We start from the raw sequence: 144,179 nt of genomic DNA on the forward strand, positions 1-144,179 counted from the left end.
GTCTTATTCAGATTTGTACTGTTAATTCTTCTAGCGACTCTGTAGCACAAGTCTTTCACATTTCATGTGACCAGATTAATTTGAGTAGAACAACTGCTTGAAATATGTACTTTATTATTGACCTACGATATATTCTCATTTCATTATGACTAGTGTGTATGGTGGAAAGGCAGTTTTACATGTTTTTCTATTAGATATTTTAAAAGATTCACCTCTAATATGGTGCTATTTCTTTGGCTGGGAATTATTCACACATGGAGGACACAAGCTCAGGGAAAACAGATATCAAAGGATGTTCTTCCAGGAAGATAGACTGAAATGGATTTGTAAATGTTTCTGATTGGTCATTTTTGAATGCCTATAAATATTCTTGCTGCACCTGAAATACCTTTTAATCTTTTTTCTTAATGGCCCTTTTTCTTTTCCAAGTTGCTTTTGTATGATGTATGTTTGTACATATGCAAGAGTGCCTTGCCATGCAATTTAAAACATAAGATGAATATATTGTGAATTGTGATGAGGTATAAAAATAAAACCCAATTGGTCCTTTGTGTGTTTGGTTTTGTTTGAAAATTTATATCTCAATTTGTGCAAAACTTATTCACTTAAATACTGTATAACTTTTCTTAGCAAAATTGCATAAAGAGCAAAGAACGTTTGATGTATTTCATTGCAAATAATATGCTTTTCTTTTGGCAAAAAAAGATTTCTGATGGGCTGATAATTTCTTCAATCTCTTTAATGCTCTCAAGGATGGAAGCAAAGAGTATAAAGAGAAGAGATAAACAAAAGATTAAATGCACCCACAAAATGTTATCTTTCCTGTTTATGATTTATTTCGAAGAAAAGCAATTATAACAAATAGGATTTGTGTCAATGAACACGTGCCCGCTGTAATATAAAGTTCTTTTGACTTTCTCTTTTTTTCTATTATCTACATCAATGTCTAAAGCAATGTCTACATCTATTATCTAAAACAATGATATTGAATTAAGTGCTACAGATACTGAGTTTACTAAATATTTGATCTGATTGTGGATTACAAATGGTTAATATAGAATACAAATGGAGCTCATCGAAAGAGGAAAAAATATCATTATTTGAAAAAATTAAAAGAATATATTATTTGCTTACAAGAAGCTAATCTCAGAAAAGGAGGATTTCAAATATTTGATTTATAAATCTTTTGGTGAAGAATTTATCTCAGAAGCTACCAAAAAAAAAAAAAAAAAAAAAGCTGTTTTGTACACCAATTCTCAACTAAATCCAGAACTTGTAGTGAGTAATAAGATTTATTGGTTTGTCTTAATACTTTTATACTGGGAACCTGTATGGCGAGATTAATAGATTTCTCTTATGAAAATTGATGCTTGATGATTTCCTCACAATTGAACAGAACTTTTGAGGAAAAAAATATTAAAATCACTCTAGGCAAATTATCATGAGGTTTTATTCATTTTTTTTCTTTTTCATTTGATGATTTAATTTAGGGTTGGTTAAAATATGGAGATAGAAAAATGCAATTCAAGACAGCATGTCTTTTTTTTCCAGAAAGACATAGATCCTTCTCAAGAATAGATATGATTTGGAATTGAAAAGATGTGGCTATAAAGGTTTCCAAATTAGAGATATTACCAAAGGCCTTTTCAGATCATAATCCTGTGAGTTTGCTTTATAAAAGAAAATCTAGTACTTTTAGATGGAAATTATATGAAACACTGTTACAGAAAGAAATAATAATGAAGACAGGAAAAAGAAATTAAAATATTTTTTTGAAATTAAATAAAGGCACTGATTTAAGAATGTTTTGGGATGCAAGTAAAGCTTTTATTAGAGGCTATTTGATACAACATAAAGTGAACTAAACTTGAATGAGATAAAAGAATTAAAATAATTTCCAGGGAAGATAAATATCTCACAGCAAATTAAGCCTTTACAGCAACAGCTATATATGTTAACAGTAAGAGAAATGGAAATAAAAATGAACTATGGAAAGAAAAAAATGTATTTTATTTGCAAATAAACCTGGCGGATGGCTGGCATATACAATAAATTGGAAAACTTCAAGAGATAGATGCTATATTAATGGATAATGTGGCTATGCAAAAAGCATTTTATCAATATTATTCCAATCTATATAAAGGACATGACGCAAAGCTATAGTTTCCAGCTAAACGGGACATAGAAATAGCTCTTAGATTTATATACTGCCCCATAGTGTTTTACAGCACTCACTGGGCAATTTATAATATCAGCATATTTTCCCCAACAACCTGGGTCCTCATTTTACTGATCTGGGAAGGATGGAAGGCTGAGTCAACCTCAAGCCCCATCAGGATCAAACCCTTGGTTGTGGGCACAGTTTGCCTGCAATACTGCATTCTAACTATTGCACCATCAGAACATACTCCCACAAGGCATTAAGTAGGGTTAGCAGATTTGGGTTGCAAATATCCAAACAACCAGAAAATGGCAGCAAAAAGCTTTCTTCTAAGTATTGTGAGACACAGAACACGAATTGAGAATTAGAAGATTTGAGACACCTTTGACAGAATGTGTGCTTGAAGATGCCCCAAATGAAGCTGTGGTCAAAATGTACCTCTAAAGTAAGTAACTGAATGCTTCATGCTGAAATTTCATGCTGTAATTTCAGATCGGAATGGTCATATTTGCTTCACTTCAGGCAATGAAGGCCTCCTATACAGTATGTGTCTATGAGTAAAAAGCTTTTTTATGAGCTGAATTAGTTTGCTTTGTTCAAAAGCATCAAAATGGAGTGAATTAATTCTTCAAATCAAAATGCTGCTTCCAATCATTTGATTTGACAACCAGAAAGTAAGTAAGCAACATTTCAAATTGGACTGCAGTTAATCTGATATGTACATAATTTTGTTGGTCTTATGTATAGTTATTCATTCCTGAGTAATGGGATTTCTTGAATGTCTGTCTGGGAGAAAAATGAGAGATGAGGCAGCTGTTTCTTTAATGCCACACTACAAGTTCATAAATTTTGTAATTCAGTGTAGATATGTTAATTGGAGGAAAGGATTTTTTACTTACCCAAATTTGTACATTTCTTCATGAATGAAATTATGGCTTTTAAATATCATTTTCAGGGAAATACATGTAGGAGCTTTTTTTGTTGTCCTGAAGGTTTGGTTTAAATTGGTTATTCAAGTAGGTGTTTATTAAATTGGTTCTTGTGTTTTAGAGCTGGGAATGGAGAAGGTGCTTAGCCTGAACATAGACCCAGCAACCAGACATAAGACTGTACAATTTTGTTATGGAGGCCATGGATTTAAGTAGGGCTTTCAGTTTTGTGTTGCATATTTCCAAACAAACACAAGACAACAGCAAAGAGGCTCTCCCCCCCCCCATCTATTGATAATCCAGAGTTTTAGTTCCTCAATACCCATCATGCTATTCCCTTTGGAATATTTTACAAAGTACATACAAAAAAATAAAAGAGCAATTTATACTTAGTAATTGATTGGTCAGTTCAGATGGATAAAAAATGGTAATAAATTCTACAACAAAACAGAGTATACAGTATACACAGAGAGAGGGGAGGAGGGGAAGGGGATTGAGAGGAGGTTGAGTCCTGATAATGGCAAGAATAGTAAATCCAAAGTAAATAGTAACAGATACAAATCTCAGAATAAATCTGTCTCATAGCAAAATACCATGGAAGCTGTCAGTAGGCTTTTTCTACTTTGCAATATGGGAATTATAGATAAAAATGCAATACATTTCTTTGGGTTTAAATCAACGTTAGTGGGTGAGCAAATTTAACATGTTATTCCTAAATGCTAGGAGAATGGCTAAACAGCATACATGTCTTAACACCAAGTATTTGATATAAATCCAAAGAAATTTCTGGGAAAAAAAAAACCTTTTCTGATTTCCAGCTCACATTTTTAAAATAAAAATAAGGGTTACAGTCAGAAGTATTATTTAATGGTTACTTTTTCACTGAGAGGAAAACATGACAAAACATCTCTTAAGTGATTCCTGTATCTTCTTTCTTTCCAAGCCTACTATGTTTTGCCCCAAAGCTCAGGTAAATGCAATTTTTATTGAATTACTCCTGGTAAGTGAGTGATGCATATCCCAATAACCTCTTGATTAGCTAATTTATTCACAATACTTCCAGTTTATCTGTATTCATCTTCAGTTGTTTGGAATCACCTGGTTCATCTCAGTTGCAAGGTAAATGTCAAGCAAATATATAGTATCTCCTAATTTAGATGGGGAAAAATAAATAACTATCATACTATTGGCATGTAGCTGGATAGCATCATCCTCTCCAGCATTTTAGCTAAGAAAGGAATATTGCACTGTGTGGCAATTGTCCAGAAACTCAATTACCAGGGACCAACTTTTCAAGAAAAGACACACCAAAAAATTCTTTTAAGTTATGAGCATAGCTCATTCATTTGACAAGGCATTGCTTATTGATTTATTTTTTTTTAAAAAAATCTCTCTCTTCCTCTTTCTTGGTGAATGTTTCTGACAATGGGAGTCTGAGCTGAGCAATGATTGGTGAAGCAGATTTTATAATTATTATAGAAAGAAAAGTTATTGTTATAAAGATGGCAAAGCCTAACCCCTATTTAGCTACATCCAACCATCCTGGGAACAGAACTCAAGTCCTGCATCTGTGGAAAGACCTACGATACTTTTAGATGATGGATTACAAGGCACACATTGGCTCTGATTCTACCACATGCTTAATCTGGCAATTTCCTATTCATTTTTCATTTCAGAATTCTCTGAACCAATGAACCAAAGCACAGCATGCTAAGCTAGAAATAAACTTGCCAAGGATAACATTAACCAAGCTTAGCATGTACAGTAGAATGAATGCAGCCACTAGATCATGGAGCTACTGGATGTGTAATTGAATTGGCTTAGTGTATTGTGCGAACACAGGTGCTAAGTGGCAGTATTGCTATGAAATTAAGTACTTTTGGAAATAATTTGCTTTGACAAGCCAGTCAGATAAAGAAAACCATTTTTTAAAGGATAACGATTCCTTAGATTTTTGCTAAATTATTGACTTGCATTTTTGTCAGATCAAGGTACCTCATACAAAATGTCTCGCTAGTGAAAGAACTGTAAGCGCAGTCTGTTTAATTCACTAACACAGACTGAAACAGAGAAGTCTTAGCATTGATGGAGGTGGAAAGTTGAAGTGCAAGTATTCAGAGGCCATTATCATTATCGTTTTGTGCCAAAAGAGGTGATGAGTCCATTGGTTTCATGCAAGAAGACAAGAAAACTACAATACAAAACCTGAGAAAAATAGCAGTTCTTACCATTACATGTAATGTTACAATATAGCCTTCCTTCCTTCCTTCCTTCCTTCCTTCCTTCCTTCCTTCCTTCCTTCCTTCCTTCCTTCCTTCCTTCCTTCCTCTCTCTCTCTCACACTTTCTTTTTCTCTCTCTTTCCCTCCCTCCCTCCCTTTCTTCCTTTTCTTCTTCTTCTTTTATTTCTTCTTTGTTTTCTTTTTTCTTTTCTTCTTTTTAAAAAATATCTATCTCTTGCTGTGTTTTTTGCACAATTGTATACCAGAAATATGTATGGCTTTGGTTTTCTGGATCTGGAAAATAATCATACTTCATTTAGCAACCACAACTGCACCAGAAACTCTGTTCTTAAGCAAAGCAGTCGCTATGTGAAACTGTAACTGTGATAGTATAATCTTACTTCAGCTTTCTTTTGCTTTACAGACCTGCAAAGATTGTAAATGTGAGGATTGGTCATAAAGTTGCTTTCTTCATCATTGTCATAGCTATGAATAATTGCTAAAGACGGCATACATTAAATGAGAACTATTTGGACAATTGAAAGGATGAGAGTTTTTCTCTTGCAGACTTCTGCATGTTCCTCATAATTTGAGTAATGGTGAGCACTACAGTGGTGAGATACCTCTTGAGTGGAATGTGATAAGCTTTCTAATTTGAATAATGACCAAATGGGCCTAAAGAGATATAAAATATTAATGATTTATGACTTTCAGTACATCGAGGGCACCTTTGACCTGAATTGAGTGTTGCGATGCTGTGTAAAAGTTTGTGTTGATGTGATGATAGACAGTGATTCTTTTATATTAGTATTTCTACTGCTTTTTTTAAAATTATTTTTACTATTTCAATGACACTGCCAAGAATTGGGTGGCTCTGAGTATTATTGAATAATAAATAAAATAAACATATCACAAAAAGTGCTCCCAGATTTTACATATGGTTTAAAATTCGCTTAAATTCTCATTGTTCTTTCTCTGATATACAGTATTATTTCTCTTTGCAAGAAAGAGATACTTAACAAAAGAGAAAGCACAACAGTCAGATAATATTGCAAGAGCATTGTCAGTCAAAGAATTACGGGAGAGAGTTTTCCATTGGATTTAGTTCCATTTTTTCTTTAGGTTTGTAACAGTCTAACAAAAATTGCCTGTCAGGGTGTAAGGGATGGGGAACCTAATGTATCAGTTACAGCTGACCATCATCTCAGAAAGTAACGTAAATGGAACAGAGTCTGTTGTGCATTGTGTATGTTTCATTGCTTTTACTCTGCATATCCAATTTCTCTCTGTCTTATTTTGTTCCAGCTTTTATCTCTTTTCTCTTCTCTAGTTTCTTCCGACAAAATGGACTATTAGAATTCCCAGAGCTCAAGCAGTCCTTCAATTGCATTAAAAAAAAACAACACACTTTTGTTTTGTATGTTTATTTCTTTCAGAGTGAAACTGTGGAAGTTCATTTTCAAATTGATAGATAGAATTTTATATACTTATAAAAGTATATTGTTTCAAAAGCATGGGAGATTTGTATTTTAAAAAAAAATCCTGAACAATGATAATAAGCACTCTAGAGGTTTAGGATTCAACAGCTAAGATAAGGATTTATTTTTAAAAAGCACGGACTATAAATCAGATATGTGGATCATTTTGTAAAAAGGAGTGAACGAAATTCAGATAACAATGTTGTCCATGAAAGCTACCATTAGCCACAATCCTGCACTTTTTCAGTTTTCCTGCTTTATATATTAATGTCCAGGACATTCATGCTAGTATAATATATATTCCGAAGTCAGTTAAGATAGTGAAGTTATACACAGCTGACAGTTTCACCAAACGCTAAATTGTAATATGGATGAACTTCTCTATAAAATCCTGTAATAGCACATTTGAAAGTAGTACAGAGATCTGATTTAAAAGAGACTTTCAAGAAAAAAGAATGTATTTATTTATTTATTTAGCATATGGCATACAATGTCAGAGAAATCCACACATGGTAGATACAATGTAGTCCAGACAGCCTAGATTGCTAGTTCATTCTGTTTGGCGCTTGCATGCCTAGCCTTGGTGCACTGCATGGGGCGAACTAGCTTTACACCAATTAGCGGTGCTTCCAGGCTCCTCTTCCAGTCTTGCCTCACCTTGCCTCAAGTCATGATGCCTCACATCAAGCCAGGTCCAGAGTTGGCTTCCGCTCTCTGCATTCACGAATGCAGCTTTCCCACTGAAGTGGTACCCATTTATCTACTCACAATATTACAAGCTTTCAAACTGCTAGGTGAGCAGGAGCTAGGGGTTGAGCGACTGGAGCTCACTCCCTCTCATGGAGCCAGGCTTGAACCGCCACAGTGCAGACCATTTCTGGCCGGCAGTTCTAGCATCATTAAGCCTCATGCCATCACACCCTTCTAGGAAAAAGAAAGAAACAATATTACGCAAGTATGATAGCTCCTATTTCATTGCCAATGAAAGTGTTTGTGGATTGGATTTATTTGTGTAGCATATTGTGTATATACAATCTATATCCATTTTGATTTCCAATCATGATGATCCTCTGGATTTCCACAGTTCCTATTCCTGTTTTAGTCAATCTGAACAATTTTCCATCTCCTTTCAACCAACCTCCCTATTGGCTTAAAGCACAGAAGAAAACCTGGCTTTGAGGAATGACATGGATCTACCATGAATTGTAGAGTATCTTACCAGCCAAATTACTGCTCAGATGGGAAAGATGCCTGGTTTCAGTGTGTAAACAATAATAGCTCTAAACCCCTACTGTTGGAATATTTTTGTGACTTAAAAATCAGAGAATCCAATTCCATTGAGATGTTCGGTCCACAAACAATTCTACCATCAAGCCAAAGTAATAAAACTTATTAATCAAAATGAGCAATAAATGGACAGTCATGCAGATTAGAAAGTGTTACAAACACACACAAAAAAAAACAAATATCAAAAGCCCTCATTTTCTGCATTTCAGTAATGTGTATAGGAATAGGATAATATAATAAACATCTGTGCTGTTGTAAAGCAGCCACATTTCAATTTTACTCCTATGAATCTGATGCCATGGTCATTTTCCAGTATCACTAAACTAATTACTTTGCATGCCAAAAAAACCCTATTTAGTTTCACCTGAGGGTAGTTATTTCAAAAGCCAAAAGATTATAATTTTGAAAGAGACTCCTGCCATTTCTGAGAAGTCATAGACATTAACAACTTGCGTTTTCTTAATCCCAGTTCCTGAAGGTTTTGCAGCTGCTTTTCCACATCTCTATGTCAGCTATTTCTATTATCTACTCTGGAGGTCTCTGAACCATTTGAACAAAAGACATTTATAAATAAATAAAGTGATAATCTTTTGCCAGGATAGGAATGTTCCAACTTTGTTTCCTTTGGCAGCTTCAAAAGCCCTACCTGTTTTGAAATTCCTCCTCAAACCACTTTCCTGATTTTTAAAAGATTTTAAGCCTTGCCTTGCTTTGCTTTCTCTATAAGCTCTCAAAGTTCCTTATAACAATTACATCAAAACATTAAACATAAAATAATTCCAATGAAAACAAATATGAACAATTAAAATATCAACAATTAAAATCAATGCAATCAATGCATTTGAATAAAATTAATAATAAAAAGCTTATCAATGGAAATGAATTTTTACGCTTTCCTAAATATTAGGAATTAGAGAGAGAGAGCGCTAAGCACAGTTCTCTGGATAGTTCATTCCATAACTTGGTAGCTTCATGGGAGAAGATTCTCTCCCACATAGAACTGAAAGCTCATTTTTGGCAGCTTCTATTCATCTATATAATTGGATAAATTCATAAGGAAAGAAGAGATTTCTTAGATAATGAACTCTTAAAACAGTTATGGATTTAGTGCTCCAGTACCTAAAATTCTGTTTGGAGAGCAATTGTTAAGGTAAAGGTAAAGGTTCCCCTCGCACATATGTGCTAGTCGTTCCCGACTCTAGGGGGTGGTGGTCATCTCTGTTTCAAAGCCGAAGAGCCAGCGCTGTCCAAGGACGTCTCCATGGTGATGTGGCTGACATGACTAAATGCCAAAGATGCATGGAACGCTGTTACCTTCCCACCAAAGGTGATCCCTATTTTTCCACTTGCATTTTTTATGTGCTTTCAAACTGATAGGTTGGCAGAAGCTGGGTCAAGTAATGGGAGCTCACCCTGTTACATGGCACTAGAGATTCGAACCGCTGAACTGCTGATCTTTCGATCGACAAGCTCAGTGTCTTAGTCACTGAGTCACCGCATCCCTTATGCAGCACTAGGGATTTGAACCAGTGGTGAAATCTGAACCGGTTTGCCACCGGTTCGCTGGCCGCGCATGTGCAGTGCATGCTAAATGCATGCTGTGTGCATGTGCATGCAAATGTATGCTGCATGTGCATGCACAGTGCACACAAAACACACACTGTGTATGCGCGCAAATGCATGGAAAAAGGAGCCTTAGGAAGGTAAGTATAACAGCGGAGGGGGGAACAACTGTGCCATGGCACAGCTGATCGTCAGAAATACCAGTTTGGAGGAACCGGTAGGTATTTTTTACTACTGGTTCGCCCAAACTGGTAGTTTTTATCAGTAGGATTTCACCATTGATTCGAACCGTTGAACTGCCAACTTTTCGATTGACAAACTCATCGTCTTAGCCACTGAGCCACCACATCTCTTCCCTTAGCCACTGAGGCATCATGTGTCCTACCAAGAGCAATTGGTAGCTAAGTAATAAGTACTGGTAGCCAAGCCAGTAATAAATCTTTTAGTACTGATATTAAATAATCTACATAACTTGCATCATATAGTCTGGCCACAGCATTTCACAACTGCAATTTTTGGGTATTTTTTTCAATAATAACTGCAAATAAATTGCATTCCTTGATTCAAGAACATCATCTGGATAATCATCACCACTGATAATGTTATCTAGTTTGGGTAATGAAATGTCTGCAAGAAAATAACCAAGCTCAGAGGACTGAGGACCCCTCATAATTCCCTATGTTAATAACTTAAAACTGAGAAGAGAATTAAAATTAAATCTTGTTTCAACTTCTTTGGGATATCTATTTTGAATGCACTCTGCAACATTAAATGTTTCTTCACTATTTTATAAATCAAAAGCATAGAGATCAAAATTAAATTCCCATTTACATATGAATTCAAGACAGATAGAACAACTTAACTTGAAACCCTTTTGCTTCACAAAGCAATGTGACTGGTTAAGTTGCAATAAATCCTTACAATTAAGTAAATGAGTATTTCAATGAAATACCAAGTATAATAAAATAACTCCCTAGATTCACATTCTGGTAAAAACAAATAAAGCATGACATTCAAAGTAATCTAATTTTTACAACATAAATGATTAAAATTTTGCCATTTTAAAATGTCACACAGCACAGTATTGCTTTTTTGTTTCACAAAGCAAAAATAATTTTATCATAGATCAAATATAGTCTCCATAATTTTCTTTTCCAGAAAATCTCACTCTGTAATATTAATATTTCTCATGGTTGATTTCTTTTCTTCTTCCTTCTTCACAATATTTTTCCTGAGTTATTCCATCCTTTGTCTTATTGAAGAGGAGAGGACCATTTCATTTACAAACACAGTCCCTTTGATCAATTGTTATACCAACAGTTAAGTAGCAACAGTGGATTAGCGCTATCAAATCTCTCTGGTCAATACTAGGATACATCTGGTTGGCCCCTGGTTGACCCATACTAGAAGGGTCTTCAGGCTCATACAGGATTCTTCTTACTTCCTTATACTCTTTCACAACATGAAGAATTTTGAATATTTCCCATTTCTGGTAGAATTTTTTTGCAAGGAGAAACATTTGCTTATGAATCTAAACAAAACTATAAACAATGAAAATAATTTCATATTTAGACTACCCATTTTAAACACACCGGTATCTTTCTCTCTCTCCCCCCCCTCTCAATCTCCCTCCCTCTCTCTCTCACACAAAGAAATTTTGCCACGGCATGCTGGCTAATTTGGACAGCAAGGTGGCTGGCATATAAATTACATAAATAAATAAATAATTGGAAAAGCCAAAGAATTAAAAAAATCAGTATGTGCTTCATCCATTATAAAAAAGCCTTTGATTGGGCTGATTGTGTCAAGCTATGGAATGTAGTCAGAAACATGGAAATCACAGAACATCTCATTATCCTCATGAGAAATTTATATAGAAGTCAGGAAGCCACAATCCAGAAAGATCATATCAACACAGATTGGCTCCAGGTTGGCAAAGAGTGAGATAAGGCTGTATACTCTGCCCTTATTTATTCAACCACTATGTGGAATAGATATTCTAAGAAATTGGACAACCATTTGTTTTAAGTGGTATGGAGTTTCCTGCTTGAGCAGGGCGTTGGACTAGAAGACCTTCCAACTCTGTTATTCTGTTTTTCAACTAACAACCAGCCTTAGAGTTGATAATGAATTACAAAATAGTGGCTATTCTGTAGGTTTAAGATTAGCCATCAACAGTAAAAGAAAAGCAATCAAGAAATAGCCTTCAGACTAGCATTAGGTAGATCAGCCATGAAGGCCTGGGAAAAGATACTCAAATGCCATGATGTGTCTATACCTAAAAGATCATAATTACTCAAGCCATGTGACACTCTATGACAATGAAAATTGAACTTTAAAAAACCAGGATAGGAAGAGTATTAATCCTTTGAGCTTTGGTGTTAGAAAAACTTTTGAGAATATCATGGGTAGCCAAGAAAACAAACTGACGGATTATTGAACAAATCAATCCAGAGTTCTCACTCAATGTACAAATGACCAGGGTCAAATAAGCCTACTTCAGATACATTATGTGAAAACCCAGCTCTCTGGAAAAGGAAAATATCTTTCCCTCTAAGGCTGGGAAAGGTAGTAGGAACGAAAAGAGTATCAGCAGCAGCAGCAAGGTGGTTGGATTCAGATACAGTGGCAATGAGTTCACTGTTCGGAAGACTGAAAGAAAAGGTTAGGGATAGATTATGTTGAGGAAAAAAATCTATCAGTCTGGTTGCGAAGAGTTCAAAATACCTTGATAGCTCATAATCAATCTCCAATCAATCTAAATCTCACATCTTCTATTCAACTTCTTTTGTTGATTAGTATTCTCAACTTCCAAATCTTTATTACAATTTTTCTGTATTGTTGCCTGCTAGCCTTGGTTAACTCTGTGCATTTTGAGAAGCCCCCAACTTAATCATACCAGAACACCATCAAATCCAATATCTCATTGCCAGAATAGACAAAGATAAGAAGCCCCCAAAGAAATTTTAGTTAAGATTTTAATAAGAGACATACTGCATCTGATACCAGAAGTAAGCAAAATAATTGGATGGTAATAGCTACCACTGAACTACTACCATCACCCTGGAGGATTGTGGAATATCCATGGTTTAATAAAAGACAAAGCATATCTTCCTTTTATCTTTTATAGGAATAGCAATTACCCTGACACATCTAGGCAAGAATAAAAAGAAGCCCACAGATAGGAAGTTAACCCTCTTTCCCTGCTCTTCCATTTTTTTCATAGATATCTTTAAAATGTTTTCTAGAGCTGGGCAGCTATGAAGCCACCCATATATAGCAGTAGTAGGTTCTATTTACCTTCACTACCAATTCGGAACTCTGAGCGCGCGGGTGCATGCGCTTGCTTTGCTAGCTCATGGTGCTGCTGCACATGCACAGAAGGTTCTGTGCATGCGCAGAGCATACATTATGACATCCAGGTGGGTGGGCGGAGCTACCCACTGCCACCACTACTGATTTGCCCAAACTGGGATGAACCAGTAGAAACCCACCACTGATATGTAGCCATTAAAGTTGTGTGATCATTGGTAAATAAATTCTCAAAATTGGTGCAGGAAAAAAAATATATATTCTCAAAGAATTTATCAAAGTCAGGACTCCCACACAGGAGTGAGAATAGAATCATTACTGAAAGAACCACAATAGAGAAAAATGGGGGGGGGGTGACACATATTTATAGGATACTTTGTAACTAAATAGAGGAGCACCCAGCTATGAGGGTTTCTCCAAATTTCGTTCATCCATTGTAATAATTCCTATAGTATCTTTTTCATCACATTTTATCTAGTAGGAAGAAATGTAGAACAATTTCTTTGTCTGATTCCATTTTTCTTTCACCTGTGTTACGCACTTAGTGGGAACAATGCCTGCAGAAATGGAGTATCCATCAAAGCTTTTAAAAGAGTAAAAATAAAACCTGATTTACAGCTAGCTACCAAGCTGCACATGCACACACACAGACACACATATATAGATATAGATATAGATATAGATGATATAGATATAGATGCATAAAACAATGAAGGTAATATAATATTGATAAACAATTGTACCATAAATGTGCCATTTTACTTTTTTCATAATTAATAATTTTTATTTTCAATAGTTATAAAATAAGGAGCATCAAGATAAACATGTCATGATTTCAAAATTATTGCTATACATTAGAAGATTACTAGCTGTTATCATAGTGCAATGTGTTATTTTATTTTGAAAAGCATAGTACCTGGCATAGTTCTGTGCAAAACATTTGAAAGAGAAGCATCAGAGAGTGTCTTACTTTGAATGAAGCAGATTTCTTTAAAGCATTAAAGCGGGCGCACATCTTGCATAACTACTTCAGAAGCTGCCCCCTGCTATTTCCAGTTTCAATGGGAATCCTGTATGCATATACACATGCAAACGCTGCAGACATCTTTTGAAGCAACCGTGAGACCCTCGCAAAGGCAGATGTTGCATTTAAACTACACACTTAACAAAGAACCTCTTGATATCATCTGATCTTAGAGTAGGCTAACCTGCAGTTCATTTCAGGAAATATGTCCATTGCCCTGTATACTTCAATTATTATATTTTTGAATAGAGATATTTTACTTCTTTTGTATACAGATTTGGAAAAAGTGTATAAGAATTCTTCAAACTCATTACAGTAGCATTTATCAATGAGCCTATAATCAAGGAGATCCAAGGGTAAAGATTGCCCCAAAGTTTTAGTGTTCATTTAATAACTTGACCGAGCCAACCTTTTTTGGTGTTAAATATTATGCTTGATTATGTTAGCTATGCACCTGAAATTAATAGGTGTTTCAATGTTGAATGAAAGTCTTTCTGTTCAGAAATAAATAACTATAGAGAAGGATTTATGATTATAGTCTTGAAGCCATTTGTTCCACAATGATATTGGTAATGACAAAGGAATTATCCTAATTGAGTGCCTTTAGGGTGATTTGTCCAGAGAGTTTTCAATCACTCTGACACTTCTTTCTAACTCTTAACTCCCCAGGTTTCTGCAGTAGACCCTTAAAGTCTTATTTACATTTCTTTTTCTATACCTTTTTGTTCAAGCTATGAACATTTATATCCTGTTATTTACTTCATGCTACAGTCCTATGACTGCTGGGGTCATGTATCAAGGGTCAAAAGAGTCCTTAAATTTCCCATCCAAAATTGGAAGATTAGTTCTGTGCTAGGTATCCCTTCTGCACTGTTTTATTATTTTTGTTTAGTATCCTCATCAGTCTGATGGAAGGATAAAGATGCTCTGAGCGAAATTGTTATGGAGAAATTGTAAGATGATTGCACATACTTATGTTATGAAGAATGTTCTTATGTAGGTTCCTGGCTTCCATTATATAGGTCATGGGTGCACCTAGGTACACCCACATTACACCAATTCTCTGCGAGCTGCACTGGCTCCCTATTGGTCTCTGGTCACAATTCAAGGTGTAGGTTATTATCTTTAAAGCCCTACATGGCTCAGGGCCAGGTTATCTTCGAGACTGCCTTCTGCCGCATAGCTCCCAGTGACTGGTAAGATCCCACAGAGTTGATCTCCTCTGGGTCCCATCAGCTAAACAATGCCGGCTGGCAGGCCCATGGGGGAGGGTCTTCTCTGTGGTGGCATCGGCTCTCTGGAACCAGTTACCTCCTGAGGTCTGGACCATCCCGACCCTATTGGCCTTCTGAAAAGCGTGAAGACCTGGCTTTTCCGGCAGGCCTGGGGCCGTTGATCTCGCTATTGTGATCTGGCGAGATCTGGCCATGAATGGCATGAATGAGTTTTTAATGTTTTTAATTTTTAAATGTTTTTTATAATGATTTTTTAAAATGTATTGTGAGCCACCCTGAGTCTTCGGAGAGGGCGGCATATAAATTGAATAAATTAAATTAAATTAAATTAAATTTAGTCTTCATTCTTACAAAAACAATACAAGAAAAGGAAGACACAGAGTACTACTTGGTTTGGCAACGATGGTATGATTGGCTACAGAAAAGGAAAATGAATTAAAAAACAAATAGTAAAACAAAAAGGGAATACCAACTAAGGAAACAAAAATCAAGAATATATATATATATATATATATATATATATATATATATATATATATATATATATATATATATATATATATAAACATAGAATACCGAAGTAACTATCTTTTTATTTAGGATTCAAGTCGTAGGATTTGATTTTTATGTATACTTTGTTGATGTTGTGTATTGTATGTATGTATGTTTATGTTTGTTTATGTTTGTCTATCTTTAATAAAAAAAAATTATATATATATATATATATATATGGTAAATTTCAGGGCAGCAATTAGTTTGTGTTTTCCAAACAAGAAATAAAGCAATTTTACATCTACAGAGTCTGACCAACCCTTAACAGAATGGCATTTTTCTTCTTCTGGGGGTTGGAAATGACATGATTTTTAAAGAAGTATTCATCAAGTTTAATATAATTGCTTAAAATACAATTGTAATAACATAATCCTTGTCTTTTTTGAAAGGTTTGACTTTTTATGAGAAATGCCAAAAACCCAGTTCAGTTATGCTTTTTCACTCTAGATTATATTGACAAGATACTAGATAATATATTAATTTCCTCATAAATTCACTTTGTTCCTGGTTATTTTTGGGTCCAATGAAACAAGAAATAATAAAGTAGCTGCACAATTATTATTATTTTATATTTTGATAGATCCAGCAGAAATGCAGTATCCAATCATTATTCAGGAGATCAGACTGCTTAGGCCCAGCAGATTATTGGTTTCTGAAAACTTCTCCATTCCTGGTGGGTTATGCAAATGGGAGGTATGCATCGGGATAGCTTCAGCTTATTTTAACAGACGGTTAGAAACAAGATGGTGGCCACATTGTCAGATCTCCATCACTGAGAAATATTAAGTGAGACACCTTCACAACAGATTTCAAAATAGTAGAAATACTAATTTTGTACAATATCTGCCTAGTAATTCCTTGATTAAAAAACCCTCTTCCCTGATGGCTAATAATGAAATGTGGCTAGATACAAACCTCTTTAATATGTAATGAGTGACATCGCATGTGTCAGCTTTCCGAGTAATGCACCCACCAAAAGCAGAACTCCAAGGCAGGTCAAAGAACATGTTTATTGGATACATCCAGTGGTGGGATTCAAATAATTTAACAACCGGTTCTCTGCCCTAATGATTTCTTCCAACAACCAGTTCACCAAACTGCTCAGAAAGTTAACAACCGGTTCTCCCGAAGTGGTGCAAACTGGCTGAATCCCACCATTGAATACATCCTATCGACACAGCCAGTGAAAACCAACTCTAAAAGTTACCTAATTAAAAGAGCAAAGGTTCCTCCTCCCAGATATCACTGGTCACATCATCCAATGAAAATAACTGGTAGGTTGCTTGGTCACTCCTCTCCTCCTTCTACAGCCACCTGTTGAGATGAGCTTGGTTACCACAGGAAAACTTTTTGTTTTGACTCTTGCCTGGTCTCTATCTACTTCCCTCTGCCCTTCCCCCTCTCAAGGATCATGGTAACTATGAGGCAGAAAAAGATGGCTTCAGCCAGGTTCGCTTCAGAGTGGACAACATGTAAATACATATGGGTCAGCATTTATATCATACAGTACATTGAATTATTTTGACAAAATTTCTGTATCCAGCAGACTCCTCTGCTTTGCCTTCACCAATTCATTAAAAAGAACCTTTATCCTATTATAAGTTTTACATAAAAGCTGTAGCTACATTTTCAGAAAAGAATATACACTGGTTAAATTTGCACTTTAAAAGCTTAGATTATGAAAATCCATTTCACAAAGGATGAAAGCAGAGCGATTTGCATTTTTACAAACAATTTTTGGACAATTTCCTAAGGATAACCCCTATGTTGCATCCATATGTAAGATGATATTACAAACATAAAATATTAGGAAATGTTCTAGAGCTATTCTTTGAAGCTTGAGACTAGAATATTGCCATGCTGAAAATAAAACAAATAGAATTTTTCTTAGCTGTAATTTTCTGTAATGAGGGATGCTGCTTTTTGCTCACTTCTTCCCTGTGATATGTTATTAGTAAAACTTGATTTCTGATTTTTAAAAAAAGTGACTTTAATTTAGGGTTTCTCAGTTCACATTGCAAAAATGTTTCCTCTTTCCCCTTTTCTTTTGAAAAGAAGAAGAGGGTTTTCTGTTTTTTTTTAAATAACATTATTCCTTTCTTTTTATTTTATATCTTTCTTAGTTTGCCTTCTTCATCATTCTTAACTCTACTGATTTCCCCCACATGCATATTTTTTTAAAAAAATTATTTCATCCCTAGTTCATGTTATTACTCAGTTTAAAACTGATTTTATAATTCTTTGTCCTTCTTCCCCCTACCTTATACAACTTAATGTAGATATTTCTTCCTGTGTAATATTTTTCTTTTAGTTAAGGTTCAGCCTTACTTTCAGCCATTTAATCCAGTGTGGGTTGCTCCCGGTTCAGTCCGGTTCTTGCAAACCAGCAGTAAAAGTGGCGGGAGGCTCCGCTCACCCACCCAGATGTCATCATGGATGATCTGTGCATGCGCAGAAGCACACTCCCATTGCGAACTGGTAGTAAAGGTAAGTAGAACCCACCCCTGATTTAATCACTGTACATATACTCAGAAATACTCTACTTGCCAAAAATAATTTGTCTTTTTTCTTGCAACTAAAAAGAGCACTTGAAGATTTGCATCTTTTTTTTCTGCACCTCCTTTTCTCTCTCACTTTTATCATTTTACATTTTCTTCAACATAACACATTTTAGTGTGAAAGTCTGCAGACAGAATTCTTTTAAGATAATTACTATGGTTATGTAATGTTTTGAAAAGATGTTTTGCTTTGACAGTGTGTGAAGCATCCCTTTAAAGCAACACAACCTTCTGATTTTAAGAGCAAAACAAAACTGCGCACTTCATTGCTTTACATTGATACAAATCTCCATGCGGCAGGTTCAGTTGCAGTGCGAATGCTGTCCATTCTTAGAGGCTCTTTCAAACTATCCTCTATGGAAACTATTATGAATGGGACTTATATATAGGGCAAAAATAAATGAATAAAAAAAATACATTTTCATTTGTTAGTAAAATAACTTAGCTAGATGGTAGTTACATAATATTTTATTTGATGTAACTTAATTTTGCACATTGTAAGGCTACTCACTTATAGCAAAGTTCGGTGTATATTTAATATTTGGTGAAGTGTGGTTTAATATGATATTATAGTGGCTAATTTGGTACCAAAAGTTATTTCACATATGATGTTTTGAAAGACTCTTCTAAATATTATTTAAATTAAAGATGAACAAATTTATAAACCAGCATGAGAACAACAGAAACAGATATTGCACTTTTATGATTGAAAAACCATTGAATCCCCAGTGTTAGAAGGACACTTAACTCTCCATTTATTTTACAATTGTTTATACAACACATTTTTTGTCCTACACTTTGGACATCTTGACTTTGGATTGCATATATTAGTAATTGTCATTTCTTTTCCATTGTTAAATAAATTTACTTCAGTGAGGAAGGAAACTAGCTGTGACCAGTGGTGGGATTCAAAATTCTTTACTACCGGTTCTGTGGGCGTGGCTTGGTGGGCGTGGCTTGGTGGGTGTGGTAGCGGAAGGATACTGTAAAATCTCCATTCCCTCCCCACTCCAGGGGAAAGTTACTGCAAAATCCACATTTCCTCCCGATCAGCTGGGACTCGGGAAGCAAAGAATAGATGGGGGTGGGGCCAGTTAGAGGTGATATTTACAGGTTCTCCGAACTACTCAAAATTTCTGCTACCGGTTCTCCAGAACTGGTCAGAACCTGCTGAAATCCACCTCTGGCTGTGACTAATTTAATTGTATAACAAGGCATGTATATTTAAAACTAGCTTTCTTTTCTATGTGAGAGACATATGCCTTATGTTTAGTTCTTTTTTCCCTTTTTTGCATATGCAGTAAAAATAATTTTAAAAAGTAATTGGCACAAACGAATAGCTATGCTATGATTTATTGATCTAGTTTCCATAAAGATCGATCATTTAAACTGTATTCAAATGAAGCCAAGAAGACATATTTTATCATTTATCTCCCAGAACAAACTTGGAAGAACAGAAGGTATCCCCTTGTGTATGCCTCTTTATGACTTTATGTTCAAAAGTCAGGATAGTGGGTGAATTCATATTTGTGTTTAAGTGCAGCACTTTTTCATTCAGAATATAAATCAGATTAAAGATGCACATTACAGCTGCACTGTGCTATGGATGCTGTGCAGTATATTGTCAATGTATCATTGGATTGAAATATATCTGTCCTGTTCAAGTAAGTGTTATATGCTGATACTGTGGCAATGGTTTATGGTTACCAATCTAACACTTGGGGTTTTACATCAACATAAATATCTCTCTAATACCTATAATGTCTTCCAGATGCCATATAGGAAATTCTTTGCCATTTCCCACATAGTTGTACAGTATAATTTTCTGTACACAATGTATTTTTCTACATGACACACAGAACAATACTATATTTAAAAACTGGAGAATTGTTGGGACTTTCAGATGAAGGTTTTTTTAAAGTATTTTGTTGGAAAAAATAGAAGTTAGCAAGCAAATTGAGAAGGATCTATTTCTGAAAACTATGGAACATCATTGAGTTCAAGCAGTTAGAATGTACAATTTCTTTTTTACTAAAACCTTCATGAAACACAGAGTTAACCATGGCATCTATAGTGTAGCATCTATACAAGTTGCCTTCTGAAAGATTCTGTAGACATTGGGAAGTTTGTCCTTCATGAAAATAGTCCAAGCCAGGTTCTCTTTAGCTTTTTACTAATTATGACCCTGATTGAATTTTCTGTGCCTGGTCAGTAAGGACTCTTAAAGCTGCATAAGGTGGTTATGGGCAAGCATTTGGGGACTGAATATAGAAATCAAAAAGTAAGAAGATGGGATAAAGCTGGAAATGAACAAGTCTGGGAAATAAACCCGACTTCCCTAGAAAGAGTTTAATAAAAAAGAAAGGCAGTATATGAGCACAAAAAGAATTTCATTCATTTGAAAGTTTGAGCTAGAAGAGATGAAATGAGGGAAGAGGATGTGAATTCCTTTCAACTAAAGTTGTTAAGCTGCAAGAAGCAATAGCAGCTAAGAATAGGTGACTAAATTAAGTTTTTGTAATAATGAGTATATCAACTTACAGCCTGCAAGATAATTTCTTGATGAAATGGGAAAGGCTGACAATAATCCACTTTCTTAATCTATTCCCTCCTAGGCTCTTCCATATTTTCCAAAGCAAGCAGGACTTAAGCTGTGCTGCACAAGAAAAAGAAACATATCAGAAATATGGCCTTGAAGTAACCAACCAAGCCAAATTAAAGTCAGTCTCTTGCATTATTGTCAATTCCCTTCCATTCTGATGAAATAGTAAATATAGTATATATATTTTTAAAAAATTACATTACTTGTATTCTGATATTTCTTCAGACATAACTTGGTTTGAGACTTCTTGAAATCTAATAATCAGGAAGAGTTGGCAACACCTTTACAAACTTACAAGAACTACTTAACTACAAACGAATTAAGTAGTTCTGCTTTCTGCCTGTTGCTTGTCACCTTTTTTTTTTTTTTTAAATTTGATTTATATGCCGCCCTTCTCCGGAGACTCAGGGCGGCTTACAATGCATTAAGCAATAGCCTTCATACTTTTGTATATTTATACAAAGTCAGCTTATTGCCCCCACAAACTGGGTCCTCATTTAACCTACCTTAGAAAGGATGGAAGGCTGAGTCAACCTTGAGCCTTGGAGAGATTCGAACCAGCAGTAAATTGCAGGCAGCTGTGTTAATAACAGGGTGCTTTAAACCACTGTAGTACCAAGGCTCTTACTTAAAGGGACCTTCTTGTCCCTTTCTCCAAGCAGTGGACCAATTGTTTCCTTGACTTTTTTCTTGTTTTTAACATGTTGGAAGAGGCTTTTTTTTGTTATTTTTTTACTTTTGCCTCATGTCTTTGTTCATTATCAGCCTTAGCTTTCCTCACTTCATCTTTGCAGGTTCGGGATATTTGCTGATATTCTGTCTTAGTTATGTGCCCCTCTTTTCACTTTTTATACTTATCCTTTTTGTCTTTCAATTTGTCAGAGAGTTCTTTATGCAGCCATGCTGGTTTCTTTTGAGAGAAAGAAAGTTCATTTTGGAAACAGGTTGCAGTGCACCAAAAGCACCCATGAGTCCTTCAGTTTATAGAGGAGATTAAAAACAAACAAACAAGAAAACACCGAAGAGCAAGTCCTCTTTTGCTTAGATCAAATTAAAAATCAGAATAGTGAAGAGAGCAAGGTACTAATTTTACCATAATGAAGAAAATTATGGTCAGTAGAACAGACTTCCAGCTCATAGTTTTCTTCATTATGGTGTGAATTGAAAAATTTATTAAATTAGGCTGTTATTGATGGGCTAAATACTGGTAATTTTTTGCAAAGTAAAAGAATAAATAAGACTAATTTAAAATGTAGAAACAACTCACAATGTAAACATATCATGTATATGCAATTTTTAGTGCAATCTCTTTTTTTGTCACATTCGGTGGTTTACTCAGCAGTTCCATACCTACTTTAATTCCTAAAAAATATTTTTGTAAACATGTCATAATGATATTTAAGATTGTTAGGTTTATCTTTTCCAAAATATTACTATAACAATAACAACAATAGTAACATCATGGTTTTTCAGAAAATCTACCTCAGCATGTTCTTAAGATCTTAAATATTGGCATTTTTATGCAGAATAAATAAATAATTCTTTCTGCAAAAATTGTATTTTATTTTTCCTATATTCATTCAATGTCTTAGCATAGCTAACTAGTTAAATAGTTAGAGAACTAAATTAGATGGGTCTACTTGATTTTCTATCAAGTAGACCCTTGGTAGTACAGTGGTTTAATGCACCCTGTAATTAACACAGCTGCCTGCAATTTCTGCAGGTTCGAATCTTACCAGGCTCAAGGTTGACTCAGCCTTCCATCCTTTCTAAGGTAGGTTAAATGAGGACCCAGTTTGTGAGGGCAATAAGATGACTTTGTATAAATATACAAAAGTATGAAGGCTATTGCTTAACGCATTGTAAGCCGCCCTGAGTCTCCAGAGAAGGGCGGCATATAAATCAAATTAAAAAAAAAAAAGTAAAAGTAGATAAGAGAGAGAAAAATGCTAAATTTACAAAGGAACAGATTGCAGTGGAATTAATCTCCTTTATCCTTTTTGCTCTTTCAAAATTTTTTAATCAAATATTGAATAGTTTTGTGCTAAATCTCAAAATGAATAATAAGCATTAATACAACAACCTTCACATCATATTTAATAGGTAATTATTTTCATCCTTCTCAAAACGATTATAAAATGTTTCATTATATTACTCTTTCATGATTTTAATAACAGGATAGAATTTCAAGTGAGAAAGACCTTCGAGATATTTTAGTTACTGTATATATCAATATGTGTATACCACCAATGTAATCCGTGTTATTGCTACTATCAGGTTCAACAGATTTATAATAAATCTCTTCTCTAAACCCATCTTCTGTGGACCAGAATATTCAATGAATAAGTCACAGAGTTACTTTACTTTATATTAGAATTGTTTCTATAGAATCTGAATGGGCTTAGTAGAAAGTTCATATAGGAACAGAGAAGACATTTTTTTTAGTAAAAATGTAATAAAAAAACATTCTAGGGACTACAAGAAAGTAAAATAGAAATAATATGTAATGCAGTATTTCCCAAACTTTGATGACATATACTGTTTCAAAATTCTACACCTTATTTAACAGGTGTAGTGTAGTGTAGTGATTAAAGGCACTTTATTAGAACCTAGGAGACCGTAAGTTCTAGTTCTACCATAGGCATGAAGCCAGCTGGCTGACCCTGGTCATTCTCTCTCAGTTCTAGAAAGAGGGAAAGGGCAAAACACTTCCAAAAATTTTGGCAAGTAAACTTCATGGATTTGCACATAGTGGTCAGAAATCAAGATTAACTCAAAGGTATGTGTGTTCACACATACACACACACAATCTTATTTATTTGAAACGACACACTGTTATACTATATATGTATAGTCTTGCCTACTTCTGAACATAGCTTGGAGCACATATTTTGAAAAAATGGTTTATATGTTCTGCTTTGCCTCCCTAAATGGGTGCACCCACTTTACTAGGTGTTGGCTGCTCTTTGTAAGGTCTATATGAAGAGATAACCATGACAATCACCTTCAAGATGTTTGCCACAGTGTACTTCAAAAGATCTACCCAGAAAGTCTTACTCCATGGAACTTACGACTTGAATTCTTAACAAGGTCATTTCCTTAATTGCTCTTACCTAGATAGTTAGGTAGTCTGATAAAGACTCCTTGCTGGGCTCATGTCTATCTTAGAACTCTTTTTTTAGCCATTTCAAACAGTTCCACAGGCATTGTAAGCCTGGAAAGCTTCTAGTGGACAACAAAAATGGCTGATATGTTGTCTTTTGATGACAGCCTTTATCAAACTTTCTGAAACAGAAAGTTCTTGCACTTGTTAGATTTACCAGCTTGGGGACAGAGATATCCATGAGGAAGAAGAAGGAGCCAATGTTGAAATGAGCATTGCGCTTTCATGATGCAAAGTCTGCCCTTTTGGTACACATGTTGTTCCAGATTCTTCTGTTTCAACAGTAAACCTTTGAGGCATAGATCTATTTCAGTGCTTAAAGAAAGCAGAGGTACATGGCCATTTTCTAAAAAAAATTATCAGTTTGAAAAAATCAGTTTTAAAAGCACTTGAAAGAAAATATGTGAATATTTGGAATTTGCAAAGTACAAAGGGCTCACTATAGGTTTACTTATGGCAAAATGAAAATCATACCAACTTTGAATATCCCCTTTCCAAATTAAAGGTCATTTGCCCAAACATAACATAATTGTACATTATTTCACTTGGAAATTCCTAGTTTTATAACACCTACAATTAGAAAAGACAACTGAGTTAAAGTTTAGGAACACCTATGAGCTCTGCAAACCTTGCTATATCTCCCAAAGATTAGGCTCTTTAAAAGACTTTGTTAGGGAAAGCTGTGGAAGATTAATTTAAGCAGAATTATACATATTCTTACTCACAGCTGCCTTGACTCCATCCTGAAGAATTCAAGAAATTATCATCACCTCTTCCTTTCATTCCTGTGTGAATTCTTCCAATGATCACTGTCTCTTTGGCCTCTTAGGTTTTTTTTTCACTGTTTAGTCTTGGCATCACTTTGAATATATTTCTACTTCTCTTTGCCTTTCCCTAACAGGGTGAAGAACTTGAGACCTAGAATATTACTTGATTATAAGTTTCTCTGTCAAATTCTTCAACAGTGTTTAGAGCTTTGGAATCTGTAGTAAAGGGTTACCATTCTCTGCTTGTGTGCCTTTATATCCTTTAGGGTTCAAGATCCTCCTGCAATAGTTTATTGTTCTACATTCTGCATAGAAGACTGATTTTCTTAACAGCTAGAGCCAGCTGGCACAAGCACAACAATGATGGCAGTGGGTCAGAGAGGCCTAAATTAGACACAAAGGGAGCCAGGGAAGGCTAAACTCTTTAATTTCATCTCACTCTTCTGTGATTGATGTATTCTATAGAGAGTGTCTTTTCTTTTGTATACACTAGGAGTTCCAAGTTGAGGTTTAACAGATGTTGAAGGGAAATGACTCCAGCATGCATTTGTTAGACAGCTGTGTTTTACAACAGAAATTATTGCAACAGGGAATCAGTGTTTCCATGACAGTAAAACTGACATAATATAGAAAAAGCCATAGTTTAGGGTGAGAAGAAGAAATCCAAGGATCGCCTATGGAAATAACTAGATACTGGATAACCTTTGACACTTTATTCTGGGTAGACGGGGAATCAAGAAGGCAAAGAATGGTTTTTGTTTTACAGATCTATTACACTTGTAATAGATTTTTTGTAATATGACCAGTGGATGATATAATAGTGATTATATTATTCACTGGTCATATTACAAAAATATCACTATTAAAATAACAATATTTTAATATTCATTTTTTAAAAAAGAACCCCAAAATTATTTGAAAAAATATTCTAACATATAAACAACATAGAAGTGATTAAGAAACATAGATATGGCAATACCTGCAAAACTACATCAACTTTCTAATTTTGCTTACTCCTCTTATGTGCCAAAACATAACTCTTTGTTAAGAAGACCCATAGCACTGGCAGCCCAAAAGTAGATACTGAATCTAACACAGCTGTCATTCCATGACTAAGTTTACTAAACACTAACCCCTATGGTACATTGATTGGTTTCATTTGAATATCCAGTGTGTCATACATTGGCGTATCATTCTCATAGCTTGTCTTATATAAATCCACATTAAAATCAACTTCAATTTTAGCCAGTATAGTTTACTCTTCTTCTGTAGCAGTATTTATCCATTATCCACCTATGATGTTAGATATTCTTACAATTAATTTTCAGTCCATTTTATGGACTGAGTCCAATTTATGGAGTCCAGATCTCCATAAAAGTATGTGCTGCTACAATATTTTCTTCCATTTTTGTATTAACATGTCTAATCTAAGTGTTCTTCCTAGTAAATGATCTTTAGTTTCTTCTGGTTCCCTCTAGTGCCCAAAATTCAAAGTATCTTCTTATTCTGTTATCTTTTCAGCAAACCAAACCAATAACAATTTCCCACTCACAAATTCTCAATTCAAAACCTTAGTCCATTTTTATCTTTTTGCAATCATCACTTTGAGTCTCCTTTTGCTGTTTTATTTTTGTTTTTTTAAAAACATATCTTTCAAAATCCTTGCAAAGGAGAAGGAACATCACCCAGTGAATGCAATACAATGTTGTCATTCTGAGGGTATGTTGTAATATGTTATAAACCATAAAAAAATCCCAAAGGTGATTAAGTATGGTGGGATATGCACCTGGAGAAGGGAAAGAGGAATCTTGGCAGCACTGCATTTTCTCAAGGAAGAGGGAGTACATTCCAGCGAGAAACCCAGATTGAACTGGATGGAGAAGGAGGTGCAGAGTAGCACATCTAGCATCTCTCAAAATGTATCTATTAGATTAGAAGTTTTACAGCTTTGTTCTTTGAAAATTCTGTAGGTGTAAGGGGTAAAAGGGATGTGGTGGCTCAGTGGCTAAGACGCTGAGCTTCTCGATCAAAAAGTTGGCAATTCAGCAGTTCGAATCCCTAGTGCTGCATAATGGGGTGAGCTCCCGTTACTTGTCCCAGCTTCTGCCAACCTAGCAGTTCGAAAGCACATAAAAATGCAAGTAGAAAAATAGGGACCACCTTTGGTGGGAAGGTAACAGCATTCTGTGCACCTTTGGCATTTAGTCATGCTGGCCACATGACCACAGAGACGTTTTCAGACAGCGCTGACTCTTCAGCTTTGAAACGGAGATGAGCACCACCCCCTAGAGTTGGGAATGACTAGCACATATGTACGAGGGGAACCTTTACCTTTTAAGCAAGCAAAGAATTGGACTCAATTGAATTGGGCCTGACACTAAGAGATGAGGCAAAGTTAAGCTTTTTTGCATAAAAAAGGCAGTGTTATGAATGTCAGCCAAGAAAGTCAGCCATTCCTGACTCCCAACTGCTGAATTCAAAAGTTAATTACAAAAACTTGTGATTCTGCAAACTTTGCTTGAAGAGTCGCTCTACAGAGAAACATGGGTTATCTTTCAATTTCACTTTGTTCTGGAGAGACTTCTGGCTCCTGTATCCACTCATGATCTCTGCTGTAGACACCTTCCATTCAAATAGGGACATCTAGCTCACCATGAATCCTCACTGGAACACAATTAAGAGAATATTTTCAAAGAGAAAGCCTGCTGCAACATGTAAAAATCTGTTGATTTGAAAGCCTAAAAAAAAAAGAGAGAGAGAGTATATAATGTTTGTCATTACAGTAAAAAAGTAAACAATTTCACAGTATATGGATACAGATGGCAGGAGATACATAGTGTGATCTTAAATACAAAAATAAAGATTGTATCATTTCTGGAGAGGTGCGACAATTTAGTATCTGTATTATGACTTGCACATTTTCTTCCCAAATTTTGTTGAAAAATACAAGTTACCTTTCATGAGCTTGAAAAATGCTGAGATTTAAGCAAATAAAATTCATTTCAAATGTTGATTTGTGAACTTGAATTCATATTTAAATATGATTTAAATTCAGAATCATTGTTACTTTATGTGACTATTAGATGCTACCAAAAAGTATCAATATTCACTGAGCTACCACAAATCTGCAAGTGACCCATGATATTTCCATTTGGAATCCATTAGCTATTTCCCTTATCACACTTGCTCTTGTTTCCTGTTCTTTTTGTCTCCAAAAATACGACCAGCAGAACTTGCAACAAATATAAAGATTTTTTAGATGGGCAGTTTTTAAATGAGGGTTTTGACCATGTCCTTAGGAAGTAAGACAGCCTGTGGCAATGGAATTAGTAACTGTGTTCAGCTCAGAGGAATTGGGTTTATAGAAAGCAGCATAAACTAAAAAGCACAATTTCTTTCTTTCTGCAGATTTACATTTTATTTGTCTCCCAAGATACAACTATGATCCAATTCCATTATTACTCCCTGCTCAAAACCTCAGGCCATCAATATTTGATATTCTGGATAGCTAACAGAATCCTAATGCCTCCAAAAAAATCTGGGCTGATGACTCTTAGGAGATTACCTTTCCCCAATTTCCTGAGCCCATGCATTATAGATAATACATAGGTAGGTGCAAAACCAACTGCTGAACTGTTCTGGGTATGGACTGTCACTTTTCCAGTAATTAATCCTCCAAGCTAAAGCAGTTTGTAGTGTTCCAGATAGGGACATGTCTAGAAGAGAATGACATTTTTCAGGGTTGTCAGAAATATGGGTTTCATATCCCTACTAATAGGGATGTGGTGGCTCAGTGGCTAAGACTCTGACAGGGCTGGCTCTTCAGCTTTGAAACGGAGATGAGCACCGCCCCTTAGAATCGGGAACGACTAGCACATATGTGCGAGGGGAACCTTTACCTTTTTATCCCTATTAATGCACTGGTGAGAGATCCTTATTCTGCTGCTGTTGCTGTTATGTACCACTAATGAAAACTCCAGTTTGTTAATGGGCACAGTATTGGTCCTGAAAGGACATTGAACGTGATGCGTCCATTATAAGCCTTTTTGCTCGATGGAGGCTAGCACATTTTTTAAAAATTGGATCACAGGAATAATAGAGAGAGAGAAGCTACAATTTCTATAGCACATTCAAATAAAAATGGGTTAACTAGCTGTGAAAGAGATAAGTCCAAATGTGATAGGGAACAGGGGGCATGATAGCTCAAAGTTAAAGATGCTAAACTTTTCAGCTGGAAAGCTGACAACCCAAGTTTGAAACATGAGCGCTGCATAATGGAGTGAGTCCTTTTTATTTATTCCAGCTCCTGCACTTAGCAGTTTGAAAGCAGGCAAATGCAAATAGATAGATAGGTAACTCTTCAGTGGGAAGGTAACAGCATTCCATGCACCTTGGCCAGGGGTGAAATCTCGCATGTTCTGACAGGTTCTGGAGAACTGGTACTGGAAATTTTGAATAGTTCGAAGAACTGGTAGCAGAAATTTTGAGTAGTGTGAAGAACCGGCAAATACCACTTCTGACTGGTTCTAGAGTGGGGTGGGAATGGAGATTTTGCAATGTCCTTCCCCTGGAGTGGGGTGGAAATGGAGATTTTGCAATGTCCTTCCCCTGGAGTGGGGTGGAAATGGAGATTTTGCAGTATCCTTCTCCTGCCCACCAAGCCATGCCCACCAAGCCACACCACACCCACGAAGCCACACCCACAGAACCAGTAGTAAAAAAATTTGAATTTCAGCACTGACCTTGGCATATATGTATATAGGTGTAATTTTTAAATAGTTGAAATATCTTACAATAATCACTTCTATTTTTTAAAAAAAATACTTTCATTTACCAAACTATATTATAAGATTAGAAGAAAGCTTCCTATAACTTTGTCCTTTTAAGTTCAAACTTTTTCTAGTTATATCTGCATTCATAGATTATAGGCAGTGTAAGATATATAGCTCAACAGGCTTGAAATATAAAGACAATGAAAAATAGCAGGAGACTTGCATGGTGACATTTGAAAAGAAATAGTCCTCTCTGAGGAAAAGTGACTTTTATTATAGTTTGGAGGGAATTGTACATTCTGAGCAAAGTATAAGTATTTTGGTCATTTCACCCAAACTTATATTCAGGTGAATAAATAAGCTAAGAAAAAATTGCTATATAAGCACCTATGGGTAACTGAACTCAATTATGGGCTAAAAGGTTTATCATTTACTAGTACCTTGGGAAAAGAATCCAATATTTTGCAGCAGAAGTACTGTTAACATTTATAAGGTTGTGGTTACGGTCAACTAATGGATTCCTTTCCCAGAAATCACTCTGTACATTCAGGATGAACACCATGTGTACAAATAAATTTTGCTACTTTGCAGTTTGTCTCACTCCCTAACTGCAAAATTGGCAGAAAAATGATGAAAGGAAATGACAGATTAGATAGTGATTGGACAGATTATATTGATGAAATTCTACTAGTGACCTGCTTGCCTGAAAGTAAGTTTTCTTTTATGTACCAACTAGTCAGACAACATGGACAATATTATCATTGATTACCCTCACTATCTCTTGTAGCCATGTATACTCTAACCCAGGGGTGGGCAAATGTGGCTCTTTTACAACCTGTGGACTTCAACTCCCAGAATTTCTGAGACAGCCAAGCTGTCTGTTTCTGAGACAGCCAAGCCCACAGGTTGTAAAAGAGCCACATTTGCCCACCCTTGCTCTAACCAACTATGCATGTCCTGGTATTGGCTTTCAAGTCTTGTACAGGTTTTCCTGGTTTGTTCCTTCTAGGCTCCCTCAAGGACTTCATGATCATAAAAGACCATGAAAGACAAAAAAAAAAGTAAACAAGATGATGATATCTTATATATACACATAAACATACATCACCACCTTTTTATGTATGTATGTATGTATGTATGTATGTATGTATGTATGTATGTATGTTTTACATAATTGTGTCTGGAAAAATACATGAAAAAGAAACATTATTTCTCACATATCCTCTCAAAATAAATTCATTAGTGCCAGGGGTGAAATCCAGCAGGTTCTGACAGGTTCTGGAGAACCAGTAGTGGAAATTTTGATTAGTTTGGAGAACCGGCAAATACCACCTCTGGCTGGCCCCAGAGTGGGGTGGGAATGGAGATTTTGCAATATCCTTCCCTCAGAAGTGGGGAGGGAATGAGGATTTTGCAATTTCCTTCCCCTGGAGTGGGGTGGGAATGGGGGTTTTGCAGTATCCTTCCCCTGCCATGCCCACCAAGCCACGCCCACAGAACTGTTAGTAAAAAAAAAAATTGAATTTCACCACTGCCAGGTCCCTTAATAATGATCAGTTGGTATGGAATTGTATTATATTCTTGACAATATTCAGTGATAGATCTCAGCACATTTAAGATTTATCTGTTTGAAATCTGACTGTATCTGATTACCTGAGGATTGTAAATATCAAATAATCAAAAAATAACCAAAAAGCCCATTAGACACAAATTTAAAGCATGCACTAAATTCAACTTCAAGAGCAAAATTCAAATTAAAAATGTTGAAGTTTCCCAAAATAATTCAATAATTTAGGGTAAGGAGAATTAGTTCAAATAAATCAATCAATTAGTTCCTAAATTAATTTCACAAGAAAGTCCTATTACTTTGAGTGAGTCCTAGTTATTTCTAATATAGCAGTACAGCCAAGCAAGGAGAAAGAAAACCAGATTTGTCATATACAAAAGTAGGAGAGAAATTTTGCTTCATTTGTTTTCCCTTCTGAGGACATTTCTTTCCCCTCCTCCTCATTCTGAATTTCATTCTGAGTCTGGCATAGATTTATGGCCAGTTTGTAGTATCCTAGGGAACGCTTTTCTTGTGACATGCCCACAGAATATAGTTTTTCCTCTACTGAGTCTGGAGCTCAAATCTTGGTGATACAGACCCCCAAGAGGCTTTTCAGCAATTAGAAAGGGATTTCTAAAGCCAGATTTCTTTCTCTGCCTTGGAAAAGAAAATCAAAAACATCCATCCTAGGATATCAAAACCTTAAACTGAACAATTATTAAAGTCAAATATAAAGCAATTCAGTTTTCCAAAAGAAATACAAGAATTATCAAAAAAGATTTAAAATTTGTTTTATATTTTCAGACTTAAATTATTGGAAATACAGAAATAAATCAATGGAATGTGCACATTTCTCTCTCAACAGGTAAAGAGAACAGTAAGCTTAAATGTATAAGTTAAATCATCAGTGAGAAACTACATCTATGAGATCAAATGATTACAACACAGCTTTGTTCACTGTGAGCAGTTCTGAAAATTCATTGCTTATTAGTTCTAAAATTCTATAAGATAAATGTGCAGCTAAAGCATTTTGACAATGAAGATATTTGATGTTTCTTTCTTGAGTGCATTTCTGTTGAATCACTATATTCAAATTCATGGCCCTAATCAGTGGTGAAATCCAATTTTTTTTACTACCGGTTCTATGGGCGTAGCTTGGTGGGTGTGGTGTGGCTTGGTGGGTATGGCAGGGGAAGGATACTGCAAAATCCCCATTCCCTCCCCATTCCTGGGGAAAGGATATTGCAAAATCTCTATTCCCACCCCACTCTGGGGCCAGACAGAGGTGGTATTTGCCGGTTCTCCGAATTACTCAAAATGTCCACTATCGGTTTTCCAAACTGCTCAAAATTTCCACTACCAGTTCTGTCAGAACCTGCTGGATTTCACCCCTGGATCCTGCACAATATTTTTTTTTAATTTATTTTGATTTATATGCCGCCCTTCTCCGGAGATTCAGGGCGGCTTACAAGGCATTAAGCAATAGCCTTCATACTTTTGTATATTTTATACAAAGTCAGCTTATTGCCCCCACAAACCGGATCCTCATTTTACCTACCTTAGAAAGGATGGAAGGCTGAATCAACCTTGAGCCTGGTGAGAATTGAACTTGCAGTAATTACAGGCAGCTGGAAGCTAAATACTACTTTTAACAGTAGCATTAGTCTGCTGCGCCACTCAGGCTCTTGTTAATGAAAATCATATTAATGATCAACTATGAAATGCTTAAAAAGATAATAATAAAAACGCCCATAACTATTCATTCTCTCATACATCCGTCTGTGCACATGGGTTTTTCCCATAATATTCTGCAGAATTCATTTCTCTTTCTTTTTCCCCATTATTCTTTAATTTAGTCTGCATAGACAATAAGGCAGTAGCCTTAGTTGCTCTAGAAAAACCCTACAGCCCAGGGCCAGCCCAAGGAATGAATGAATCAAAAGACCAGATGTAGCTTTCATTCATTCCATGTTCAGAAATCAAGTGCCTAGTATGCTAGTCTAAAAGCATGCTAGTCTAAAAGACTCAGAATAGATTGCATGGCATACAATATTTCCTTCTAGTGAAAAGAACAGCAGTTTCATAGAAATAAGTCCAAACCTTCTATTTATTGTTCCCTAACTTGCCAAGACTGTGTGCCCAAGATGATTGCATCCCTCTGCTTTTTGATAGGGCTGGCAATGAATATAACTTTCCTCGGTAAATCAGACTACTATCCCTCATACCAAAATTGTGAATATAAGCTCCTTGTAAAATTCTATGGAAATATTATATTTCTAGGTCTTTTACTCTATTACATTTTGTTATATTTTATTCATGCTATTATAGCTTTCAGGAAGAAAAGCATCTTGTTTTACTCATAACTATCTTGAGATTTAGAAAAAGACAAGTCTGGTTCTCTATTTTCTTCTTTATTGTTCCTTACCCATGAATTTTCCTCCCTGATTTTTCACTGTTCTAATGCAATCCTCAGCATTTTTTCTCTTGCCACTATAAAGATTATATCTCTCAGATGGAGTTAAACTAAAATTGATTTTTTACCAACTGCAAGCATATATTGTTTGATTTTCTTCCTGTTTACACTTCACAAGACTTAAGTGCCTATCACTCAATAAGTAATGTTCTTAGCTACTGCTAATAGCTCAACCTCCTGACCACTAAACCCCATTAAGGTGTTCTCTCTACCAGTGCTTTTATAATTTCATTTCTTTGCGTTGTTCCACTGACTTTAAAAGAGTCAGTTTGAGGTAGTGGTTAAGACATCAGGCTAGAAATCAGGACGCTGTAAAATCTAATCCTACCTTATGTACAAAACCAATGGAGTGGGCCAGTCACTCCCTCTCAGCCCTAAAAAGTAGGCAATGGGAAGCCATTTCTGAAAATCTTGCCAAGAAAACTGCAGCTACTAGTCCAGGTAGTCACCAGGAATCAAAGGCACATATAAGTATGAATCTTAGAGCTCTGATGGTGTTTTCTTCAACACTGGGCAAGTTCATATTCCCTCCAGTTGTTGCTGATAACTTTAGCTCAAAATCTATTTTTATGTGGCTTATTATGCTTTCTTTTAGTGTAACACAGATTTCAGAATGTTTTTTGCTAAAGTATTATTTTGTAGTTACCAATTCCAGTTTCTGAATACATAATCCAGTCCCCTGAATACATAATCAAACCCCAAACCAGACTTTGAGCCACCCTAGCACAATTCTGCATCTATATCTGACCTAGCTGTCAAAGTCTGTCATAAAAGCTTTCTGAACAGTACAAAGTACCCCATAATTATCCATTTCTGTGGTGAATCATTGTAGATCAGTATCATAGTATTAAATTGTTATACAGAGCAAATGTTTGTGAGAAAGTCTGATTAAAAACAGAGGTAATAAAATGGCTGTCAGTTATTTTCCCTTCGACTGAATTTCTTCCCTTCCCTTCCCTTCCCTTCCCTTCCCTTCCCTTCCCTTTCCATCCCATCCCATCCCATCCCATCCCATTCTATCCCATGCTTCCAGCTGATGATACTCATGGAGGTTACAATGGTATTATAATGGTTATACCTTATGATTCTTGAAGAATGTATCTTTTCTTTTATTCACACTGAGAGCATATGCACCAAGACAAATTCCTTGTGTGTCCAATCATACTTGGCCAATTAAGAATTCTATCCTATCCTATCCTATCCTATCCTATCCTATCCTATCCTATCCTATCCTACCCTACCCTACCCTACCCTACCCTACCCTACTCTACTCTACTCTACTCTACTCTACTCTATTCTTTGCTATGTTCCAACATAGAGAAATTGAAAACAAATTTCTCCCTCCCTCCCTCCCTCTCCCTCCCTCTCCCTCCCTCTCTCTCTCACACACACACATACACACACTATCATAAATTTGATGGACATCTCCTCTCATTAATTATATAATGGTTTGGGAAACTGATGTAGAAAATGTTTAATTTTTCTCACATTATCTAATAACCCAGCATTCTGTGAATGAGTCATTGGCACATTTAAAGATCAGATTATACCTGGAACATTGCATACAACTCCCTATTGTGAATATTTATTTCTGGAAAATTATGGACCAATTCCTGGTACAGATGAATCCACACATTTCATAAAAAAAATAAAATATTCTAGAGAACACCAGGCTATTTATATGAAAATACAGTATTTTGTACATAAGCATTATAAAGAATTCACATTTTGCTGTTAGGAGTCTCAATTGGAGATCCATTTAGACATTTCAATTGCTAACATTAATTCATATGTTTGATTTCCAATTTGTTTTCTACCTTTAAGTGAATAGAATGTTATTCACTAACCCCTCTGTTCTTTTTTAAAGTATATAGTGAGATCTGTGTACAGACTAAGGGAGATGCAGCTTTCTCAAAATTGTATCTATCTGGTACCAACTCTAGCAACTGGGAAGGTCTGGGAGCTTTCAGAGATGCTGTTCTGCAATTAGTTGTGAGACCCGGTTTGAAAAATTGAGCTCTAGGGATCAGTTGGAAGTGCTACTCTTGTATTTGTCCTTCTGCTACACATCGGCATCTTTGCTGGAGTTACCCAGTAAGCTTGGTGGTGGATTTTCCCAAAAATGTATGTATTAGCATATATTTATCTAATACATCAAGCATGTATTAGATAACAGATATAAGTATAAACATGATTATTAATACATGAAATGGATACAAATAAAAGGGAACATTAGGACAGGGATGGTAGCTTATGCACTCTCCTTAGAGACCTCTTAGGAATGAGGTGACGTCAACAGTAGACAGTCTGGGGTTAAAGTTTTGGGGGTTTGGGGAAGAAATCACAGTGTCAGGTAGTGCATCCCAGGCATTGACCACTCTGTTACTGAAGTCGTATTTTCTGCAGTCAAGTTTGGCGTGGTTTGCCATAAATTTGTATCTATTATGTGCTCGTGTATTGTTGTGGTTGAAGCTGAAGTATTCATTGACAGATAGGACATTGTTGGACCAAAGACGGCAAAGTTCTAAGTTGTCTAAGTCCAAAATTTCAAGTCTGGTGGCATAAGATATTCTGCTGTGAGCAGAGGAGTGGAATATTGTACTGAGAGATAGAGGCATCGTGGCTCAAATGACTTAGTGTCACTTGAAATGGCCTTTGTTCCAGCAATCCAAGTCCTAGCAATGTGTGGTGGGGTGAGCTCATAACTTGCCTCAGCTTCTGCCCACCTAGCAGTTCGAAACTATGTTCTACATGAGTAGTTAACTAGATACCACTTCAGTGCGGAGATGGTCAGAATCCTTCCCGGATACAACGGCTGTTTATCTTGAGAGGTGGCTTCAGTGAAGTGAGAGGACCTTGGATGACATTGCAGGAAAGCTGCTTGCCTTTCTTTCTGTTGTGCAGCTAGCTCACTGTCCTATGGCACACCTTGGGAAGCGCATGAGTGGTGAACCAAACAGGGCTAGAAAACAGGCAGCCAAACTACTACTCTGTATTAGCATTATAACCTCCTGGCTAATATAACACGGCCATATGCTAAATAAAATAAGTATTGAAAGATTTCAATCTATCTTCCCTAGGCATGGAGATTGAAGAGGTTTGGGAGTTATAGCCACCATGACAACCTTGGTCCTGACATCAAGGTCTTAACACACAAAGGGGGTCATATGTTAGACCTGGCTTTTTTTCTTCAGACTGTGGTCATATTATCTGCTTTGGGGAAATGTCAATATGCATCTCTTGTCATGGTGGGTTCACCTTCTAATTGGTATGGAATTCTCTCATTCTGTTCCCCACTGCAGATAATTTGGTTCACTGCAGGCACCTGATGCACATATTGGATTTCAGAGGAAGCTTAGAAAAATTCCTACAAATTCTCATGCAAAGTTTTATATTATACTCTTGGAATGAATGGAGTAATGTTGGCTTTAGTTTGGATTGTGCCTGTGTGGTCTCTCACTCTTCTCCTCGATTTCCCCCACACCCACCTCCCTTTTGGGAGATAAGTTGTGAAGAAACTGGCTACTCTTAACAGTATTTAACATCTACAGCTGGCCTAGAATATAACACAGTTGTAACACAACTACAGTTTAAGATGCACTGGTTACTATTTGGCTGCTGGGTAAAATTCAAGGTATATTCACCTATAAAGCTCTTCCTGGCACAGGGCCAAAATATCTCCAATTCTCTGGTGTGTGTGTTGTTTCTAACATCGTTAGTTACCTAAATTCATTTGGTGAGCCATTCATTTGTTGGTGGGAAGCTATGTATTGTAAATTGATTGAATAAACAAACAACCCCCCCAAAAAAACCCTCCTCTTCTCCACTATCAGGTTTACGCTAATGGGGTTTCAGACATTCTGAGGCTCCATTGTTGGCGTTCTATAGCGTTACAGTTAAGATTGCCTACTAATGTTTTTCAATACATATTGCAACAGAATTCAGATATTCAGAATAAAAATGAAAAATCTTTTGGGTCAAGGTTCCCCAAATTTCTGTTGCCAACCCTCAAACCAAGGGTGGGTTCTACATACCTTTACTATCAGTTTGCAACGGGATCGCACGTGTGCGTGTCTTGCTTCTGCGCATGCACAGAAACTTCTGTGCATGCGCAAATCGCTGATGACAACATCCAGGGTGGAGGGCGAGCCCTCCTGCCAGTTTTACTACCAGTTCTTGAGAACTGGTCCAAACTGGGGGCAACCCACCACTGCTTCAAACATGAAATATATACCATGCCATAGTTTACAGTTACATTATAAAATTTTGCTCCTTTGCTCTTTTCTAAATGGCTGCTTGTATTCAGTGTAGTCCCACAGAAATGACAATGCCTAACTCCTCCACAATCACAGCTACTCTCTACATTGATAGTTAGCAGAGCTTTTTAACTGGGCTGGTATCTCTATTATATGAAAGCAAGGTATCATATTTGTTTATATGTGTGTATGATTATGTGTACTGTTTATATTGATATCCACTATTTCTTATGTATTTAACAAATTGCTCTGAATTGGTGAGTAATAGCAATAGCACTTGGACTTATATGCCACTTTATAGCCCTCTCTAAGCAATTTTTATAGTCAGCATATTGCCCCCAACAATATGGGTCCACATTTTACCAACCTCAGAAGGATGGAAGGCTGAGTCAACCTTGAGTCAGTCAGAATCAAACTGCAGGCAGTCAGCAGAATCAGCTTGCAATACTGCATTCTAACCATTGCACTACCATGGCATGATAAAACTATAGTGACATTTAACTATTATCACAATCAAGAAGAAAACAACAAAGTGTATAGAACAGAAGCAATTGAAATGTACACCTCCTTGTATCAATCTAAATGCATGCCCGTCTGAATACATTTAAATTTAAATAGGTAAAGAACATAAGAAACACCAAAGAAACCATCTGCACATATTGATAATGTATGTCAATATTACTTTGAGTTTCTCAAACCATTAAACAGAGAGATAATATGGACACTTTTTAATTTTAATTTTTTTTTTATATGTTATTCAGCTGCAGCCCTCACTATTTTCTAATATGGCTGGAGTTAGAGTTGACATCTGGAAAGCTACTTCCTGTTTGTTCCTGATCAAGGCCAGATAGTCTATTGTATTAGGCAGTAGATTTTATCTATGGTATGTTTTTCTTCTCTAACTCTGAGCAAAGAAGATATTCCAGGATCTAATCTATTCCTTCTGCTAAAATTGGCAATTTTTAAGTGCTAATATGAAAGTGTCTCCACACCTTCTCAGCTTCATTCTCAGACTGAGAAGACATGGAGGTAACTTTCACACATTCGTGGGTGGGCTGGAGAAATTCTTCAGACAGTTTTAGCAGCAGAGGGACTTGTGTTTTTCTACTTGCTCTCTCACACAAAAGAACAAATGTCACTTTCAATACAGTTCCAACGATGCAGAAACATATGAGCTAAGTTGACAAGATAACCACTAATCATAAATAACATATACTGTAGATAAAAAAAAAATAATAATAAAAAAAGAAGTTGCAAGGAACCATATATTACAGAAATAATTTTTGAGTAAATTCCTAAGCTAGAAAGAATAAATTCACACAGATAAGTGTTGCATGTGTTCTAACAACCTACTGATGTGAGTAGATTTGTCAATCCTGTGTCACATAATAGCTTTAATGCAGTAAATATCAATAACTCTTGGTATATATATCTCAGGAATATAGCTTAAAAGAGAGCCTTGGTAGTACAGTGGTCTAAAGCACCCTGTTATTAAGACCAGCTGCCTGCAATTACTGCAGGTTCGAATCTCTCCAGGCTCAAGGTTGACTCAGCCTTCCATCCTTTCTAAGGTAGGTAAATTGAGGACCCAGTTTGTGGGGGCAATAAGCTGACTTTGTATAAATATACAAAAGGATGAAGGCTATTGCTTAACGCATTGTAAGCCGCCCTGAGTCTCCGGAGAAGGGCGGCATATAAATCAAATTAAAAAAAAAAAAAAAAGAGCACATGCTTTCCTGATAAGCAACAATCACCATACAGTTGTTCACGTTCAGACAAAGAGCACAAATCCAAGCAGTTTTTTGTTTAATAGCATGGATAGTTCTGTCGCCTTGGTATAATCCTGACTTTAATGGCTCCTTGTGAGATTTACTTTATATGGTTATGTCTACTGAATAATAATTAGCACTTTTTCTTGAAGAAAAGAATATGTAAAAGTAAGAATAATAAAATGAGCTTTAGCAACTATCTATTTATTACTATAATTCTCAAAACTTCCCCCTACAATGAATGTCCCACAAGGAATCAATCAATGCCCAGAGTCACAATTAAAATTTTCATTATCATTGATATGCTGATAGTACTCAGGTCTATTGCACTTTTGTTGACTTTGAGGATATGTGCTCAACTGTTACAGAATTTTTATTAACTTTTAACTTTTTCTTTTAGATCACAGAGATTAATGAGAATAGATAGCATAATGAAGTCTTATACTAACCTACTAGTCAGGTAAAAGGTTCTTTAAATACATTTTAAAGGCCATCAGGTTTTTATAGAAATAAACGGAAGGACCAGTGGTATGAGCCGTGGTGTGTGGGCGGGTACATGTTAGGCTGAGAAAAGTCACCACATTATATTCCAATGTAAGTCCCACTCTTTTTCTATATCTGTCACAAGATTGCATTTCCCATATCAATAACTGGTGTCAGTGCTGCAAATGTGCATTTGATTAAAGATAACCACAATGTCAGACTTTGGAGAAATTCTTTGTATTATGAAGATTATTTTGAGATTTAACTTTAATTATCCAACCCACTTTTATGAAACTTTAGCAATTAAAACATTTTATTAGTTTATCAAAATATAAAATACAGATGTACAAAGAAAAATGGAAATAATGGGAAAGTAGGGGAGGAAAAGGGAATAGAAAAAAAGTGTAGAGGAAAGGGGAAAAGAAAAAGAAAATCATTGACTTCTGACTCCTTTTGATGTAATAGAATAAGGTAGTAACATAAAACCTCAACTTTTTACTGTTATATAAGCATATATTCTATACTAGCCATTTCTATAACAACAAACCTATCTAATCAGCAAAACCTACAATCAAAGTTTTATTTTTTCCACCTAAAGCACAAAGTCCAATAGCGGTTTCCAAGTAGAAACAAAATTAATTGTATTTTTTTCTTTAATCAAAACAATCAGTTTCATCATCTCTGCTAACTCCATCAACTTTTGCAGCCATTTGTCCATTGTGGAAATCAAAATATCTTTCAATTTAGCTTTCTGTCATTTTAATATCAATAAAACTGCTAAAAAATTTAGGACCCAGGACTAACTCTCAATCTTCTAATGCAAGCAATAATCAACTGAAACAATTGAGCTTTCACAGTCCAATCAAGTATTTCCCAGAATGGTTTAATTCCTGTGTTGTTTGGCTTGGCTACTGTTGTATAGCTCTGTATCAAAAGAAAAAAAGTTGGGGGCTCTAATTTGATTCTGAAAATACTATTAGCTAAAGAGCAAATCAATGCTATCATTACATTATTTGTTGCAGGGTAGTTCCTTCCTCAAATATATTTATTTAAGAACCTTAGTAGGGACTCCAAAAACTCCCAAACTATTTTGAGATCTAAATACTGTGCTGGAAAGCTAACAGGTAGCAAATGAAAATTTGCAAAATTACTTGCAGCGTTGTAAAGAGAACATTTGAAATTAATAGTTTTGATAGAATTGAATACATCAGGTGAACAAAGTCCAGGAGCCAGATGCTCAGTTGTTTCAGAAACCTTAATACATGAACATAAAAACACAAGTGGGAAATAAAACAGAGAAGATACTTTTAACAAATTATAAGATGTAACAAATTCTACTCAAGATTCAGGTAAGTAGTTGAGGATCAACAACTAATCTATAACCTATTTACTTACTTACAGAAATTTCAATGTTTTCTGTTAGCTGGTGGACTGAGTCCAAATAACTTATATTATCTGATTTTATTTCTGTATGTGCTCTTTTAAATATAATAAATATTTTATTTTTCTTCTTTCTAAAGTGCTTTCCCTCTCACCGTTTCTTTATACTGTCTGTGTGGTAAGTTGTATCTTGCTTATTCACACTATAGGAGACTTGTTTCTCTCTCTCTCCTGGAGATGCCAGTTGGATTAAACAAAACTAAATTTAAACTTTTATCTCTGTCTTTCAACTTTTTCTTTTCTTTTCTTCTTGTCTACTCTTAGCTCTGCTGCTTTCTGCCTGTCTCACAATGATTCAGTTTTCTTTCAGGCTGTCCCACATGGTTCTCTTCCCAGATTTGTTCTGCTGTCAAAGTGATGGGTTCTAGGATCAAACATGCCATCTTCTTCTCCAGCACACTCCAGAATCCAGCTTCACCAGCACTTATCAATCTACCCATCAGCAGTCTTGTCCTCAGCTTCTGAATTCTATTTATCACTTAGTAGCTGGCAAGTAGGTGGATAACATACAGATTTCTGTTTCTTCTGTAAAGCTATTGTTCAGGGAAGAATTTGTATCTTCCAGAAGCTTGGCTTCTCTCCATAACATAGGCAGGGGGAGATAACATTTCATTTTTCCAATCAATTACAGCTGTGCTTCTATCTATACATATATGTGAAGGAAGAACTCACATTTTTAAAATGTTTCTGTATCAGTTTTATCCACAGAAAATACGCCATATTCATTTATAATTCATTTCTAATTCTTTAATTGGCCTGTGAGTGAGCAGCCCCTGAAATAACGGTTACTGGACAGAAGAGAATTATATTAGAAAAGTATTAAAAGATGGAAGTACAGTGTTCTACAGACTGTTTCTGCTCCATTACTAGCCTACTTCCTTGAAATGCAATGGAAGCAGTCAACATTGTAAAAAGACTCAATGCTGGGTGAACAAAAATTATTGTACCCTTATTCCTAGGGGATGAGGAATGATTTCAATATGATATGTTCTGTAGGATAATAAAATAATAGAGTTGGATGACATAAATTCCTTAGCTCAAATGCCTATTCATTTGGATCTCCTGGATCTCCTGAAGCAATTTTGGATCTCCTAAAGCAATTCAAATGGATTGAAAACCTTCACCTTCAGTGAAAAGGGACATAGGATTTAATGAGGGAATGTGTTTAACAGACTAGCATTTCTTATATGGAGAAACTCATCTACTATCTAACTTTCATATAATATTTAGTCCCTATAATATTGATCTCCTGGCACTCTTTTTGCTGTCTAAACTCTTCTTTCCTCCAAATCAGTGGTGGGATTCAAAATTTGTTACTACTGGTTCTGTGGGCATGGCTTGGTGGGCGTGGTTTTACCAGTTTTCCAAACTACTCAAAATTTCCGCTACTGGTTCTCCAGAACTGGTCAAAACCTGCTGAATACCACCTCTGCGCCAAATGGTAATATTTTAAAATATCTGACAATATCTCTCTTCAATTTTCTTTTATGCATGCTAAACACACAATACCCAACTTTAGATTTGTCTATACCCTTCATAGATTCTGATCCTCAGAATGTGCCTGACTCATGCAGGGAAGATTGGTACAATTATTTCCCAGGATCTGAATTTTATGTTATTAATATATTAAACAAACCCCTTCTGCATTTTTAGCATCTGTGATATATTCTTGATTCATGTTCAGTGTGATCTACTAGACCAGAATGGATCAAATTCCCCTACATGTGTATTAATGCTAAACCAGGTTTTCTTTTATCCTATACTTAGTTTTTCATTTTTTTTCTCCCTCGCCAGATGTAGGACTTTACAAACCTCTCTGTCTGTAATTTCCTGAGTCCTTTTCCTTCCCTTTTTAAAATACTTTTCCCCTGTTGCAGTCTCCTGGAGCCTTCAAAGATTGAAACTTCTCCACGTTTCCAATGTGACATTTTAGATGATCTGATCACCTCTGCTAATTCCTTCAGTACACTAATTCATTCTGTCCTGAAGACTTGAATTCATTTAAATCAGCTGGGAGGTTCTTTGACCCTCTACTTATCTATCTGAATGCCTGTGCCTGCTTTCATGCCTTCCCAACATAGGCTTCCAATGCTCTGTTTCTGATAATATTTCCAATAAAAGAGAATATCTACATAACTCAGGGTTGAATTGTGGAACCTTGGTGCTCTCTGATCTTGGTTATTTGCTTGCAGAAATTTCTTTATTCAACTAGGTAACATGATGAGTGTGAGGTTTGCTCCCTGTTTATACAATACAAAGTATATAATGCAGGTGCTGATAAGGGTATGGTCTCTGTCTGCAAAGTCCCATCAATGTCTGCTTACCTTTTTTTCTTCAGTCAATTCACATTTAGTTCACATCATCCTTACTTCTCTTTTTGTGAGAACATGCGATTTCCAGCTTCTTTAAAGGCCAATTCTATTCTCCATGTCACTCCTTTTTAAAATTTCTTACTTATTCATCCACTTTGTTTGGAGCTGGTAGCTCGTGTGGTTAGAACACTGGGCTGACAATCAGCAAGCCCACATTCAAGATTCAAGTGCTGCTGTGTGACAGGGTGAACTCCCGTCATTTGCTGCCCACCTATCAGTTCGAAACAGTGGAAATGTGAATAGATAAATAGGTACCACTTCAGTGGGCAATTAAGAGGGACATAAAAGGAGCCCATAGCAGTTGTCCCCTGGGCAACAGTGATGTCATCATCTAATCATTTCAATTTGGAAGCCCCGTGGTGCTTTTGAAATGAAAGCAGCATACATTTCATTTTATTTTACATTTTCCCATTCATTTCAGTTCAGGCTAAAAAGAATTTCAGATTTGCAAATTTATAATCTGATTGACCCTTAATAGTTTAGAAGCAAAACTATTGATTTCAATAGAAGTAACTGTGCTGAAAGTTTTTAAACAAATGTTCTTAGAGTTTTGCCAAAAAAAGGTTTCTCCCTTAGCGAGCTTCTCCTTCCTCAGTTTCTGATGTTCTTAAAATACTTCAATCATCTCCTCCATCCTTTCATTTTAACGTAGAGGTGTCTGACAGGATGTGTGGCTATTTATCTGGAAGTATTATTGGACCTGCATTAATTCCATCCTTCCCTCAGGTTTGAATCATTTACATCTGTATATTTTCAAGAGGGTGGAAAAAATGAGTCCATTTGTTAAAATCATCTGCACTGTGCACTATATATGATCTGCTGTTTTTCACATTTACAGTCTGGAATGTTCCCCTTTGCTTTTAAACACGCACATTGGACTGAACTTCCAACAACCTCAGTGTAGCAAGTGCACTGCAATTTTTTGTCCAGACACTTGAAAGCTGCAAGTTGTCATAAGCGCCTTCATGTATGTAGCAGTTTACAACAGAACCCAAACTCTTCCATAGAATAAAAGCCTGTTTGATTTCTTTCAAAAAATAAATTTTAAAAATGTTTTCCTCACTAATTTCTATATAAAATTAATTTGTGTGACAGAAAGCAGAGCAAGCAACTCCTTCCATACAGGACTAAAGGGAAATGGTCCATTTTTATGGCCCATGTTTTCTTTCACACTTATTTTATAAAAGTTTGACATCAAGTGGTAATATAACCACAAATTACACAAATCCTTTGTATTATCTGGCATGGTACATATAGTGTCAATCTTGATATTGTTTAAGTCAACAAATTGGTACTTATGGCCATATTTTGGCCTCCTTTGAATTTTCTCTATTTTAATGTAACATGGTAAGAAAAAAACAGAGCAGCACAAGAACTAATATAATGGAAATAATTATATGTGTGTTTAAATGAATTTAATGAATGAAAACTTTAATGTAAAAGCACCTTCTGTATGGTTAGAACAAAAATGACCCATTTGAAGCAAGATTAAGTCTTGGTCGATAAACATCTCATCGATAAAAATTTTGTATTTTAAAAATAATTTCATTAAAAAAAATTCACTCACACATCCCTCCCTTCTTTAACATGGACAATTCTGGGTGTCAGCAACCTTCAGGTACCTCAGTATTATATTGCCTGCATGATAGCAACATCCCCAAAATCTCAGGCAGACAGATTGCTGTCAATTGTTTCTTGAGGTCTTTTTGAAATTGGAAATGATAAGAGACTATTTTCTTTATTTATTCTCTCGATGATTTTATATAAAAGTACATTAAGGAATAATGAATTATTGTTAAAAGGGTGATACAACTAGGTGAATAGTGATGGGAATGATGATGATGATAATGCTTTCATAATGCAATAGGTTGGAAATATTGATTTTGGAATATATTTGTGTCAAATGAAAGCCACATAAAAAGGGATCATATTTGTTGTAATTAATCCAATAAAATCTCTCTCTCTCTCTCTCTCTCTCTCTCTCTCTCTCTCTCTCTCTCTCTCTCTCTCTCTCTCTCTCTCTTCCTCAAAGCTTGTCATTTAACTGGAATATTTTTAAGCAGTTGAGGAATTAAAATATTTACAGTATAACAATGTATGGAACTTCCCAACAAAAACAATTGGATGTCAGAAATGATCTTAGGTAAAGTATACTGCTCAAAAAAATAAAGGGAATACAAGCAGAAGACATCCTGAATGCATGAAATAGCCTTATTAAATACTTTGTTCTTTACATACAGTAGTTTATACACTGCTCAAACAACTAAAGGGAACACAAAACTACTGTATGTAACGAACAAAGTATTTAATAAGGCTATTTCATTCATTCAGATCTCAGATGTCTTCTGCTTGTGTACCCTTTATTTTTTTGAGCAGTGTACATACGTATCATAGGTGATGATCAAGTAGGCATTTTACTAAATGATGTGAGACATAATACAATAAGGCATTCCCCTAAATCTTTTCAGAGGTATACTTTGAATATATATATATATTATACATATATAGTGCAACATTATACAAATAGAATATAGAAATAAAAAACCCAACACTCTTTAAAGTTACTTTGATTTCCTGCTGTACTATTCATATTACTGATATAGTATCTAAAGCAGCCACAAATGATCAGAAATGTTATAAGTCTTGTTTCTAAAAAATAATGTAGATGCATTTGAATATTTTTCTAAATTTATTAACTTTCTTTTCTCTACCCTCTCTCTTCTTCTCTCTGTCTCCACATGTGTAAATGTGTGGTTGTTTACATCAATGTGATATAACTCTGAAAGTAAAATAATGGTAATTCAGTATTTTAAATGGAAATGTTTTTAACTTTCCAAAATACATTTAACTTAATTTCTTATGGTTTATTCCTTTTGTCTTTCTCGGCTAGGGTGCGGGAAGGAAAAATGAAGAAAGGAAATATCTGATATATAAGTATATCCATTTATAAAATTGCATCAGTATAATGATGGTTATACTTTCACACGAATACATTTATATTAAATGTCTTAACTATTATGAAATCTTCCTTATCTAAATGTTCAAAGAATTCACATTTTAATAAGCTTGAAAACTGTGCACCATTGCTTGTTACTATGGCTGCAAAGACTCCTAGCTTATTATTAATAATTTTCAGTGACAAAGGTTTTGATTAGTTCCCAGTGAGTCAGCTGGAAGTGTAAAATTAGATTTGTTAATACTTCATTTTCTGCTAAAGTTCAGGCAATATTACTCATAGAATCTGTACATGAACATACGATAATTTATTAATTAATCTAGGCATGTTAAATTTTAAGTCAGATAAAAAACAAACATAGGTATTCTACTGGTTTCTGTTGCATTTTACTTTGACTGGAACTGCTTTTGTTTTAAGTCTTTTATGCAAAGTAAACATGGAAGAATTGTAGTCTGTCTACAGTCATTTCTATAACTTTCTAGGTGACACATTTTGTGCTTTGCAAGTAGCAGTGGCATCTCTCCTTTGTTAAGACACTTTAGAATCGAGTAAGCTTGGAAAGAAGAAAAAGAATAGAAGAGGCAGTCTAACAGAGAAGTATTATTGGCTGGGCATGAACAGAAGTCTTTACCTCAGAAGGAAGTTAACCTGTTTGCACAAGTGATGATTCAATGATTTAATTTGATTTTATCTGGTTTTAAATTTTGTGTATTTATGTATTTTATTGCTTGGCTGTTCACCGCCCTGAGTCCTTCGGGAGTAGGGCGGTATACAAATCAAATAAACTAAACTAAACTAAACTAAACAAGTATTTGAAAAGCAGCTGATGGTACTACAGGTAGCTTATGTTGCTTCATTTCTTTGAGATGATGGATGGTGATGGTAGCTTTTTTGTTTTTGAGGTGATTGATCAGTTGTGCATATATTTGGAAAGGGAATGAGAAAAAATGAAGGACAAAATGAGTATATAAATGAAACTGAGAGTATGCAGCTTCATCCTCCCAACCACATTCCTTCAAGGGAATGTGACCTTTGATTCCTTAAAAAATGATTCTCCCTGAATAAAGAAAGAAGGAATGCAAAAATAAAAAAATAATGCTAAGTAATGAATATGTCAGGATATCCTTTCTTCAAATCTTATCTTACACAAAAAGCACAGGATAATTTAAAGGCTATAGTGATTCACAATGTGAAATAAGGTTTAAACAAGAAAATTTGATATTTATTGTTTATATTTTTCTTTCCACTCTTTTTTGTTTGGTCCTATAAATTAATTTTAGAATCAACTTACATCTAGAACCTTAATGGTACTATATCATGTTTTTGTTTCTGCTAGCACCTTAAATTTTAATTATTCTTATGATATATTCATTAGACAATTGGTTCAACAGAATGACTTTAATTTAGGATTAAATGCAAATTTTGTTGGTCAATGAGCCAAATCAATGTTGATGGGTGGGATGTGAGCTCTTCAGCTTCTAACACTATTATAAAAAGCAACCACTTAATTACAAAAGTATTTCCTTTAGGCTTTTACTAACAGTAGTAAAATGGCAGTAAGGACTAATTTGAGTCTCAAGCTTCATTTTTTTTTTTTTAATTTGATTTATATGCTGCCCTTCTCCGGAGACTCAGGGCGGCTTACAATGCGTTAAGCAATAGCCTTCATACTTTTGTATATTTATACAAAGTCAGCTTATTGCCCCCACAAACTGGGTCCTACCTTCATAGACTATCAAATAAAGTCTGGCCCCACTTTATTGTTGAGTAAATGAGGGAGGTATCTATCTGAGCTGTTTCCAAATGTTATCTTTTTGTGGATTTATAAAATGCTTCAGAGATATATCTGCCTATCTCTGTCAAGGTCATCTTACTCCCTACATAGGATCGTTGTTGCTGCTCCAATAAGGCACCAGGCTACAAAGTGGAAGACTCTGAATTCAAGTCCTACCTTAGCCATGAAAGCCAGCTGATGACTTTGGACCAGTTATCCTCTCTCAGCCCAATCCACCTTACAGAGTTGTTGATGTGGCGAAAACAGGATGAGGATATGTGTTGGATATGTCCACCACTTTGCATTATTTGTAAAAAATAAAGGCAGGATACAAATAAATAAAAGAATGGGAAGCTGACTTCCTCTATCAAAACAAATTTGTTTTTTCAGAGGTAATTTTTTCACACGTAGTGCATTTTTTCTTATCTTTTTTTTTGTATTTTCATATTCAGCAACCAATAAGGAGTTCCATCTCCATCTTTGTTCCCTCAAACTAGTTTTATTATGTAGCTTCCTGTCAACTTACTCAGCAGTGATTCCCAATGAATACAATGGGATTGATTCCATACTAGCAGATAGCAGCTTCAATCTGTGGAGATGCCAAACAAAAATATTGGTATTTTCTACCACAAGAGACCATCCTAAGATATTTTGCTGCTTGAAGTAAAGGACAAAATTAATCTCTTACCACAGAAATTAAACAGACTACCAGCTACGTAGTTGTCAATATAGGCAAGTGCCTTAAGCCGCAAGATAAATGAAGGACTGGATACATCATACAGCTTTAATTCTATAAGGGACCTTTTGTGGGGCTTGTGCCCTTGCCAAAGAGATAAATGCAATTAGAAATCAAAAAGTACCAGGTTAATGTCGCCTACCATACACACAGATATATAAAGCAACATCGTATTGGATTTTAAAGTCTCATTTTACCTGAGGAAATATGGAGAACATACAGAAAGGGGGGGAAGAACATATGGTCCATGCCATGTTTGTGTTGAGCTTCATTCATAAAAATATGAGTTTCCAGAATAGCTAAATGTTGGTTTCTATTATTAGAGTGTAAAATCAGTGCTTGTTTCCATTTTTTCAGGGGTTCTGAGTGAAGATGCTCTCAGCAATTTCCCTGAGTAGTGCATCTCTTTGTCATCATTACACCTGTTATTGGCAAATCAATTGGGCAATTTTTCTAAAGCACAAAGCACTGCTGACAAATTATGGTATATATTACTGAAGATGAAGTAGTGCTGTGTTTGATGTTGTGATGCTGTTGTAAGATCATGTAATCATGGGAAAACAAAATATGTTTCTGGGTCTGTTTCAGAATTTATTTCTATATATGTGAAAGTGTATTGTTGTTGTTCAGCAAGTGTTCTGGGCTGACTAGCTTTTTATAATCAACTCCAGGCTTGTAAAACTATAGTTAGGGTTTCATTATAGGTAATTTGTGACACATGTTTTTATCTTTAAGCGAAAAATCTTTTATTCCTTTCTTTTTCATGTCTATTTTATATTCCTACTTATCAGTTTGGCTTCCCCAATAAAATAGAATAATTTTTTACTAGTTTGGTTCACGGATATAATCCATATCAGTGTTTATTAGAAGACAAACAGACATTGTGTTCTTTTCTTTGCTTGTGTTATTCTTTAGAGACTTGAAGAAGGCAAGTAGATAGGAAAAAAATTGTGACTACATAGCTGTAACTACACACTTTTTTGAGTGTGGTCTGTGGCAGGCCCCCAGTGATGCTTATCTTAGCCCAGCTTCAATTTTAGGTACAACTATGACATCACAAACTTCTGTTGACCGGCCTTTCCATCACTTAATTCTTCTGATTCTGTTTTAGAGCAGGGGTGTTCAACCTTGCTGGCTGGGGAATTCTGGGAGTTGAAGTTCACAAGTTTTAAAGTTATCAAGATTGTACACCCCTGATTTAGGATATGGCATAGCAGGAGGGAAGCATGCTAGTTGTTGGTAACCTAAAACAGGAGGAATTTGATATTAACTTTTCAGATTAACACATTGTATTAAAGAGGTAATTATATGAATTTCAGTTCACTACATGCTATTCCCTTTGGGATGGGTCAGATTGCAAAAACGATTCGTTAAGTTTGACCTGAAGCATAATTTATTGATATAGGTTGCCATATAAGAATCTTAAAGGCCTTTAGTTTCTTTTCCCTTCCTCTTACAACTCAGTGAATTAAGTTGGAACCAGGCTTAGCTTCTTCCTCACGTTCTGTTTCCTGAGCTTAACACATTGTTTTATTTTCATAACCATTCTGCGTTTTTGCTCTAAGATTGTATTTGTGGCTATCCATACCCTATGCTAAATTGATAAAGGATTTGAATTGTGATGAGAATTGTGAAAAGAAGAGAAAGTCAGAATAATAATGCATATGTAGATTACATAAGAGACAGATTGAAGTACCTTATGCATTAAGAATTGCAGTGTGTTTTTTAAAAATCTCCATTTTGTTTGCCGAGACCTGGGGTAGACAGAAACCTTTGGCTGTATTTGAATTCAGTTGTGTCTTGCTTAACTGTGCTCCAAAATAGTTTTTTTTAACCTTCCATTACAGATCTCAAAGTAGGTTTTTCAGTTCAGAGTCTGCAAAACTTACAAACATTAAACAGTTTCGGTTTACCTCAGAGAGTCAAAATCTCCGCAAACACAAGCCTGATCCAACATTAGTTTAGCCATGCCATTTAGCTGAGAAAGTGAGTTGTAGTTGCTTAACTACAACTTTACTAAAATAAATGCATGTGTAAAGGTGCTCCTTCTGATTTCAGGGTATGATAGCAAACATCTGTGTAGAAATTCAATGAGAACATAGTAGCTAACCATGAAGTCAAGGACAGATACACTACATACACTGCCTTTATTGCAAATACAAATCCCCTAATAATGAACATCAATTTCTGCAGAATCAACATCTTTATTTATTACAGTTCCAACATTTAAATTTTATGTTCCATTTTATCACACTTACATGATAATTGACTTCAGCCATGAATGATATCTGCACTCTAATATAGACCTCAGGCTGTTTGAATCTTGGCCAGACTCATACCTCATATAGAATGCATTCAAGATTGGTCTGATCTACTCTGACTTTTTCCAGCTCTACACCTTCCTTTCTAGTCTCTCCCGCCTGTATAATTATTTTATATCCAGGTCAAATAGATTAGTTTAGGGCAAATAGGATGAAATTGACCAGTGCTAATTAATGATAGAGTAACTGGGTTGGCTGAAAAGTTTGGAAGAAAAAGTCCTCCATGTCTCTCTGGACAAAGAGATGAATTAGTATACAAAGTAACAGCTTTGGTTTTCTCCTCACCTCCATACCAGTTCCAATTAGACCAGTTTTCTTGAAATGTTCCTGTCCAAACAACAGGAATATTAGAGTTTCTCAAAATTGCAAGCCCAAAGAAAGGCATCTGCATCTAATACTCTTTTTGACTGCATACAGCATCCATCTGTTGCATGTGGAGGAAAGGAAAGACATTAAGGTACTATAGCTGCCCTTAGCATTTTTTCTGGAATGCATTCTTTTTTAAACCCCTGGAAAGTACGTTTTTCCCTGTTATTTTTTTCCCATTAAATAATTAAAAAGCAGGCTGGACTAGTACCATAGAAATATTCAAAGTTGCAAATTTGGGTAAAAAAAAATTGTCAAGTTTTACTTAAGAATCTATATAACAGTTTCTGAAGTGGGTGTATGCCTTTTTTAAATACCTATTTCTTTTCTTTTGGCCAAATTGCAAGTTGGAAAGGAATGCCTAAAAACATTTTAGTATTGTATGAGATTTCAAGGCCCTGAAGCATTCCAAATTTTGAGTCTAATTCATCACTGTATTTTCTTCCCATGTTCTTCTTCTACAGTTTCCATAATTTGAAAGGAGAGACAGCTGTTCAATTTTCTAAGAGCTAAGTTTAAAAATAGAGTACTTTTCAAAAGAAATAAAATGAAAAGACCTGAGGCACAATCTGCTAGGAAATTCTCCTATGCATGGCCATCTGTATTGGTTAATAGCAAGACAAAAATCTATTCATGATATTGATCATTCTGATCTCTTTTCCATCAGATGCTGCAAATGAAGAATAGATATGCATTTGCCATTGCACTAGCTAAAAAAAAAGCCTGCATGCATTTTCCTGAAAGATTCACATAAATATCACTTAACTTTCAATGCACATTATGGATGTGGGTCACTTTATTTTTAAAATCATTTATTGGCTAATAAAGAATTCCATCCATTCCATTGAATTCTTATACCTTCAGTTTGTTTGGTGCTGCATACAGGTTGCCACACCTTTTGTTGACAGGATTATTGTATTTAAGGGCTATTCTGAAGAGAGACAATGTTGCTACACACTTTCATTATCCCAGATCCCAGTGGTTTTGTGGAAAGAAACAAAATCTCCCCATCCCAAGAGGCAGAAAGTGTGATTTAACATGATGGAAACAGCCCAGAAGTACCATCAACATATGAGGAAGAGATTTCAATTAATTTCCCCTGTACTTGTACAAGTCTATTAATGTCTCATTCTTGCAATAGTGAACAGATTTAATTTGATTGGTGCAGAATGGTAAGTAAGTAAGGTGGTAAGTAAGTAAGGTGATAAGTAAGTAAGTAAGTAAGTAAATAAATGCCCCCTACCAGAAAACCCTACCAGCATGGAAGATGCAGAGATCTTAGGTGTCAGATTTTGTAACATACTTTAAAAACTCCAGTTATTCAGTGAATTAGAAATATAACTAATAAATGCATAAATTAACATTGTGGAGAAGTGAAATAAAAGAAGAGAGACTTGTGAAGTTGTGTTTTTTCAATAATATTAAGATAATGATACAAATTTTGGGGCTGAATTTTCTATCTGCAATTCTTGTGCTGTGTTGAGTCATATCCTTCTCACAAAATTGCAATTCCTATAGTGGTTTGGAAACTGTGAAAGCAATTCTGATTTAAAAAATTGTATTTGTTACCTGCATATGCCCCAGGTGTAACATTGCTCTAATTCTATGGATTCAGTAATAATCATTGGTTATATTATATTCTACTCTTCTTCTGAGGCCTTATAACTCTATACATAGAAAATTTTTCTGCCAATAACTCTTATAGAGCTACATATACATGCACACTTTTTTCCTGAACAGACATCAAAAATGGATTAGCAAAAGGAGGGTTTTTTGGTCATATTATGATTTTCATTGTATATTTAAAATGAATGTTTTAATATTTGGGGGTGTACCTATGAGAGAGAAGAGAGAAGAAGAGAGAAGGACTTATTAGGATCAATTTAAAAGCTGTTATCAGATCAAACTAGTGAGGCAACATGTTGTTTCTGTTAGAGGTTGACCCTTTTATGTTTGTTTGTTGAAGAAGATATTAATTTAAAATAATGCAGTATCTTCACAGCATTTTTGTGCTTCTGCCAAAATATCAAGTAGCATTTGATGTGTAAATATGATTTAATATATCTATGGGAGTGAATTTCTTTGGGCACCATCTACCCCAGTATAAGTATGTTCTCAAACTGTTGGAAACTGTGGAGGCATAAACAAATGCTAAAAGGAAGACATTCTATGTCTTCATTCATTTATGCTGAATTTGAAAAAGGAGTTTCTTAGTATTTATATAATCTTTAGAATGTTATAAACAGTCCACCACCAAATCTTACAGCACAGATACAGATGTTACAATACGTCATGGTCCCATGTATGGAGTTTCTTCCGTTGTCCTCTCGGAAGAAAGAAAATTTATGGTTTTTTAAATATAATGTAAATCTTGTGTGATATTTTCAGATACACACCACCAGGAGGCAGATATTACACGACCAATTTCATCCTAATTTAGAATTGTGAAATAAAGATAGCCAGATACTATTCTACAGTTCAAAGGGAATTGACCACATCAGTGTATAGATGATGTGCTTATGTGTATGTGTGAGTGTATGTGTATATTTGTATGTATGTATGTATAGGTTCATATGTAGTAATGAAGCTCAGATGATGTGGCATATGTGCACACAAACACACACACACACACACACACACACACACACACACATGTAAAAACCTATTGTCTATCAAAAAATGAAACAATTGCAAAATACTCCTTTTGGATGTTACACATATATGCAATATTGAATTGAAATATGAGGGTCAAATTTTACAATTACCTTTTTTCCATTCTGACTCTGGAAAATAGCAATCTGAAGATAAAAAGAACTTTGATTTAATCTTAAAAGCTAAGAGATGTGTTTTGTGAAAAGAATTCCATCCCACAATTCTATTTCCAAAGAAATATTGACATGCTTTTTAGAACAAAAAAGAATATACTTGTGTACATTGATGAATGCCTAAATTGACAAGCATATTTTAAGCGACAAGTCTGACCTATCAGCCTTATTAAATAATCTTTATAATTACTTCTCTTATAGTGTCAATCTGTGGTTTCTGAGCTAATTGATCAATCAGGTTCAGATGAAGTACATTTTCATAATAAATTTTATTTATTGCTTTCCTCACAATGTCATAATCTTTTCAGGCTGCTTCTTTCTTTTGGTGGACTACGGCCAGTAACAACATATTGGAGCCTTTGTTTTCTGTGTTACTAGTTCTGTTGATGGTGTCTCCAAAGGTTAGCAATTTGACATTTATTCTTCTACTCTGGACAATCACACATTCCTAGCTAAGCCAAAGTGACTCCAATGTCTTCCTCCATAACCTGTCCTTTCACCAAAATCCTTTTAGAAAAGCTCTAAGATTCTAAGGCAAGAGTGAAGTGATAAAGTATTATTTTTGTGGAAGCATTGGTGCCCTCAGTAGTATTCCTAAACAGCAGTGATTCCCATACAGGAGGAAAAAAATCTGTTTTTGCTAGCTAAAATCATAGGTCCTTCCTATTCTCAAAAGCTAAGCCTCCATATCTAGTTGGAATACTAAGCAGGAGTAGAACTCTGAGATAAGTTATCATGAATTACAATAAAATGCCATGTTATATCAAACGAAGAACAGGAAAAATCATCAAATAGCTCTGGCATGTTATGTCCATCCAGTTCAATTAAATATTATTACTTACCTAAATCCAGGTAAGTAAATCTAGGCTATCTCCATTCTACATCTACTGTCTTGTCTGGTCTAAAGGCACCAGTAGGAAAATTAATCCTTTAATTTGGTTTTCTGGCTTCAAATTTAAGCCTCATTCACCCCAAACCATTTAAAAGAGTGTGTGTGCTTGCAATTTTATTTCTTTTTGATTCCTCCCCCTTTTTAAAAAGCATTTTAAATTCCTTTACTTATTTCCCCTTCTTATTTTTAAAATGCCATTTTCAAAATAAATTATTTGAATAATTTCATTCTTTGTTCTTTATGTGTGAAAAAGACTTCTTTTTATTAATAGATTATTTTTTGTGTGTGATACTTAGATTCAATTCACCATAACACCCTTTTGTCCTTATTTAAAGATTTCTCAGTGAATCTGTATTAAAGATGTTTGAAAATGCTCTTGAGCATACCAAGTAACATAACCTGTGGCTATAACAGGTTTAAAAATTACCAAAAATCAATAATCCATCAATGACTTTTGCAACACAGTTATCACTAGAAATTGAAAAAATGTGTCCCTAATTGTCAGACCACAATTCAGGTTGGATTACAGTTTATATTAATGCTCAACTGAGTCAAAGCCTGGCAGGTTTCAATCTCTTGTTTTAAAAAACCAGGACATCTTTTCCTCACTCTTCCAGAGGAAGTAAAAGAGTTTCCCAAAGAGTTTAACTTCCTTTTTATTCCATCAGGCAGGCTTGGCCTAATTTCCTCCCTTTTTAAATATGTAAATTTTAATCTGTTTTTAAATTATTGGGGTATTTTAATCTGTCTGGGCCAAAATGATTTAATTTGATTTTATCTGGTTTTTAAATTTTTTGTATTTATGTATTTTATTGTTGGCTGTTCACCGCCCTGAGTCCTTCGGGAGTAGGGCGGTATACAAATCAAATTAAAATAAAATAAAAAAATAAAAAATTAAAGTTTATTATTGTCTACTTTTAAAGGAAATAAACAAATAAGCAAAATTTACCCCCAGTGGTTTCCTTCTTTTACTTTCTTTTCACTTTTTGGGAGATGGGTTCTGACATTTAGTTCTTAATGACTCTGTGAGCCTAAGAATAACAGAATAACATAGTTGGAAGGGATCTTGGAGGTCTTCTAGTCAAGCAGGAGACCCTCTACCATTTCTACCAAGTCCAACCCCTGCTCAAGCAGGAGACTCTCTACCCTCTACAAGAAGAGATTGGATAAATTGTTGTCCAAACTCTTCTTAAAAACCTCCAGTATTAGAGCACCTACAAGTTCTGGAGGCAAGACGTTCCACTGATTAATTGTTCTGTAGGCATTGTCTTGGTTGCCTTGGTTTTCTATTTTTATCAAAGGATTTGAATGTTTGTATCAGTAGTTATGAATATGAATTTGGGTGAACTCCAGGAAACAATGGAGGATAGATGAGCCTAGTGTGCTATGGGCCTTGGAGTCATGAAGAATTAGACATGATTAGCAACTGAACACCAACAACATCAGTAGCTGATTTTGAAGACTCCCAGAGTATGCATAAAGTTAAATGTTTCCATTAACCCAGTCAGTTTACACTACAGATCTGTCTTCTAAGATGAGTTCTCCTAAGATATAAATTCTTTTTAAGGAATATACATTTATTTTTCAAAATGAAGAATCTCAAGCTGATTTTCTCTAAGGACCAAGGATCACTATCTGGCTTTAAACAAGCAATGGCCCAGTCCACCACTACCCCCACCCCATCTCACTAAAGCCAAAGTAAGGTTTCCCTCATAATGTTTTAGCAAGTTATATAAACTCAGTCATTACTGTCAGTAAATCTTGATTTATAGTTCAGTATCAGAGGTGGTATTCAGCAGGTTCTGACCAGTTCTGGAGAACTGGTAGCAGAAATTTTGAGTAGTTCAGAGAACCGGTAAATACCATCTCTGACTGGTCCTGCCCCCATCTATTCTCTGCCTCCCGAGTCCCAGCTGTTAGGGAGGAAATGGGGATTTTGCAGTAAGCTTCCCCTGGAGTGGGGTGGGAATGGAGATTTTACAGTATCCTTTTCCTGCCACGCTCACCAAGCCATGCCACGTCCACCAAGCCATGCCCACAGAACCAGTAGTAAAAAATTTGAATCCACCACTGTTTAGTATATTATGTCAACTCAGCTAATTGTGTTCATTCACCAAATCAAGATTAAAGCAAATCATTGTTTAGTGCTATTTGTGAATCCAATCAATAGTACTAACAGCTATGCTATATCATCAAAGAGAGTTCTAAGCCAGGCAATATTACAGATATAAGTCATTAGAATAGAACAATAGGATTCTCTTATCTTCTTGTTAAACAAAGCTGAATATAGATTATAGTTCACTTAATAAGATGCCAAATGGTTTTTTAATCAACAGTTTTATAACTTTTTTATCTTTGCAAAACAAAGGAGCTATAGAAGAGAGTTCTTTCCTTTGAATAAGAGACAGTTTAATGTAAGCAGTTTGGGTCGGGATTTTTTCCTCTCCTATTAGCCAGCTCAATGTGGGTAAATTACAGTCTTGAATTGCTTGCTCTTGAAAATGAAGCTGCCAAAGAAACTTTAATTACAGTGCTATTATCTTGTGGTACTAAGATAAATTTAGCATCTAAATTATTCTAATATATTAGAATTTTGACACACATTGACAAAAGGGAGTAAATCAGGATTGTCATCTTAGACTTTGTCCACTATTATGACAAAAAGATGATAACCCATACAGTATTAGATATGCAAAACAGGCTGCAATTTTATAACTTTTGTATTTTTGCAAAACAGAGTAGCTGTAAAAGATAGTTCTTTCCTCTGACGAAGAGACAGCTTAATATAAGCAATTTTGGTTGGGGTTTTTTCCTATTAGGTAGCTCAACATGGATGAATTACAGCCTTGAATTGAATACTCTTGAAAATAAAGCTGCCAAAGACACTTTAATTACAGTGCTACTATTTTTTGCTACTAAGATAAATTTAGTGTCATAAATTATTCTAATATATTAAAATTTTGACACAAATTGACAAAAGAAAGTAAACCAGGATTGTGATCCTAGATTTTGGCACTATTGTGACAAAAAAAGATGTGCAGTATTAGATATACAAAACAGACTTCAAACCATTACCTTGAGCAACTAGAATTTCTTCCTAATGCAGTTATTGAATTTCTGATTTGTTTGTGTTGCTGTTTCTTCAAATTATTAAAAGGCATCTCTAGGAGCACCTAAGAATTAGAAGACAGAAAAATCAAATTAATTAAAATCAAATTAATTGAATATATATATTCTACATATATATATATATGTAGAATTAAAAATGGCTTATTAAAGAGAACAATGATTAGATACAGAAGATTCCATATTGGAGGTGATTACTGGATTAAAAAGCAGGCTCGACTGTCACCCTATTTGTATACTTGTTCCTATTTTAGCTAATTTTGTTAATTTTAGTATTTAATGTTTTAATGTTTTATATTATTGTTTTAATCATGTTGTAAGCTGCCCAGAGTTGCTTGATAGTGATCTGAGTGCCGTATACACTTAATTGATCAATTAATTAATTAGTCAAAATAATTCAGAAACCTAGTGGGAAGATGTTAAAATACTATTACTCAATTTATATAGCTGCCATCTCACAAATGTGATTTAGGGAGCCTTACAAGAGTCAAACAACCAAATCAGAATTAAAATAAAAAATATTTATAACATAGAACCAATTCATTACATTTCAAGGAAAAGGAAAAAGTTGGTGAAAAATTAATTCTTGTGGCTAGTTTATAATATATTCTCTAAATTACCTTTTCCCAACTCAGCATTCTTCAACCATTGGAATACTAATCTCATAAATTTGATCACATTGCTTGCAAATTTTAATCTCAGTACCTTAGAAGGATAAAATGTTCTATGTAGAACCTAAATATATAAATTCTGAAGTGAATTGTTTTATATAATCCATTATCCATTACAATTCTAAGGCATTGACATTTTGTAAAACTATAAAACATTTGTGTTAATTACTGTGAACAGTATTGGAGTATGTAGTATTTATCAAGACTGCAGTATTTTTGCAATGAAACTGAAGTTTCTATCTGGACACATCAATTTTATTTTCTTTACAATACAGTCATTCAATATTTCTATATATTTGTGTTTGTGTGATTAATATATCCAGGCTCAAAAGTTTATATAAAGTGCTTTTATTGCAGTTGCAAAAACGTTCTTATAATAATGAAGATAACTGCAGGTCATGATTTATGGCATGGGTCAGTCTCTTTTTCACTTAAGTAGCAATAGCACTTAGATTTATATACCACTTTATAATGCTTTACAGCTCTCTCTAAGTTGTTTACAGAGTCAACATATTTTCCCCAACAAACTGGGTCTTCATTTTACCCACCTTGGATGGAAGGCTGAGTCAGCCTTGAGCCTGGCAAGATTTGAACTGCCAAATTGCAGGCAGCTAGCAGGTAGCAGAAGTAGCCTGCAGTACTGCATTCTAACCACTGTGCCACCGAGGCTTTTATTATAAACATAATGATGAAAAAAAATTCTCCTATTTGTCAGTTTTAAAAACTGAGGACATTTTAAGATTTTATCTGCTCTGAGATTCCTTACTTCTAGTGTTCAAGCTTCTGCTTCCACATATGGATTATATCTACTTTCTAATTTAACACACTACAGTATAGATCCTTAGACTTCAGGAAATTTAATCGCATGCATCCTAGATTGAGGAGATAGATCTAAGTTATAGACATATTTTTTTTCTTAAAATAAAAACAATTTGGAATTCCAAGAATTATGTATTACTATATAACCATGATGGCGAACCTATGGGTGACACACGTAGCCATATTGGTGGGCACGCGAGCTCAGCTCCGGCACACATGTGCACACCGGCCAGCTGATTTTCGGCTCTTCTGGGCCCACCAGAAGTAGGGAAACAGGCTGTTTCCTGCCTCTGGAGGACCTCGGAGGGTGGTGGGGAAGGCCCATTTTTCTCTCTCAGTAGGTGTCTGGGGAGGGCGAAAACAGCCTTCCCCACCCTCCAGAGGCCCTCTGAAGACTGGAAATGGCCCATTTGCCAACTTCTGGTGGGACCAGAAAGCCTGTTTTTTGCTGTCCCCAGGCACTAAAGCCTCTCTAGGAGTCTGGGGAGGGTGAAAATGGCCTTCCCCACCCTCCAGAGACAGGAAATGGTCTGACTGCCAACTTCCGGTGGGACCGGAAGTTGGCAAACGGGCCATTTTTGGCCTCCAGAGGCCTCCTGGCGGGGGTGGGGAAGGCTGTTTTCGCCCTCCCCAGACTCCTAGAGAGGCTCTGGAGCCTGGTGAGAGAGAAAAACGGGCCTACCGGGCCATCGCATGCCAGGAGTGGGGGGAGCAGGGGGGAGCATGCACATGTGCAAGGGCAGGGCGCATAAAATTATGTGTGTGGGCATGCGCATGCGCGACCTCCCCCCCGCTCCTGGCACGTGATGGCAAAAAGGTTAGCCATCACTGCTATATAAATTAGTGAGACCTCTTGGCGTCATCAGTTTTTGACAAGTATGAATTACCTGATCTAAGAAAATGTAGCAATGTAATAATTAAACATCATTTTTGTTACGTTGTCTGAGAAGGTATGTATTGCAGAATTGATTTTTTTTTGTTAGATTTAAAATTTGAAGTAATGAATAACATCATCCCATAGAGATTATACAATTACATATAATTGCTTTATTCCAACCTGCAGGATATCAACTGATCTTTATTATATGGAAAATAAATAATCTCTTCAACAGAACAATCTATCTCAGCCAAATTTTCAGGAAAGACTGAAGAGTAGATTTAGAAGAATGCTTCCCTTGAGCTATCTAAAGCAAGAATATGGAATGTCATGAAAAACCTCATCAGGGACTCCTTTGTTAGAAAAGTGGCTTGCGATATAAAACAACAGGAGATGGCCTGTGAATTATTACTTTCTGAAATCCATAAATTAGAAATGACTCATAAAAGAACAGCAACAGTAGGATACAAGGAAAGAAACTTTAGCTTTGTCCAACCGTATCCAACCAATAATTATTTATTTGAATTAGATATACAAATGAATACATGAAAACATTGGCAGGTTTTTCAAAACTCTTCATAATTCTGATTACCTATACTTGATTTTTGCTTGTGGAAGCAAGCAAATAATACATATGCAAAATCCACCTGGGAACTCCATAGCAAGTATTTTGTTAAAAACAGCAATAACTTATCCAGCAGGTTGGTAAACATGCAGCTGCAAACAGTCATTTCCTTTCTGTGTGCTTAACTGCTTCGTTTTCCACAATCCATACTATACCATTCCAACTACTGCCATTCACAAGTCACAAAATATCAAATTAATCTCAAATGCTCAGAATACTTTAATCACAGAACCATACATGGTTGCCTCAAATGTTTCAGCAAAACAGGGATGTTTTGTCTGAAGCCTAGAATATTCATTTTGAGGCTGGAACATATTTAAATAAAGATATTTTGCATATTTCTAAATAAGGCTCAGTGTAAGGCACTGTCTTATGCAGAAAGGTTAAAATAGGCACATTGGCGAATCACAACGTAAACTTTAATTATTTGTACAATTCAGATCCCACCTAACTCCAATTGATTCTAGGCAGTTCACAACAATAAGAGTAACATAAAAATAAACAAAATTCAAAAAATAACTGGAACTTGTACATAATTACTACAAATTACTCATAAGATAATCAAAAACAACAACAAAACAATGCATATAGAACATCACAAACAGGGAAGTTCCATTTACTTTATTCCATGGCTTGGGAGCCACGTTTTCTGGAAGTGTGGAGATCTCAGGATTAACCTCATTCCAGATGGCAGGTATAGAAAATCATGTCTACAGAAAAGGCATGCTTCCTGGCTTCTAAAAAGTGATACTATTTAATTGAAAGGCTTCAGTATATGCCCATTTTGCTAGATTTTACTGGATGATCAGAAATCATGGTCTGTGCACCATGTACAGTTTTATAGGCAATACCTTGGATTGCACCTAGAAACACATTGGCAACCAGTGCAGCTCATGGAACAGAGTGATATGTGGGCATTCTGAGTAAGTCCATCACTACTCATACTACTGCATTCTAGATCAGTTATATCTTCTACACCGTCGTGAAGGGGAGCCCCACCCAGAGGACCTAGCAATAGTCATGCTATGAAATGAGAAATATACGAATAAGTGAAGGACAGACTGATCCAGGAAAGGATGCACCTCGAACATCAGATGGAGCTGAGCAAGGGCTCTCTTGGACACATCTGCACTTGCTTTTTAAACTGTGAGTGTAAACAAAACCCAAATTGCAAACCATCCTGGCTGGGAAGTACAGCCCCATTCAGGAGTAGAGATGGAAAGTCCCCAGAGGCTGTGGTTCCAACAGCCATGGTTACTTGGTCTGAATAGGATTGATTCAGAATTGATGTCCCCCAATCCAGGTATGGAGACAGAATTTTGACAGCCTGACTTGGCCAACCTGGAGTCAAAAATTATAAATGGATATTATCAGCATGCTGATGATATGGGACCCTAAACTGGTGGATAGACTCACCCAGTGATTTCCTGTAAATGTTATACAGGAAGGGAGAGAATATTGAGCCATGTGGCATTCCACAAAAGATTGGGCTTGGATCATGACATCACTTCTGCCATCTTGCCTGTTTTTAATCCCTATCCAGGCAATCCTTAGATAAAAATTTTGATATTATTATTTGCGGAAGAAATTTTATTTACACACAGTGATGATAAGATTGTGTGAGTAATGTCTGCTGTACATCATACATAGGTCATACAAGGGCCATGTCTTTACTCCAGGATGCAAATCATAAATCAGGACCTCATTTTATTTCTCTTCATTACTTAGATGACAATTTAACATATTTCCTTCACAGTCAAAGGTTAAAACAAAAGCTTGTTAAATAAACTAATAAAAAACAAAGGGCTTTTTGATGGTCCCAAATCAAAATTACTTTGCATGTGGGATTACTTAGTGAGTGAAGCGATTCACTGTAGAGTCATATAAGTTTTTTTTTTTTTATAGCTAACAGGTTTCTTTCCATCTCTTTCAAGGGACCAATATTTTATCTCAGATGAAGCAGCCTGGAATCTGTCACAAATTATTCAAAATAAAATTGCTTCACCATTGCCAAGGAAGACCCTATATTTATTTTAAGCCTTTTCCAAATGAACTTCTAATATCTTACCACTTCATCTTCTCAGCTTGTCCTCTAACTATACCATCTCTTGCTAATTTCTGACTTGGATGGTTTCCCCCCCTATTTTTTAAAATTACAGCACAGGCCCATCTGTTCAATTCCGTGCTGAGCAGTATTTATGAGGAGTTGATTGAACACAGTAGATAAAAGAATTCTCATCAGATGTTCTCAAGTCTGTGATAAATTGTTTCTCAGGAAGCAAACTTTTGTTCTAAATTAAGCCAAGATTATTTTTGTTGTAATCTGCATGGAAAGTTAGTTTGGCTCAAAGGCACAACAAATACAATAAAGTGGAGTTTTCCCCTATTATTAATACATTTACATAGAGCATTATGTTCTTTTCTGGCAATTAACATTGGAGGAAAAGCATAACATGGTGACATAATATTCTTTCACATGTAGAATATTTTATCTAAAACTATTGCTCTTGCCAGACAATGTAGAATAACGTTCTGCCAGATGGATCAAAATTGTAAAATGGTTGAAGACAAACTCTTGTATGCACTTTCCCAATTCCAATTTTCTTCATGATTAGAATGCTATTTACTTATTTAAAACAGGACAATTATTTTACATAGTTCAACATATTAATGAATTACTCTGCATGTTGAAAATCAGTGCAAGTCAAACATTCCAGATGGCAAGTAATGTGACATAAAAGCTTTCTATGTTCCATTACATGTAGGGAATGAAATGTGTTTTACAAAATCCATAGGTAGTTGACATCTGGAGATACTTCTCAGTATCCCTCACATATCACTTGCATCTAGATTAAATTTCTTCGGAAACAAATACAATATTTCAACATTTTATCATTATATTAATTCCTGAAAGTGTAAAAGTGGTTAATTAGAATCATTTACATATTTCTTCTCACTGATTTTTATCTACATTAAGCAGATAGGTGATTTTTGACATAGTGGTATCTTTATAAGCCATTTTATAAATTCTTGGCAATACTGCTTAATGCACAGAGAACTAGGATGCTTTCAGCATTATCTGAAAGAAATTGCCTATGTCCATATGTACCACAGGATATGACATTTATGGATGAATACTGTCACATTGTTTTAAACATATGGTAGACCCCATAATACTGTCTCAGCAAGGATTAGAATTTAATGAACCTTTGTACCTTCTCATATGCTGTGCTGCATTCTTCCCCTTGTTTATCATGCAATTAAAGCAATGCTTTAGAGATTACAGCTGAGAGAAAATCTTGCTGCCAAGAATGTAGAAGAGAATTACATCACATATGTCACCTTTCCCCATGGCAATAAATGAGTATTTTAAAGCTTGGTTGCTTGGTTACCATAGTCATAGCCTTACACATTATTTGATATATTTGACCAAATTCATTGCCCTTGGATCCCTTCTTTTATTCTCTATTCTGTTTCCAAGTTTAAGCTATTTTACCTCTATAGTTCACTGAAAGAGCATGGGTGCACAAGTCTTTTAGTCACAGTGAACAAAAACTTTTGAAGCTTTCTAGTTTCAGAAAATTGGTACCATATTCATACTGAAGGTTTGTCTGAGATTTTGCTTTGAAGCTGCACAATACTGTGCTTTCTTTCAATGCTTTTGATATATTCTTTTTCATTTGGTGCTTCTGGATTAAATTTCTCTGACAAATAATATGCATGTACTGTATTGCAAATACACAGAAATATTTTATGCTACTTTTTACCCTTCAGATTTTCAAAGACAGCCTTTAGTTAGAAATTACTGAGTTACTTATATAACTGTGGTTCCTTAGTCACCCTCACCTATTTCTTACATGAAATGAGTTTAAAACCAGCATTTACATAAATGTATACATATGTCTGTTTCCTTTTATTCTGCTTTTTATAAAGTAACAAAGCATGAGTTTCAGCAATCTAAATTGGGCGTTGGTCTTACCTGATACGCCATTTCTAGTTCACTAGGAAACGCTGGTCACATGAGGGATGTGACTTATCCAGTAATCCTAGGACCGAGTCTACCAGCTAAAAGAAGTCCCGCCTCTTCCTGTACCCAGTTTGAGACTAGGACGTACGGTAGACTGTCGTGTCTGTAAAGATAAAAGAGAAGTAAAAAATCCCCAGGACCCTCCCCCATCCCCCAACAGCCACAGTCCAGCACGAGAGGTGCCGGACCAACCGGGAGGGGGTGACCGGCGTTTCCTAGTGAACTAGAAATGGTGTATCAGGTAAGATCAACGCCCATTCTCAGTCACAGAGGAAATGCTGGTCACATGAGGGATATACCAAAGCCCATGTACCTATTGGGAGGGAGAAGGCTGGCACCGCTCGTGGTCCTGTGAAGATACCCTCTGCAGTACCCATCATCCAAAGGAAGCCTCCGCCGATGCATAAACATCCAACCGGTAATGTCGGATAAATGGAGACAGAGAAGTCCATGTAGCAGCGCGGCAGACCTCCTCAAGAGAAGCTTGGGTAGACCAGGCAGCCGAAGTAGCCGCGCTCCTGGTAGAGTGGGCAGTAATGCCATGATGCACTGGCAAAGATTGAGCTTGGTAAGCTAAGGAAATGGAGGCCCTGAGCCAATGATCCAAGGTAGTGGAGGAGACCTTCAATCCCATGGACTGGGGTTGGAAGGACACAAAGAGGGCCTCAAAATGATGAAAGGAAGAAGTCCTGGAGACATAAACCTTGATAGCCTGACGAACATCAAGCTTGTGCCATACCTTCTCCAGGCGATGACGGGGGGAAGGGCAGAAGTTGGGTAGGATAATTTTTTGAGAACAATGGAAGGATGTATTGATCTTTGGAATGAAGGCTGGATCTAACCGTAAAACCACTCGATCAGCATGAAAGATGCAGAGATCCTGATGAACTGAGAGGGCGGCCAACTCCAAGATCCTCCGAGCCGAGGTAATCGCTACGAGAAAGGCCACCTTAAATGACAAAAACTTCAGAGAGACTTCCCGAAGAGGCTCAAAGGGAGGACCAGTAATAGCCAATAGAACCTTGTTCAGATCCCAGGTCGGAAAACGATGAACGGCTGGAGGACGTAGATTGGAAGCGCCTCTGAGGAATGAATGGATAAGAGGGTGAGTGAACACAGACTCCGAGGTGCTGCAGGTAAGGATAGAAGATATGGCAGAGATTTGTCTCCTGAGAATATTGGGAGACAGTCCCGACTTGAAATCATCCTGAAGAAAGCCCAGAATGTCAAGGATGGAAGCAGCAGTAGGAAGAATCTTTTTACAGCAACACCAGGCAGAGAAGGTGGCATTGTAAATACAGTTGGTCGACTCTCGATGAGAAGCCTGGATCATAGAGATTATTTCGGAAGGGACCCTGGCTGTGGACAGGAGGAACGCTCAACCTCCAAGCGGTCAGCCGGAGCCACTGAGGGTCTGGATGAGCTAGGCGGCCTTGCCACAGAGAGATCTTGTCGTCCAGAATCTGCCAATGGGGTGCGACGGAGAGAGCCACCAGATCTGCAAACCACGATTGTCTGGGCCAGAAGGGTGCCAGAAGGACGAGCTCGGCTTGTTCCTGCAACAGCTTCCTGATGACCCTGGAGATGAGGGGAAGAGGTGGGAAAGCATAGAGAAGAAGACCACAGGGCCACGGGCTGATCAAGGCGTCCACAGCCTCGGCCCCCCGGACAGGAAACCTGGTGTAAAATCTCGGAAACTGATGGTTGGATTGGGACGCAAAGAGGTCCACTGCTGGAAGACCGAAGCAAGTCACAATGTCCTGGAACAGAAGTGGATCGAGGCTCCACTCTGTCTGGTCCACCACAGAGTGACTGAGGGCATCCGCCTGGACATTTGACAACCCCGAGATGTGAGAGGCGTGTATGGAGGCCAAGTGACTCTCCGCCCACCTGAGGAGACGGGAAGCTTCCCTCATGAGGTCCTTGGAGTGGGTCCCTCCTTGCTGGTTGATGTGGCAGCTATGTTGTCTGTCCTGATCAAGACATCCAGACCTTGAAGGAGAGGAGCGAACTTGCGAAGAGCCCGGAAGATAGCTCTGAGCAACAAGATGTTGATGTGAAGGCCTCTCTCCTGGACCGACCACTACCCCTGAGCCAGATGAGACCCCAAGTGAGCCCCCCATCTGAAGAGGCTCGCGTCCGTGGTGATGCTCATTCACTGAGGATCCCTGAACAGCCACCCCCAAGCAAGTGCTGAAGAGGTCCACCAGGCCAAGGACCGAAGAACCGCTGGGGTCAAGGGAACTCTGGTCAGTGACGTACTCCTGTGAGACCGTTGAAACAGAAGCAAAAACCATGAAGCTCCCAGCTGTGAAACCGAGACCAGGGAGTGATCCCAAAGGCAGAGACCATCTTCCCCAACAAGCGGGAAAGACCCAGGAGGGAAGAAGAATGCAAAGCTCTAACCTGACCAGCCAATTCAACTATACTGTCCTGACGTTCTTGTGTAAGGGAAACCTGTAACCCGACAGTATCAATAACACCTCCCAAATGCTAGATGCAAGTGGAAGGAACTAAATTGCTCTTAGAACAATTAACCAAAAACCCATGGGACTGCAGGGTTTGAAGGATGACCTGAACATCCCTGTCACCCCGGGCCTCTGAACAAGACAAAACAAGAATATCATCTAAATAAAATAAAACCCTAACAGGAAATGATCTCATATAGCCCGATAAGGAAGCCATGATCTTCGTAAAAACTCTAGGAGCTGAAGAGAGGCCAAAGGGAAGGGCTTTATACTGATAATGCCTACCCTGATAACAAAAACGGAGATATTTCCGATGTTCAGGAAAAATGGGCACATGAAGGTATGCCTCCGTCAAGTCGACGGAGGACAAAAAAATCACCTGGGCGGATAGAAAGGAGAATAGTCTGGAGGGATTCCATCTTGAACCGACAATAGACTATATATCTGTTCAAGGATTTAATATCCAATATGGCCCTCCAGCCTCCTGAAACCTTGGGAACTGAAAATAAACGAGAATAAAAGCCGTGGCAGACTTCCTCCTGAGGAACACATTGAGCAGCCCTAATATCCAAAAGATGTTGAATAGCCTCTTCTAGCAGAACTCTCTTGGTTCTGACATGGGAAACCGGGCACCTGATAAACAAGCTAGGGGGAACAGAAGAGAATCAAGGGATAAACCAAATCTAATTGTACGCCTAATCCAAGGATCTGAAACTGAAATATCCCATTGGTCAGCAAAGAATGCTAACCGACCTCCAATTATGGAGTCAGGGATAGGTAAGGGGGAACTCATGGGATCTACGGAAGGGGCGGCCCCTACCTCCCCTGAAGGGCCTACGGGAAGGGAAACGGGACCCCTACCTGACCTGGAAATCCTGCTGTTGTCCACCCCTGGGCTGAGAATAACATTGAGGCCTGGATTGGAATGAAGAGTAGTCAGAGTGAAAGGAATGGGATCGAAAAGAACTCTGCTGACGAAGATCAGATCTCCTTGATAGAGAAGGCAGAATCTTGCGATGATCCTTTGTCTTGATGAGAAGTGGATCCAATGCCGAGCCAAAGAGCTTGTTCCCTGAAAAGGGAGCCGAAGCAAGCCTCCACTTGTTCCGGGCATCCGCTTGCCACTGCCGAAGCCAAAGAAGCCTTCGTGATGTCACTGAAGCCCCAATAGCCTTCGTTGAAAACCTGGCCGCATTCAGAGTGGCATCAGCAGAAACCTCAACGGCAGCCAGGATTTTGTTGATGTCCTGGTGAGATCACACATCAGAAGAAGGCAGCCGTTCTTGTAGTTGACGAAGCCAGAGTATGGAAGCCCTGTTAAAAAAGGAAGCGGCCGAAGAGGCCTGAATGGACCAGGCTGAAGCCTGGTGATCCTTGACCAAGGAGCGCTCAAACTTCTTGTCTTCAGGATGCAGAGACTCCTCTGACGGACCACTAATAGGAGAAGCTGAAGAAAGCGCAACCACAGGAGCATCTACAGAGAGAACTTGAAGAATGTTAACAAATTCAGAAGCCATATTGTAAAATCTTTTATCTAGACCGTTAGGAATAGGGCCAGAGCTAGGAGAAGACCACTGTCTTTGGATTACATCAGAAAACAGCTTGGGAGCTGGAACCACCTCTGTACGAATGGAAGGCTCCTGAAATAATAATGATGAAGAAGAATGCTGTGAAGACGATGTAGAAGCCTCCTTTTGAGTGGAAGAAGAAGAAGAACTGCACAGGCCCGTAACATTTTGAGCTTTATATAACAAGGATCTGAGTAATTGAGGTTTGAAGAGTCAAATGAAAGAAGGCTGGTCTGGTTCCAGACCTTCATCATCAGAGAGATCTTGATCCAGGGCAATTTCTCCTTCAGATAGGGAACCTTGACTTGCATTTTCCTGGGAATCCTCCCTTTCCTCACAGTCCACAGGATCAACAACAGCCTGGGCCCTCACAGAACGACTCTGCTGACTCACATAACTGGAGGCCTCAGAAGAGGCCCTTTGCTGCAGGCCTTCAGCAATACCCTGCCTAATGGATAATGAAATAAGCTCTGCCAAGGCAGGAGTCAAGCTTAGAGGAGCCTCAGCCCCTTGATTGCCAGATGGAGCTGGAACTTCAGGGGGTTCTTGCCTGGGAGGGGCAGGAACAGTCACAATTGGAGATAGGGGCCTAGCAGAAGGAAATACAGAAGAAGCATCAGCAGCCACACTCTCACCCTGAGTAGATTGATCAGGAGAAAAATCATGTTCAATTTGAATGTAAGAAGGGGAAACAGCCACATTGGAAGTGGGGGGGGGCAGAGGATTTAGAGGGCCCCACAGCAGGAGATGAAACTTTAGAGGCCTCCGATGCAGCCTTCTGAAAGGCCTTTTCCATGGCCTTATGCCTCCTGGACTCTTCCCTTGATGATGCAGCAGGATTAGCACTCTTGGAATGAGTGGATGTAGTAGTAACTCTGGCTACCTTGGAAAGAACAGGATCCCCTGAAGATCCTTCCTTAGGATCAGAAGTATGGCCCCTTTTCCCTTTATTCTGGGATTTATTGCATCCGCCATTTTGGAGCAGGAAAACACCTTCACAGCTTCAGAAATTAAGGCCAAAAAGAGAGAAATAACCCTTAAAATACACACACAGGGAATAATTGGTGGTTCAGGTAACTCACTGTGCCAGGAGAGAAGCTGGAATGGAGCCAGAAGTCAGGATGGCCAAATGGGAGCTGGAAATAGCCGCTAGCCAAATGGCTTAAAGGTGCGGCAAAATTAGACGCGGAAAAGCCTCGCGCCAAAACTTGCAGCAACAAAAGGTTCCAACAGATGCAGGAGGCAAGGAAACCTCCCAAATGGCCCCAAAGGGCAGGAAACTGCTGCTAATAAGCGCGGCGGTGCTTCCGCACATGCGCGCTGCCACGGGGCTGCTCACGGCCGCCGGAACGCTCCTAGCGCTCCCCAGCTGATTCCAATTAAGTCCTGCCGCTCCGCTTTAAAACGCCAGCAAAATAAGTAGAACTGAGCAGAATGAGCACAAAATAGCAGAAAATAGCCAAAAAGCTCTCCCCACGTGTAGTTAATAGGGAGAGCTTAACAGACACGACTGTCCTCTACCAGACCGAGTCGAAAAACTGGGTACAGGCGGGACTTCTTTTAGCTGGTAGACTCGGTCCTAGGATTACTGGATAAGTCACATCCCTCACATCCCCCCAGCGTTTCCTCCATGACTGAGAATACCATAACTGTCACTAGGTATATGTGTTGTGATGTCACAACAGTTTGTTGGTTGGATGTAGTGCATATTAGTGAATATACTGTCTTAGAAAGGAACAAGTATCTGAAAGTCATCTCAGTTTTGGGTTTAATTAATATGTGAATTTTTTTTTAGAAATTGAGGTAAAGTAAAGCAATAATTTGCTCGTTTCTTCTTTATCTGTTTGGACTAGCATCTGCCACTTAATAAGAACCAATTTACATTTTGAAGACACATCTAAGAATGTATCATACATGCATAGTTTGAGCACCAAGCATATTTTCGTCCCCTTCCCTGTTTTCTGTATTCTACCCTATTTATCTGATGAGGAATTCTTATAACCTCAGGTGTTTGTTACTATTCTGTAAACCTTCAGTTATAATGTAAAATTTCTACTGGTTTATATATGCATATTTTCCTTGACCAATGCAGCTGCTGTTTAAACAAAAATATTGAGAAACGATAACCATTCCTGTTTTGTATTTCTTTTGTTTTCTTAATTGTTCTGGTTCATTTGTTCTGTTTTTAAAATAACTGTAACCTTTTAAAAATATTGGCAAAAATATTGACATGATGTGTGCTTGTAATTCCTTGTGTGCATTTAATGAATGTGTTTTATAAAAAGTGTAATTTCCATAAAATGGTTCTTAGTGCAATAATTTCTGCTGTTGTACACTTTGTAGTATATATTTTTCATCAAAACGTTAGTTTTAAGAAAATCTTTTTTTAAAAAAAAAATTAAGCGTTGTTTCAAATCAATCCAGAGTTCTCACTTAACTGAGAATGATCACCTGGTGTTATCCTATTTCAGACATGTTATGTGAAGACCTATTTCTCTGGTGATAGCTCTAATCCTGGGAAGGATGAAAGGAAAAACAACAAGAAAACAACTAGCAACAAGGCACTCAGTGACAGTGGCAACTATTGGAATGGACCAGGTTTAGGAATATCATCATTGAGAAAATGTAGATAGTTGTTAAGAATTGACAATGACTTGATTGGTCATTTAATCAATCGATCAATTGCTTCAAAAAAAACTACATTCAATCCAAAACACAAACTGAAGAATTTCTCCTTCATTCATACCACTGTGAATTGATAAGGAAGGCACTGCTGATCTAGAAAGGCCTTTAAAAACAAGTAGATCTTAAGACGGAATGAAAGTATTATAAATAAAAATATGTGCCTTCATAAAATTGTGGGAGCAACAGGTAGAAACAAATCATAAGAAAGAAATTCAGAGACTGAATAAACGGGTGAGTATATGTCTAATATTTTATGTGTAGTGTTTGTTCTCCCCTTTAAAATAATCAGCATATGTGCTTTGAAGTGAAAGCAGGATGAGTTATTTAAACTAAGAACTGTAATGATACTATATTATGAATTGAATAGATTTAATTCAAAACTATGGTGTTAAAGACAAATAAACAGGGATACAATTAATTTAACTTATTATTTAGGATCATTTTTTTTAATGGGAAAGGCATATTGAAATTTAAAGGCAAAATTTTGACTAGAAGAGAATAACTCAAAAATGTTTTATTAGCAGTAAAAGCATGCAGAATTATCTTGATGAAAATTAGTCTCTATAACTTGTTAATTTTGCTTTTTCATATGCATTGAGTGTTTATGAAACATATTTTGAATTATCAAACATACTGTGTTTTGTTTGTGTTTGTATATAGGTCTGAGTGTCTGTGTGCAGAATAAATAACTACAATGACAATGTACAAAATAGCCTTTGGAACTAATTTAGAGCTTTGCTATTGAAACAACAGTAGAGTCCAGATCTGTAATATATAGCAGAAAAAAGAAGAGGATCTGTCTCCTACAAAACAAGCTAGCACTCATTTATAAAAGTTTTATTAAACAAAGCAAAACAAAAGCTTGCTCTGAGAAAACAGGGATCAATATAATAAGTATAAAGAGGTGCTTTAACTTTAAGTCAGCAGGGACTTCTGCATGTACATATAGTTTGCTCAGTCACTCAAATTTTCATTTCACAGATCACATAGTGAGAGGAAAGAGTGGAAAGAGTGTGTTTGGGAAGTATTGGCAAAATTAGACATTCTTTGAGGACCTTGGAGAAAGAAAAGTAGCATCTTTCAAGAATCTTCATTTTGAAGAGAGGGAAAATGCGTATAAAATTTTAAAACAAACTGATCATTCATTAGCGCTACAGACTAATACAGAAAAATCCAGCATGAGTCAAGATGGAATTCAGGATTAAGAAAAATATGGATAACTACAGGGTTAGAATCAATGAATTTAATGTTTCCCTATAGTAACACAAAGTAATGAGGTTACACAAGGTGAAAGAGATGCTTAAAAAGGTATTTCCCAAAATGTATTAGTGCAATGTAAGCACATTTTTAAAGCATTAACACAGGGCCATCTTTCTGGAAGCCTCACATGAGTTTTTCAAGCTGTCCATGTTTATCTGTGCATGAGTTTTGCATATACAAGGCTTTATAACTGCCTTGTTTAGTGACTACTCAAAGTTGCAACAGCATTGAAAAAATTTATGACCTGTCCCAGCATTTATGACCATTGCAGTGTACCACAGTGATGTGATCAACGTTTGCGCACTTCATCACTAGCTTTTAACAAGCAAAGTTAATGGAGGAGCCAGAAGTAAAAGTTGCAAGCTATGGTCATGTGATGTCTTGCCTAGCAACCTATGATGGCTTGCTAAAGATCAAATGGGAAGTGATATCATAAGCCTGTCAGGGTAATGTGATGTTTTATGCAGTTGCCATTTCCAGTTGTGATTGCTAAGAGACCTCTAACTGTTTACTCTCCTAGAGATGCTACTGAACAAAAACTTTAACAATCACTAATTTAAATTTCATGCAGATTTTTCTCTCTTCAAAATGAAAATTCCTGAAAGAATGCTTTATGTACTTCACATAATATTTATTTCTTTTAACAGCATCATTCACTGCATACTTAATCAAAATATGCCACCTGTTATCCTGAAAATCATAGGTATCTGAACGATAAAGTAATCAATTATGTAATGTTTTTGTAAACCATTGATAAATTTCCACATGTTTCTTTAATACAGCTTTATAAAGTGAGGCATTCTAATAAAATAATTATTTGTTGATTCCTAAGAAGCTGTGCTCAATATCAGACACAGTTTTACAAATATATTTTGACTCATTGGTGTACCAGATTTATGTTCATATTAACAAATGAAAAATAAACATACCCACAAGCTAGCAAAAAGGCAGAAATAAAACAGTAACAACTTGTGTGATTTAATTGTTCATCTTTTGGATCAGAGTAAAATAAATATCTCCTTAACATAAGAGAGATACCGAGAAGTAATAGGAAATACCAACACATATGTTGCTTATTTTGATTATTCTGGTTAGGCCCAATTTAATAGACTGAAGGCTTTCTTATAACAAAGGTATTTATTTATTTCTTGTCTTCCTCAGGGTTACATTTGGACAGCTGGGGTTCTGACAGGAGCAACAACTTATATACAGAGGAGGCGGGGCAAAAGGTAAGTAGGGACCAATGGCAAGGAGCATAGTGACATCACACAATAACCTATATACAAATATACATATTTACAGAAAACAGGTTAGGTATTTTCAATTGTAACAAATCCCCCTCTAAAATACCTAACTAATAATAAATTATTGTTTTTAGATATGTACATTAAATTTAGAAGTTAAATATACATGTTGTTTGGTTGCTAAGGGTTTAGTGAGAATGTCAGCAATTTGTTCACTAGTATCGCAATGAACAGCTTTAATAAATCCTATACTCGATAATTGTCTCACATGCTTATATTTGATATCGATATGTCGAGATCTTTGGCCTATTGCCTCGGAAGCTGATATATCTATTGCTGCTTTATTATCTTCATTGATGATAATGGGATAAATGGGTTCAGCCCATATATTAGACAACAAATCATCAAACCAGGTTAGGTTATTGACTGCTTTAGATAGGCAAACATATTCGGCTTCTGCTGTAGAGGTGGCAATTAAATTTTGTTTGCCAGTATACCAATGTACCGTGCAACCATTTATAAGGAAAACATAACCGGAGGTACTTTTTCGGCTCTTTGGGTCTCCAGCCCAATCTGCATCAGCATAACAGGTCAAAGTGGGCTTTTCAGAAATGAATGGTTCTAAATATAAACAGACATCAGCACTAAATTTTAGATACCTTAGAATTCTTTTGATTCCTTCCCAGTGATATACACTAGGGCTGCTTATGTGTCTTGACAACAGATTAATAGCAAGAGTGATATCTGGTCTGGTCCAATTAGAAATATACAGTAATGATCCAATAATAGATCTATACAAAGTGTTTTCTTTAAATGGCTCATGTTCGTTGTGCATGTTTCTAGTGAAGTCAGTTGACATGGGTGTCTCGCAAGTTTTTGAGTTTATAATATTGCACTTTTGTATAAGTTCTATAATTTTTTTCTTTTTGGGACAATTTGAACCCCTTATCGGTTTTATCAATTTGGACTCCTAAATATTTGTTTACTTTTCCTAATATTTTTAAGTTGAAATGTTTACCCAATTGTTCAGCAAATTCATCACATTTGATTTTATCATGTCCAAAATACAATATGTCGTCAACATAGATTAGTACATATTCAATAGAATTATTCTTTCTTTTAGTGAAAAAACATAGATCCGATGAAGTAGCTATAAAACCCATATCTTTAAGTATTTTTGACAGACATTCATACCATTATTTACCAGACTGTTTTAATCCGTAAAGACTCGTATTTAACAGCCAAATTTCTCCCTTTTTTGTATTCTTTCCAGGGGGTGCCTTTACATATATTTCCTTATCAAGATTAGCATGTAGATATGCAGTTTGTACATCAAACTGATACACGTCTAAATTTAAGATGGCAGCTAGTACTAATGCAGTCTTTACACTTTCTGCTCTAACAGTAGGAGAGTATGTGTCTTCATAGTCATCAGGGAATCTTTGGGCAAATCCTTGAGCTACTAACCTAGCTTTATACAGGAATTTGCCATCTTCTAGCTCTTTGATTTTAAATATCATTTAGTACCAATGGGGGACTTATCCGCGGGGGGATCTGCTGGTGAGTACACATTTAGTTCCTTCAAACTATCCATCTCCTTTTTCATTGCTTCCTCCCACTTAGTTTTCTCTTCTAGAGGTAACTTAAGTATGTCATCATACGTATTGGGTGTTAATTTTTTTGCATTAAGAGATAGTACGTAGTCATCAAATCTTTTGGGAATTGTACCTCTACTTGATCTAATGGGCCTATCAGTAGGAGATTCATCACCTTGCATAAACCTTGCTTCCTTCTCAGTCAATGGGTCTACTTTTAAGATAGGGTGCCCCTTTTTCCATTCCTCATTAATTTCCTTTTGGTAATTGTGTTTGCCTGTCTTTATGACCTTGGGCTCAGTTACTGGTGAATTCAGTTTTTTTTGAATGGGTGTAGTGTTCTCTGACTCGGGGCATAATTCGTTAAGATGTATTCTAGACCAATTAGAGTGTTCATGGAACACAGCAGATCTAGACACAATGAAATGGTTGTTTTTATCTATGAAACGATATCCCTTAGTTCCTGATTCGTACCCCATGATCCTTAGTCTTTTAGAAACTTTTTCTCCTTTGTGTCTCAACTGTTTAGGCACATATACATCCGCAGTTACGCCAAATATTTGTAGATGTCCAATCTTTGGTTTTTTCTTGTACATGAGTTCATATGGTGTTTTATTAATTACACTGGACCATAATCTATTTAGGGTATAATTAGAGTAAGTGAGGGCTTCTGCCCAGAAGGATTGATTTAAACCAGCATCGTCTAACACACATCTAACCATGGTTTGTAATAAACCATTTTTTCTCTCTACGACCCCGTTCTGGAAGGGTGAAAAGGGACAAGATTTAAAGTGTAATATTCCCTGCATTTTTAACCAATTGGTAAATTCGTTAGACAAAAATTCTGATCCTCTGTCTGTTATTATTTGCTGTCTGTCATTATTTGATTCTTACATTATGTTGAGTTTCTACTCTTTTAAAGAATTCTTTGAATTTTTTGAAAACTTCACTTTTATGGTTAAGAGTGTACATGAACCCAAACCTGCTGTAATCATCGACTATAGTTAGGAAATATCTTTTTCTGTATTTGACCAATGGTTTCATTGGGCCTACGACATCCATATGTACTAATTGAAAAATTGATTGTGTGGTGCGAGTGGCTTTTTTGGGCTTAGGTTTGTTCTTGAGCTTAGATGATTTACATACCGAACATTCCAAATAATTTTTACAACTTTTTACCTTTATGTCTTCGGAACATTCTAACATTTTCTGTATAACAGGGAAACTTGCATGTCCTAACTTTCTGTGAAGTAAATGGCTACAGTTGTCGTGTATAGGTTTACTATTGTGTAATTTTTTTGATATAGTGGTTTCAACAGTTGACATATTATTACCCTCTTCATGACTATCTGATTCTGCCTCTTTGTTTTTTAATTGAGAGTGTGCACAGATTAACTCGTTATTTTGTGGTAGTAGATATGTTAGTCCTTCATTAGTGAATAGTTTGTTTATGTTCCTATTGTTTTTAGACATGAATACTTTTCCATTTTTGAACGTGGTCTCTACCGTGGTTCTCTACATAGAACGTGGTTTCTATGCTTAGTTTTAGAGTTGCCAATATATTATGCGGAATTTCGGGTATAAATAGTACCCCCTCTATTTTTCCTATACCTTTTATATGCGTGTCACCTACTCCTCTTACTAGAACTTCATTTTGATTTGCTACTTTTATGTAATATTCCCTTTCTGTGAAGTTGTTGAGAATTTTTCTATTGTGAGTTGTGTGGCTTGTGGCTCCAGAGTCAATGAGCCATGTGTTGAGTGAATCTGATGTTGATGTATTACTGTCTTTTATTCCATATAGTGATCCATTTCTGTTTTCCCTAGGGTTGTCTCTGTATCTTTTCTTTTCTTTTGAATGGGGTGATTCCCTGCATTTATATCTGTAGTCAGGAGAAGTTCTATCTGAGAAATGTATTCTTCTATCTGATCTATCTTTGTGATAATATGTATCTCTATATATTGCGTTCTTGGGGCAGTCTCTTTTTTGATGTCTTTCAGATCCACATATTGTGCATTCAGGTGGGTATCTGTCTCTGACTCTGAAATCTACTCTTTTTTGGTTTCTGTCTTCCCTTTGATGTACAGATCGTTCCCTTCTAAGTTTGTCTTCAGCTATAAGTTTATTGGTAAGGTTTTCTAAGGTAATATGTTCTAAACTTAAGCTATCAAGTAGAGTAATGTAGTTATCCCAGCTGGTGTCTAATGAATTGATTATAATGCTTTTCATAGTGCCATCAGATATATTTTCCCCCCTTTGTATGAGCTCTGCTCTGGTTGCATTCAGATTTAGAATATGTTCGCTCATAGGTGTATCATGTTTTAGTCTGGCAGAATGGAATTCTCTTGAAATTCTAGTAGTTGTGGCTATACTTTTGCTATAACATAGATTAAATAATTTTTGGTATATTTCAGATACAGTTAGATTATGTTCAAGACTAGGAAAAATACTTGGGGATATAGAAGCAATTAGTATATAATAAGCCTTATGATGGAGGCAGTCCATTTCATAAGTCCAGGGTTTGTCTGGTGGATCATCAATAAAGAATAAAATGTTTTCCCTCAAATATATAATTTGTAAATGCTGGCACCATTCCATTAGGTTGTTTCCATCTAATTTTAATTTTATAAAGTCTGTAGGTAGTGTCCAGGGTGTTGTAAGAAATTACTTACATTCAGGAGCTGTCCATGATTTAAAACCTTAGCATACTCGCAATAAGGCATAGGTATACTAGAGGCATGTCTGTATTTACTTATCTCTATGTTTTGGCTGGATCTGCGCTGACTTGTATTTATGTCTTCTTCTTTTTTCTTTGCAGGTTCGTTTTGCGCATGCTCAGACCTCATTCTTCCCCAGCAGTCAACGAGAGAGGATCCTGTGTTTGCGGCTCCCGGGATGAAGTCCCAGTCGGCCTTCTGGTCTTTGTCTTTGTCTCCGGAAGGCCTCTGGTGGCTGAAAAATGTTCGGGATGCTGTCCAGCTCGTCGGGAAGTCTCCGGAACCGCGTCGATCGGCGAAATCTTCATCAGAGGCTTGGCGGCCTTGTTTCTCAATGCGGCTGGAAAACGGAGCCCGATTCGGACTTTCAGTGGCGGTGAAGTTGGATCGCTTGGCGAGGTGTTCTGCGACAGGCAAGTATGTTACTTTAAATTTTGGGTCTTGGTTGTCCTGCGTGGGCCTCGGGTGGTATTTTTCAGGGTATGATTGCCAGTACGTTTTTTCTTGGGTGGCTAGTTCTTCTTCTGGGTAGTCTAATTCTTTTTGACTTTTGTTAGTTGTTAGTTCGGAGAGTTTTCTTGTGTCTTCTGATTGAGAGTTTGATAATTTTAGCTTAGCTCTGACTGCTGTGGTTAACACCTGCATGGCATTATGTATCTCTAGTTCATTAGGTTGGTTAGTATATTTGCTCCATAGTTGTTTTCTGTTTATTTCTGAAATCGGTGAGTTATTTTCTTTGTAGGTTCGTTTTGCGCATGCTCAGACCTCATTCTTCCCCAGCAGTCAACGAGAGAGGATCCTGTGTTTGCGGCTCCCGGGATGAAGTCCCAGTCGGCCTTCTGGTCTTTGTCTTTGTCTCCGGAAGGCCTCTGGTGGCTGAAAAATGTTCGGGATGCTGTCCAGCTCGTCGGGAAGTCTCCGGAACCGCGTCGATCGGCGAAATCTTCATCAGAGGCTTGGCGGCCTTGTTTCTCAATGCGGCTGGAAAACGGAGCCCGATTCGGACTTTCAGTGGCGGTGAAGTTGGATCGCTTGGCGAGGTGTTCTGCGACAGGCAAGTATGTTACTTTAAATTTTGGGTCTTGGTTGTCCTGCGTGGGCCTCGGGTGGTATTTTTCAGGGTATGATTGCCAGTACGTTTTTTCTTGGGTGGCTAGTTCTTCTTCTGGGTAGTCTAATTCTTTTTGACTTTTGTTAGTTGTTAGTTCGGAGAGTTTTCTTGTGTCTTCTGATTGAGAGTTTGATAATTTTAGCTTAGCTCTGACTGCTGTGGTTAACACCTGCATGGCATTATGTATCTCTAGTTCATTAGGTTGGTTAGTATATTTGCTCCATAGTTGTTTTCTGTTTATTTCTGAAATCGGTGAGTTATTTTCTTTGTAGGTTCTGTTTCCCGCCTGGTAATTTGAATTTCGCAAGTCTTTTAGTGATTGGTCGGCCATTTTAGAAGGAATAGATGGATAAGATGGCTGCCATGAAAAAGGCGGGAAACCATTGCCAGCTTCATTGTTAGTGTTGTAGTCAGGTGTTGACTTTCTTACCGTGGATTTTTTATGTTTATTATGTTCGATCTCTTCATCTGATGCTGCTCCGTGATTGTTTGCTAGGCTGTGGAGTTTCGCGATCAGACTTGAGTCATCTGGAGTCATTTGTATTAAGTCTAGTATTTTTCTTTTTACTTCACCTTCCTTGTTCGAGGCTGAGGGAGTTTCTTCTGTTCCAGCTAGTGATTGTTTTTGTTTTGTCAGGAATTCATTTTTGTGTAATTGTATGTTTTTCTTCATGTCTTCAGTTAGTGTATTTTTGTCAGGAGTCAGCTGGGCTGCCATTCTTTTCGTTATATATCTAGTGGCAGATCTTCTTTTTTCTTTTTGTGAATCTTGCATGTTTATGTTTGGTTGGGCCTACCAAACCATCCTCTTGCTACCAATTTGTTGCTTATTTTGATTATTCTGGTTAGGCCCAATTTAATAGACTGAAGGCTTTCTTATAACAAAGGTATTTATTTATTTCTTGTCTTCCTCAGGGTTACATTTGGACAGCTGGGGTTCTGACAGGAGCAACAACTTATATACAGAGGAGGCGGGGCAAAAGGTAAGTAGGGACCAATGGCAAGGAGCATAGTGACATCACACAATAACCTATATACAAATATACATATTTACAGAAAACAGGTTAGGTATTTTCAATTGTAACAACATAAGCCCTGAACCTGCTTTTATTTGGAATCTTCTTCTTCTTCTTGTGCCCTATCTGTCATCGGATGTTGGCGATCATGTTGGCAATCCTATTTCAACAGCCACATAAAAAAGTGATGCTGAGTTTTGTCCAAACCAGTCCCTTAGGTTTTGAAGCCATGATGTTCTTCTTCTGCCTGGACCTCATTTGCCTTCAATCTTTCCCTGAATATTTTTTTATTCCAAATAAATAACACATTTATTTGGAATGTTTTAATATAATACAATGCAATTCTGTAAAAATTGATCAATCTACTATATATACCAGCTTTAAACTTTATTATAACACATTGCCACAAATATAACATTGCATTATTTAATAGCTAGAGCTATAATTTTTAAAAGGTATTCTTTCCAAAGATACATCTGACAAAACAATATTGCTTTTTTTAATGGAAAGCTCCTATATTATAATTTCCAATGAAGCCATGACCTACAAAGGCAAAATGCATAAGGGAGAAGAGAGAAATAAACTGTGTTGTTTTCTCCATGTTCTGTCTTTTTCTTTTATTCAACAACCCTCTTTTCACAAAAAGCTTAATCCTTTTCTGGTAGTTGTAGCGACAGAAAAGCATGCTATTTTTTTTTTTAAAAATGTAAAATCACTCAGTGATCACTCACTTTTTTCAGCAAATGCCTGTGATTCCAGAACCACTTGCAACAATCCTTCCAGCCCCCTTCCTAGCAGTAAGGTGTGACAAGGGAATTTAGAACATTTAGACAGAGAGATAAAACTCTCATATTGACATAAAGAAGAACATCTGTTGATCAGAATATAACAATACCATATTCTCAGACTCGGAATTGCCTTATCAGGAGATAAGCAGCATATAAGAAAAAAAGGAAGGAAGGAAGGAAGGAAGGAAGGAAGGAAGGAAGGAAGGAAGGAAGGAAGATAGATAGATAGATAAACAACAGTTGCTTGTTGTTTTCCATTATGTATATTGTTTCATTTCCCCGCTATCCTACTTTCTATACTGGTGAAAGAATATTATTTTATATAACATTGCTGGGAGGATCAGATATTGAACGTTAGATACTGAATGTATGCAGCCTGCATTGATGTTAAAAATTGAGGCAAGATTCTTGGGAAGTACAGGTTGATATACAGACCTAAACTGAGCCCAAATCCTAAGAAAAAAAATAGGTGATTAAAGTTAAGGACTAATAATTTTAGAACATATCTAAAGAAGAAATTTCCTCTGGAGAAAAGACTCACTTGGGAGTGTCATGTTACTTACATGACTTGATGTCTCCTCTCTCCTTCCCTCTGCTCCTCTTACATCTCTTTCAATAATTTTTAATATAGTAATTTTTAACAAAGTCAAAACCATAAGATAAAATAATAAAGAAAATAATAGTGAGTGAAAAAAGAAATAGAAAAGAAAAAAGAAATAGAATAGGAGAAAAGAAAAAAGAAATAGAAAAGAAAAAATGAAAATGAAAAGAGAAAAGTTATAAAGAAATTACTTCCATTCTTCTAGATTATTGTTGATAGTAGCTTGATTATTTATCTGCTTTCTTAGTACCAGCAGATCCTTGAATAGATATAAATCTAAGACAAAACATTGAAATAATACATGAGCATGCTGATAGAAATAATGGATGAGTTGGGAGAAAGCTAGTTTGACAAATAAGCTGACAAGGTATAATATAATTCTTCACATCATGCTGTTTATTTCACTATTAGTTTTATAAGATTTATAGTTTCTAATAAAATGCAATTTCTGTGTCAATTCTATTATAAAATCACTAATGAATTCCAGAGGTTCTTAAAGTTTATGATCAATATTTCTCCTAATGAGAAGAGGTATTCCAGTGTGATAATTTCTATTCCATAAAGATAATGATGTGTAAAATGCCACATCATTAATTAGAGTAGCTCTGATTTAATTAGAATGTTGAAAATTGCTGCCTATTTCTCATCACAATTGTTACCCTATTATACAGTATATTCATAATCATTTGGGGATGGTCATTTGCTGGGTGCCCTAAAATATCTTTGGAAGCTCTGAAATGAAACTGCTTAAACATGTGATACATGTTCACATGTAGCAGAGCACATGTTCACTAGCAGAGTTCAACTGAACAAAAATATCCCTCATACATAGCAGATAGTGGTCCAGAGTATGAAGTCTAGCAAAAGTTTTCAAATAAAAACCTGCTTTATTCCAATCTGTTAATTGATAATTGTATATTATATTAACTTTTGTCTTACAATCTATATTGTCACATATACATTTAGGAGTTTATACTTACAGAATTTTTAAGATCTAATTACTCAAAGTAATCAAATAATTTGTATGTTATCTAACTAACTGGTAACAAGGTACAAGAAAGAAAATTATGCATATTATATACTAAAATGTAGTATCAAATGTTGCTATTTTGACACAGTTAATAATATGAAGGCAAACAGTGGGCCTCTGATTCTTTAAATTAAAATGAAAAGATTTATGCTGGCATGCAGCTTGTAACTATAACAGAATTGATGCAATCAGTAGGAAAGTCCAATTGGAGGGTACTTTAATTGCATATTAATGTAATGATCACATGAATATTAATTTTCCTGAACCCTAATCGAAAACTGAGAAATTGCCAAAAATATCATAGATGATCAGCAATATTCATGTGACCAATCTATTTTAATGTTTTGGACAATAATGCTAAAACAGGTTGTTTATCAAGAACAATGTTTCATGCAAATGCTTAATAATCTAAGTAAATTTTGCTTAGTTTTAGCAAACTGACAACATTATTTCAGAATATACGCTGGTTAGTACCCTAATCTGTTCATCTACATAATAGTTTGGCTTGATATCCTGCCTCAAATCTGAATTCGACAATCTGAAATCAGAACTTGCTGCTCTGTTGAAGGATAACATGCTAATTTGTACCTTTAGCTGTACTGAAATAATTGTCTTCAGTGTAATGGAGAAGAACTGGGAGCAGTGACCTGTGACTCAGAGAATCATCTTGCCTGCTTGATCCCTGCTTGAAGCTGCAGGAACATGACTTTTCTGTTCCAAATCATGTTTATCAGCAGTTAAGGAGGGATGCTTGCTATTTTCTTTCCATATGCTGACCTCTCTAGATAGACACAATCTATTCATTGGGAATGTGGGAAGGCATGTTTGGAAGATATGGGATTCACTTTTGTTTTTGGAATCCCATAGTATTGACCTATGGATGTAACTGAAGTAGATTCCCTCCCTCCCTCCTCCCTCCCTCCCTCCCTCCCTCCCTTCCTTCCTTCCTCTTCCTTTTCTTAAAAAGAAACTTGCATGTATTTTTTTAATGCTCTAATGTATAAAGAAGAAATATAAAGAACTATTTTCTTAAAAAATCATTAAAAACACAGAAAAAAAGAAACAACAGAGAGATAGCACATATAGAGAAAGCCAGTTACTGGATGTGGCTGTGATATCTGTCACCCCATTGATTGCTAGGGTTGATTTGGCTGATCTGGCTGGTGTCCCCTCCTCCCTCAAAGTTCCATATGTGTGGTCAGTGAAAGAGGAAGACCATCCCAGATAGAAATAATGCCCTGATCTTTGGCCAAGGATATGGGAGACTTGAACTCACCCTTCCTAGAACCTCCAAACAAGTCAGTCATTGATGAATTTCAGTGGTGTGATTTCTTGAAACCTATATACACAGCCTGCTAGTATTACCCTGATTTTAGAAATAGATAAAAAGAAAAGACTCCTGCATTCATAACATAATAAAGAATTAAGTTAATATCTACTCCAGATTCTAGTAATTTTGATGCTCTAGCTTTCTTCCAAAATGAAAGTGATGTTATACAATCCTTAAGGGGAATGTAACTTTTTATGCAATGCAGTATGAATATGGTTTGAGATAGTTTTCATTTCCTCCATGCTGTCATGTTAAGGAAACCATGCACAGCACAGCTTCTTGAATTCTTTCCAACCTTTTAACTAGCAGGGGCCATAGGAGATGTCTACATTTTCCTGTGTATAATGAAGTAGCAAAGGGTAGGCTACATATGTGTCACTTTGGCTTATAGGATCTGGGTGTGGGGGAGAAAGGAAGGGGGCAGAAAACAAAACTAATCAGTAGCATGGATTTTCCCCACCACTGTCACAAACTAAATCCAATCCCTTTTAAAACACAATTTTTCTTTTGCCAGCTTTTTCACTGTACCAAATTTTGTTATGTTCTATTAAGTTTTTGGAGTGATCCTGCTGTTGGCTAGATAAACAGTTGAACACAGTCCTGAGTCCATTTACATTATTTCTTTCCAACATTCTGTTCAGTTTGAAATAACATAAAAAAAGTAATTATGAGATGATATTCCAAGAATGTATTATATACTCTAAATGCCAACATCATATCTTCTACAATGGTAAGGATTTGTAAAATAAATAAATAAATAAAAAATCTTAATATAACTAAGCAAGTAAAAATGATGCTTTAAGATTTTTCTTTGTTTTGTGGAGGGTATGGAGAAAAATAGCCATCTGTTGATTGCCACCTTCTTTAGACAATAATATTGCTTCAGGAAAACACCTTTATGCATGTCAAATGCATGAATAATCATGAGCTGATGGCTCCCATTTTGACTTTAAAGGAATTTAATCAAGGATATGTTTCAGCTCCTTTATTTTTCAACTTTCTACTAATTTTCATCAACTATGAATCCATTCCCCACTCTGACTTTGCCTCACAAATCAATTCTCACTTCTCTATATGCTGATATATTGTCATCTTCACTTTGGCCCTAGTCAAGTTTCAGCACAGTTTATTTGTATTAGTGCCATTGTGTTAACTGGTAATTTTACAAAATGGTCTCAGAAGGCTACAAATGCAATCAACTGTTCAAACTCTAAAGGCAATAACTATGCTGGCACAACAATTAAACTATTTAAAGCTAAAATGTTAAACATCCTGTAGTATGGCACACACTATTGTACCTCTAGGGAGATAACTGCATTAGCCACAATTCTATCAAATTCTTGAGATTCCATGTCCCTTGCTTAGTAGCAAATGAATTTTGTTATCCAGAATTTGGTGATATCTCCAGAGAAGTTTGAGACTTTGTCATTGATTGAAACAAGTATCTGGGATGAGCTCCTGGCCTGATAATTCTGGCAGATAAATGCATTTTATATTATTTATTTGTTTGTTTGTTTATAGAATTTATATAGCTATCAAAACTAAGATCATGACATCTGGCCCTCTCAATTCCTGGCAAATAGATGGGGAAGAAATAGAGGTAGTGACAAATTTTATTTTCCTGGGCTCCAAGATCACAGCAGATGGGGACTGCAGCCAAGAAATTAAAAGACGCTTGCTCCTGGGGAGGAAAGCTATGGCAAATCTAGACAGCATACTAAAAAGCAGAGACATCACCCTGCCAAAAAAAGTGTGTATAGTCAAGGCTATGGTGTTCCCAGTTGCAATGTACGGCTGTGAAAGTTGGACCATAAGAAAGGCTGAGCGCCAAAGAATTGAAGCCTTTGAACTATGGTCCTGGAGAAGACTCCTGTGAGTCCCTTGGACTGCAAGTCGATCAAACCAGTCAGTCCTAGAGGAGATCAACCCTGACTGCTCTTTAGAAGGCCAGATCCTGAAGATGGAACTAAAATACTTTGGCCACCTAATGAGAAGGAAGGACTCACTGGAGAAGAGCCTAATGCTGGGAAAGATTGAGGGCAAAAGAAGAAAGGGATGACTGAGAATAAGGTGGCTGGATGGAGTCACTGAAGCAGTAGGCATGAGCTTAAATGGACTCTGGAGGATGGTGGAAGACAGGAAGGCCTGGAGGAGTGTTGTCCATGGGGTCGCGATGGGTCGGACACGACTTCGCAACTAACAACAACAACAACAATATAGCTATCTGTCTCATACAATGACTCTATATAACTCACAGCAATTTATAAAACATAGCTAAAAACAAAGTACCCTCTCCCCTACTAAACATCCTCACAGTTCAATCCTCACCTAGGTCCAATGCTTGTGGGGGGCTGTTATTTCTTTATTGCCCACCAGAAGGTTAAAATGGTCGGAAGTCCTCTGATCTCAGGTGGGAGGCTGTTCCAAAGGTCTGAAATGGTCACCACTTGGAAGGTGTGAATAGCTTTTGATTTGGTTAATCCAGATTCTTAACCATGCTCTACATATGCTAGGTCCAGAAAAAGGCATGATAAAGGCTTAGCAGAGAGTCTTTGATTCAGTTCTACCAACTGATAGATCTTAATCCTTATGAAACTGTTATATTGACCTCATTAGCAATACTTAGATCATTCTGAAAAGCCTTTCCAACATCTTCTGTTCTCCACACAGAATGGTCACTATGGTGACCTCCAACAGTCTAATATGTTGATGGAGGTTTGATTCAACAGCTTTTCAGGAGGATGATATATGCTAAGATAAAGAGGTTATTTTGTTGAACTGCCATCTATACTGTGACTTGTCCCCCACTCCCTTATCAGCACATAATATGCTTCTCTTTTTTTTTTATTGAAAAAGTTTTCAAATACAAATTTTCCCCCCCTTTTTCCCCCCCTCTCCCTCCCCCTCCCTAACCCCCCCTCCCCACCCATCCCCCCTGTGACTTCTTCATAACAAAAAAAAAAACCTAATTCATAACAGATTACTTACTCCCTCCTCTAGATATTGACCTTTACTTACTAAAAATATTATTAATATTATAACATCCCCCTTTATCCATACATATCAAAAAAGAGAAAAGAAAGGAAAAAAAAAGACATTATACTATGACATTATAGAATAACTTCTCCACTTTAAAACTATACGATAAGTCCTACTTTAACATTTAATCTTCTATATATATTACTATAACATTTCAAAGCGGCCTTCCCCATAAGATCTAGTTTAACATTTATTCCACTCTATCCATTTCCTCCACTCCCCTAAATATAACACTTAAAAATCCCTTTTCTTAGACTAATCAATCTACTAACTAGCTTATTCACCCACTATCATGCAAAATTGCCATACACAACATTTCTTAACATCTTTGATTCACTGCCCACACTACTTAAAAATATATGTCTATATTTTCCATTATATCTAAATAAAAAAAAAGAAAAGACAATGACTTTAAATTTATAATCCATATAGTATCTTCTTTGAGGTCTTTCCACTGGATTGGTAGAACCAACATCCATAATCGGGTAACATAGCTTACTGGTGCAACAGTTTATTCAGGATCTTCAATCATATCTGCCCCCATCAGTAGTAAATATCTTCTTATATGTATAAAAGTAAAAACAACCACCCGAGTGACATTATAATTATATTCCATATAGTAATAATTGTGGGTTTCATCAGGATTATTAATTCCCATCATCGTAGTGGGTAACAACCCGATCTTCTGCATGCCCCAGCATAATTCTCTTGCCTTGTGATTCAAGATAATATAATATGTTTATCAACACAAAAAGAAATTCCAAAATGGATAATTCAAATCCATCAGTTTAAGGCTCGTTTCACGTCCCCAAATTACGGCCATGCAGAGATCTGCCACAAACCTCAGGATGATATTAACCAATACGTCGCCTCTTCTGTGTTTACACATAATTGTTCATATTTTAAAATCACTGGCTTCACTGTTGCCTGATTTAGAAATTTCTATTTTTATGCCACCTATTTCTTTTTTTCTTTTCTTTTTGTGGGTTTGGTTTCCATCCTGGTTCCCTTTCTACAAAATGTGTATCATCTGGTCGGTTTTTATTCTGCTTTGTAGATTGGTCTTGTTGGTTTTGCTTTTGTATCTCATATTTCTTTTTTATCTCTTGTATATCCCCTAATTGATTTCCATGTTTATCCTTGCCTTGATAAGTCATCACATTAAGATTAGATGCCTCTTCTCTCAAATTTGTAGATAGTCCAGCTGGGGTATCCAATAAATCCAAAGGCAATTCATCTGGTACAGTCTCTGTAATTCGATATTTTACCTTTATTTCTGGCTCCTTCTGCTTATCCTGTATTATACCTGGAGATGTTAAGTTCATTTTCAACCTATTTTGATAAAATTCTTCCGCTCTTTCAACAGTATTTAGCTGATATATTTCTCCTTGGTATCTAAATATAATACCAACTGGGGCGTCCCACCTGTAGGAAATATTTCTCTTTTTTAACTCATTCACCAGAAAACCAAATTTCTTCCTTTCCATCAATATCTTAGGTGGGAGTTCCTTGTAAATCCAAATCTTTCTTCCATACAATTGCAAATTAGAATTGAAGGAATTTTGAACGATATTATTCCTAATTTCCTTATCTGTAAAATAAATCACCACATCTCTAGGCAATTGCCTTTGCTTAGCAATCCAGGAGTTGATTCGATAAACTCTGTCGATCCTACAAAACACTTCGTCAGGTTGAACCTTTAGAATCCCAGCTAGAAATTCAGAAGATATTTTCCTTAAATCATCTCTATTATTTTCCTGCAAACCTCTTAATCTTTTTTTTTTTTTATTGAAAAGTTTTACAAAAAGTTTACATATTTCCCCCCCCCTTCCCTACCTCAACCTCCCCCCTCCCCCCTCCCCTTCCCAGAACAAATTACAGGGTATAAACTTCAACAATCATAATCAATCCTAATCTAAACAATTATGACATTTCACATCTCTTGTTTCTTCAATTCCCTAATTACCCGCCTAGCTTTATTACTTAAAGACACACTAAATATCTATATAATCATTCGTAACCTATCTGCAATTTCTTATTCCGATATTTATTTTGAATATAATCTATCCACCTTCTCCAGTCTCTTAAATATCTTTCATTTGAATGATCCTTCAGGTACGCCGAGATTTTTGCCATTTCCGCTAGATTTATAACTTTCATTGTCCACTCTTGGATTGTAGGTAAACCTTGCTTCTTCCAATATTGTGCCACCAACAGTCTTGCTGCAGTTATTAAATTCAAAATCAATTTAGTCTCTATAACTGTACAATCCGTAACTATACCCAAAAGAAACAGCTGTGGTGTAAATTTCAACCTCTTTTTAAGAATATTTTGTAAAATCCACCAGATTTTAATCCAAAACGCTTTAACCTTTTTACATGTCCACCAAATGTGAAAATAAGTAGCATCCTCACAATTACATCTCCAACATTTTGGTTGTACATTCGGATACATACGAGATAACTTTTTTGGATCTAGATGCCATCTATAAAACATTTTATAAAAGTTCTCCCTTAAATTTTGCGCTTTGGTAAATTTCACATTTGTTACCCATATTTTCTCCCACGTTTCCATCATTATTGGCTGTCCAAAATTCTGCGCCCATTTTATCATACAGTCCTTAACTAGCTCTGTTTCCGAGTCCATCTCTATCAATATATTATACAATCTTTTTATATGCATTGGGCTTTGATCTCTAATTTGTTTAATTAAATTTTCGTCACTTTGTATAACACCAGTTTTCTGGTCTTTTCTCCATCTGGCTTGTAACTGTACATATTGAAACCATGTTTGAATTATTTTCTCCTCTTTCAACACATTCACAGATTTTAATTTTAATATACCTCCCTCCATAATGAGAATATCTTTATACGTAATTACATCCTGTCTACATTCTATACTCGTATTCTCTATTGCGTGCCTGGGTGCTGTCCATATAGGTATTTTTTCATTTAACTTATATTGATATTTCTTCCAGACACGCAATAAAGCATTTCTCAGTATATGACTCTTAAATGCTCTGTCCACCCTTTTTTCATACACTAAATAAGCATGCCAACCATAGACCAGATCATACCCTTCAATATTCAATATCCTTCCATTTGTTAAATTAATCCAATCACTAATTGCTGATAAAACAGCTGCTTCATAGTACAATTTTAAATTTGGCATTTTCAGTCCTCCTCTTTCTCGTATGTCCTGCATTATTTTCAATTTTATCCTTGGTTTCTTACCTTGCCATACGAACTTATTAATACCTTTCTGCCACTCTTCCAGGTTGGCATCCTTTTTTAGTATTGGTATCATTTGAAAGAGGAACAAAAACCTAGGCAACACATTCATTTTTATAACTGCTATTCTACCCAACAAGGACAATTGTAGTTTTTTCCAATTATCCATTTCAACTTGTATTTTATGCCATATCAATTCATAATTATACTTATACAATTTACCATTAGAAGATGCAATATAAACTCCTAAATACTTGACTTTTTTAACTATTTCACATCCCGTTACCCTTTGTAACTCCTCTTTTTGATTAGCTGTCATATTTTTAACTATCATCTTTGTTTTTCCAATGTTTATCTTAAACCCAGATACTTGACCATACTGTTTTATTATATCAATCAAAACCTTTGCTGATTCCACTGGATAAGTTAAGGTCATAACCAAATCATCTGCGAATGCCCGTATCTTATATTCATAATCTCTAACTTTGATTCCCTTTATCCCATCTGCATTACGTATTTTATTTAACAGCAACTCCAAAGTTAATATAAATAATAATGGCGATAAGGGACATCCCTGCCTTGTGCCTTTTTCAATTTTAAAAGTTTCTGTCAAACTGCCATTAATAATTATCTGAGCTGTCTGTTCCTGATATATTGCTTTTATGGACTGCATAAAGCAATTCCCAAATTGCATCCTATTGACCACTCTCAATAAAAATTGCCAATCTAATCGATCAAAAGCTTTTTCCGCATCCAGAAATATAAGCACCGCAGGGATTTGGTTATTCCTTTCCAAATTTTCCAATATGTCAACAATTTGTCTTACATTATTTTTCATTTGTCTACCTTGTATAAAACCAGTTTGGTCAGCATGAATCGTCTTCTGCATTACTAGCATTAACCTATTTGCCAATATCTTAGCAAATATTTTATAATCTGTATTCAATAAGGATATAGGTCTATAATTTTTGGGTTGTGTCAAATCTTGATCTTCTTTTGGAATTAACGAAATAAAAGCTGTTTTCCATGAAGGTGGTACCCCTTCACCCAGCTGAATTCTATTGAATAATTCTTTAAGAGGTAAAACCATCTCCAATTGTAAATATTTATAGTACACAGCTGTTAATCCATCCGTACCAGGAGCCTTACCAGTTTTTAACTGTTTAATTGTTGAGAGGATCTCCTCCTCTGTTATTAATTGGTTTAACCGTTCTCTTTGTTCCTCTGTAACTATTGGAATATTCTGTCTATCCAGATATGTCTCTACCTCTGCACCTTGTATTTTGTCTGCAGTATACAATCTTGCATAAAATTCTAAAAATGCCTTTTTAATCATATTTTGGTGATACAGCTCTCTACCTTTATACTCTATTTTCTCTATGGTACGAGATTTTTGTTTTTTCCTCAGCATGTATGCCAACCATCTACCTGGTTTATTTGCATTACAAAAAGTATTATGTTTAGCATATTGTAGATTGGTTGCCACTTGGTCTGAAAGCATCATATTAAATTGCCCACGTAATAAAGTGATCTCTTCTTTAATTTTCTTATCCCCTGGGTTATTAATTAACACCCTTTCTTTTTTCTTAATCTCTTCTTCTAATTCCCTCCTTTTCTCCACTTGTTTACGCCTATAAGCATTATTCATATTTATCAGAACTCCTCTCATATATGCTTTACTAGCATCCCATACCATATCCATAGATGTTCCCTTGTTCATATTAAAAACAAAAAATTCCTTCATTAGTTTTTTACATTCTATTACATTTTTCTCATATCTGAAAAGGTTTTCATTTAACCGCCAAGATCTCCTAACTCTTTCCCCACACTCCAGTTCCATCCAAACTGGGCTGTGATCAGTTAAAATTCTGGGACAAATCTTTATCTTCTTTACCCTGGAAAAAAAATCATTTGTAATTAATATAAAATCAATTCTTGAAAAGGATTGATGTCTATCTGAAAAAAATGTAAAATCTTGTTCTCTATGATTCCTTTCACGCCAGATGTCTCTTAATTCCATATCCTCCATCATATCAAAAAAAGTCTTAGGCAGTCTAGATCGCAATTTAGTAGATTGTACTATTCTTTTCTTATCAATACTAGGGTCTAACACTCCGTTCCAATCTCCCATCAGTATACATGAATTATAATCCCAATGTAATAATTTTGTATGTATCAACTTATAAAATTTCTCTTGCTGTTGATTGGGGGCATATATCCCCAATAAGAGTGTTTTCTTTCCTTCTATCATTATCTCAATTGCCAGAAATCTTCCTTGTTGATCTGCCTCAACTAATTTAGCCATCAAATCTCTTTTCAAGTAAATCACTATTCCATTCTTTTTTTCCGGGGCTGATGCAGCAAAATGTGTTCCCAATTTTGTATTTATTAAATATTTTTGGTCAGTTGTCCTTATATGTGTTTCCTGCAGGCATATTATTTCATTTTTAAATTGTCTCAAATGGTGAAATATTTTCTTCCTTTTTTGTGGTGAGTTTAAACCGTTAACATTCCAGGTTAAAAACCTAGAAGCCATCCTCAGAATCTCGAAGCTTGGCGAGAACCGCTTGATAATCCTCTTGGAATTTTCTTTTAGGTCTCGCCCCTCCCACAGCTTCTACACCAGTATTCACTTCTTGTGATAAAGCCTGCTCTTGTAACTTTTTTAACTCTTCAACTTTACGTTTAGTAGCTGCTCTGGTTTGTCTTTGATCTTTGCCTTCTTCTTGTTTTTCAACTATATCCCATGCTTGGACAGCACTTGAAAGTTGCAGTACTTCCTCCTGGATACTCATAGCTCCGCCTTCCGATTGCTTCTGCAGATCCTCTTTTCTTCCCTCTGTCGCCTCTCTTGCTTTTTTGCCTCCTGGCACTGGTGGTTGTCCAGCCTTTAATATATTACTATAAAAATCTCTTGCTTTGTAAATTGTATTAAGGCGATATCGCTCTCCTGCATAATCCACTGATAATCCGACTGGGACTTCCCATCTGTATTGTACCTGTCGGTTCCTCAGCTCATCTACCAGAAAAGCATACTCTTTCTTGGATTTCAGCATTTTGGGTGGTATTTCTTTAAATATTGCAACTTCTTGTCCTGCCACTTGCAACTTATTTTTGTAGGCAGCTTGTAAAATCTCATTTCTAATCCTTCTAGTAACAAAATAAATCACAACATCTCTTGGTAATTTCCTTTGTCTAGCTACCCATGAATTAACACGATAAATCCGATCCATTTGCCATTCGAGTTCACCTCTGGACACTCCTATAAATTGTGCCAGAGCATCTTCAAAGATCTCTTTCAAATTTTCCTTCGGATTTTCTTTCAAGCCTCTTATTCTCACGGCAAATTCCATCATCTTTTTTTTTTTTTTTTTAATTTTTTAAATTTTTTATTAATTTAAGAAACCACATAATACATTTATAAATGCAAGTAAAACAATTTACAACAAACATCATCTTTATAACATCTACCTATAATATCTGAATTGTTACAATATCAATATCCTATATTCTTCAATATACAATATTTCTCTCACCTTATATAATGATATTATTTTATTGATATCTCGTGTCTCTTTCTTAAATTTCATTTGATTTAAAACTTTATTTTACTCTATTGATATCTTTCCTTTTATTCAATTTTTCTTTCTTTCTTCTTCTCTTCTTTTTTCATTTCCCTCTAACCATTTATACCATTTTTGCCAGACCAGATAATATTCAGATTCTTCTTTTCCTTGGATCTCCTTGGTAAGTTTATCCATCTCAGCGCATTCCATAATTTTGGATATTAATTTCTCTTGAGTCGGGACCTCTTCTTGTTTCCAATTTTGTGCGTATATAATTCTTGCTGCAGTCAAAATGTGTGTTATTAAATATATTATTTCTTTTTCATATTTGCTTGTAGGTATTCCTAATAAATAAGTTTCTGGCTTTAATGGCACCTTTTGAGATATTATTTGTTCCAGTTGCATTTTTATATTGTTCCAGAATTTTTTAGCTTTGGGACATGACCACCATATATGATAATATGTCCCTTTATGCGCTTTACATTTCCAACAGAGTGGAGATGTGCCGGGAAACATTTTAGAAATTCGCGCCGGTGGTAGATGCCACCTATAGAACAATTTATAAGCATTTTCTTTGTATGGTACAGATAATGTTAATTTATTAATATTTTTCCACAAATTTTCCCACTTGTTTAATTCTATTGCATACCCAAAATTTGTCGCCCATGTGATCATATTCTCTTTAACTACTTCCTCTGCTAGTTTATATTCCAATAGAAAATTATAAATTTTGGTTATTAATTTCTCATTGGGGCCTAATAAAATTTTATCCAACTGATTTGGTTCCATTTGAATTCCAGTTTTTTCCATATCAGATTTATATCTGGATTTTAATTGCAAATATGACCACCACTCTATTTCCACATTTTGCATTCTCAATTCTTCTCTTGTTTTTAGTTTTCCTTCTTCATTTAAGATGTCCTTATATGTTTTTAATTTATTTGTATCTATTGTATTTGGATAAATATGTGCTTCCATTATGGAAGTCCACGTAGGAATCCTATCATAGTGATATTTTCTGATTTCATTCCATATTTTAAGCAAATTATCTCTTACAATATGTTTGCGAAATTGTTCTTGTTTTGTAATTTTCTCTCCCCAAAGATATGCATGCCAACCTCTTGTTAAGTCAAAACCTTCCAATATTAATGTTCTTATGTTTTTGAGTTCGATCCAATCTTTTATCCATATTAACGCTGAGGCTTTGTAATAACTCTGCCAATCAGGGAGTCCCATTCCCCCTCTCTCTCTTTTGTCTTGTAGATGTTTTAATTTGATTCTTGCTTTTTTTCCCTGCCAAATAAATTTTAATATCATTCTGTCTAAATCTTTAAAATATGTTCTTCCTGGGTTTACTGGTATTACCCTAAATAAGTATAACACTCTTGGAATTCCATCATCTTATATTGTGTCAACAACATTTCAGCTTCTGCTTTGTCAATCTTGGTTTGTGATTCCTCAACTTTACCATCTAAAATCTCATTAGCTTGAGCAACCTCATCAATTCTATCTTCTACATAACTAACATGTTTTGCCAGTCCCTGGAGTGCAAAGACTATATCTTCCCTTATATGTTGATTTCTTGTCTTAATTATGTCCTTCATTTCTTCCATTTGATCTGAGACTCCTTTAAATGCAAATGCAATGTCCTCTTTAAAACCTTCTTTAATTTCTTTCATGGCTTCCTGAAACATCTCAAGTGTTAACATTTGTGCTTGTGGTTGTAACTGTGGTTGTAATTGAGCTTGTGTATCTGCCGGAGGCAAGAAGGTTTGCAACCTACTAGTTTGAGCTGGGGAACTTCCCGCACTCGCTGCTTTAGGCAACACCAATTTTGTCTGCTTTGAAGCCATTTTAAAATTACACAGTCTCAGGAACAGTTCTTATAGCCAGCGAGAAAAAATCAGAAAATCTTTAAAATCTTTAAATTTTAATTCCCAAAGTCCAGGATATAAGATTAAATCCAAAAATTTTTTAAGCGGAGTTGTTAACTGGTAGGCATTAATGAGTTAACAAGCCTGTAACAACTTTCTTCTTAAGTTTCACTTTCATCTCTTTGTCTTAACGAGCCAGCGCCATCTTCCCCTCCCTTTCCACTCCAGCTCCGCTCATATAGGCTCGAAAAGAAACGATGTTCAAAGGAATTAAAGTGTAAGTACTTGCAATTATGTAGTCTCCTGTTTTTGTTCTGCCTGCTTCAATTTTCTCTTTGTATCAGTTAAAAGCAGGAGCGGACGTGGCGTTTTGCTCTGCCTTCTGGCAGAGGCGTCCCGGCTTTGGAGCTTTTCCCAGGTTCTTGGGGAGCTCGCACTTTTCGAGCCCCAGAATTAATTCTAGGGCTCTTATGGAGCTCTACCCTGCACCTGGCTGCTCACTTCCCCCTCTTCTCCCGGGGGGGAAGGTTCTTCGCCGCTAGACAGCTGATTTTTTGCTGTTCTAGCGGCTAACAAAGTCACGGGGCTAGCGCTCACCCAGGGAGCGTCCTCAACGTCCTACGGAGCCGCTGGAATCTGTCCAAACCTCTTAATCTTATCGCATATTCTGTGAAATTATATTGTACCATTAAAATCTCTTTTTCAATCTTCTGTTGCAGATTTTCTGCATTACCATACTTTTGATCAGCATCCATTTTAGGTTTTTCTTCTAAGCTATTATCCTGAGTGTTTGTCAAATCATTTTCAATTTTTTGAATTCTATTGTCCAATTTATCTTGAATTTCTTCCATTTTAGACTCTAGTACATTAGTATTTGTGTCCAACTGTATCATAAATCCTGTAAAACCATTAACCACTTTTGAGAATTTTTTCTCCAAAGAATCAAACTTAGATTTCACCAATTCTTTAATTTCCTGCTTAAATTTTTCAAATTGCTGATTCACAATCTCCTCCCTTCTTTCAATCTCCTCTATAAAAAATTCTATTATATTAAAATCAGGTTTCTGAGACTGAAGAATTAAGACTTGTTCCTTTAAGTTGTTGGTGGGGGGATCCCCCCCTTCTTGTTTATCTGACTTTATGAGTCTCAGTGCCATGTTTCCGCCCAGGCAGGCTTTGTTTAAAAAAAAAGCAAGAAAAAAAAAAAAAGGACTTCTTTCCAATCAACAACAATATCAGGTCTCCAAGGGAAAAAAAAGAGAAAAAGACACAGGAGCGAAGTTTTGTCTACAAATGTAGCCAGTGGTATTTATTCCGCTACATTGTAGTAATAGAAAACGGAAGGACTTTCCCTTTCAGCCTCTCCTCCAGCCAACGCCATTTTAAAAGGCTTTTTTTTTCCTCTTTCTTTTCCTCCTCTCTCTTAAGTAATTTTTTTTTAAAAAAATCAGTAAAATACTTGCGGTTCAATGTTACAGGTCCAGCTCACATTTTCTTTGAGTAGTCTGTTAAATTTGCAGGCTTGCTTTTGACGCCTGGCTCTGCATCAGCAGAGGTCTCCCAAAGCCCGGAGCGGCGGCTGGGGATACGGGGCATCTCATCCGCTCCGTCCCAAAAGTAAAGGAAAAACTTTTGGGACTCCGCAGAGAGTTCTACCCACCCCTGCCGGCTCTATCTCCGTTTCCTCATGGAAACGGAGTTTTTTCGAGCCGCCAATCCGTTGTGAAGGCGGCTCTAACAGGCGATGGAAGCTGACGATCCCAAAGGAACGTCTGGCAGCGACAAACAGCAACCCGGAAGTCATAATATACTTCTCTTATTAAGAGATCATTCAATGGAGTTTCAACAAAAGGTGGGGAATTTTGTGCCATTGCAACTGCTATCATACGATGGTTCTGAGAAGAACACCTGTTATGTACCCCAGTTCATGAAGTCTGATTGTTTGTTTTTTCTATTCTACCCATTATGAAATCATTTTCATTTAGTCTGTGTTAGATTTTACGCTGACTGCTTGCAGTATGACTATATTGATCAACAAATCAATCAATATCAGTACTCAACTTGTTAAGTGGCAACTAACATGGAGAATTCATAAAACATGTCTATTTAGGTTAAAATAGAACAATAATACATTTGACGAAATTGTACTTTTATACTATCCAGACCTCACTTGCTAAGCAGCTTCTTTCTGTTGTCTAGGGATTTGGCTAGCCAGGGAATTGAGCTGACCATTAGATGTAATAAGTGTAATAAGAACTGGAATTTTACCTGTCACTATTGATACTATCTTTGCCTTTATTTATTTATTTATTTATTTATTTATTTATTTATTTATCAACAAGTACAAGGAAACAAGTAACAGTATAGACATAGACATGGACACATGAAAAAAATTGGCACAAATAAAAGGATATAAATAGGCAAAACATAGACATAAACACATAGAATGATTACATATAAATGGGGACAGTAGGACAGGGACGGTAGGCATACTGGTGCACTTATGCACGCCCCCTTAGGGACCTCTTAAGAAACATAAAAGGTCCACGGTAGACAGTTTAAGGTAAAAGGTATGGGGATTAGAGAGACTAACAACAGGATCAGTTAGTGTTCCAGACATTTACTACTCTATTGCAGAAGTCATATTTCCTACAATCAAGATTAGAGAGAATTACATTAAGTTTGAATTTTGCCAGAGTCATTTTATTTCTATTTGCAGGTCTTTGTATTTTATGATTTTCTTCTTCTCCTTGGTTGTCTGATCAGATACCATAATATCCAGACTGTTTTGTATTTCATATTGACAATTGTTGGTTTGAATATGGTGCAAGCAGCAGATGCTTGTTTGTTTGAATTCTAAAGTCTCAGAGCACTTCTTCATTTTAGCTTCTTTATTTTCTATTACTTTGTCTACCTCCCTCCAATTCTCACTTGTAGGTAAATGATATTTTATCGTCATGTGGTCATGCCTTTGTTTGAAGTCAGCCTGTATGATCTTCTTCCAGGAGATAACAAGGTGGTTCACTTTTTAACTGCTATTAATTTTATTAATAATAAAAAGCAAGGCTTCAATTTCTTTGCCCTGCATTGATACCTTTGCAGTTCTTCCAATTCTACTTCTTTGAATACTTTATTTTATATTATAAATCAATATTGATCAGCTAGTCTCTGTTCTGTTATTTATGGATTTGGATGTTGTTCTTTCCAGAACTGAAGCATTCTTTTCTGATATCCTCTTCTTATGGACTTGATTTATAATAATAGATCATTATTGCTTTGTTTTTAGTTTGTATATCTGTGATGTTTTTAGTTTTTACATCCGTGACTTTTTTTCAGCAATTCTGCAGCTGCTGGCCCTGGTTGCTCAGCCAACAGTCCTTTGTCACCAGATATCCAGGAAGTCCCACAATTAGCATGGTGCTTGTTGACCCAGGCAATGACCAATGACCAATCCAGTATAGATTTCCTTAAATTCTCACCATATTGCTTATTGAAAAGATGCTCTGGCTCTGGCTCTTTGATAAGATCTGATCTCTCTGGCACAGCTTTCACCTTCCTCAGAGCACACAAGCCCCAAAACCACATCAAGGTAATGCCTCAGTAGGAGATTATTACTATTATTACTATACTATTATTATTAAATATCCTGTAATTCAAACTGTCAGTTTAGAATGAGTGATAATGACAAAAATGTTAAATATTTTTAAGCAATGTTATTCAAAAGTAATAAAATTGATTATCTTTAATATCATGGTTGACAGAATCTGTTCTATGGAGCTCACAGCTACTGTGGTATATGAAGGAGAAAATAATCTGTTCTGAATGTACTGAGTTAGAATCCACAATGAAATAATCATTTAAAAAAGTGACACCCGTGATGGAATAGCCTTTCTATGTATGTTACACGCACAGATTAACAATTGGTACAATTCGGAGAGAAAGTGTAACTAAAAAGAAAAGAACAAGAAGAGAGGTTCTATCAAATGTAATTATACAAGATTGAAAAAGAATTAAAAGAACACCTCTAAGACACAGCCATCTATCTAAATTGTCCTGTGGTACCTGCATAGTCTTTTTCTTATAGAAGGGACAACAGAAATGAGGTAATAAATCTACTTTGATTATTCAATGTAATATAGTTGTAAAGTAGACTCTGTTAGCATAGATATGTAGAAGCCTCCTTTAGGCATTCAGATGTAACAAATATGAAGCTGAATAATAAATTTGTAAGCACTGTTGGGTTGGAAAATACAGTAGTTTTTTATGCTAATGGACTGCCTAACTCGGCAATATATTAGCTTAATAAACAGTTGCAAAGCATCACTTTCCAAGTCAGCAATCCTGTTCCTAAGAAGTCTCTTAAAGAAGCGGAGTCAATTACAAGAAAAGAAATGTATGTTTTTAATATAAATTTGTCCCATGAGGAAGAAGAAGAAAAAGAACAACAACAACAACAACAACAACAAAAAATGCTATCACAGCTGGCTTTTGCTATGTCCCTGGAAGAGCCTTTTTGAGTGCTGTGTGTGCACACATATTCATATGGGAGTACATGCATGCACAGCAACAGTTCACTCCTCTGTAAATCATACAGACATGCCTTTCATTACCCTATAACTTTCTTTATTCTGCTTCTAATTAGTTCATAGCCTATTTCAGAAATTATGCTTCATATTATATCTATAAGCTAGCTTGCATTTGACATTGCATTGATATATTAATTTAAAACTAATTATTACTAATCAGCCACCCACCCAAAAAAATGGCAGCATAGTCATGTTTGTGAATTTCCTGCTCAGGAGAACTGTCTTCAGAAGAAGAAAAAACAAGAACTAACTAGAATGGAAATACTGTTTATGATCAGAGAAGGGTTATTCCACACAATGAGAATTATGTGTCTGTAATTTTATGGGCCATAACATAAAAAAGAAAGAGTTTATGTACAAAACGAGCTTTTTCTTTCACAAATAGTGATTCCAGTGGGACCCATTCTTTTAAGAAAGATCATATAAATAGTGTACAGATGTTTGAAAAGATAATCTAACAGTTTGTAAATGGATGTTTAGAATATTTTGGCAATCTTTCTTTTTTCAACTAACTAGATTTGGAAAGAGTGGCACAGACTAATCGGAGTGCTCAAAACTTTACAACACTGACAGATTACCATTGTTCACTCTGGTGGCATGTATAGATAAATAATGGCAGATTAATGTAATAGTTAATTGTCTGCCATTGATGTATGCATCTGATGGAGTCAAAAGACAAATCATGAACTGGATCAGGTAATTTTGGATTAACTCTGGTTTCACAAAGAGAAGCAGGATTCTAAGGGAGAATCCTAAATTGTCTCCCTGCACACTTCAATGCTTCAGAAAACGTAACCTAATGCAACCCAATTACATATCGCATGTTTATAAACATTAAAAAATGGAAAGAGAGTATGAAATAAAAAGAACTGAAAATTATAAAGAGCTGGCAGATTGTATGAGGATCATTCCTGAAACAAAATGTTTTGTTTTCAGCTGCAGATGCCACAGCATCTATGACATTCAACCTTTTATATGATAAAATTAGTATAATGGCAAGATTGCAATATTTTGTATGTCATCCTGTGGCATTTTGCAGAATGTCGAGAGTGAAATTATTAAAATAAAACTTTGTAAAATTTCATATCTCATGAAATCACATTCATTCATTTATTCACTCATTCCATTTACATAAACATCATAGTGGCAACAACCTTCTGAAGAAAAGAAATATCCTGTAATGGGGCACATTCTTGCACATACATGTACAGGGAGATAATGCCTTGGCACCTCTGGATTTCTCAAGTGAAGATTCATAAACCATTCCATACAATTCCCTATTGTTTCAATTTCTTATAATCTGAGGTTATAAGGTATCATATATCAATAGGGTATCTCTGTGTAGGCTGCCACTAACATTTTCCTAAATTATCATAGCATCTAAAGGAAGGACTACTTGCATTTCTTTGTATCTATGTAGAACATTCCCTGATAATGATAATGAAATTCTGACAAGATCATATTAAAGCAGAGTCTGTAAGGTAAGGGATGTTTTCCAGCTAAATGTGCAAAGGCAATGTCATCATGCATGGTTTCATAACTCTAGTCACTTGAAACATTCATATGTTTAGACAAATGCCTTCAGAGGACTACTATTTTCATTCATTGCAGGAAAATCCAGACATTGTTTATTTCTCTAATATACTATCGTGCATAATAAACTAACTATATAGTATCTCCAAGGAAGACTTAGAGAATAAGGTATGGATAATAAATGTAGAAACCTTCCCCAACTACATGAAAAACCAACTTGAACCCCTCCTTCAAAAGTGCACATTTATTTCCAGAACAAAATAAAATAGATCTTTCCAAATGCCTAGATATTCCAAAAATTATTACATAACACAGAGCAGAGAATTCTGCAAGTGACAAGAGTTGGAAAATTTCCAGTTTGAAACATAGAGTTTTAGAAATGCTGGCCCGATCATTTCCTAATAGCCTCTATAACCATAATCAACAAGGGAGCCTCTTGTAATGTACTGGAAGTGACAAGACTTGAAAACTGTCCCATCTGAAGCATACAGTGTTCTGAACTTTAATTAGAAGCTGTCAATCATCGTTTTGAAAACTGCACATAAAATAGGGACTCTTCTGTTGATCTGTTGAATTTTGGCAGGAGTGATGTTAGTAAAATGCCCACAAATATTATGCCATTTTGATAAAAACTGTCAGTGCTACTACAGTAGGAAAAGAATACAGTGAAATCTCAGTTGAAAGGCATCAGCTCTCAGCCAGCATCTTTTTGACTTGCTTACAAAATCAGAAGCCTTTATCCTGTTTGTCTCAAAACTGGCAGGCATAATGTGCTTGGGGCAGAGTAAAATACATTTCATTTGTATGGAATGCTCCCAAAATATAGGTTTTGATGTGTGTGTCTATTACAGTCTGTTTCAAAACAAAATAATTGAGAAGCAAACGAACAATTCCCAGTCATGCAAGTGGAATTAAACAAATACAACTAATAGGGATAGGAATAGGAATAGGAAACAGGAAACGAATAGTATAGAATAGAATAGAATAGAATTAGAATAGAATAGAATAGAATAGAATAGAATAGAATAGAATAGAATAGAATAGAATAGAATAGAATAGAATAGAATAGAATTCTTTATTGGCCAAGTGTGATTGGACACACAAGGAATTTGTCTTTGATGTATATGCTCTCAGTGTACATAAAGAAAAAATAAAATATATTCATCAAGAATCATAAGATACAACACTTAGTGATAATCATAGGATACTAATAAGCAATCAAATCATACTAGGAAACAATAAAACAATATAAATTGTAAAGATACAAGCAACATGGTTATAGCCTTAAATGGAAAGAGATAGGTACTAGGAAGGATGAAAAGAATAATAGTAATACAATCTTAATAAATGATTTGATAGTATTGTGGGAATTAGTTGTTTAGCAGAGTAATGGCATTTGGGAAAAAACTGTCCTTGTGTCTAGTTGTTCTGGTGTGCAGTGCCCTATACTGTCATTTTGAGGGTAGAAGTTGAAACAATTTATGTCCAGGATGTGAGGGTTCTGTAGATATTTTCACAGCCCTCTTTTTGACTCGTGCAGTATACAGGTCCTCAATGGAATGCAGGTTGGTAGCAATTGTTTTTTCTGCAGTTCTAATTATTTATTGAAGTCTGTGTCTGTCTTGTTTGGTTGCAGAGCTAAACCAGACAGTTATAGAGGTGCAGATGAGAGACTCAATAATTCTTCTGTAAGACTGAATCAGTAGCTCTTTGGGCAGTTTGAGCTTTCTGAGTTGGTGCAGAAAGAACATTCTTTGTTGTGCTTTTTTGATGATTTTTTTGATGTTAGGTGTCCATTTTAAGTCTTGAGATATGATAGAACCTAGAAACTTGAAGGACTCTACTGTTGATACTGTGTTGTCTAATATTTTAAGAGGTGGTAGTATAGGAGGGTTTGTGCTTGGGGCAGGGTAAATACATTTCATTTGTATGGAATGCTCCCAAAATATAGGTTTTGATGTGTATGTCTATTACAATAATTGAGAAGCAAACAAACAATTCCCAGTCATGCAAGTGAAATTAAACAATACAACTAATAGTAATATAAAAGCAATGAAACTATAATTATTAATAACGTATTTACTCAAATTAATACCTTTAACTCCAGCATTGCATTAATATTAGTTGCATACTACTTAATTTGTATTGTTGAAATAAGACTTAGTGAATCATCACAATTTAACAGGTTTGTGAATAAAGTTAAGGAAATACTGGGCATCTCTCTTAACCTCAGCACATGGTAGGCATTTCAGGACCAAAGATGGGAATGGTCTAAGATATTGGTTTGTACAGGGAGGTAGGATCTAAAAATAATATATTAATCATTGCAGATGTGTAACCCCAAAATGATTGTGTTTGAGAGTAATGGGAGGAAATCCAATACATGTGAAAAGCACTGGAGACAGATTTTCCACCACATCATAACTTGGTTTGCTTGAAATTTGAACAGATATAAATATAGGATTTGGTTTCTAATTTTTAAACCCTGGCAATGTTCTTCCCAAGTGGCTCTTGACTTTCTTTCAAAATTAATTCAACTATTATAAATTAAAATACAGAAGGAGGAGGAGGAGGGGAGGAGGAGGAAGAAGAAGAAGGAGAAGAAGAGGAAGAGGAAGAGGAGGAGGAGGAGGAGGAAGAAGAAGAAGAAGAATTAGAATTAGAAGAATTAGAAGAAGAATTAGAATTAGAATTAGAAGAAGAAGAAGAAGAAGAAGAAGAAGAAGAAGAAGAAGAAGAAGAAGAAGAAGAAGAAGAAAGAAAGAAAGAAAGAAAGAAAGAAAGAAAGAAAGAAAGAAAGAAAGAAAGAAAGAAAGAAGAAGGATGGTGATGCTTTGGAGAATTAAGCCTATGCTTTGAAAACCTGCCATATACAGAAACAACTCACTTTAAAAATAAATATATGTAGACATATCATAATTAATAATAGACCAAATATGTAAAGACCTACTGAATTTCAAGTGATAAATATAGAAAATAGATGGAAGTAGATGCAACAGCAATGAAATAGCTTCTGAGATTGCTGGAACGATAGTTACCTTGGCATTTTATCAATCCCTTCAAACACTTGCATATTTAAAAATTGTTTTTTTTTAAATGTTCTATATTTTAATTTCTATTTGTCTTATTGTAATTTCTAAATTTTATAATGTAAAAAAAATCTAGCCTCATTCATATATCGAGGGCAGATATTGGAAAAGAGAAGAAATGTAGTGAGTGAGGCCAATACATGAGTATCTCTGTTGGAACTACTTTGTATAGGTACAGCAAAATAATTCACATCTGTCCTTCCCTCAAGTATCCACCAATCAGGTTCCTCAGGAGAAGGCCAAGCAACTGAAAGTTTGATAAAATTGGACAAGCTTTCCCCAACTTGGCTCCCTTCAAATATGTTCAGATTGCAACATTTCTACCCAGTTCAATCAATTGCTGGGAATAATTAGGGTTGTTCCAATTCTTCTAGGAAGCAATAGAGTAGTACTTTGAGTGAGCCAGAAGGTTCTAATAAACTAGATATGGCAAAGTTATTGGGCAGGCAGAAAAAACTGTCCAAAACGCCTATAACCTTTCAAAACCTTATAACATTTTGATCTGGCATGAGGGTGGATGCATAGCCAAAGCACTAAGATTAAGCACAAGGATTTATTATTAGAAGTGAACGTATTTCAGGAGGGGTTTTTTTATGTTGTTGGTTTTTGTTTCAAATTCTAGTCAATTTTAGGCATGCTCCACCTGAAGGTAAATTACTTTTAATCTGAACTATATACCAAGCCTAAATTCCCAGACTTCTTTGCCAATTGTGTCTATTTACCTTTTATATCAGAGATATGAAATGACAATTACCTTCTAATAAAGCATGGGGCGGGGGGGGGAGACCTGCTTTTACTGTCTTGATTTGTTAGTTATACTGAACAACAATAAAATAAATAGAGCTGGACATAAAGGGCCTTTAACATTCTCTACCAAAATTTTGGGCAAAGATATTTAGTGTATTATTTTTTAATTTCTCAAGGTTAAGGTAAATGCTCAATAATTTATTAAGGACAGAACCCCCCTTGATATAACTGATAAAAAGGAGAGGTTTTTAGATCACTAGAAAAGGTTACACAAAAATCACAATTAAACAAGAACATTATACTATACCAATGAAAATTCCTTTTATCTTTTGGGAGAGTGTCTAAAGTAAATTCTCTTTCCTTAAAAGTACCTTTTGACCTCTCTCTCTAAACTTCCATCATGTAGCTTGTCTTTTTTTTATAATCAATCCTGTCTAATCATGAAAACCATAAATCACAAGTTCATTTTTTTAAAAAATTGAGGTAAGTGTGTACATATCAGCTTGTAACTCCTTGAAAATTTTCAGGTTAAATCCCATATATGTGTTTTTGGTAACTATACAGCTGTATTTTTAGGTTTCCTTGCCTTTCAAGATAAAAATAAAAGTTAGCAGATGGTACAAACATTCAAAGCTATGTAGATTTAAATGAAGCCGTCTGTTATTTAAGGTTTTTTGACAGAATTTTAAAATAATTTCTTCCTTAAAACTGTCTTCTGTTATGATAAAGTAATGCAACTTTAACCTAATTTTATTTGTAAATTGATGTTAATTAGGACATTGTTAACTGTCATCACATAAGTGTTGTTTTATTTTGCAGTATTTGAAGAGGAATATAGTTACTTATTAAAACTACTATTTCATCAACAAAAATAACAGCTATAATTCACATATTACTCTGAAATCCAGTATTGGCACATTATATTGAAGCCTGGTAGCACACTGTCTGAAAAACATTCCTTGGGATGTGAGTAGGATGTATATTCCAGGAAAGTTCCAATTTAAATATATTTTAAAAATTTCAGATGAAATTGCTAGAGGCTGAAGGTAATTGCATAGAGGCTGCAAGCTGTTTAGTTCATAACAATCTCTGAAAATAATGGAAATGTTCCTTGAAAATTAGTTTGGGGCTGACAATAAAGTATTGATTAAACAGATAATAATGTTAGTAACTTTTCAGAAGTGGTAGGGGAGAAGAATAATATTAATGCAAAATATTGAATTGCAAAATGGCAATATGATCCCATGCAAGCTTTACTTGGAAGTAAGTAAAATTCATAGGATTTATCTTCAGATAAGAAGATAGAAAATAATTTCTGAAGGCACTATTGTATTTCCTAATTATTGTAGCTTTGTTTTTATGTAGAAGGGAATGCAAAATGGCATCTTAAAAATTAAGAAATGTATGATACTGTTGGTATATGTTAATAAATTGCATGTTGAAGTTGTGTGGCAGGAGGGTAAAAAAAGACAAGATGGCGACATCATGCAACCCTTTTTAGCTGTGTCAGTCTTGGACTGCAACTCCTAAAGTAATTTATGATTATTTATTTCATAGGATTAACTATCACAAGTAATATCATGATTGCTCAATTCTTTGGTATTCTGATTCCAATTTTGTCTTACTATCATTTTTAGAACTGTTTCTCTTTTGTCTCCTAGTATCTATGTATTCCACTTATGCATTTATGCATGTATAGGCTCTTCCTAACCTTGTCTTTCTTTCTGAATGATGTCAGATAATTATTCACACTCTTTCTCAACCTAGAGCTGAATCCTAAAATGATAAATAATTGCAGGCATTCATAACAGATACCTAAATTAAAAAAAATGTTTTCTTATTTTGGCTATGTTCATTGTTCCATTTTACCATATCTGATCAACAGGCTTGTAGGTAAAAAGAACTTATAATGTTAGCTTTCAGAACTTTATAATGGAAGAAAGAAAAACCACAGAGAGTTGTGAGATTGAGATGGGTTTTAAAAAATAATTAATTACAGCATAAAGATTATTCATGGAAATAAAGTTCCTTCAATATTTTTTCTATTTTTTTATGAGTCTTATGACAGACCTGTAAGGAACTATTTAAAGAACGGACAATACAAAACCTTTCTCACTTATTGTCCATTTAATGAAACTCTGTTAAAATCAGGGGCTCTGTCATTGCAGCCACATCACTGATAGGACATAAAGTAAATCCCAGTTTCCCCTTCACACAGTACTGGCAGCTATCACTACATCTGTCTTGCATTTTGCTCTAATCTAATTCAGTTACTCTTGTGGAACTAATGTTGTAAGAATTTACCCTATAAATAGCAAATTAGAGTTTTGGTTGTGCCACTTCACTCTCCAGGAAGAAAATGAAAAGTATAATTGGAGGAGAAATGTGTTTCAGCAAATTAAAGTCAATTTCACTAGATGTGTTTTAAAGATGAACAACAGCATAACATATATTAAAACAAATACTTAAAACTATTTTTAAAATAAAGATACCTTTGTTTCAGTCTTAAAATGAGCAAGTATTTATATGCTACAGTTGCAGATATAAGAACTAATTCTGGCCATACAGATAAAACAGCACACATGGAACTTTTTCTATTTTAGTGACACATAAACCTTTTCAGTTAAACCTTCTGGGTGTGAGGCACTTATAAACTCGACACTTGTGGAAGTCAACCTTAATCAAGAACTGCATAAGTACAAGTACTTGAATTAACAATGTAATGAAAATAGCATTGTTCCACCAGATAGATAGATAGATAGATTAATAATAACAGACTGTGAGAATTTGTGAAGACTGTGCGGATATTGAGAGATTATGAACATTGGACAAGACATTATTTGGTAGTGCCAAACTGGATTTTGATCCAAATGGGTAAAAAAAAGAAGGAAGGGGAAAAATTGCGGGGGAAAATAACCTAGAGTGAAAATAGAATGACTGCAGGAACAGAAAGTACAAATATTTTTGAAAAAATGTAGAAGGAAAATTGAATAGGAAGTGGATATAAAGAAAAATATGTGGAAATTGCAAGAAAGTGAATTACAGATGCCAGAAAAGTTATGTTAGTGGAAAGTAGGAAACAGAATCTTTGATGGAATGATGAATGGCAAGAAACTGGATGAAAAATTTGCAGATAAGAGAAAGATTTCTGCAAAAAATGAGGATATAAGAATGATATTGTACAATTTATATATGGAAAACTATAGTTAGAAAAAATGTAGTCAAAGAGATTAAGGAAAGGCAGAGAAAATACAAAACATTTTTTATGGAAATAGAAAAAAAAATAAAAGTAGTCGAATAAAAGGGTTAAGGGAGAAATTTCTAGCAGAGTGAACAGAATTAAAAATAAAAATGATGAAATCATTGGAATAAAATTGAAGTCAGGAAATGTTGGAAGGAATATTTTTAGAAATAGCAATGGCAGTAGGTTGCTGTATAAACTAGAGACGAAGGAAAAAATGACGAAAATGAAATCATAAATAATGTGAGAATATAGAACAATAGTTGTTGTGACTATATGTAACTGGAGAAATATGAATGTAGTTTACTTCTGAAATGTTTGTGCCATTTACCATGTGTGGGAATCTGAGCCTGAAGTTTGGAAGAATGTTATTATTCTCTGCTTATATGAAAGGAACAGTAACAAAAACAAAAATCAGGGTCATTAAACTTCCCTGGAAGGTGTTTTGACAAAGTTCTGATTAGATTATAAGAGATGACAATGAGCAAAAACTAGGAAGTGCAGCAAGCTCTATACCAGACAGGACCTATATAGATATTTTTGTTCCTTAAGTGATCATTGAAAAATCTATGAATGTGTGGATGTCATGGCAGGGCAAATGACAATGATATCACATATATGCCATAAATAAAATACTTGCATTAGACATAGGGACACAAATATATAATGTGACATTTCTGTGATGATGTCATTGCATGCATGTCATCATTGATTTACTATGGATGCTGCTGAATTAAGAAAGCATATAGCAACCTATCTTCCTTAAAGTATAAGATAATTTGCATCAATATGCAGTTAAAGATAGGTTGCTGAACTTGGTAAGGGTGATATTGATGGAAGTAAAACACATATGACAGCACATGGAATGCTTAGAGAACGATTCAGAACTGTGCAGGAAGTAAAAAAAGAATGTGTTATAATCACTTCTTTGTTAATATTAATGAGTAAATGTATAATGAAAATTTGTGATGACATTAGTGGCATTTTAATTAGGGATTTGAATATCTATATACTTCTCAATTTAGATGATGCTATGTTGTTTACTAAAAATCCAATTCATTTGCATCATATTTTAGAACACTTATCATATTTTTCATACTATAAGATGCACCTTTTTCCCCCAAAAAAGAGGTGACAATCTGGGTGCATCTTATAGTCTGAATGTAGCCCCACCCACTTGCCGGCCCTCACCCTTCGGACATTTTCGGCCTCCGCACATCATATTTTCGGGCAGTTCTAGGTGGTGGGCATCTGGGTCAGGGCACAGCCTGAGGAACGAACATCTTCAGGACAGTCTGGGGGGGGGGGGGAGAATCTGCCCAGTGGCTTCAGCAAACAAGGCGGGCCCCACGGTTCACAGCTGGACCCCCCTCTGACCCCTATCATGGCAGACAATGGCCACGATGACTTCACTCCCCAACAATGTGAGGAGCCGCTGCCACCGCCACCACCACTGCCTAAGCCCTCTCCGCACCCGGGACCTGAGCTGAGCAGGAGTCCCTAAAGTGAAATGTCCCAACTTTCCAGCCACCGCCACCTGTTGGCCCAATGCAATTCACATCAGGGAACCAGGGAGGAAAGCATTTTCAGGTGGCAGCTGAACAGCTGCACGACTGTTTTTGGATTTGGGGAGGAAAGCAGGGAAGAGGAGTGGGGGGGTTGATCAATCATTTGAAGGGGAGGGGGAAGATGCACGCTCTTAACTTTGCACGCGCCGTGATCGGTGTTGGAGGTGGAGAGGCAGAGGAGCTGGGGATGCTGATGCTCTGGCCCTCTGCCTCCTCCCCACTCTCAGGCTGCCCCTACAACTTTATCTCCCTGGAATGGCTGCAGCAGTGGCTGGATGAATCGACACCCCCCCCCAAAGCCATCAAAAACACCTCCTGTTTGTGCTCCCACAGCAAGCTGCACCCGGATAAGATCTCCACCGTAAAACGGGTCTTGGAGGACGTGGCCGACTACTTCTCCAAGAGATATGGGAGAGGACCCAGGCTGACCTCTCCTTCTCCAACACCGACTATGGCACATGTAAAGTTAAGAGCATGACTCTTCCCCCTCTCCTTCAAACAATTGATCAATCCCCCACCCCCTTCCCTGCTATGCAAAATGCTTTCCTCCCCGAATCCAAAAACTGGGTGCACGGCTGGTGCTGCCACATGAAAATGCTTTCTTCCCTGGTTCCCCAATGCACATTGCAGGGGTGATCTGTCCCCGTCCACACACACACACAAACACAGCCAGCCGAGGGTTAAGGAAGCACTTGGCACACACCCAGGTCTTTATCTCCAACTTGGCAGTGATATACACACCATCTGCCAAGTGCTTTTATTGCCACAGAAACAGAAAGATAATATACTCAGCATACAAGAGTACAACAGAAACAATATTCCTCTCGGCAGCTTCGGACGAGGCTCTAGTGACTATCCAGGGTTTGTTTTTGTTCGTCACAGGGATCACTGGCCACCACCCTCTATTATATAGTCTCTGGGGTGTGGTCCAGTGACTCAGTTCTAATCCCTAGCACGCCTCCTGAGCTGCTGCAATCGTTTATCACGCCTTCGCAGGTGTGCGTCCAGGAATCTCCTTCACTCTCATCTGAGACACCTGTCTCCTGGCTAATCTCCTCTCCCTCGGCCGGCTCCTGAGACAGTGCCAGAGGGGAGGGGCCTGGAGAGGGAGGCCTGGCTGACTCCTCTTCCTCATGCTCGGAGCTTTCTTCCTCCGATGGGATAGGCTCAGAGGGCGGGGCCACAACAAGGGGAACCAGCCACCATCTGAAATGCAGCTCTGTAAATTGCATCGGGCTAATTGGTGGTGGCTGGAAAGGAGGGATGTTTCACTTTAGGGGCTCCCGCTTGGCTTGGCTCCAGGGCACAAAGAGGGCTTAGGTGGTGGCGGTGGCAACAGCTCATCACATTGCTGGGGAGTGAAGTCATCATGACCATTGACCTGAGCTGACTGCTGGGCGGCCAGCTGCGAACCATGGGGCCCACCTTGTTCGCTGAAGCCACTGGGCAGATTCCCCCACCCCAGACCATCCTGAAGAGGCTCATACCTCAGGCTGTGCCCGACTCTCCCCCCAGAGCATGCAAGGAGTCTCTTCGAGGAAAGCGAGTAGTCCTTGCAGATCTCAGGAGCACCCTGATAAATTTTCCAGAAAATAACTTGTCAGTAATCGATGCTCTCTTTCTCAGCTGAGTCTTTGAGGCACTTCTCATTTGCAGCAGGAGGAGGGCGACATAAAGCAGTGTTACCTTAAATGCTGGTAGGCAGAGGCAGAATTATTTTTTTCTTGTTTTCGTCCCCCAAAATTAAGGTGCGTCTTATACTCCAGTGCATCTTATACTCCGAAAAATACGGTATATAATGCTTGAAAATGGACATATCAGAGACTAAGAAAGAGCAAATCCTTGTAAAATATACTTAACTAGAAAAGAAGCCGAGTGCAAATAGATTAATTTATTATCTTGATAGAATCCTTACAAGAGACAAGGAAGTGGATGGAGACATTTTAATATGTGCAAATGCTGCTAGGGAGGTAATTGGTTATATCTGGTCTATTGCAAGGAATCAATGTTTGAGGAAATAAGTGAAAGTCACTGTTTATAGAATCATCCTTCTGTTCACTTTTTTATATGAGATAGATGCATGTGTCAGAATAAACATAAAAGTAAATTGAATGCAATGGGAAAGGGTTACTCAAGTATGTATCTTACAGAAAAAATGGGTTCAAGAATGAATGATGAATGAATAAAAGAGGATTGAATGTATAGTGAATGGCCAGTATGAAAGATAGTAATCAAATCAATCTCTATTACAGCCTAGCACAGAAAGAAATTGTACTGAAGTGGTTTGGTCATATAGAGAAAAGGAAGGAGAACTGAATTGCAAAACAAATCTATTAAGGAAGACTGAAGGTTTAGAGGAAGAAGACTGGGTTGGATAGAATTGTCAAGGATAAAGAATAAAAGCCAATATATGAGTTAATGTGGTGAAATAAAAATTTATTTGCAAGGATTAAAATATTAATTGATTTTAGTGAATTTTTGGTGGTAAAACATATCCAATTATACTGCCTTTTTGTCTTAAGTCCTGCTTTTAATTTTTCACTTTCTATTTTCTTTTTCTTATCTCCATACCAGAACTTTAATACTTATTGCTCCAAAAGGAAATTATATGAAATTATACAGGAAGGAAGGAAGGAAAGAAGGAAGGAAGGAAAGAAGGACATTAAGTGGGCAACCTAGATCTCTGTCAAATTCAGGTTTGATTTAGATCATAATTCCCAAAGATCTAACCTTATTGAATAAGTAGAAGAGGCCATTTGTGCTAAGGGAAATCAAAGTAAAAAAATCAATCCAAACCACCACCACCCCACAAGCCTGACTTGTCTTTATTGCACAATCCCCTTCTTGTCCATTCTCACACTGTTATATAGAAGAAAAGAATGAATTTGCCATTGCTATTTGTGAAAAAAAATGACAATAAATTTAATTTGGAAGTTTGAAAGAAAGGTATACCATACTGTAGATACAGGTGGTAAAATGTATCATAAGCTGAAATGGAAGTAACATTTAAAAAGGAAAATGTAACAAGTTAGCATGAGATCACTAATTTGTCATGATTAATGTTTAATGTGCATATGGTAATTTAGATGCATGTGTACAAGGTCAAATGAATTGGCAGTCTTTTAGCCCATAAAATGATTCTCAAATATACACTTAGTATTCATAAAGATTCTGAGATATAAAGTTTCAAGATTCTAAATTGGTGTTTATGCATATTAGTGTGAGTCTATTTAAAACAATATTTTATCAGCAAATGTCAATCTTAAAAACAAAACAAAATTTGCATTTCTAGCTGGATACATTGTTGACACTGGATTACTAGACAATCAGGCAACTTGATTAAGTACCCTTTTCATTTCAAAGATTATGATTGATTTGACTGAGCAAAATATGGCAAAGTAAAATGTCAGAAAATAGCAAGTTGGACATGATAATCTTTTTCTGAAAATGCAATAAAAATAAAGAACAATGTTGGTGGTTTTGTTAGGCATAAGAAACTGATGCAAAGCTACAAGAAAATAAAACAATAAAAAACCATCACAGAATTACTAAAGCAATAAGAAATAGATATCTAACATGGAGTGCTACTGGGATTGGAGTTTGGTGTCAAAAATGGTTTGCATTACAGCTGTAATGGATCTTTCTCTGCATGTTAGGCTGTTTGGCAAAAGCTGTATGTACAGCAGAGCCTTCATGTACAACAACTAACCTTCATGTATAAACCCAACAAATAGGTGATACATCTGAATATATGCATTATCCATGGAGACTGAAATATTTCCCATGACTGTCCAAAAAAGAAAAGAAAAAGAAAAGAAAAGAAAATGAGAAGCAAATTCAGTAATATTGAAAAATATTGAAGAAATATATTGATGCAGAGTGATTCAAAATATGATCTAAGTAAGTTGTCCTTTCTTTTGTTGTATTATCTCCAATAAATTTCAGTCTTTCTGGCTTCCCACATACTGTACATTTAAACCTCAACATAAATATTGTGGAAGAATTTGTTATGTAGGATTTCTTAGTTCAGAACGGGTCATGATGTACAAAGAAATCAAGAATACCCTTGGTGTTTAAAAATTTATAATAAAAATATATTATAAAACATTTTAAGAATAAGAAAAGGAAAACAGGAAAAGAAATAATTTGGAGATCAGATTATAGAATTCAAATAACTTTTCAATGGTTACATGTTTAACCTAACAATTAGATTCAATAATTTATTTTAATATTTTTGTGGTATAGTTTTTTTTCTTTCATCAACAAGTATTTGAAGGAGATTGTTAATTATTGAAATGTAGGGTTGTTCAAATCTCTGATTCACAGAATTGAGACAAAAGTAGTTAAATAGAATCCTTGAGTCAAATTTATGTCAAAGTAATATCACATCTGAAAGTCAAATTGAATGTTCAGTCAGAGTGGATGAACTATTTTTTAATCAGTTCCTCAAAACAAATAAAATTAATTGATTTTTGCAACCAGGAGGAATCACTGTATTGATGATGATCCAAATTGAAACAGATTTAATTCACACAGACTAATATACTATTCTACACAATCCAACCTTTATATTTCATGGTTCAGCTGTTGATAATTTGTGGGGTTTCTTCTAGCAATCTCCAGACATTTAATCCTTACTGGTTTTAATTCTAAATAGACAACTATTTGATCTAAAACCAGTTTTATCAAAAAGAAAGTGTTTTACTGTGGGAAGAATTACTTCCATCTTGATATCATTTCTGTTCCCACAAGAAAAAAAGTAACATTTCTCATATTCTCATTCTGTCATTACATCAAGAAGTTTAAAAACATAACCACATGGCAGTGGTTCATGGCAGTATGAAATAAAAAATGATACAATTGTTTGTAAAAATCTTGAAAAAAACTTAAGCAGTGCTTCCATATAATTTTGCCTAGCCATTAAAATTAAGATGAAGGAAATCAAATGTGCCACAGAGTATACTATTGATTCTACTTCATCTTTATTCCAGATTTTCTTAGGTGACAGTAGAATACTGCAATTTATTCTATAGGAAAGCTACATAAGTGCAGTCCAATTAAATCAGCTAGGATCAGTACACCAGATGATATAAATGGAAATGTTCCAACATTAATGGAAGAATCTACAATGTTTACTGAAATATTTGTATTTTTTCCCAGCTACATAGTGTGAGTATTTATTTGTGAACAGATGGTAAATTACAAACAGTACTAATTGTATTCTGCTCTCTTTGCTGTGATTCCTTGATCCAAGATGTATTAACTAATGTAATTTCCTCTTTATGCAAGTCTGATAGATTATTTTTGATCACATCTATTTTCATTTTTTCATGTTATAAATATGTTTGTCTGCAATATCTGATGTATATTGGATGGGATATTTGTGGCAAAAATCATATTGAATCTTTGAAATAGTTGATTCTGCTACTTTATGCATTTAAATAGATTATTCAAACAGCACTAGATTTAGTGATTTAAAAAGTATGTAAGGAGGTAACTCTATGTGGCCATCAGCGTATGTAGTTAGCTATATGAAACATTTGAATCAGGGCTCATAATCTTGGGCAGATCACATGGTTCTCAATATGGAACATACTTCGATCCTTAATAAGTATTGATCTAAGGCAGTGGTCCCCAACCCCCGGTCCGCAGACCAGTGCCGGGCCGTGGAGTACCTGGAACCGGGCCGCGCAGCGGCCGGGGGACATGAACGCTGCAGCGCAAAGGCTCCTGGGCCGTGCGTAATGGGCCGTGCGCAAAAGCTCCTGGGCCGTGCCCCCACCCCTGCGCGCGCTCAGCGGGCCGCGGCGATAAAAAGGTTGGGGACCACTGATCTAAGGCATTATACAAGGAAATGGTATTTCTATATAGTCACAAATACATACATACAAAATAATTTCAAAATCACTGAATTAAATCTAATTTTTATCAGTCAGATCAGCATAATGACTTTGTTAAAAAAGGATGGGTATGTAAAAGCATTATAGGCCTCAGGTTTTCTTATGAAGGACAATGAAATCTTTTTCATAATGCTATGGCAATTAATTATTGGACGTAAGAAATATGTCTAGCTTCTCTTGGTCCTCTATAGTACCTGCTCCTCCAGCCAATGGAAGTAGTAAGGAAGGAAGAAGTGAGGGAGGGAGGAAGGAGTGTGAAAAATGCCACATCTCATGATCCTTGGATTTTTGTAACCTGGATAGGGTATGATATCCAACTTGAAAACAGATATGGTATTGTTAGGAAATGGCTATTGCCTAACTAGTTGGTCAGGCAATATATAATTTATCAATACATGTTTCTCAAAAGATATTATATTGCTTTAAGACTGTATTGCATCATCCTGTATCCTGATTGGCTGAGCTCTGTAGCCAATGTACTTAAGGGAAAGCCTGAATCATGGCTTGAGAACACTACACCATTTTATTTGCTTATTTGCTGTTACTCTCTACCTGTTCTCTCTGCATGATCACTGTTTGATCATTGCTACTTATTGCTTTCTATTATTTATTGAATATTTTAATACTGAACTTGTTCCTGTTTGAAACTCAAGAAGAACTGTTTTATTGTGCAATGACAACAACTGGTAAGAAGACTTTGTACTTGAAATATCCCTGAATTGATATTTTAACTATAGCCTTATCTGTGTATGACTTGGATTGTTATTGGACTTTGCTTTACTTTTTTCTAAAAATAAAAGACTACCACAACTCAGTGTGTCAGTATATTAACTGTGGTTATTCACGCTCAGTTGCTTTCATGTGCATACTCAAGGGGTACTCTGCTCAATAACCCATAACATCGGTTATGAGCCAAGAATATCCTTAACAGATATGATATTAATCATGAAGAATGCTGAACAGCACAACCTTCAGTTTCTAATTTGTTTTCACCATTCAAAATACTTAGATGTATGAAATATACCCAAACCTTCCTTGATTATATCCCTTAGGTTTTAAAGTTTGCCTTAATTGGAAAAGAAAAAAATACTGTTAAAAAGTCACTTTGATTTTCTATCCCTACATGAATTTGAAAAAAAAAAATGAAATTTGTAACCTGTTTACATTCTACCATAGCATTAACTCCAAAATGCTAACTTGAAAATCATTCCAAGCATCCAAATGCCATAGAAATCCCAGCAAAAATACAGCTGTTATGGATTAACATGTGCATATGTGTAATGCAATATTAAAATTTACTTAATTGACCTTGTAGCACTTATGCAGCTGCAACCAAGCAATAGGGATTGTCACATACTTATGTTAGAGATTACAAATGAATAACCATGTTGAATTGTCAGTCTATTCTGGCCAGGAATCCCTTCAGTCCAAAGAATAGGATGTCATCTTAATTTTAAAACTCAGGTTCTTCCAAGATGCAGAATGGTTTGTCAATTAGATAATTAGTATGCAAGAAAAGCTGTAACTGTTTTAACAATTCTCATGGTCTTAGATCTGCCTTCATTTAGCCATTTTAATGTTCAGCGTCCTTGTGCTGCAGAGGAAAAAAAATGGTATACCACAAATACTTGTGTGTGTCTCAATAGTTTTTTTTAAGATCAATATTTTAGAAGACAGTCCAACTGAAACCTGTGAGATTTCCAAATAAATAGCACTGGAAATCTATTTGAACATCCTAGATCCATATATTTATGAGAAAAGTGAAATAAAATATTATTTATTTAGCATACTAAAATAGATAGCTCACCCAAACGTAATGAATTAATCTATATTTTAGAGGAAATGTAGAATCATGTAATTTCTTTAAAAGAAGGTTAGGGATTATTTTGGGATAGTGTGTGTGGGATTTGTATTGCTGGAGAATGGGATCAAAGCCATCACTTGGCCAAACCAGAATTATGGCAGTTAGCAGAATAGATAGTGTCTGGAATTAAAATGAATTTCAGCTAGCTTTGACAAGTTGTAGGAGCTACATGTGCCCTAAAAGATGCCAATGTGAAACCTAAAAATTCTATTTATAATGTCAAGAACTTCCACAAACATTTACATGAGCAAGACGATGTCACATAATGCATAATTATCATAGATAATTTTAATGGGGCCTTATTAAATAAACTGAAGTGGCTTATTAAATAAACAACTTGGGTTAAGAAACATTCTAAAATGTGAATCAATGTTAAAAACATAACAGCTGGGTTTATAATACACTAAGCCAAAAGAACAGAAATACACTACAACTTGATGTGATATGTGAACTTAGCTGATTGAGTACCTCTAGTCTAGTTAGTACTGATATTCTGTTACTGAGTCTTTAATTTAGTTTATACTGCAACATATATTCTTTTGAGTTGATCACATATCTCCTATGGCCAGGTCTTGCAGGCAGTCAGGCAGTCAGGCAGAAAAGAAGGAAGATTGCATTATACTGCATTTAATAATAGATTGCATTCCATTTGCATTTGAACTAAAATGGAACTGCACATTTCAAAATCATTTTCTTTTCAATGTTTTGGGATTTGCCTAAGAAGAAACTAGTCTAAAGCACAATTTAAAAGAGGTGTGTTCAATTCACAACCATGGACAGCTAGTCATGTGCCTCTCCAAACAGGGGTGAAATGCTCCCAGTTCAGACTGGATTGCGCAATCCGGTAGCGATGGAGGCAGATGGTTCAGAGAACCGATAGCAAAAATCCCTGCCCTCCCCCATGCCCAGCTGAGCCGCACAATCATCAGGGCCTTTTTTTTACTTTTAAAAGCATTTTTTCTACAACCTCTTCGGCTGAAAAAATATTTTTAAAAGTAAAAAAAAAAAGCCTCTGATGATTGCGCGACTCAGCTGGGATTGTTAAAGGCTTTTAAAAGAAAAAAAAACCCCTTTTTTTCTTTTAAATGCCTCTGACGATCCAAGCTGAGTTGCCTGATCGGCAGAGACTTTTTTCCTTTTAAATGCCTCTGACGATCAGGCAACTCAGCTTGGATTGTCAGAGGCATTTAAAACAAAAAAAAAGTCTTGACCGATCAGGCAACTCAGCTGGGATCATCAGAGCCTTTTGAAAGCATTTTTTTACAACCTCTTTGCCGAAGAGGTTGTAAAAAAAATGGTTTTTAAAGTAAAAAAGAAAAAATTGGCCACGCCCACTCAGTCACATTACCCCCCACACACCAAGCCACGCCCACAGAACCGGTAATAACAAATTTTAGATTTCACTACTGCCCCAAGATCATATATTTTTAATATTATTATGTGATTTTCAGCTATATTTTATATACATTAAGTACTTTAGATATTTTATATGCGGCCCAAAGCAATTGTGCTTCATTCAGTGTGGCTCAAGCAATCCAAAAGGTTGGACACTCATGCTTTAAAATATATTTTTATTTACTAAAAATACCGATGAAATTTAGTGTATTCTTGTGTGAATAAAAGTAAAAATTAACCACAGTGGGATAGGGAATCTAGTGGATCCAAAGGAGGTGAACTCTGGTATACTATTGGCTCCTCTAACTGGCTCCCCCAACTCCAGTCAGGCTTAATTTATATAAACATTTGTAGGATTGTGCTAGTAAATAGACATGGGGTTAGTTGAGTTTTAACAACTACACACACAACACACACACTGATATATACGTATAGGAATTCCGAGCAATGTTTGCAAGTTGAGTGAAACTGAAACACATAGGAAAACCCTTTTCTTTTTTTCCAAATATATTTTTTAGTTTAAATAAGATCACTCTAAAATTGTTCCTTTGAGATCTACAGTGAGTTTACACAGCTCCCAGAAAGCAGAGAAACATTTTGAACAGATGTTTCCAAAGAACTGGAACTCGTTGTGCATGCAGATATAATCTATCTGCATCCCTGCCATCATTAAGATGTGCAATCAATTAATATTTGGTAGTGTTCTGTGTGCCGGTGCCCATAAAAATCCTAATAGATGTTGTATGGCAAGGCTGCAATAGTCATTTGGAGACTAATTCTAACGCAACTAATTTCTTGGTACAGCATAGCTTAAAGAGAAAAACAGCTGTTTTGCAGCTGCACCTACCACAGCTGATCACATTTTTTAGCTAATTCATCTCTACTACATACCGTAACTTGCTGCTCTACCAACATCCCATCACTTTATTTTTTTAATGATTTGATCCTTTCTGCATGTTCCCATTGGATTCACTGCCTGGGCAATTCAATTTTACAAGGTTAGCACACTCTGGATTTCTTTAAATAAACAAGATCATTTATTCTGAGCCTGAGAAAGCATGCCTTCCCAGCAGCAGCACTTTGTCCTCCGGATATAATGAGATTGTTCCCAACATCTGGATGGTTCCCTCTGCTGTTGTTCAGAAGAGCCATGAACACCTGGTTCTTCACCCACACCTTTAGGGAAGGAGACTGAGACCTCTCACTTCATTCCATCTGGTGAGCTGCATTTGCCAGCTTTTTACTGAGTTTATTGTAATTTTTTTTATTTGATTGTTATGAGCCACTCAGAGTTATTGGGAGTCAGGCAGCAAAGAAGTTCAATTGATTTTAATTATTAATGATTAAAATTCTTCATTAGAATTCTTTATTGGCCAAGTGTGATTGGACACACACACAAGGAATTTGTCTCCAGTGCATAAGTTCTCAGTGTACATACAAGCAACAAATGATAATCATAGTCATAAAATGCAATCATTATAAAACACTCAGTGACAGTCATAGGATACTAAGCAATCAACATAAATCATAATAGGATACTAAATAAGAGTAATCAGCATAAATGATGAGATACAACAACAAAGTTATAGTCATAAGAATCTAAGAAAATAGGTAATTGGACAAATGAGAGGATAATAAGTAATACAGCTTTTTGGTTATGGACAGTGTTGTGAAGATTAGTTGTTTAGCAGAGTGACAGCATGGAGAAAAAACCCTGTCTTTGTGTCTGATTGTTTTGGCATACAATGCCCTTTAGCATCATTTTGAGGGAAGATGAAACATTTCATGTCCAGGATGTGAAAGGTCTGTAGTAGTGGTGGGATTCAGCCAGTTCGCACCACTTCAGGAGAACCAGATGATATCTTTCTGAGCAGTTTGGCAAACTGGTCATTAGAGGAAATCATTAGGGCAGAGAACCGGTTGTTAAATTACTTGAAACCCACCTGTAGGTAGGTCTGTAGGTATTTTCTCTTCTGGTATTATATAGGTCCTCAATGGAAGGTAGACTGGTTGCAATTGTTTTTCTGCAGTTCTAATTGCCTGTTGAAATCCGTTGTTTGGTTGCTGTGCCAAACCAGATAGTTATAGACATGCAAATGACAGGCTCAGTAATTCTTTTGTAGAATTGTATCAGCAGCTATATTAATATTAATAATTATCATTATAAAGAGAATTGATTGATTATACAGTACATCTACTTGATGTTACATAGCTGAACAATTCCAGAGCAGAACACACACACACACACACACACAAAATGCACAACCTAAGATGTACAATAAGACTAAAATTTATCTTATCATAAAACTTAGATCATAACCAACAACAGGGCCCATCTAGTTTCTGTTCATTACTACTGTATACCATAGTTATTAAATTTGAATGCTATCTCTGTAATTGTCATGCCTCTGGAACAGTTACAGATTTTTAACTGAGCATTTTAATTTCTCTACGATAAGTAAAGGAAAGTTACTGGAAGAAAAATAGGTTTCCTTTCCCCTTCTCCTTATAGTGTAAATTCAGATCAAATCATTGAATGCTGACATTAATGGTATTTCTTTCCTAAATCTCTTGACAAGATCATAATAAAAGTCCAAACTATTCTTCCTAAATGGACAATGCTTTTGAAATATTAGTTATAAACAGAGAATATGTTGGAATTATTAGCATCATACCGATCCTTTGGCCTTTTTTCTATGTCTTCAAAGCTTTGAAAAATCATAGCACACATTTGCTTTTATTTGCCTGCCTAGATAACATTTTCAAAGATAAAGACTCAAGATGCAAATAAACCCTACTCTCCTAACAGGCTCACTATATTTCTGCCAATTAAAAATAACTTCTCCACAAGATTTTATGCTATTTAATTTTTAAAGCTACGCTTAGCCATATTTTTTTCATCTAACCATTAAAATGCAATATAGCAGCATGAAATGGGAACAATTGAATGAAGTATGTACATTGGGGGGAGGGGGGTTTATTTTAATTGTTGTGTTTTTAACTATAGAGTCTATAGTTAGAATCATCTTCAATATTTTTTGTTGTTGCTACTGTGCATATGTGCATATATTATAAACATATTTATCATGGATTAATTCAGCAGTATAATGATTCTGAAAAGCATACTTTCAAAGTTCTTGAAATATTTCTTTGGAAACCTTGGAAAGAAATCATATTAATTTCTTCTACCATACCCCCTTCTTATCTTTGATCTTTACCAATCTCAATACTACTCAACCAGAGAAAAACACTGCAAATGGAATAAGCTCCAGGGTAGATCCAAAATTGGCACCAAGATTTATCTTTTTCTGGGAACTGATAAAGAATTGTTTATTTGCTATGCGCTGGTTGAGATATGTTGCTACAGACTTTACAGTAGATACTGAAACCCTCTAAAAGTTACAGCTGCATTTCAAATTAGCTCATCGTTCCTTGCATGGTGTAATTTTAGCTGAAAAAGTTCCAGGATTACAGCAAATTTCTTTGCTTTTAATGTTACAGTGCTTAGTGAGTTGAGAACTGTTTCCTTTGGCTGTCTCCTGTTTGTAAAAGATTGGCAAACTAAGCTTGCCATATTTGGAAAACTAATCCTCTCTGAGAAGTAAATCTAACTACAACATCATACTACACAGTGCAAAGACAGTGCCAGGCAGATAAAGTCTGGGTATTTGGGTTTTTTCTTCCCTTTCATTGACCCATAAAGCCTAACATTAGCCCCTAAATATTATGAATACAATCTGCACAATATATAATCTCAATCAATCTGATCAAGCTACTGGGTATTGTGAGAAAGATAATACAGAAACAGACTATAAGCCTTTTTTTCTTTCATGTTGGTATATTTAACGGGGGTGTATTTATACTTGAATCCTTTAAATCAGATAAACTGCCTGAGTTGTTCTATGAGACTTTTTAAGAGTTATATTAAAACATAAAAACTCTAAATTGTGTACACATTATAGACATATTTCATGAATTAATGTTGGTAATAAGCAGTGGTGGGTTTCAAAAATTTTTACTACCAGTTCTGTGGATGTGACTTGGTGGGCGTGGCATGGCTTGGTGAGCATGGCAGGGGAAGGTTACTGTAAAATCTCCATTCCCACCCCACTCCAGGGGAAGGATAGTGGAAAATCTCCATTCCCTCCCCAATCCAGGGGAAGGTTACTGCAAAATCCCCATTTCCTTCCGATCAGCTGGGACTCAGGAGGCAGAGAATAGATGGGTGAGGGGCCAGTCAGAATTTTTACTATCAGTTCTCCGAACTACTCAAAATTTCTGCTACCATTTCTCCAGACCTGGTCAGAATCTGCTGAAACCCACCTCTGGTAATAAGGTATTTAACTGCTTTATTAGTTAAGCAGTTGCAGAAAGACTTACCTGATATAAATCATCCCTCTCAGTCTGGATTTACATATATATAAAAAAGACAAGTATGAGATAATTTATGCTTATTAAATAATTTTTTGGATATAGAATTGACTCTGCCATACTGTTGTCTTTAGATAATGGAAAAGCATTTAATATGATTTAAATGCATTTCTTAAGCAAGCAACGAATAGCTGTGATATAGTAAATGTGATTTTTATGATGCATCAATGGAAGTATAGTTTCTAAATGTTGAAAATAATGGTTCCTTTATATTCTATATTAGTTCAGCTTTATGTTAAATAATCTATCCAGTTTTGGATCCAAAATTGCTGACTGTACGTTTAAATGCTGCTGATTTCACATCAGGTATTCTACAGGTAATCCTTGATTTATGACCATGATTAAGCCCCAAATTTCTATTGCTAAGTGAAATGTTTGTTAAGTGAATTTTGCCCCATTTTACAACCTTTCTTGCCACAGTTGTTAAGTGAATCATTTCAGTTATTAAGTTAGTAACACACTTGTCAAGTGAATCTGGTTTCCCCATTGACTTTGCTTGTCAGAAAGTCGCAGAAGCTGATCACATGACCCCAAGACACTACAATTGTCATAAATATGGGTCATTTGCCAAGCAACTGAGTGTGACCATGGGGATGCTGCGATGGTTGTAAGTGTGAAAATTGGTCATAAGTCATTTTTTCAGTTCTATTGTAACTTCAAACAGTCACTAAATGAACAGTTGTAAGCCAAGAACTACCTGTATTAGTATTCACTTTTTTTTTTCTCCTTGGGTCTCTTCTCCTATCACCTTTCAGTCTGTTTCTCCCCTTGCAGATGGTTTGTCTCACTTCTGATGAGTGACTGGATACAGTCTTCAGCTATTCCAGTCTGTTGATTCTCAATTGATTACTTTGTTTGATGTTGAATGGCTGTTCTTGCTTTCTCCTTTCTTCTTCATGGTACCCTAATGATCCAGCTACTGTTCGGTATTTCATGATATCTTCTTCCTCTTACTTGGATCTTTCTTTTTCCTTTCCTCTTCACAAAATTGTGCACTGCAGGCACACCTACAAATGTATATGCAGACACAAGCACAGCAACAATTTCCCCATCTTGCTTCGCTACCAGAGAGGCAGAAGAAATATATAGATTGGTGCCCCTTCCAGAAGCACCTGGTCAGTTTCAAGCAAGCAAACAAACTTTTGTGGAAGTACGGGAAAGGGGGTAGGATTATTCATTTTCAAGCATTCACGGACATACTCTCTTACCAGAGGGCTCAGATTTTGGACTTTCTATGTGACCTTTCTTCCACTACATTAAAAGTAAAATATTTGGAGCAGTTGGAACTACTGCTGAAAAGATAAAGATGATTAGGAAACTGCACACTAAATTTTATATGGCATTACTTTGACAACTGTATGTTTAGATTAAAAGAAGCTGAAGGAAAGGAAATGTGAAAGCATGTTTCAAATACCTCAAGGGATATCACAATGAAGAAAGTCAAAACCTGCTCTTTACCATGCAGAGGGTAGGACACAACAGCCATAAGATATAGGAAATGGAGACTTGAGGTAAACATTAGGAAGAATTTCCTAATCATAACTGTAATTAAATAGTGGACCCACTTCCAAAGAAAGAGGATGGGGTGCCCTTCACTGGATGTGTTTAGCTTAAACTAGCCATATCATAGAGATGGGTTCCTTTATGGAGCAGGGGAGTGAAGTGGGATAAATCTCTCCTTTCAGTTCATGTTTCTGTGATTTCCATGAAGGTCTCCTTAGTAATACATAATTCTGAATGCCAAATAGTTTAATTTCAGTTATCTATATCAGCCTTAGCATAATGAAGAAGTAGAAAAATCACTTTTAAATGGGATTAGAATGATGAATAGATGGAATCAAAAGCAATAAAAGATTCTAATAATGTTATAAAGTACAGCCATGAGCAACTTTCTGAAGTATTTATAACATTTAATTATTTAGTTTGCAATTCATTAACAGTTCTTATTTATAACAAGGTGAACTTGATGTAATATATCACCCATAGCTGGCATGCAGTTATTTCATACTATTAATGATGTTGGACTTCTCTAGTGCTTCCATTTTAATGAATCATTATTTTTTTCATTCTTTTCTCCATTCATCACCCTACCTTTCTGTATTAAAATTACAGACAGTATATACACAATATTTTTAGATGTATGTTGATTTGTTTAAAAGAAGGAATATTTCAAATATGTTTTGCAGAGTGTGCTATTGAGATTTATATTCTAGTTCCAAGTTCTGTTCTAAGCATAAAATATATCTTCTTGGTAGAAGAGGGAGCAGAAGGAAGCACAAGCAAGCTGCAGCAGTAAAGTAGCATTCTAGTAATTGTTGCAAGTTCTTGAAGTTCTTCAGTAGTTTGACTTCTGGGATAGGGAGGAAAGTTGTGAAAGGGTGTGTATGGACTGCACAATAGGAACAAAAAGCTTGTGTAGTGGCTACCCAGATGCCTCTGAGGATCAATTTCTGAGATTTGAAATTTGTCACTAGGTTTGAGATGGAACTTTCAAGGCTTCCTGTGTTGAGGTCTTTATCCTTTATGTTTTGGCAGATTTAGGTGGCTCCAAAATCCCTAAACCTCCATAACAACCATAGATGTCCACTACATAATATCTGGCTGAAACACATAGATATGTATATGCTACATCTTATTTTTTACTTCAGAATGGGCAAGATGTTTTCTGAATACAGAGGAACTTAGACATAGTCTTTTGTTGATGTCAGTTCACTTCCTGGTTATTTATTACTTGTACAATTCAAAGTGCCATTTTTTATTTATTTAAAACATCTATAAAGATCTGCTAGGATTGGCACTTATAGCATCACTTTTTCTATACAGAATTAGCCCATCCAGGTCACCCAGTGTGAAATTGACATCAAAATATTTCAATGATTCTCCAGGTAGATGAGGTAAAGTTGGAATGAGTTCACAAACTTTTTTGGGGGGTGGGTGGGTTTGCAGTCTCCATATTATATAACAGCAACAGCCTCTTTCTCTAGATTAGACTGCTATTAACCTTCTGGAAATTATTAAAGACAAAGCTGTTCCAGAAGGTTTTTGAGAATGAATGACCATACTGTCCCTCCTGTATTACACTATAACAGTGCTTCTATAATACATTTGACTGTAGCATTCCCTGGTTACCAAGGGTAACGTATAAATATTCTATATATTTGGACAATAAGAGAAGGAATTATGTGTGCACAGAGCAACTTCTTTGTAACTAAAGATCACACTTTACCTTGGTAACCAGTAAAACTACAGTCAAATGTATAAAGCCACAATAATGGATAGTAAAACATCATACAATATTTATTTATTTATTTATTTATTTTTCATATTTGTATACCGCCCTACTCCCGAAGGACTCAGGGTGGTGAAAAATAAAATACAAAGACATACAAAAGTTAAAAACTATTAAAAAACAAGATTAAATAATTTAGGCTCAAGGATTAAAACATCCAATTTATCTAAAAGAAATTTAAAACCCAATTTAAAACCCAATTTAAAAGCCAATTTAAAAGGGAGAGTTAGGCCAGACCAGCCTGTTGGAATAAAAACATTTTTAGGGCACGGCGGAAGATGCGTAAGTCTTGGATCCTCCGTATCTCCGGGGAGAGCTCGTTCCAGATGGCAGGTGCCCCCACAGAGAAGGCTCTCCCCCTGGGGGCCACCAGTCGACATTGTTTGGCCGACGGCACCCTGAGGAGCCCCTCTCTATGGGAGCGAACTGGTCGGTGAGAGGCTACTGGTGGCAGAAGGCGGTCTCGTAAGTACCCTGGTCCTGAGCCATGGAGCGCTCTAAAGGTAGTAAGCAAAACCTTGAAGCGCACCCAGAAGACCACTGGGAGCCAGTGCAGCTCGCACAGGAGGGGGGTCACATGAGAGCGCCACATCGCTCCCGTCACCACCCGCGCGGCCACATTCTGGACCAGTTGGAGCCTCCGGGTGCTCCTCAAGGGGAGCCCCATGTAGAGAGGATTACAATAATCCAGGCGTGAGGTGACAAGGGCGTGAGTGACCGTGCGTAACGAGTCCTGATACAGAAAGGGACGCAACTGGCGAATCAGGCGAACCTGATAAAAAGTCCTCTTGGCCACGGCCGTCATATGCTCTTCTAAAGACAGCCGCGAGTCCAGGACGATGCCCAAGTTGCGAACCCCATCTGTGGGGGCCAACGACTCGCCCCCAATAGTCAGAGATGGTGCCAACTGACTATATCGGGACGTCGGAAACCACAGCCACTTGGTCTTGGATGGGTTGAGCCTGAGTCTGTTCCTCCCCATCCAGATCCGTACGGCCTCCAGGCACCGGGACATCACCTCGAGGGCATCATTGGGGTGGTCTGGGGTGGAGATGTACAGCTGGGTGTCATCAGCGTACTGATGGTACTTCACCCCAAAACCACGGATGATCTCACCCAGCGGTTTCATATAAATGTTGAACAGAAGGGGCGAGAGGACTGATCCTTGCGGCACCCCACATACAAGGGGCCTCGGGGTCGACCTCTGCCCCCTGTCAACACAGACTGCGACCGGTCAGAGAGAAAGGAGGAGAACCACTGTAAAACAGTGCCCCCCACCCCCAACCCTTCCAACCGGTGCAGCATGATACCATAGTTGATGGTATCAAAAGCCCCTGAGAGGTCTAATAGGACCAGGACAGAGGAGCAACCCCTGTCCCGAGCCCTCCAGAGATCATCAACCAATGCGACCATATTATGAGACCAGGAATTTAATTTTCCTTGCTTAGTTTCTTGTGCAATTTAAAAATATATTATATTTATTTTTGAGCTCATTGTAATTTTTTGTTAAGTTTGTGCCTCAAAATTAACAGGGAATCATGCCCTTAATGTTGGTTATCATAAAATATGTTCAAGTCTGCAAAACTAGGGTTATATGTTGAAGATCTTTGAAAATACATCAGTACATAGATAAACCCCATTCAGACACCAGCTTAATATTAACTGCTCTCACTCCACTCCATAGATCCTTCACATGCTTGTTCAGCACATTGATTAATTAAGCTGTCCTATGGAAAGAAATTAATACAAAAATTATATATGTTGCAGTTTTAGTGTATAGTGTTTGTAGTTGTTGATGAGATTATTTAATTTGAAAAGTATAATAGTTGTTCCAAACTTCTAAAGAAAGTTTGACTAACATTTCTAAAAATAGCCATTAATTATTCACTGTTTTAATACATAATTTAACAGTTTTCTTCATGGCTTGAAGGGATTTTTTTCTCCCATATGTTTGTTACATATTGTGCTTTAATAATTTGGCTAATTTGGTTCAATTTGCTTACAGATATTTGATCACTGTTTGCCAGAATAACATGGCAAATTAAAAAAAAAAACCCAGAAAAAAACCATAAGAGAATCAGTGAAATCTACACCCTGGATAGATACAATTTTCAATTGTAAATACAGTAACATAATTTCCTCTGCAAAACAAAATATTGCTGCTTTATTCTTTCTTTGTTCAATGTGATATTATTTAACTGCTGATCTTTTAAAGAGGAGTATTGGAATTTGTCTATTTCAAGATTAGCTATCCTTATTATGTAATATTTCTCAGCAGGAAACAAAATAGTAGGAACCTTGATCAGATCTCCTACAGTCTATTAGGAGAACTAAGGTGTCTAAAACATTTTCCTAAAACATTTCAGATAACTTTTTGAAAATGTTGTATGACTAGAGAAGAAAAATATATGACAAAATATATCTGTATCTTATACTTTTTTATATATAAGTAAGTAACATTCTAATGGGATTTAGATCTGAAAAAATATGAAGAAAAAATAAACTGTCTTCTCTTCCGCTGGGTAGCAATCAGATTTGGTGCCTATGGCTATGTGAATTTCACATCCTCTTCCTTTCATGCTTGCCTAGCAGCCTGTCTTGTTTGATTTTCAGAACTTTCGTAATTATGAAATTTCATCATTTTTGTTCTTACTATGATGTGAACAGTGTAAATAACAGTGTTATTAGCCCCAGTATGGATGAAATGTTACACTTGTCATAATCAGTGTTAGCATTCTTAATGAAACAAACTAATCAGAGTTGATATTCTTAATGCTCAGGGAAAATATTAAGATTGAATACTGGGCATCTTCCCCTGACAGCTAATAGTATCTTCAAGTTATCTAACGTTTGAGGTGCCAATATGTGATAGCAATATTTCCATTTTTAATATATATGTTTTACAAAAAGTGATAGAAAAATTGTTGCACCTTTCATTTCCAAAAGTTTATCTTTCACTGAATTAGCAGTGTCAAAAGCATCTATCACTCCTTCAAGCAATACTTCCTAAAGTTTTAGATTTTAAAAAAGTGAGGTTTTGAAAAAATTGGGAATTTTGTCAGGTTTTGATTTATAATATTATATGTATGGTGCTGGTGGTAATGAATTGCTGAAACTTGAGATTATGCAATGGCCCATTCCACCTGGAAAGGTTGCTAACTCTGTTTACTGTATTTCTGGGTCTTGTGTAAAACATAAATATAAAAGTTCCCTTTTGATATTTATAGGGAAGCAGACTAGTGCACAAGTTATGATAGGAAGTGTACCAATTGTGCACAAACTACAGTAGTACACAAGTCATGATAGGAAAACCGGATCTACATTTCTTTTTTTAAAAAAACACACATTGACTTTTTGGAAGATAATGTTAATTAATGTAATAGTGGGAAGAATTTATTGCAGATATATATGTGTATAATTTTCTGAGAGACTGAATTTATTGTTTTATTCATCTTTTAACTATATTATCAGTGTTCCTGTCCCATGAGTTTCAAACTAGAACCCTACAGAATTTCCTTTTAACAGTTTGTTCATTTGGCTTCCTAGATGTTTATCTTACATAATTTTGTTAAGGGGGAAAAAAATGAAGTCTGGGATATACAAGGTGGTTTCTATTAACTTAAGGAAAGTTTCATGTGTCTAGAGTGAATTGATGAATTTCTTGTTAAAAATTAGATTTCATTTAGTAACAGCTTCTGTAATAGCTTTGATTTGAATCTCTAATTGTATTATTCAATGTTGAAATATTGTTATCCTTTATTATAGCATGCTGGCAAAGAAATTGATTACTTCATATGTATTAAACAAGCCAGTTTTGATGGCCTTTACACCTAAACCAATCCATATTGTTTAGATTATACTAACCAATCCATATTGTTTAGATTATACTTCACAGTGTCTAAATGTTACCCACAGGCAAAAGAAAGCAAGATTAGGTGAGCCAGTACTGAAGGAAATGTAATTTGTGTGGGTTAAACATATAACCCACACAAATCAAGGATTGCCATTGGCAAGGTAGTCTTATACAGGAAGTTCATTTACACCTCAAGATAAATATATATTTTAAAAATATTGTATTATCTTTCATAATATCTCTGGTGACATCATTCTTCTTTCATGACTATGGGGGGGGGAAGAGCTCTTAATATGGAGATTTTGCATTCTGATCTCTTACTGGGACCTGCCATTATATAAGATATATGGAAACCTATGAAAGAAACAAATTAAAACTTGCTGCCTCACCAAAATTTATTTTGCTTTTTTAATTCATTGGCTGTAGTGCAAACGTTGCTACAATTTTTCAGATTATAAAAGTATTCCTCATCCTTGCAATTGCCTGAAATCACATAAAATATTGTCTTTTGCCAAATTTGTTGATTCACTTTTACCCTTGCCAGGTGTCCACTATTTGAGCGGACAGTCTGCTTTTTTCACATTATGTTCACTATTTTTTTTCACAAAATAGTGGGCATTTTTTTTATTCAAAAGCTTTATGATGAAATGGTATGTAATCTAAAGCTGTACAGTCTAAGAGAATAAGGATAGGAGAATCGCGTTTTGTCTTTTTTTTCATAAGTTAGAATGAGACAAAGATCGAATATCCATTGAACTCGATTCTCCGAAAAAATTAATGTATTGTAGCTTGTGTCAACTGACCTAAAATGGCGTCGAGTGATGAGAGTGACAGCGGCGAGATTTTGAATTCTTTAAAATGAAAGAGAGGAGTGTGCAAATACACCAAAGACTGGGAAGCTACTTTTGCATGGATTACCAACAACGAAACCGACAGAACAAATACAAAGGCCTACTGTAAATTGTGTCAGAAATCGTTCACAATTGAATATAATGGTATAAAAGCTGTTACACAGCATGCAAGCACAAAAAATCATTTAGATAAGGAGAAAATAGCTTCCAGCAACAAGCGAATCAATTCATTTTTCATTGTTAAAGACTCTTCTTTCAGTGAGAAAGTGACTGTAGCTGAAATGGCTGAAACTTACCATGGGATCAAACACCATATTTCCATATTTCTTTCCTGGCTCAAGATCGCAGTATTAAGTTAATGAAGCAAATTTTTGATGATTCAGAAATTGTAAAAAAGATGTCTTGTGGAAGAACCAAATCATCAGCTATTGTCAATGAGGTTTTATATCCTTTTTCTATTGAGTTGGTTCTCAATGATCTTAAAACTGGAATTCCATTTTCTCTCTCCATTGACACATCAAACAAGGGAAATCACAAAATGTATCCCGTTGTTGCACAATATTTTACTTGTGAAGAAGGACTGTGTGTGAAAATTTTAGACTTTTATGAGGATTCTTTTGAAGATTCTACATCAATAAAAAATCAGCTGTGTCGAGTTCTTAGTGATAACGAATTGGAAATAAATAATGTTTCAGCCTACTCAGCAGATAATGCATCAGTCAATAATGGAGTGAACAAATCTATTTACAAAAAAATATTGCTGGAAAATGACAATATTGTAGCTGCTCATTGCAATAATCACATTTTACACAACAGCGCAAAAAATACATTAAAGCAGTTATCTTTTGATATCGAAAATGTAGTGCTGAAGGTTTTTGCCAAATTTTCGAATTCTGCGAAGAAACGAGAAGAGTTGAAATCATTTTTTTGAGTTTTGCGAGTCAGAATTCCATGACGTTTTGCGCCATGTTCCAACACGTTTGTTAAGTTTGTTTAAAGCGGTTGAAAGACTTCTTTTAAACTGGATACCTCTAAAATCGTATTTTATTTCTCTTAGATCTGATGAGTGCCATAAGGTTATCTGGAACCTTATTTCGGATCAGGAAAATGAACTCGCAAAGGACGATGAACCAACAATTTCAGAATTGTATTTATATTTCACGCACTTCTTCATGTGTCAGCAAGACACTCTACTGAAGCTGGAAAGCAAGAAAATTCTTGCATGTGATCTTCACATTATCATGTGTAAACTGTGTGATTCTTTGCAAAAAAAATACAATGAGCAGTTTTTTGGAATGAAAGTTTTATTTGCCTTACATAAAAAACATTTGCTTGAGAATGCCATGCAAAAGTTCAAGAAAGAAGCCATCAACGTGTATCAAAGAGCCATTGCATACCTAGAAAAGTGGTATAATTTCATCGATTCAGTATATGAGACGCTAAGTTGTTTCAATCTAATTGATCGCAATAATCCTCCAACTTTAGAAGAAATGACGAACATCTGGTTATTATCACCATGGTGAGAACTTCCACCCAACACTCTCTTCGAAGAAATTTCTGCCTTAGAAGAAGTTTATGTTCATCTGCAGGGCGATTCATCCCTTGATAAGTGGACATACTTTTTCGAGAAAGAGCCAGCTCCAAGTTTACTGAAACTGTTCCAGTATTGTGCATCAGTTCCGGTATCAAATGCAAACGTTGAATGAATTTTCAGCATCATGGGAAATTTGTGGACTGATGAACGTAACCGACTGCTTGTACCATCAGTTCGAAGTGAACTTTGTATATTTTTTAATATTTCTCAATGTTGTACTGAAATTAAAGAATTATTCCTTAAACACAAAGAATTGATCAAAGCTGCGCAGTCAAATAAAAAATACACACGACAGCAAAGTAAAATGTAATTTAATATTTTACATATTATTATAATATATTTGATGTTTTGAATTTTAAGTAAAGTTTTGAAGTGATTATTTTAATACGTGTTAAAATGTTTGTAAGAAAATATATAATTTAATTGTAATTTTTTTATATTTTTTTACTACTTAACCACCCCCCACCCCCCACCCCGCTTGTCCTCTATTTTTTGGAAGCAGACCTGGCAACCCTATTCACTTTAGAAGTCTGCCAAAATATCTTCAAAAACAGCATTGCACAATATCCTTGGTTACAGTACAGTTTGCCAAAGACAGCTATCTTTTCAGGTGTCCTGGATGAGTATTGATGACATTTAGTACTGCATTCTCTATTGTGTCCCACTATATACTGTATTTTAGCTTTATGAAGTTACAGTACAGGCACATTTAATTGCAGTGCCAAAGAGAAAATACAAGTTTTCAGGTGCATAAAAACAGATTTTCTATTTCTGAAACAATCCCGCAGTACTGCAAGTGATTGCATTGAATCTTTACAATGTGAACCCTCTCAATAATAAGACATAAAAGACATTGTAGCACAAAACCATTTATACACTGCAAAACTTATCATTGTCTGTATTCACCAATCCTGCAAAAATTAGTGTTTTCCAAAACACTAATAATGGCTTAGTTGTTAATGTTAAAGAAGTCACTTTTCATATTACACCACTATTGTGGTTTAGGCTTTATCTGCATTTCCAAACTGATAGCAACATTACTTGAATGTAGGTTTGCCATTCCTTGAATAAAATGTGAAATTATTAAATGGAGTTACATTTAGGTGTACTAAATAGTTACATTATGGGTTAAACAAATCTGAATTTCTGTGTATTACTACTGATGCTTATAACAGAAATATTCTAAACTTGTTCCTATGATTGTGTACTATTTTATTGTTTTTTGGGGAAACCTCTGAAATATTTACTGATTATATTTCTGTTCTCAAAAGGTATGATACTGTAGAGAGTGTTATAAGAATTTATGGTAATAATTTATAACATAACTTTTGTAGGTATGAAATGGATAGGTAAAAATAATGTAGTTTAAGATTCAAAGAAAAGATCGGAAAAAATGTGATTGAAATTGGCTGGGCAAGAAATATAGTGCATGATTCTTTCAAAATGCTGTTGACATTTTAGCATTTGATGGTATGAACATTACCTATGCTATATTTAGCCAAGAACATTTTGTGAGTTTGAAGCTATACAGCATAAAATAGTTTTGCAACATTGCATCTCACTTCTGTTGTAAAAAGCTTCTTTCATATGTTTAAAGACATAAAGAGCTACTTTAATCCGCAAGAAAAATGCTTTCAAAATAAGAGATTTATTTTCAAGAGGCATATTTTCACAGACTAATCATTTTGGTTAATAAAACAATTATGATGTGGATAAAACTAATGCACCATTAGTTTTTATCCATATTTATAAATGTTTTATAGATGTAGCTACTGCGCTAAAAGCTCCCAAAGATAAATTTGCTAGAAGAAAATGAAGTTTTATTCCACAAAGGGAACCATTTTTTTTTCAAAATGAGATATATTAAACTCCAAGCTATTATAGAAAAAAATTAGATATTTTTTAAGAAAGAAGTTTCTCTTATGTAATTTTTTTAGAAAATTTTGATGATGCTAATACATAAATCTTACAAAACAACAAACAATAGGTAAAATATATGGCTAGGGTATTGATAGTATATTTAAGGAAGTTTTTTAGTGAAGGATGAGAGTGAGGGAGTAAGGGAGGGAGGGTGGGAGGGAGAGTTACTGACTGACTGGGAGCAGTTTACAAAGAAGCATGATAATATTAAGGAAGGTGACAGCCATTGAGTGGGAATGGTAAATACCTTATATTCCACTTTATTCCCACTTAAAGGGATCTGTCAACCACCCTAGCTCATAGCCTGGGGAAAAAGTCAAATTTTCAAACCTAGCTTAAAGACAGGTAGGGTTGAGACAGTTCATATCTCTGTTTCAGCAGGAAAGTGCCACATCCACAGAAAAATGTTTCCTGGGTCCCAACTAGATAATATTGTTTAATTGAAGGAACTGGAGCATGCCAAATCTGATCATACCTGATGGGCAGAAACCATGGGAGGTAGATTGTCCCTCAGATACCTATATAATGCTATGTAGGGCTTTATAGATGACAACTAGGACATTTAATTGCACATGGAAGCTAACTAGTGCAATTTGTGGCGTAGAGGTGTTAACAACATGGGCATAATAAGGTCTGCCTATAATTGCTGAAAACAACCACCACATTCTAGACTAACTACCATTTTCAAGTCATGGGCAGTCCCATGTAGAACACATTTACAAAAAATGGATCTGTGAAAAGGCCTTCCTGGAAGCAGCTGCCACCTGCTCCTCAAGCAGAAGTTGAAAGTTCAGGAAGACTCCCAGATCAAGCAGTACTATTTAAATTTATTAGATTATTTTAATTGTTTAATTTTAATGTTTAAATATGGAAAGCTAACCCATTATTTTAAAAAGTTAAAATACATATTTCTAAGAATTTCTCTGGATGCTACATAGGTTTCAGCAGTAATCTTAAAAACCTAATACTTTTTTGGAAGTATATCTACCTGTCTAGAAAAATGACAAGATAAACTAAAGTGGTAAGAGTGACCAAATGCTAAAGACCTGTAATTTAAACGCACTAATAGGTTAGGATTCTTTTGACCCATTCAATGAAGGCATTGAGAAGAGGAAAAGCGTTATTCCATTTATTCCATTCCCAACTCCCAAGAACCATACACAATGACTAATACTTGTGATTGAACATGCATCATGCACATAACTTTTATATGAATAATAAGGCATTGGGCCAAAGACAATGTTATAGATTGTATGAAGTGTATTCATGCAGAATTTGTAATTAGCCTAGTGATGCAAAAAGCAAGTGATATGGCCTAAAGTAAAAGTCAACAAATTAGACCATATGTCATAATCATAGGGGCTATAGTTGAGAGTTAAGTTCCAGGATGCAGACTGCAAGAACAGTGAACAAATTACTAATAAATGTTGCAGGTATCAAATTGCATTTAGCACAATGGAAGAAAAAGGGAATGGCTGACCGTCTCTTTGTGAAAATCATAGAAGTGAACTATACCTCTGATCTATCTCTTGTCCTAGGTAAATCACACAGATTCTCTTGGCAGGGAGCAAGAAAAAAAAGCAAACATTGGCAGTCAATTATAATAGCAAAGCTTGAGAATGATGTTACATGTGAATATTACCAGGCACAGAATAAATTGGGTCTGTGATCTACCTTGTTCTAAATGTTTTTAAGTTTGAACCATATCAAAACCCCTAAGGTTCGCCATACATTCTTCATGCAACTAGAAGGTTAATATTATAATCTCAGCATTGTTCTGGATTCAGAATGCTTCCTGCTTCCAACGTCTCTAAAGTATGCTTAAAGAGATTAATGCAAATGCTCAGGATCCAGATTGTGATTAGGGAGGTTGTACTGTACGATTTTTAAAAAATTAAATTAACAAGATTGAGATGAAATATTGGGGTGGGGGGGTGGGGAAGGCTATTATATGTGAGTGAATGAGAAGACAAAGACATACTTGATAGGAAATGAAATGAAATTGCAGGTGGGAAAAAAATTTCAATTGAGCATAGAAATGTACACAGAATAGAAGTGCTTATAATTAGCACCATTCTTTCATTGCTTATTCAACCAGATACAATCTTGTCATACTAAGTTAAATCTTAAATCAAAGGTCAGCAACACTTACTTTTTTGGAACAAAATTGTTGTATAAAAGATTATGATTCAATTGTAATAACAAAGAAAAATATTATCTAATATAAATTGGCATAGTTCTTCATATTATTTATGTAATTTTAAGAGAATGTGCCAATCTCTCTCATGTAATTCTCTGAATGTCCTGTCTATTTGTCTTTTCCAGTTCACTTACATGCGTCTTTCAAAGATTGTAATGATTAGTTTTTTATTGTAATGTTTATAACTTTGCTTTAAAGTTGTAGCTTAAATCAGTATTTCAGTATATTCTTTGCCAGCCTCATTTTAAAGTATTACTAAAAATTCTTAGCATAATTTATTGTTTAAAAAATTTGTAGACATGACATGACAAATTTATCTTGGTAATCTTATGTTCTTGTTCATTATTTTTATTATCCAGGTATTGACAGTAACATTCTCCAACTCCAAAGTTCAGAGGACATTAGTTCTCTTCCATTTTTTAAAATTGTCCAACTTTCATAACTGTATGTAACTACTGAAGAAAACATGAATACTGCTGTGCACTTGGTATTAAGACTGATGTTCCAGCTTTTTCAGATGTAGTCGTTGCAATATGCTAAAGTATATTTTACTTTTAATTTGGGTTCAGTGTTCCCTGTTAATTTCTTCATTGTTATTTTTTATCATGATGTCATTAATTCCAGTGGTTGTTATTAATCTTTCTGATGTTTAACTGTCATCCAGGTTTTTCTCTTTCTGCCTTGCTTTTTTTAAAATATGTTTTAAAATATGTTTAAATACTTTTTTATATCTTATTCTATGCTAGTAGAGTGGTGTTCTTTTAGATCATTCTGCCATCAATTTTTATCACAATATATTTATTTTCATCTATGTTTAAGGTGACCAGATGTCCCGCTTTTGGCGGGACAGTCCCGCTTTTGAGCAATTTGTCCCGTGTCCCGCGGCGTTTTAAAAAAGTCCTGATTTTTCATTCTGCCTCCTGGTTCCCGGCTGCCTCCTGAATCCCCGCTGATGGCTAGAGGGAAAAAACCTGTTTAAACTCTTGCCGCGGGGCTTCAAAGGGCCGCCCTACGTTAATTAGCTCGGCTTCCCCCTCTCAGCTGATTTGCACAGGGCTCTGCTCTTGCTAAATTGCTCAGTTTTTTTTTCCTCTTTGTGCAAACCAAGCTCAAAACGAAACTGGAAGTAAAACAGGCTGTTGGCTTTGCGGTTTGCTTGCAACGTTGGAAAATTAGGCAGCAGATTTATTTTCCTTTTCCTCACCAAAAAAGGTAAGTGCAAACAATGGAAAATTATTTAGGGCAAAAGAGGAGAGTTCAAGATTTTAAAACACAAAAGAAAAAAAAGCTCTTTTTAACTAGGGAACTGTAATAATTGAGATATTATTAATTGTATACTGTGTTGAAAGCAGAAATGGTTAAGTTGTGGTTTGGAGGAATATATGGGGGAAATTATTTGGTTTATTATTATTGGTAAGTATAATTAATTGATTTGTAAGAAATTGGATTGCATGGAAATAATTGGAATATTCATGTTCATATTGATTAATATACAAAAAAGATAGTTATATAACTAATTGATTTATATTAAAATGTTGAATTTGTATTAAACAACTGTATTACATAATTACATAATTAACCAATGTGAGGATGGATATAAAAATAGATGACAATGGGAAGGGGTATAAAATAGAATAGAAGGGAAAAATTGAATTTGATTAAGATTAGAGATGAGGATGAAGGGTAATATTGTTTTTTTAAAAAAATAGATGAGGAATAAATATGGCAAAAAGGAAATATAGAAATTGTAAATTTAATTGAAATGACTAAACACTGTTTAAATTTGTGAACCAGCCAAATATTCTGTTCAAAGAAAATACATTGTATGTATGTGTGTTTCTAATTATTGCTATTTATTCATATTTGTTCTCTTTTATTCTTTAAAGTTTAACAATTCATTCTTTATCTTAATATCTTTATATTTGTTTGGGGTTGGCTTTCTTCCCTTTCATCTTTTTTATTGTACAGCAATCTTTCTCCTCAAACCTACCACCTCTCTTTTCTTTCCTTCTTACTTTCTCTTCCCCCACTCTTCTTCTCTTCCTATTTCCTCTTCCTTTCTCCTTCTCCTCCTCTCTTCCTCCCTCTCTTACCCTCACTTCTACTCTAATTTCCCTTCCCTTCCTTCATCCCTCTCAATTACTGTATCCTTTTATGCATATGGACTACTCAGAGGGCTGAAAAAGTTATTTTTGACTGGTCCTCGCACTTTTGACCAGTCCTCAAACTTACGACTGTCCTCACATTTTACATTTTTGCCCTATCTTGTCATCATGGTGAAGAGAAGCAGTTGTGAAATGAGTGACGTGGTTGTTAAGAATGCTGCACGGGCATAAATGTGAGGATGGTCATAAGTGTGAGGACCAGTCAAAAGTGTGAGGACCTGTCAGAAATGACTTTTTCAGCCCTCTGGTTAGTCCCTTTTGTGCATATGGACTACTCAGAGGGCTGAAAAGGTTATTTTTGACTGGTCCTCGCACTTTTGACCAGTCCTCGAACTTACGACTGTCCTCACATTTTACATTTTTGCCCTATCTTGTCATCATGGTGAAGAGAAGCAGTTGTGAAATGAGTGACATGGTTGTTAAGAATACTGCACGGGCATAAATGTGAGGATGGTCATAAGTGTGAGGACCAGTCAAAAGTGCGAGGACCTGTCAGAAATGACTTTTTTCAGCCCTCTGGTTAGTCCTTTTGTGCATATGGACTACTCAGAGGGCTGAAAAAGTTATTTTTGACTGGTCCTCGCACTTTTGACTAGTCCTCGAACTTACGACTGTCTTCACATTTTACGTTTTTTTCCCTATCTTATCACCATGGTGAAGAGAAGCAGTTGTGAAATGAGTGACATGGTTGTTAAGAATGCTGCACGGGCATAAATGTGAGGATGGTCATAAGTGTGAGGACCAGTCAAAAGTGCGAGGACCTGTCAGAAATGACTTTTTTCAGCCCTCTGGTTAGTCCTTTTGTGCATATGGACTACTCAGAGGGCTGAAAAAGTTATTTTTGACTGGTCCTCGCACTTTTGACCAGTCCTCGAACTTACGACTGTCCTCACATTTTACATTTTTGCCCTATCTTGTCATCATGGTGAAGAGAAGCAGTTGTGAAATGAGTGACATGGTTGTTAAGAATGCTGCACGGGCATAAATGTGAGGATGGTCATAAGTGTGAGGACCAGTCAAAAGTGTGAGGACCTGTCAGAAATGACTTTCCAGCCCTCTGAGTAGTCCCTATACACATAGCCATGGCCACCCGGTCACATGACCAGCTAGCCACGCCCACCCAGTCACATGGCCTCCAAGCCACGCCCACACAATAAGCCACGCCCACAATGGTGTCCCTCTTACCAATGTTAAAATCTGTTCACCTTACCCTATACACATAGCCATGGCCACCCGGTCACATGACCAGCTAGCCACGCCCACCCAGTCACATGGCCTCCAAGCCACGCCCACACAATAAGCCACGCTCACAATGGTGTCCCTCTTACCAATGTTAAAATCTGTTCACCTTACCCTATACACATAGCCATGGCCACCCGGTCACATGACCAGCTAGCCACGCCCACCCAGTCACATGACCAGCTAGCCACGCCCACAAAATAAGCCACGCCCACAATGTCCCTCTTTACCAATGTTAAAATCTGGTCACCTTATCTATGTTTCCTCAAAACTACTCTGTTCTGTCCCCTCCCACGAGTGGCCTTGCAGAGGCTCAAATAGCCCGGCAGTAACAAACGCAGGCTAGAGTAAGGTGACCAGACATCCCGCTTTTGGCGGGACAGTCCCAATTTTTAGCAATTTGTCCCGCGTCCCGCGGCGTTTTAAAAAAGTCCCAATTTTTCATTCTGCCTCCTGAGTCCCGGCTGCCTCCTGAATCCCAGCTGATGGCAAGAGGGAAAAAAAACTGTTTAAACTCGCGGGGCTTCAAAGGGCCGCCCTACAGGTGATCAGTGTTAAAAGAAAACAAATGAGTAGACCGATGCCTGCAAAAATAGAAAAAAACAGCCCCTTACAGCTTCCGCATAGGTTAATTAGCACAAGTTGATTAGCTCGGCTTCCCCACTCTCAGCTGATTTGCTCTCAGCTGTTTTGCGCAGGGCTCTGTTCTGTTGCTGGTTGCAAAAAGTTCCTGGAGCAGATTTTTTCCCCCTAGCTATGCTGAAAAGCGAAAGTGAAAGTAAAAAGCAGGGTCTTTGCTGCAACGTGACAAAATGAGGCAGAGAGAGATTTCTTTTTCTTTTTCTTTTCCTCACCAAAAAAGGTAGGTGCAAAACTGCAAACAATGGGAAATTTAGGGCAAAAGAGGAGAGTTCAAGATTTTAAAACACAAAAGAAAAACAGTTCTATTTAACTAGGGAATTGTAATAATTGAGATATTATTAATTGTATATTGTGTTGAAAGCAGAAATGGTTAAGTTGTGGTTTGGAGGAATATATGGGGGAAATTATTTGGTTTATTATTATTGGTAAATATAATTAATTGATTTGTAAGAAATTGGATTGCATAGAAATAATTGGAATATTCATGTTCATATTGATTAATATACAAAAAAGATAGTTATATAACTAATTGATTTATATTAAAATGTTGAATTTGTATTAAACAACTGTATTACATAATTACATAATTAACCAATGTGAGGATGGATATAAAAATAGATGACAATGGGAAGGGGTATAATATAGAATAGAAGGGAAAAATTGAATTTGATTAAGATTAGAGATGAGGATGAAGGGTAATATTGTTTTTTTAAAAAAATAGATGAGGAATAAATATGGCAAAAAGGAAATATAGAAATTGTAAATTTAATTGAAATGACTAAACACTGTTTAAATTTGTGAACCGGCCAAATATTCTGTTCAAAGAAAATACATTGTATGTTTGTATGTGTGTTTCTAATTATTGCTATTTATTCATATTTGTTCTCTTTTATTCTTTAAAGTTTAACAATTCATTCTTTATCTTAATATCTTTATATTTGTTTGGGGTTGGCTTTCTTCCCTTTCAT

The 144,179-nt window shown here is 36.0% G+C and overlaps 1 long non-coding RNA gene across 1 annotated transcript; it reads right to left on the reverse strand.

Moving 5' to 3' along the window:
• Positions 1 to 27,237: 27,237 nt before the first annotated feature.
• On the reverse strand, positions 27,238 to 88,199 carry LOC117655494 (uncharacterized). Its single transcript, XR_004588684.3, has 4 exons — positions 87,724 to 88,199; positions 58,912 to 59,009; positions 54,885 to 54,917; positions 27,238 to 27,590 (listed from the first exon to the last, which is right to left on the reverse strand). It is a non-coding gene; the product is annotated as an uncharacterized LOC117655494 (long non-coding RNA).
• Positions 88,200 to 144,179: the final 55,980 nt, after the last annotated feature.

This window comes from Pantherophis guttatus, chromosome 7, assembly GCF_059756535.1.
Source record: "Pantherophis guttatus breed Tessera chromosome 7, ASM5975653v1, whole genome shotgun sequence".
In the NCBI taxonomy this organism is placed as follows: Eukaryota; Metazoa; Chordata; class Lepidosauria; order Squamata; family Colubridae; genus Pantherophis; species Pantherophis guttatus.